Below are 144,179 nucleotides of genomic sequence, written 5' to 3'. Positions count from 1 at the left end.
AGTCCTGGTTAAGCTCTATAGCAAAGAAAATCCTGCATCTCTGGCTTATATTTTATGTCTAGACATCATAAGGTTGTGTGTATCTGGCAAAAGCAGAGTAAAGGATTGGAAAAATTATTGAACTAGTTCAAGCAAAACACATGTCAAATGACCCAGGTAATTTCCAGAAGAGCAAATGTTTTCTCTGAATTAGAGTACTTGGATAATTGCCCCAACCACCTGTATTGCTTATGTCATGGAGACTGAGACTGTGTTTTCACAACTAAAATAACCATAGTTGAACCAGCCATGGGGGCCTGTCTCAAAGAGAGAATTTTACTGTATCACTTATGGATTAAATTACCTTTAACACAATCAATTGTGGGGCCAGTAAAACATATTAATTTGATTGTCCTGAAGTAATTTAATCATATTACACAGATATGACTAACATTAAACTTATTCCCAGTTTCATTTTATAAGATAGCAAAATGACTAGTCAATCAACCAGTTGTCTAACTCAAATAATACTAATAGCTCGTTTGACATTTTTATTTAATTAACTGACTGTAGTTTGAGCTTTTTTTTATATCCTCTCATGGTCTAGGTACTACAGTCTAAGATTCAGCTCCATTAATTATTTTTTTCTTTTTTTTTTGGAAACTAGCATTATTATTCTTCACATATGCTGGTTGGATGACGACTAAATAAAGTTAAATTCCTCCAGTGAATTTCTCCTTGTTGGCTTTTGCCTATGTCTTTTCTGTTTAGAAATAAAGTCTCTTCTGGCTCACCTTCTAAAAATATTTTACATTGATTTTTTTGAAAGGTGAAGTATCTCCTAACTCTCCATTAGTGTTCCATACCTGGAATCCTGGCCACCATGAATATCATTCACTTCAGAAAATGAATGCAAAGTAAATATGACTCCAGATTTAAACCCAGGAACTTGAACAAGCACTATGGACTGGAGTATTTGGCTTCATTTCTTGCTGTGAGTCAGAGCCAGGAGGTTCCCATTAAGGTGTATATGAATTGTATTACTCTACACTGAAGTTTTTTATAACGTAATATTGTAAGGCAGCCAAGTTCTTCTAACAATCTCATGGACCAGTATTCAAAACATATCAGTACCTCATTAGATCCTTCATTTGTAAAAAGCTTTACATTCTACTCAGCAAGCCATAGTTACATAGGTATTTTGTTTTAGGGTAAAGTAAAACCAGTTTTACATAAGTTTATTACTTCCATTGTATTAGTGCCTCTCAGGTTTTCACATTCATCTGGAATGAGTTGCCATACAGAGAGCAGATAAATGAACAGAATTATGCATGCAGCATACTTTGATATAGTTCAAAGTAACAGGAGGGGCATTTTCAGGGAAAATTTGTGCGACACCCCCACCACTATTCAAAACCAGGGAGTAAATCCCTCAAACTAAAATCACTTGGCAGGACAAAAACTGTTCAAATACGTAAAAATCATGAGAAAAAGGCAACAAATACCCTCTCTTCAAACCCCTCTTTTTCCCTCTTGCTCTTCTCATTTAAATGAACCCCACAAGACTTTTAGGCAAATATATTTTGAAAAAAAAGTGTGAATCCCAAAAGATTTAGTAGTTAAAGAAAAGAGTTCACTGCTAATCCCCCTCCCACATCTCCTCCTTTATTCTTCAAAAACCACTTCTTTAAATGATAACTTGTGGAGACGTCCCTCATCATTAGGTCATCTCTCACCCTAGTATGTCACCACCTTCAAAGATAAATGACCTGGTAAGAGGATGAAATGCATTGAGGTTCAAAAGTTCCCATGGACTGATGGTCCCAGCACTATAGCTGAAAGATTTCTCTTCTTGTCTTTCTAAGCCTGGTGTTCTGTGCTGAAAGGACAATGATCATTTCATTGGCTCCAGAAGTGAGACATGAAGGGTCAGGGCTGACATAAATTGGAAGAAGGAATTATAGTCACCTGTTTTCTAGAGGCGGGACAGAGGGACAAACAAACTAAATGAAAATAAAAACCTCAAGAAACTGATAACACAAAATGATGAATTAACACTGGTCTATTAAACCTTTAAAGAATATTATTGAGGGGGCTTGAGGAAGGAGTCAGATGTTCTCTAATGTCACTCAGAAAAATAAAATTAAATGGCACTGAAATACCTTTGGAGTAGATAAGATTATATACTAAGCAAAACTATGACTGGGCAAGCATCTTCTTCCAAATAGGTCTTTAAAACTGAACTAGTGATAATAATAACAAATTCCTGTTCTAAGCAGGTAAGTGAGTGAAATTTCTAGCAGAATCTATGCATCATGTTGCCTGTTCTCCTCCTACTCTTCCAGCCTATTTGTTGAAGTCTCACTACCAACAGGTGACAAATGGGTTTGCCCTTGTGAACTGCTCCTATCAAACATGGCTAGGTATTGTCTCTCTGTTTGTACATGCCTGTTCTTCTACTAGATTGAAAGCTTCTGGAAGCAAGAACTATTGTCCTACTTAATTTTGCAAGATTATATTGTGGAGACCTGTGTTGTGAGAAATTCAGTGTCTAAATTCAACATAAAAGGCAAAAGTGTTATATGTCAAATCATCCTTGGAAATCTCTTAGGACAATTTGGAGACCATTTTTCATGAAGTCCAACATAGCGAAGTTTCTTCTGAAACAGGTCAGTGTATCACTACCTTTTTTTTTTTTTTTTCATTTAATATATCTTCATTGATTTCAGAGAAGAAAGGCGAAGGAGAAAGAGATAGAAACATCAATGATAAGAGAGAATCACTGATCAGCTGCCTCCTGCACACCCCACACTGGGGATCAAGCCCACAACCTGGGCATGTGCCCTGACAGGGAATGGAACTCTGACCTCCTGGTTCATAAGTCGATGCTCAACCACTGAGCCATGCTGGCTGGGCAATCACTACATCTTTTAATTGTATGAAGCTTTACATTCTACTGTTTTTGTTGTTTTAGCTGACTACCAGTTGGTTTGTGATTAGGGGCCATATTGTTTAAAAAATATAAACATTAGAATCTTATTCAAGGTTATAAGATATCTCCACCATGAGAAGTACACAAAATCTGATACTGACAGGAAAGAGAACATTCATGTCTGTTGTTTCATGTTTACTGTAGCCAGGATCACATCAGGAGAGCAGAAACCATGCTAGGTATTTCAGATAGAGGTGACTTAATACAGGGGATGAGTTATACAGTGATTGGAAGACTGAAAAAGCAAAAAAGGTTGCTAAGGTAACCCTGGTAGTAATTGCTTGGGAAGCAACTGCCACTCTTTGGGCTGAGAGAGTAAAAGAGAAAAAATGGTGTTAACAGATAGAATCTGGGAGCTTGGGGAAGTGTCTCCACAGAGCAGGTGCTCAGAACTGCAGTGTACCACAGCTCAGCTGGTTCTGGCACCTCTGGAGGTGGGAGGAGGGACATCATGACTGCCACTTGAACTTTGACAGTGAGCTCTAAGAGGAAGTGTGGCACAGTCACTATTAACAGCCCCAGAAGGGCCACAGTAGAACTGGTGGTAAAAATGCTGAAATAAGCTGGAGGCTGCAGTCCTACATGAATACCACTGGCTGGAGGGAAGCTGGATGGAACTGAAAACAGGAAGAATATTCCTTCTGCTCTCCTAGTACCTTCTAATCTCCTGCCAGTGCCTCTATTTGGCAGACCCTGACCAGAAGCCAGGCAGCAAAGAAGACTGGGAAATGTAGTTTACATAGTCTCAGCCCCAGTATCAGAGCAGAATATAAAATCCTAGGCTTGAAGCTGACAGACAATAGGCAAAATTATTCTCAGGCATAAAGTCATTGAATGGGATAAAAGGTAGTATTTTCTTTCATTTTCTTTTACCACAGTTCAATTGCAGTAAGTTGAATGTATGCATGATGCAGATTTACTTGTTCTGGTACCCATAGTTCATTGGCCCATTATCCTGCTTATAGCATGTGATTAAGGTATGTCTTGAATGGATAAATGAATGTCTTTTTGGCTTTTGGTGCTGAGGGGATTTAGTATTAGTTTAACTGCCACCGAGAGATTCAGGAGAAGATACACAGAAACCAATCTCTGCCATAGTTCACTGACATTGCAAATGTACCTGCCCAAAGAGTTTAATTAGTTTCTACCCCTGGCTATCCACTTGTAATTCGCTATGGAAAAATCTCTACTACGGCCACACTTGCATAGCTTAAGAGTGACATCCAGTGGTTTATAACTTAATCACTCATTGCATTGCATCTGAAAACCTATTCAGCTCTCAATTATCAATTTAAATAGAAAGGAGTATTATAAAACCCTAAACAGAAGATGAAACTTAAAACCATTAAGTTTACTTTAGGAGATTATGGGAGATTTGCCTACATAATTGTTTGAGGTCTCATATTCAATTCTGTTTGCATTTTTCCTTTCCTGAAGATATGCCTGTCATGTCTGCTACAGGCATGAGTTGATGGGCAGAGAAGAAAACCAAGGACAGGTAGAACTAGCACTGGGAGTACTAACCATTGAGGAGTTCTAGATCCAACTCCCAAGGCCGGAAGTTCAATATTCGGGGTCTTAAAAACAGTATGAACAAACTCAGCCTAGATCCAGGCTGTCAGTGGAGCCTATCTGCACATGATTCCAGGCAGAGGCAATATTCAAAACTGGACAGATTGTTTGTCATGGTTCCTGAGGATCAGCTACTCAAGGAGTAGTCCCAGCCAGCAGCTGCTCTAGGGAGCCTGGGATCAGCAAAATGTCAGGGCAGCAACTCAACTGCCTCAAGATCAGGATGTACTCCATTCTCATTCTAGTACAGACAATCTCAAAACAAAACAGAAACTCCATATATGTTTTAAATTCTCCCCTTTCTTTCAATAGAATAGTCAAAGAAACCAATAACTCCATTATAAAATTTCACACTGAAGTTAAATAGGAATAGAAATCTTCTCATCTCTGTTTAAATAAATCTTAGCCTGAAAAATACTACTAATTCAGAATTATCAGCGATTTGAATATTTTCTCTTACTTGAAGGATTTTGGCCTAGACAAGCTCCTTCCCTATTTAATAAGATTTTCCAGAGATAACTCAGCAAAAAAAAAAGTATTTATTTGTAAATACACAGCAAACCTCAGTGGTAGCTTTAGATGGATTATTCAGAGACCTCTTTGATTCTGCTTGATTTAGAAGCAGGATATTAATAGTGATTCATGAATATGATTAGTATAGCTCATGATGTCAACATACAGAAAGAGATCTGCAGTGGCTTCCTTCCATGTAATCACATGCCACAGGAAAGTGGGGTATATTTTCCTAACTATAGAGTCAGAAAGGAAACACAGAGTTTGCTTGCTTATTAGATCAAAAGGATGAGCAGTGTTAGCCTCTCCTATGGAAACGTCCATGCTTTTAAAAAACATATATGAAAACTTCCAGGGAGAGCTATGAAAATCCATAGGTGCTTATAACTTCAAAATGGTCTTTTCCTCAATGAGAATGTATTATCATGATGACAGTGATGATGATCTTACCTTTTATCAGGACACTTTCTTGCTCCAATGGAAAACAGGAGTTCTCAGTAACCAAATGGCTATAATTTCAAACTCCAGCCTCTTAATAATAAGGTTTCAATTACCAGAGACAACGAGCAATGCCCGTAACTTAAACAGCAAACTAGGTAATGTACATCTTCTGTCTTTTTCAATTAATCTGGTCTCACAATGTCTAGTTGGCCAAGAGAGCGTAAGGTAGATACTTCGCTGAATATTAAAACTTCTTTATTAACATTTTGTCTACTGGTTTCTCTTTTCCAAAAATGCTTTTTCCTATGACATTAGATTTTAATAGGAAACAGAGTGTGTATCTCAAATCTCATCAATAAATGCAAGAACATTCACTTATTGTCCATAGCAAAGCTGCCTTTGTGTTTTGTTAACGTAACTTTGGGCATTCTCCTACTAATGAAGAGATCACAAGAGATGGAGTAAACCTGGAAAATGCTGCAGAACTCAGAATTCCTTTGTGGATTATTCTGTGTGAAAGCAGAACTCATGATAACAGAAGGCACTATTTTCAGGAGACCCCTCAATTCCACTGGCTCCATTTTTTGCTGATGGCTCAAGTCTGACTGCTGCTCACTATACTGCACAGTCAGCAGCAGACTTTTCCCTATATATAGGGGTGGGGGGAGGAGACCTGTCTTCATGTCCCCTCACCCCTGCTCACACAGGTGGAGAATAATTTTAAGGGAGAAGCTCACAAGAACCTGGAAATAGGTCAAAGTCATCTTTTAGGAATTGACTTTAACTCAATGATAAGAGTTCTATATTAATTTCTGTCTTCAGAGGGATGAGAAAGGTCACTACTTAAACAGGCAATCTTGGAGAGTTCAAATTTTTTAAATGTATCTGAGTGAGGGCGTTTTTATGGTGCACATAAAAATGAAGAGAGGCTTGTAACTGAATTTCTCTTAAACACCCGACTCAGACTTTCTACCATCAGTTTATCAGAGGGAAAGGAAACAAAACACAATATCAAATATTTATTAAGGGCCCAATGGAGCATAGATTGCTTTGAGGTATAAGCATAAACAATATTTCTCAGGAAAGCAGAATATAATTCTACCAACAAGCACAGCCTATAAGCTCAAATTCTGTCTTCTCTGAAAATTATAACAGAGTGAGTCCCTTAAAAAATGTCCCTTTTTACTTATCCAGGTGGGACTTTTCATGTAGTTCACAAGAGAGAGAAGTGTTCATGTTAAACATGATTTTGTACACTCTGTATCATATGCCCTACTCTCTCTGTGCCCAGAGCACTCAGATGTAAATCCATGCTTGCATCTCCAGTAAATTAAGGCAAAGATACTTGACCACTCAGAAATTCCAGCTCTCTAGACCCAGTGAAGTCACCCAGCTAAATGAGGCCCTTCCCATAAATATGTGACCTTGTATAAATAATATCTTTGTTGAGTATTCAATATTGTTTAGAAAGCGAATACGTTACAGTGGAAGAGAGAAATGTAGTAAGATTAATAAGTAAAAGTAAAGAGTTAAATTAGAAAATTTAAGGGAAAAAAAGAGTATAGGCTCTTTAAATAAATAACAACAAAAACAGGCGGAAAACATGTTTATATTCTTGTGACCACAAGAATAAGCATAAAAAAGAGCACTGTAAGAGTCCAACCTACCAAAAAGATCTGAAGAGGTCCCAGTGAGATGGGACTCTGGCCCCCACTTACAATCCCCTGGGCAATCAGACCTCCTCCACATGCTAATTGCATCATTATGAAACAAGTCAAATGAAAATGAAATAAACAGAAATATGGGGCAGAATGATATGTGGACTAGCCAACTTCTCCATGGAGACAGATCAGGGGAGGAGTTTGCAGGGTCTGAGGATGAGATCACGGTATAGAAAGATAGACTGGGCTTCAGAGTTCAGCGTTTCTCAAGTCTTGCAGATGTACCTGTTATAATTTGCTCTGAATTAGATCATGGTCAGGGTCAATAATAACCACATGCAACAGGCCTCCTCTTACTTGAACTATCACACTTTAAAATGTGCACGGGTTTTGACCCAGAGAACACATTTTTAGGGCTCTATGCCCCAGAAATATTTGCACATGCACAAAAAGACAGATAAGGATTTTTGATGAAATGGCATTTATAATAATCTAAAATTTGAACAACCTAAATGTCCATGAAGATGGGGTATACTAAATAAAGAGAATTATATATTTATACCAGGAGCAAAGTATAGTGGTTGGAATCAAGTCTCCAGAACCAGGCTGCTTGGGTTCACATCTCAGCTCCACTGCTTACCAGCTTAGTGACTTTGGCCAAATTGCTTAGCTTCTCAGTGACTCATTTTCCCACCAGGTTAAAAAGAAGATGACAAATTTCATTTTCTGTAGGGCTATTGTGAAAATTAAATAAGATTTCACTCTACAAAGCCAGATCATAGTGTGGCACATAGCAGGTACTCAGTACATGGTAGCATGATACTGGTTTTGAACACATGATCATATAACATTTTAAAAGACTAGGATCTTGCTGTAGCTCCTATCATAGAAAACTTCAAAATACACTGTGAGGTTTAAAAAACAGGGGAAAAAGTTGCAAAACAATATATAAAGGATTATTATATTAATTTTAAGTGTGTATAGGCAAACACACATAAGTGTATATATAAATGCATGGAAGGACTGCCATAGCAACAATGATCTCTACAGAAAGAACTGAATTGGATGGAAGGAGGAACTGAAAGGAGATCTTCACTTTCTTCCTCTCTGTATTTCTGCACTTAAGGAATTGTTTTATACGCATAAATTTATATATTACTTGTATAATTTTGAAAATATGAGGAGACAAGTAAATAAGTAAATGAGCATAAGAAAATAGTGAAAACAATTCTGAACAAGGGAATGCAGTGTTTGAACAATCTGAGTTTCCTAGGAAAAAGGAAGTAGGACTTCTCAGTCTATGGTCACAGATCTAATACAAGGACAGGACTAGGATATGGAAATTGAGGTGGCCAGTGAAAAAAAATAAAGGAGACACTCATTTTAAGGGCCATGACTTGCACAAACCTTGGGCCTGGGCCTGGACTAACAGTGCATTGAAAACATCCTCAAAGTCAAGGTTCTGCTTCTTAGCAGTCAGTATTGCACAAAGCCAATGTCTGGGACTGTCTAGTATATATAGACTTCTTTCTCTCTCCACCACCATTGTAAAGAAAAAATATAACTTAATTGATTTTTAAACCATTGTTTTTTAACCTCTGGAATTTAAGTCTAATGTATCCCAGGTGCAATCTCTCAGAATGCAGACTGAACAAAAACCCCATCCTCTTCCTAGCTATTCAATTTTCCCTCTGGGAATGTCATCCTGACCTCTCCTTCCTCCCCCTGCACGGCCCCCCCCCCCCCCGCCCCCCCAAAAAAAGATTTTTTTGAATGGAGGTAGGGGAAAGTTTTCTGAAGTCTTTTTAAATGTTTTAGTACTAAGCTTTAGACTCTCAAATGGTTTGACAGGGAATTCATCTTCTTCCTTTGGTTAGTGTGATATCAGCATAATTATTTTTCTAGGAAGCTAGGGGTAGGAATGCAGTATGATGCTGACCTAGAGAGAAACAAAACAGCCAAAACAGAGTAGTATTTGTCTGTTTGCCTGAAATGCCCCAGTATGGCCCTACCATTTGTTTATAGAAGACATTCATTTTGATTGATCAGTGCCCATGACTTTATATATATATATATCTACACTAATAAAAGAGAAACATGGTAATTAGCATACAACCGCTACCCTTTTCATTGGCTAATCAGTGAGTATATGCAAATTAACTGTCAGCCAAGATGGCGGCCGGCAGCCAGGCAGCTGGAAGCAAACATGAGGCTTGCTTGCTACAGACTCCAACTGTTCCCCGCCTCACTTGCTCTAAGCAACTATGTACTATGTTGCAAATAAGAAGATAAACAAAACTCCAGAAACCAGCTGGACTGAAAGCCAGGCAGACCGAAACTTTGTATCGATGTTTTCAGCAGCAAGGCCTCAGAGCTAAAGCTGGCCCAGAATAAAAAAAAAAAAAGAAAACAAGGAGCGATTGGAAGCTTCAGTCACTCACTTCTGGAAAACAGCCCTCAGCCCCTCATCCAGACTGGCCAGGCACCCCAGTGGGGACCCCCACCCTGATCCAGGACACCCTTCAGGGCAAACCAGCCGGCTCCCACCCGTGCACCAGGCCTCTATCCTATACAGTAAAAGGATAATATGCCTCCCGGCACCGGGATCAGCGTGACGGGGCAGCGCCCAAACCCCCTGATCGCCCTGCGGCTCTGTGTGTTACAGGGGGCGGGGCCACAACCTACCTATCTGCCCTGCTCTGTGCCTGATAGGGGGGAGCTCCCCAATCCCCTGATTGCCCTGTGGCTCTGTGTTTGACAGGGTGCAGCGCACCAACCCCCTGATCAGCCCTGCTCTGTGTGTGACAGGGTGCGGTGCCCCAACCCCCCGACGGGCCCTGCTCTGTGTGTGACAGGGTAGAGCCATAACCTCTCCATTGGCCCTGCCCTGAGTGTGACAATGGCGGCGCCCCAACCCCCTGATCGGCTCTGCTCTGTGGGTGATAGAGGGTGGCGCCCCAACCCCCCTCCACGGGCCTTGCTCTGTGTGTGACAGGGTAGAGCCATAACCTCTCCATCAGCCCTGCCCTGAGTGTGACAGGGTGCGGTGCCCCAACCCCCTTATCCACCCTGCTCTGTGTGTGACAGGGGGCGGTGCCCCAACTCCCCTATTGGCCCTGCTCTGTGCGTAACAGGGGGCAGCGCCCCAACCCCCTGATCGGCCCTGCTCTGTGCGTGACAGGGGGTGGTGCCACAACCCCCCCAATCGGCCCTACCCTGAGCATGACTGAGGGTGGCATCCCAACCTCCCGATCCGCCCTGCTCTGTGCATGACGGGGTGGCGCCCCGACTCCCCTATCAGCCCTACTCTGAGCCTGACCAGGGGCTGCACCTAGGGATTGGGCCTGCCCTCTGCCACCCAGGAGCAGGCCTAAGCCAACAGGTCGTTATCTCCCGAGGGGTCCCAGACTGTGAGAGGGCACAGGCCGGGCTGGGGGACCCCTCCCCGCCGAGTGCACAAATTTTTGTGCACCGGGCCTCTAGTCTACACTAATAAAAGAGAAAAATGGTAATTGGCGTACGACCGCTACCCTTCCCATTGGCTAATTAGCGAGATATGCAAATTAATCACCAGCCAAGAAGGCGGTTAACTGTCAACAAAGATGGCGGTTAATTTGCATATGTAGGCACAATGCAGGAAGGCAAAATGGAAAGCACAGAAGAAGCCCCCTGGCACTGACAGTGATCAGAAACCCAGGGGGTAGCTAAGAGCCGGGGGACAGGGCAAAGGCGGCCCCCAGGACCGCCTTTGCCCTGCCCCCCAGCCATGATCGGAGAATCCTGGCCTTTGCCGCACTGGCCAGTGATAGTGGGAAGTAGGGGTGGAGCCAGCGATGGGAGCTGGGCAGGGGAGGAGCCCGAGATCCTGGGGTGGCTGCAGCTGTCAGTCTCCGCTGCCCCGAGCCCACTATCAGGGAGCTGTTGAGCTGGGTGGGGGGGTGGCTGCAGCTGGGGGTCCCCGCTGCCTGGGCCTAACGCCTAGGCCAGAGGCATTAGGAACGGGCAGGGGTGGAGCCCACGATCGGGGAGGCTGCAGCTTGGGGTGTCCCCTGCCTGGGCCTAACGCCTGGCCAGAGGCGAAAGGCCCGGGCAGGGGCGGAGCGCACGATCGGGGGGCAGCTGCAGCCTGGCAGGGGCGGAGCCCACGATTGGGGCGGCTGCAGCTGGGGGTCCCAGCTGCCTGGGCCTAACGCCTGGCCAAAGGCATTAGGCCCGGGAAGGGGCGGAGCTCAGGGGGGATGGCTGCAGCAGGGGTGGAGTCCACGATCGGGGCGGCTGGAGCTTCGGGAGTCCCCTGCCCGAGCCTAACGCCTCGGCCAGAGGCCTTAGGCCCAGGCAGGGGCGGCTGCAGCTGGGGGTCCCCGCTTCCCGGGCCCAACGCCTCGGGAGAGGCATAAGGCCCGGGCAGGGGCGGAGTCCACGATCAGGGGCGGCTGCAGCTTCGGGGGGTCCCCGCTGCCCGGGCCCAACGCCTCGGCCAGAGTCGTAAGGCCCAGGCAGGGGCGGAGTCCACGATCGGGGGGCGGCTGCAGCTTCCGGGGTCCCCTGCCTGGGCCTAACGCCTGGGCCAGAGGCCTTAGGCCCGGGCAGGGGCGGAGCCCACGATTGGGGGAGGCTGCAGCTGCGGGCTGAGGCTGCATGGGCACCATGGGCGATGGTAGGGAGCTGGGGGTCCCCTGCCCACCCTGATCTGGGACACCCTTCAGGGCAAGCCAGCTGGCTCCCACCCGTGCACCAAGCTTCTATCCTATATAATAAACCGGTAATATGCCTCCTGCACACCCCCTACTGGGGATGTGTACGCAACCAGAGTACATGCCCTTGACGAGAATCGAACCTGGGACCCTTCAGTCCTCAGGCCGATGCTCTATCCACTGAGCCAAACCCATTAGGGCGGTAATGTGCAAATTGACCCTAACAGCAGAACGACTGGGAATGACTGGTCACTATGACACACACTGACCACCAGGGGGCAGATGCTCAATGCAGGAGCTGCACCCTGGTAGTCAGTGCACTCCCACAGGGGGAGCTCTGCTCAGCCACAAGCCAGGCTGAAGGCATCACATTGGCGATGGTGGGAGCCTCTCCTGCCTCCTCAGCAGCTCTGTGGATGTTCAACTGCAGCTTCGGCCTGCTGGCAAGTGGACATCCCCCAAGGGATATATCACTGCCAGCTTAGGAACAATCCCCCGGGGAGCAGGCCTAAGCCAGCAGGTGGACATCCCCGGAGGGGTCCCAGACTGCGAGAGGGCACAGGCTGGGCTGAGGGACCCCCAAGTGCACAAATTTTTGTGCACCGGGCCTCTAGTATATATATAAAAGCCTAATATGCAAAGTGTCCCCTTGGGATTTCGACTGACCAGGAGTTCAATCACTCGCTATGATGTGTGCTGACCACCAGGGGACGTCACAGAATGAAGGGAGGCCCTGACCAGCAGCTGGCAGCCACTAGGGACCCTACCATGCACGAATTTCATACACTGGACCCCTAGTTTGTAAATAATTTTAAATATCAACCCTGGGAAAAATTATGACTGTGGCCCAATGAATAGTTTCATGTGCAGTTTAACCATATGAGCTAATACCTATAGATATAAAGATGATGGTTTAGTACTTTCTTTTAAAAAAATTTCTTTTTAATCCTCACCTGGGGATATGTTTTTATTGATTTTAGAGTTAGAGGAAGGGAGAGAAAGAGAGAGAAAGAGAAACATCGATGTAAGAGAGAAACATCAATTGGTTGCCTCCTGTGCATGACCCGACAGGGAATGGAACCTGAAACCTAGGTAAGTGCCATGACCAGAAATCAAGCCCACAACCTTTCACAGCTCCAACCAGTTGAGCCACCTGGCCAGAGCTGTCCTCTGACTTGTATGGCAATTCCACTAAATGACAATAATTCCTGAATGCCATATACCAAACTAGATTGTTTCCCCAAACATGATGCATTTTTCAAGTGTAAGCCTTCATTACCCAAGGAAAACTGATCCCAGATAAAGGCCATATAAAGTAAATTAACTTAAAATAAGAACCAAAATTCCACATTAAATGGGGGGAGTGGGGACTTATTTTACAAAATGAAAAAATGTTTAATGAAATTACTTTAAAACAATTCACAATATTTGAGTTATAATCATAACTGTCTTCTAATTGTTAGAACAGATAATGAATCACCTTTTAATTGTGTTTAAAGAGATAAAATTCCTCTAACAAAGGTTTTGGCAGCCTAATACAATACCCTTCATTTCAAGACACTAATTACAACAATAGTAATAAGCAGAAGCAAACAACAACAACAACAAAAACATTGCATACACACAATTCTTAACTCAAAGTAGGGGGAAAAGGTAAGAAACTTGAACAATCCACAAATTTGTTAACGTTTTTGAACACTGAGTCAGGGTTAGAAAGCGATGCGAAAATTTTAGGCTCAGAGCTCTTGTGGTGGGAGGGCCAGTAAAAAAGTATTTTTATTATTAGATTTGTCTTCTCTAGTATGTTATTAGTCATATATTTTTATATTATCTTATAGTGGTTTTTCTGGGAATATGCATCCTTAATGTAGTCAATCTATCCTATCTAATAAAAGGCTATATGCAAATGGACCGAATGGCGAAACAACCAAACAACCGAACAACTGGTTGCTATGACATGCACTGACCTCCAGGGGCATGCATGGAACATGGTGGGCGTTGGCCACAGTGGGATGGTAGAGCAGGTGAGTGGGGGTGCCAGACCAAGGCAGGGCACCGGTCGCTGTTATTGGGGCGAGCCTCTGGGGTTACTGAAAATTCTTTGCTCCTGTGCACTGCGGTCCTGCCAGGTGCTCACACCTGCTGCCAGTGCTGGAGCTGCCACTTGCACCTACTGCTAGCGCTGGCCCTGCACGCACCTATAGCCAGTGCCAGAGCCGCCACTCGCACTCACTGCCAGTGCCCGGCACTGGTCCCGATCACTTGGCACCGTCAGCAGGTGCGTGTGGGGCTGGGGTTGTCAGCCTGTGGGAGGCCACAGTTGGAACGGGGCTGCCGGCAGAGAGGGGTCTGGGGGCCACAGCAGGAGGGGCCGGGCAGGGGCGTGGAGGATGGGCCAATACCCACCCCTGTGCCCACTGCAGCCTCACAGCCCACAGTTCCTTTCAAGGTGCATGAATTCGTGCACTGGGCACTATATCTATATATATATATATATATACATGAATGAAAGCCAAGCGACCAGAATGCAGGAACAACCAGAACAACTGGAATGACCAGAATGACTGGTTGCTATGATGTGCACTGCAGCAGCCAACTGGCCTGATCGGGGCCCTGATCTGCACCCCCAACCTCCCGCGGCTCCTCCCCCAGCTGGCCCCACCCCCAATCAGCCACCCCCACCTCAATTGGGGGTGGGGCCAGCCAGCCAACCACCTGCGGCCCCTCCTCCTGGCCAGCCCAGCTCCATTGGCCCCCATCGGGGCAGGTCAGCTGAACCCCACCTGTGCACGAATTCATGCACCGAGCCTCTAGTCTAATATAAATGAGTACTTTTCCCATTTCCCAAGAAATTCAATAATATTACAATACTTTAACTCCATTTACCTCCCTCTTGCCTATGGTCAGATATATATTACCCACTTAGAGATACTTGCCCATTTTCCTATTGTGTTGCCTTTTTTCCTTATCGATCTGTGGAAACTTTTATTTTCAACATTCTGGATGTTAGTCCTTTTTTGATTTTACATATTGCAAATATTTTCTCCTAAACTATGCTTTCTTTTTTATAAGACAGCTTTATTGAGGTATAATTGACATATGATAAACTGCACATATTTAATGTGTACAATTTGATGAGTTTTGACATATCTTTAGACTTGTGAAACCATCACCACAATGAAGATAGTGAGTACATAAATCATCTCCCAAGTTTCTTCCTGCCCCTGTATAATCCATCCCCCCTCATCTCCCCTCCTCCCTACCCCCCACCTTCAGGCACCTACTGGTATGCTTTCTACCTCAACAGATTACATTGACTATAATTTTATATGGAAGGAATCATATAATAGGTACTATTTTTACCTGGCTTTTCTCACTCAGCATAACTATTTTGATATTTATCCATGCTGTTGCCTCATTCCTTTTTATTATTTTTCTGAGTAGTATCCCAGGTATGAACATACTAATATATTCAGATGTTGATAGAGATTTGGGGTGCTAATACTTAGTATTAGCAGTCTTTTCAGCTTTAGCCATTCTAGTAGGTGTGAAGTGGTATTTCATTCTAGTTTACATTTCCCAATGACTGAAGTTAATGGGTGCCCTTTTCTTCTGTTAATAAGGTGCATCTTTTGCCCATTTTAAATTGGGTCATTTGCCTTCTATTGTAGAGCTGTGAGAGTTCATATTCTGATACAATTCCTTTATCATACAGGTGCATAGTGAGTATTTTTTTCCAATCTGTGACTTATCTTTCAAGGAAAAGTTTTGTTGTTTTGTTTTTCCTGCATATCTCAGAAGCAGCAAAGCATGTTCTGAGGATTGGTTGAGTAAATCCCAGAATCTGAGCTCAACTGTTTATGCTATCATTTGAACAAGATTACTCTCTGTTGCCATCAGTGAAGTATTTACACAATATCTCCCTGATGTCAATTAAATACTGCCTAGAACAGCACAAAGGCCCTCAGTTCACTGTCATAAAGTTGTCAGCTTTCTAATACATATAAGCCTCTCAAAAGTAGTGAGTTTGTCATGTTGAAAATCTGCAACTGATTTAAAGTTCACAAGTTATCAGCTCTAATGAATAAACTGAGGTCATCCTCCAAAAGACAGTTTCAGAGACTATCAGAAAGCAGACACTCTTAACTTGCTACACTTTAGGCTTCTATTGTGCTTTTAGCTACATGAGGCCTGTGTGAATGTAATTCACTTCCTCATGAGGATCCTACAAATTTTCTTTGCAAAATCACTGATTTCATATATGATCTACATGATTGTCCTTCTAAATTTAGTCAGTAACCAAAATGTGCACCAAGAGCCAACTAAAAAAATTATTTGCTCTTTGGCATCAATTGCAATAATACAAGAGGACAGGACTTAGGAGAACAGAGAAGGAGGAGGAGGAGGAGGAGGAGGAGGGGAGGGAGAGGGGGAGAAAGGAGGAGGAGTCTATAAGAGACATTGCTGGGATGATTAAAAATTGTTAGATATAAATATATATTAGTAATACTAGTAAAAGCATTGTGTCATATTAAATTCTCAATGTGATAAGGTAGAAGAATGTGTTGTTCTTGGTAGACACAGAGTGAAGTATTTCAGGGTTAAATGGTATGATGTAGACAACTAACTTTCCATTGATTCAAGAAAAAATGTGTGTGTATATAAACAGAGAAATAAAGCAAACGAGACAAAAGTTAAGTATTGGTGTATCTAAATAAAAAGTACATAATCTTCATTATATTAGTCTTACAACTTTTCAGAAGGTTGATATTTTAAAATATATTTTTATTTATTTCAGAGAGGAAGGGAGAGGGAGAGAGAGATAAAAACATCAATGATGAGAGAGAATCATTGATCGGCTGCCTCCTGCATGTCCCACACTGGGAATCAAGCCTGAAACCAGGGCATATGTCCTAACCTAGAATTGAACCATGACTTCTGGTTCATAGGACAACACTCAACCACTGAGCCACGCCAGCTAGGTTAGAAGGTTGAGTTTTTAAAACTTAACATGCTTTTTGAGATGAAAGAAAAAAGAATTAGAAAATAAAATAGTGAGATGCTGATCCGGGGCTCTCAGCAAAGAGGCTAGTGTTACAGGGGAAACGATATAATGCTCAAATGTGATAATAGAAGGGACTTGTACCCCACTTCCAACTGGATTCCTGGGAGACAGTGGCCTTGCCTGGAGGAATAAGGCAGAGTGCTGAGGGCCAAGAGGGCTCAAGACAGCCAACCACATTACCCAAGGCAGAGCAGGACAGCTCAGCTTTGCATTGTTTTTAGAGTGCTTCAGAGGGATTTATACATTGCCTGCAATGAGCTCATCTCCCTGATACCATGATTCTATCTGCCACTCTCGGAAGAAGGATGGAGAGAAAGAAACTCTCAACTTCCTGAATTTAAACCTGGAAAGATTGAGTTTACCCACAAGTGACTAATTTTATGTTTCATGCCACTCAGCAGAATGGGGCTTGATATTGAGATGAGGGTTAAAAAAAAAAATGGAGTGTTATATTTCTTGTACACCTGAGTTTCTGGGGCCTCAGAGTCTATACCCACAACAACATTTTCTCTCTAATAAGCAGACATTACTTGGAGGTTGGTAAGTTATTCCAAACCTTGGACATTGGTAATCTAATATGTATTCTGTTCCCAATAATTCTCTACGATCAGTATTAATGGCCTGGGCAAAAAGAGAGAAGGTGATTTCACATTTATGATTACCCAGATTTTGCCCTCCAGCAGCCAAATTCCTCTTCTGGGAAATGCTTCTCTGTTAAAATGACAAACACTTTTAAAAATTAGTGTGTGGGAAGGCTTTCTAAAATCAAAATCCAATTTCAGTGATAACACAGTTGTTTCTTCGAGCTCAGGCAAGGCACCTCACAGAATTTTAAGAAAACTTACAGCTACAATTATCAGCTTAAATTGTGTTTTACCAGTAAATGTTAGTCCTCTAAAAAAATGAGAAATATTCCTTATAGCCTGTGTTATTAAGCTAGATTTTTACTTGGCAGCACTCAAGGTGGGGATTCTTGCAACATTAAAATAACAATCTCCTCTCTGTAGATTTTTAGTACCTTGGGAATTCAAAGATCAAGTTGCTTAGCGACCCCATGGAATTTGCAGAAAAAGCAAACTCTAATCTTGACATCTGTAATTAATGTTTTATCTTACTCTAAAAATTCAGTGTGCTGGCAGCTTCGTTGATCTTTGGAGCTGAATAGTGTTCTTGCTACACTACATCCCACACAACTTTCCATCCCGCATGAGGGGGTGGTGCTTTAGAGTTCTATATGGGTTCTTCTCCTGGGTCACAGAATTAAGTTCTTGCTCTTGTTATGCAGTAGACGCAAATGCCTAGGTTTCTTTTCAATCCAGCTCTCTGCAGGTTTCCTAAGCAAGGCTAATGCTGGCCTGGTTTCAGTACTTTTTATACTGGGATCTCACAGCAACATGCATGCATGAGTAAAGCACAGGATCAGTTGAAGGGTGCAAAAAATATCTGTGCAACATAATATGCAGTGAAATGTGAAGATATCTGTATAATTCTGGCACAATTTAAAATATATATCTTTTCCTCTATAACCCAGACCATTGGCCACTTAGACAATAGCATTATATAACCTTGACTTAGATGTGTACCCACACATACACATACATACAAATATCAATGTTAATGGAACCAAGTAAGGCATATGCTAGTTCTAATTGCTCCAATATTTTTCCACATATTTATATTGTAACTCTTTGGACTGAGATACACAAGCACTTGGCTAACAGAGAGATCAATATCATCATCAAAATTAAAAAGGGAGAAGCCATCTTTCACCTCACTCTTAAAGACAATTTCTGGACTTGTCTTTGAAGCTAAAGCTGTTAGAGAGAGCACTGTAGTCACCCTTTCATTCATTCAACAAATATGTCTTGAGCTCCTACTCTGGGACCTGGCATCTTTGCAGAGGATGCCACAGTAAACAAGATAGAGTAGGTCTTGCTGCCTCTAATCTAACATGCTAGTGAGTGGAGAGAGACAATGAACAAGAACAAAATTTAAAAAATAATGGTCAGATGGTGATAAGAGCCTAGAAGAAATTAAAATGGAGTGGTATCTTAGAGTGGCTTAGGGTGGCCTCAGATTGAGGGATCAGGGAACATTCCACCGGAGGTGATTTTTGAGCTGAGAGCTGACTCACAAGTGTTTGGGATATAGCTCTGTCTTCTGATTTTTTGGGTCATTTTATGGTCTAGCCATGATAAAAAGATATCACTGGTACACATTCAAATATAGTTATTAGAATAAACATCTTGTGGGTGGGGCTCTATATTAAACCCTCAGTGTCCCCCTTCTTCCTTTTTAAGCTTCATTCTAAATGATATTATACCACTGGAATCCACTTTGGATATATAAGTGGCAAGTCCAGACCCATTAGCTGTGAGTGATACAGAAATCCCAAAAAGATGTTCCAGCAGAGACAAAAATAATGAGTTCATTGCTGTGCTAGCTGCCATAGGCTTGCACATCTCAGCTTCTATCAGTGACCAAAATCATACAACAAAATGACTCTTTAAGTGCTTATGATGAAGAACAGCTACCAACACACCCAGGCAAGCATTCTTCCAATCACATCTTCTGCAAATTCATCATCCAGCAGTTTCATGCTCAGGGAAAGGAACACACATATTTCTCTTCAGGCAATACATCTATTGCGATGCTGTAGGATGTTCATAGTCTATCATTTTATACTTCATGACTTATGAATAGTAGTCAAGACGTACGACTTACAGACTTACAACTTACAGTCAACAGAAATAGCCACCTGAAGGCATCACCATGCAACATTCTAAAAATGGTTATAAAAGAAAATAACCACTAGTCGTATAATCGTTTACTCTCCCTAATTATTTTGGGTATGTAAAAAGAAGACATTTAACTAGATGAACTCTAATTCTAATTCAGTTTTAATTTTAGTCTTCAAGGATTCCATGAAAATGATTCAAACAGTATTTCTTTCTATGTAAGATAAGATGCAAAACATTTTTATAACCAAAAAAGAATAATACCTGAGTGTTTTGAGCACTGTATCCATCGGGAATATGCTTGGCTGCAACTAATAAAAGAGTTAACAATGGCTTCAACAAAAAAGGGTGGTGTTTTTTGTTTTGTTTTGTTTTTTTCAACAAAACCAAAAATCTGAAGGTAGGCTTCAGTAGCACACACATTAGAATCAGACTATCTTTTGATCTTTTCTTCTCTTGCAGCTTCAAGTTCACAAAATGGCTCCTACAATTACAAAAATCATACCCTCACTACTGGCTGACTAGCTTGGGGGAGAAAGGCGTGGTGCCAGTTAGGTGTGATCTTTCTACCTGGAAAACAAAGTATTTTGTAGAAGCCCCTCAGCAGCCATCCCCTTTGGTCTCATGGGTCACATGGCTGACTGAAGGTCCCAGGACTGCTGCAAAAGTGAGTAGTCAGCTTTTCCAGCCAGCAGAGTGGTGATCACTTTAATGCCTCTAGGGTCAGCCACGTAGCCATGTCCATTCCTATCATTTCAGTATTATATCTTAACTAATGGCCTGGTGCACAAACTTCGTGCACAGGGGGGTGGGGTGGTGTCCCTCAGCCCAGCCTGCACCCTCTCCAATCTGGGACCCCTCGGGGGATGTCTGATTGGCGGATTAGGCCCAATCCCACATGGGTCGGGCCTAAACCAGCAGTTGGACAGCCCTCTCACAATCTGGGACTGCTGGCTCCTAACCGCTCACCTACCTGCCTGCCTGATCGCCCCTAACCACTCTGCATGCCAGCCTGCTCATCCCCAACTGTCCCCCCTTGACAGCCTGCTCACCCCAACTGCCCCCCCTGCTGGCCTGCTTGCCCCTAACTGCCCCCCTCCGTCAGTCTTCTCGCCCCCGACTGTCCTCCCCTCCTGGCCTGATCACCCCTAACCGCCTCTGCCTTGGCCCTGACACCATGGCTTTGTCCAGAAGGACGTCTGGAAGGTCTCCTGGAAGGTCCAGTCTAATTAGCATATTACCCTTTTATTAGTATAGATAGGGGCCTGGTGCACGGGTGGGGACGGGTGGTCTGCCCTGAAGGGGGTCCCAGATCAGAGTGGGGGTCCCCTTGGGGGGCAGGGCCGGCCTGGGCGAGGGGCTAGGCGGTTTGCAGGCTGGCCACACCCCCATTTGGGTGGGAGTCTCCGCTGGGGGATGTGGCCAGCCTGGGTGAGGGGTTAAGGGCCATTTTCAGGCTGGCCACACACCCTTCAAGGTGGGAGTCCCTGCTGGGGGCTGTGGCCAGCCTGGCTGAGGGCCTTTTGCAGGCTGGCCACGCCCCCATTGGGGTTGGGGTCCCCACTGGGGGGCGTGGCCAGCCTGGGCGAGGGGCTGAGGGCCATTTGGGGGCAGATTGCAGGCTGGCCAAGCTTCCAGCTTTGTCTGGAAGGATGTCTGGAAGTTCTCCAGAAGGTCTCCTGGTCTAATTAGAATATTACTCTTTTATTACTATAGATTTCTCTACATATCTCCTTCATTACAACTCTCAGGATAGTTATACCTAGAATTTCACTAACATGCAGATGTAGCACCAACATGAAATGAGTAAATAATTAAATTTAGGAAGGTACTGGCTTACAGGAAATGCTAGCAGGGAAAAATGAATACCAATTGAGTCAAGCAGGAATGCTTCAACAAGAATCTTAGATTGTTAGGAATTGTAAAGAAAAAAAGTGAAAGTTGCCCCCAAAGTAACCCCTGACATTTGGAATAAGCCCTTTCAAATGTTTTTCTAAGCATTCTACATATGTTCTTCCTTCCTCCACTCCATTCTTTCTGTAACTATGCTAGATTCTTCTGAAATCTACTTTCCTTCACTAAATATGTCCTTGTCCCCTCTTCATGTAGTTGCTGTGTCATATTCCATGTGTAGGGGTTAAAGAGTACAGACTGAAGCCAGACTGCCTGGGTGCACTGTCCCCCCCCCCCCCCCATACTCTACCATGAGCAGCTGCATAACCTTGAGTAAGTTACTCGACCTCTCTGTGCTTTACCTTCCTCATCTTTAATGTGAGATAATAATACTACCTACACAGAGTATTATTTGAAAATATTAGATGAGTTAATCCCTATAAGGAAATAAGTACAGGTTAGGCAAATAGTAAGTGCTCGGTAAGTGTCAGCTATTTTAATTGTATGAAGCTATGTCAACCAATTTCATTAATCCAGGATTAGTGGATATTATTATTGTTTTAAAATATTTGATTTGTGAGTGGCCTTGAGAATAGGATACATTAATGTCCTTGAGAAGAGGATACATCTTTGGATACATATCCAATAATTTTCTAAGGATACATGCCCTCAAATATAATTTCTGGGCCAAAAATATATCCAACATTTTGAAATTTGACACTTACTTCCAAGCTGCCCTTCAGAAAACTAGTTCCAGGCCATGTAGGAGTGCTTGTTTTTGTGCATAAGATAGCCCATTTTTCCACACTATTTCGTAACTGGTCAGTGGAAATCTCGTTACTCTAAATTGTATTCCTTTGATCAATAAAAAAGTTTTAAACTAAAAATGTTTTAACCATTCAAATTCCTTCTTTTAAAAAAAAAAAATGAAGGATTAGATCCTTCAAGGCTTATTTGATATTTTTGTTGTTGTATGCGGTGGCTAGCCTATATGCTCTTTATATTACAGACTCCAGTGGCAAAAGTGAGCCTAACAATTTTCTAAACACTTCTTTTTACATTCTCAATGACTGCTACTGAATTTTTCTCAGTTTGACAAAAATATCTAGTCAAGGGAAATTTTCAACCTTTGTAAGATATGTATCTCAGAAAAATCTATAAAAAGAAATATAGTGAAGAGATGAGGAACAAAAACAGAAAGAAAACTATTTTAAATGAGAATGGGTTTCTGAATTAGTTATTTGATTATTTTAAATTTTGATTATATTTGATTAGCCCCAAATTGCAAGGGACAAAGGATCAGACTCTCCTGTTTGGCTGTGCTCTCGGTGTACATCTTTGGAGGAGATATAAAACACTCAAGGACCATTCGCCTCAGCATCACTCAGAGAACTTAAACATCTGATTCTGGAGTTCAGTTCTCAAAAAAATGATGAGTCTCAAAAGATATAGACTGGACAGCTCTATCTCTTAAAGGTCCTCCCCAGAGGATTCTTATACACGCCAATCAATGTTGGGAGAACATTGGGAGATGCCAGTTTATGAATATTTATTCATTCAATTGTTCAGCCATTCATTCAAAAAATAACTGAAATAATTACTGAGCACATACTATGTGTCAGCCACTGTTAGACATGATGGAGCCAAATGTGCGTGTGGGTATGTGCGTGGGTTTAGCAAAGGGGATTCTTTACAGATGCATTTTATTTATAGGAAGAATTTTTGTAGATTTTATCAGATTCTCAAAAGAGAAGTTAGATCAAGGATCAGTATCCCTTGGACCTTAAGCTGGAATATCGAATTCAGCTACAGAAGGCTCACAGTTAGAATGAATGTCATGGAATACTATTTCTACACAGATGTTAGCACATTGGCACTCTCCCTCAGAATTATAAAATGTCTCATGCTTTGTAAGTTCAGTTCCCTGGTCAGTATGGTAAAGGCTTCATATTTATGTATGAAAACCTATATTAAGCACTTTTAAAAAATCACTATGTTAGGTATATATTGCTACATAATAAACCACCCAAAATTAGTACTGTTACCTACTACACATGGTTCTGTAAGGTCAGCAACTTAGACGGGGCTCAGTTGAACAGTTCTTCTATCTAGGAGTTCCAAGGCCTGGGATTGAAATCCCACATCACTTTTGCCACATTTATGAGTCAAGGCATTTCATGAAACCCGAAATAGACTCTGCCTCCTAATGGGAAAAGCCACAAGTCACAGTGCAAAGGGGCTACACATAGAAGAGTCAGTGTGGTCATCTTGCAAACAATCTACTACAACTGCATGTGGAAGAATTTACAATGAAAATAATATCATATCTGTCATTTGCTTGAAAAGTCCCAGAAAAAAAAATTGATAGGGCAATAGTTGAAACAAAACCATAAAAAGTGACCATTGTTAACAACTTGATAATGAACTCGTGTGGTTATTTACATTAGTATTTCTTTTTGGTACTTTTTTTGGATTTCGATCTCTCTGCTTACGTTGCCCATCTGTTATTGCACGCTGTCTACTTTATCCATGAGAGCCTGTAGCATATTAATCGTAGGAGTTTTAAGTTCCTAGTCCGATAAGTCCAATATCCCTGCCATGTCTGGTTCTGACTTGCTCTGTCTCTTCAAATTGTGGTGTTTTTTGTTTTGTTTTACTTTTGGGATGCTTTGTCATATTTTTCATGATAGCCAGACATGATGTACCAGGTTAAAGCACTCCTGTAAATAGGCCTTTAGTAGTGAGGTGCGGGGAAGGGGAACTGCTCCACAGTCCCATGGTCAGGCTTCAGACTTTCAGTGGGCCCATGTCTCTGGACTGTGAATGTCACAAATGTTTCCCAGTTGGTTTCTCCCCATTTAGGTGGGACAGAATGGTTAGACCTCACAAGTATTTCCTACCCCCAGGTCAGTTAAGCTCTGATAACATGCCAAAGTTGGGCTCTGGTTAACTACTTTCTCTAGAGTCAGGCCTTGTCAAGGGAACAGAGTGCTCTGTCTTATTTTAAAACGGTTCCTTTCTCCTTCCCCTGCTGGAAGCATGATGGGATTTTTCTTCGATATTTGCTGTGGGAGCCTGGTCAAGCTCCTGAAGGTAAATCTCACAATACTGTGGGCCTCTCCTTATGCCTGGGTCCCCTGGAGTTTTTAACTCTCAGACTTGTCCACACTGAGCCTCTAGCAATTCGTCCCTTACAGCTCAGTTTTTCCTATGGGCTCCTGAATCTCTGCTCCAGCAAGACATGCCTCCCTGCATTCAGCTGTCTGTCCCTCCAATCTTGGGGACAAGGGTTTGCCTTGTGTCCTCCCAGCTCCTACAGATCCTAGAAAAGTTAATTACATGCACTCAATTAATCCTTACAATAATTCTCTTCTCTTTTATATCTGAGGACATTGAAATAGGGGCAGTCATGTGACTGGCCTTTGCTTAGGTGACACATTTAATAATAATGACTGATATTTTCTAAAGACATGCAATGTGCCAGTACCTTTCCAATCAAATTACATATGTCTGCTTTAATCCTTACAACACTATGCACCAGATGGCATCATCTCTGTGCTGAGATGAGAAAACAAACATTAGGAGGTTGCCCAGGGACATAGACCAAGTGAATAAAGCAGGACATGGATCCAAGAAATTTGGCTCCAAAGCCTCCACTCTCATAGACTATTCCCTAAAACAGTGGTTCTCAAACTTGGCTGCACATTAGAATCACTGGGGAATATTTTTAAAATCCTGATTTCTGGGCCTCATCCTCCAGAAATTCTGTTTCTTTGTTACTAATGTTGTGGCCCCACCCCATAACAAAGAAACAGAATTTCCAGAGGATGAGGCCCAGAAATCAGGATTTTAAAAAGATTCCCAGGTGATTCTAATGTGCAACCAAGGTTGAGAACCACTGCACTAAAAGGTAGTAAAGCTGAGATGAGAATCAAGATTTGCTTGTCTCCAGTGGCAAGCCTTACCCATAACATGGTGGCAGGCTGGGACTTTCAAAGCTGGGTGCTTCTGCCAGTCATGTTTTTTCATTGCCTGTCCAAGTTTCTGCCCCCAAATTTGCACATTTTACTACAATTAATACACCATATTCAATCAGGGCTCTGACTAATTGCACAACCCATTTTCCACTGAGTAACTTGATTTTCTTCTACTACATAATACACTGCACCTGTAAGTGCTTCATAAAATGTAAGGTAACATGAATAGTTCACTCATCCTTCAACTTAAGTAGCATTTTAAACCAACAACTACTTGAAAAGTTAATTTTAAAGACTTTCAATAGAAGTCAAAACTTGTGGTAAAGTTCCCCTTTGGGATTTTCCTCACCAGCATCTCTAACTGTGAACCTGTTTTGTTTTGTACCTGTGTCATTCATTGCAGGGTGAGAAGCAAGAAGACTCCTGAGTGAGAGGGGGTTTTGACGCTGAAAGTCTGTTTCCAAGAATGACTTGACAAGCAGTGCATGGAGCAGTCTGGGGTTTTTCCATTACTCTTCCTTCTGAGCTGAGGTGCTCTTGTCACTTCCAAGTACTCCCCTGTCTGTGTGTCAGAGCCTCCGCCATCCCGACATGAAGCCATAGCTCACCACTCTGACTCTGAGGCAGTGAGAAAATGTAATTTACCAAAATACTCAATGGGGAAACAGAGGGAGGGGATTTCATGTCTATGTCATGTGAAGTGTCACTTGGCCTTGTCCATCTCCAACAGCAGCAGTGCCACATCCCAACTGTAACAGGAAGGTCTAGAGATGCAGTTTAAGGAGGTGTGTGTGTGCATGTATGTGTCTATTTTAATGTTTATTTAGAAGTCAAAAGAGGTCATAACTTATCTAGAAATATACCAAAAATAATTTTAAAAATAGCAGTACCTCTAAGAGATAACTGCAGATACAAAAAGTTGGTGCAATATTTTGTTGAGATTCAGCATTAAAATAGTTTCTCTGGGGTGCTGAAATATCCTTTTGTAAGTTGAGCTGTGTACCTTCCATGATGAATGAGAAGTAAATAAAACAGTGTCTTCCTCACAGATACAAAACATTGGATCTACTTGTCAGTATTATTCCCCCAACCATTCCAGCTTTGCAGAGGGGACATTAAAGGACTGAGGATACTAATTTATTGATTGACACTGAGCTACGCAATGTTCTCTGATGCTTCACTTCTTAAGAAATGAAAATTAAGGAGCATGAGAAAGTACAGTGAGCCATATTTAAAAATTTAATATTTTCAAAATACAGAGAGAGATGGAAGAAAGAGAAAAGCGCGAGAGACAGAGCCAAAAGGTAGGCGACAGAGAGGCAAGCTTCCTACAGACAAGCTCTTTAACCACCCAGGTCTCAAATGCAGTCAATTACACTAACACATAAAGCAGTCAAATATTTAATAAAAACACAGTCGGAACTTGACCTCCAATACACTTAGGTGCATTGTATGTATCAGGTTTCCCAGAAACAGGAGTAGTAAAAACAGATTATTTATAATGAAGTATTTTCTTTCCCCATCCAAGTAAACTCCTCCCCTGGTAACCACACAGCTGTTACAGTAGTCTTTGGGAGAGAGGTCATGTGCTAATTTTCCATTCTTTAAGTCCCCCAACACTAGACAAAGGTAAAGCAAAATTTGAATTCTCCTTAGCTTTCAGAATTTCTGAGAAAATAACAGTCCATATCAGAAAACTGGACTAAGTCAATTAGCCAGATACTGAGAGCACTGGAACTGCTGGATTTTAAATTTACAAGTCAGTGTCACTCAGCCAGGAATGCACTCTAGGTCACAGCCCTTAGCACATACCCCTTGCAATCGTGGCCACTATTTTTCTTTCACTGTGGGAATGTGTCAAATCCTTTCTCTTTGTGTGTGCATATTTGAATCACAGGAAATGGGCTTTACATTCCACTCACAGGAATGAATGAGGTGTGGGAACATTTTAATTTCACATAAGTGCTTCATGTCTTTATCAGACTGAATTTGCCTTTGTTTCTTTTATATAACTGTTTAAAAATTCTAACAATTATAATAGTGATGTCGATTCATGATGGAAAATTTGGAACATAAGAAAAGAAGTGGGGGATGCCATCTAAAGTCATTCAAAGACAACTACTGCTAGCATTGCCTTTTTTTAAGTTATGTTTTTGTTTTAATATATTTGTATTGATTTCAGAGAGGAAGGAAGAGGGAGAGAGAGATAGCAACCTCAATGATGAGAGAGAATCATTGGTTGGCTGCCTCCTGCAGGCCCCACATCAGGGATTGAGCCTGCAACCTGGGCATGTGTCCGACCAGGAATCAAACCATAACCTTCTGGTTCATAGATCGATGCTCAAGCACTGAGCCACACTGGCAGAGCTGGAAGCCTTTTTAATTAAAATATGAATTATAAATTTTTCATTACTAAGGATCATCCTTATATATTCAAGAGAAGTACCCATGAAATGGTTCATAATTTTATCATACATAACTCTGATCATTAAAAGGTCATTATGACAATGTTATAATTTTTATTGTAAATTATTGCAAAAAACAATAGCAACAATGAAAACTGAGAAATAAACCTGAAACTGTACTTACATAATTAGAGGCAAAAGATAGCAGGAATAATATCAGCCTTGGTGAATGTTAAGAAAGATAGGTTTGGGTCCCAGTTCTGACACTAAACTATAGCATGATTAAGAATAAGTCACTTTACCTCTCCTAAGTTCAGTTTTATCTATAAAACAAAGGGGTCAAATGTTATCTCCAAGGCCCCTTCTTGGTTTAAAGTTGTCTGATACCAGGTGGAATAAAGTCAACAGTTGAGCTAGATTTTATCTGTAGAGGCAACTACTTTTCAATATTCAAATTACTAATTTCTATTTTTCATTTATACATGAGTCTACCCAGATGATCATTTTAATTCTCCACCGATGAAAACACAACCAAAGAAGAAAATCAACTGAAGAGTTATTCGGCTAGTCATAAATTCATTCACACTCCAAGTAAACTAAATTAGGGTAGAGATGATGTTTACAATATAGTCAAGTCCCTTCCTCAAAGTATCAGATAATCCATAACAATATCAAGAACTCCATTTGTATAAAAGAGAAGAATCATAGAATCAGCTCAGAGGACATTGGATTAATAATCTAATCTCGCTTCATATTTTTTAAAAATATATTTTTATTGATTTCAGAGAGGAAGGAAGAGGGAGAAACAGAAACATCAGTGATGAGAGAAAATCATTGATGGGCTGCTTCCTTCACACACCTTGCTGGGGATCAAGCCTGCAATCCGGGTATGTGCCCTGTCTGAGAATCAAACCATGACCTCCAATTTCATAGGTTGATGCTCAACCACTGAGCTACACAGGCCAGGCTTGCTTCATATTTTGATGGCAAATTCAAATGCATATAGGAACCATTCATATAGGTAATATGTCTCATATCTGACACACTTTAAACCAAATGATAAAGTGACAGGGGTTGTGATGAAATGAAAAACTTGTGCCCACTACAAAATACAAAGATCCACCAACCACTGGCATGAGGAGTGAGGTGACAGCATAGCCAAATCTGATTTTTCAGGAGAACGTGGCAATCCAGATAACCTGGCAATCCAGACATGTGTGTGTGTGTGTAAATTCTCAAGTTTCTAATTTTGACTCAAAGTTTTTTTTTTTCTTCACCCTGTGAGCTAAATAGAACAATGGTGGGCCACCAAGCCTCCAACTTATATAGAAAAATTGATTTCCTCAATGTTCTAAAATGCATGCTACATAGACATGCTACTATAGCATTCAGGCAAAACCAACCATCTGGGAAAGGGAGGATTTAATTTAAATCACCCTAAAACAAATTTGGATAAAGTATTTTCTCCAAATAGTACGTTTTTTTCACTTATGAGTAAAAGAGCTGATAATGATTGGATTGTTTTATCCATAGGTAAATAAACATGCATCTCTTTGGTTTTCAGAGTTGGCATCCTAAAAAATAAATTAACCCTTTTAAATGAACTTGGAAAAAAGCCTTTTATCAATGTATGTAATTTTCTGGAGCTCAGTTTGAACAATAAAATTATCCCAAAGCCTCTGACTACTGCTTCTCTCAACCCCAACATTCAGCCATGAGAAAGGAGGAGCATCATGGAAAGAGATATTCCACTGCTTTGCTAATGTGCCAAATATTAGAGCACTTGCCCCTCCCTCTTGTTCCTATAAAAACATCTGTGCAAAGTGGGCCCAGCTGGCTTGCAAATATGTTCCATGATGCAGGCCAGCTTTCAGCTCCTTCCTAGTAGCCTTTGTCTTGTCTCTTTTCTGCCAGCATGCATTTCCCTTTTAAACATCTAATGCTTAGTGAAAAAAATCAGTGTTAACAGGTTAAAAGTTAATGTGCTTCACCTGTTTCACCTCCTTCCATTAGTAAACTTGGACAGCACAGGGAGATGTGACATATTACCTGTTTGCTTATCTCCTCTATGGAGGAAATTATGAGGGGTGCTCAAGAGTTGTTCATCAAAATGTCAGGCTCCAATTTGGTAAAATCATTACAACACCTGCTTTCTGGGAATTATCATGAAACCTCACTCCTTTTCCCTTTGAATAGAGCCTGCTATTAGCCAAGAAATATACCCACCCACGACTTTTATTTATAGTTCAAGGCCTACTTGGGATGATGAGGAGGAAGGAAGTTTCAGGAATCAGCTAAGTGATGGATGGTCGTTAGAGGATGAGGCTGAAGGGCATCCAAACTGCTTGGGAAGCCTTTTGGGGGTTCTTACAAGATTGTGGGAGACTTCCGAAGTTTCCATTAGTTCAGATTCAGTAGGCTAGGAGAACAAGTTTCACCTGGAAACTATCTCAACTCTAGCCAAAGCAGCAAACATCTGATATTCAGATAAGCTTTAAAAATTTTTTGAACAAAAAATCAAGTCTCAAATATTTGAAAGTCATAGAAATGGCTCCAAATGGCAATCCTTTTAAGAGCACAGAACTGGGGTTCCTGAAACCAAAGCTTACCTTTCTCCATATCCTATTTTCTTGCATGGTGACACTCCTCCTCTCCCATACTCCTCACCTGCTGGTCACCCAACGATACCCTATGCAAAAGAAAAATGTGGGTCTGCTTGGCTAGCAAGAAATTTTTAGTAGTTTTTAATTCCAAAATTACTAATTCCTTTTTATCTACCACCTCTGCAGCTATAAGAGATTAAGACCTAAAAGACAGGTCATAAACCTCAAAGATTAAAAGGATGGAACACTCCCCAAATTCAACTGCTGATTTCCCCAAGAATGAGCCATGTTTTCCCACCAATTAGGACTGTCAGATATAACAAATAAAAATTCAGGACACCAGTTAAATTTGAATTTCAGATGAACAGTAAATCTTTTTTTATAATACACCCCAAAATACTGCATAAACATACGTGTACTAAAAAGTATTCATTATTTAATTGAAATCAAAATTAATTGGCTGTTCTGTATGTATCTGGTAATCCTACTACCAATGGAATCAGAAATATGGTTGCATTTTAGAGCCCAATAAACTAAAAAAGAAAATTCATTCAACAAAACTAATGAACAGTAATTTTAAAATGTAGAAGGCCCTGAATGACCAGAAAAAGGCTGAAGGACCCACTTTATCCTACCTCTTTATGGGATCAAGTAGCCCAGTAATTCTCCACCATGGCTGCACATTAGAGTCACTTGGGAACAGCTATTCATTGCTGATGCTTACACCCTGCCCTAGACAAAGTGAATCCAAATAAGATTTTTAAAGGTGCCCTGTGATTCTAATGAGCAGTCAGATTGAGAACCACTGTGCTAACAAAGCAATTAAAAAAAGGTGAAGTGTGATAGAGAATGCATGACTATTTTAACCCAGGATCCCAAATTTTGCTGCACATTGCAGTCTCCTGGGGAGCTTTACAAATTATTGTTGCATAACACCCACCTAGGCATTCCAGTTTCATTGGTCTTGGGCACAGACTGGGTATCGGGAGTTGTAAAGCTCGTCAGGTGTTTTGATGTAGAACAAAGTTTGGAAACCACTCTGAAACTTACCTCTATTTCTTAGGATGGCAGCAGCACTAATTACTTTTGTGAGAGGAGGAATGAAATCAGACCTTCCAAACAGATTTAAGAATACATTTAGATATTCCTTATTTTTCCCATGTTGGCTAGCTTGTAAGAACTTAACTCTTTATAGGACACATATTCATCCATTTCCCAGGAGTTTTATAGGTGGAAGGGAAGGGTCATCCAAGACCCTTTTGTAATTCCCTGCTTTCAATCATATATAATAGTGATTACATGCTGATGTAATTCAGAAGTCATACTTCTCTTGTGCATAGAAATTTGCTGTATGCATGAATGGATGGACTAACTTGGAGGGAAGAGTGTGATGCCAACCTCTCGACTAGTTAACAAGAAGAAAACAAAATAATCTGGGTCTTGCTACATTCAAATGTAGTCATAAGGAACACTGTAGTCTTCTGATCTTTCTTACAAATTGCTGAACACGCAGCGATCCCTGGAACTGTTAGTCCTCCAACATTTAAAAGGTTGCTCACCTTCAAGAAATTAGTTAGCTCTGATTTGACAGAAAGTGCAAGAGCATGACTTTTAGTGCCAAAAACTAATAGATCTAAATTTCCAAGGAAGCATGCTTTGTGGGAGGATATGGGCTTTACCCCAGCTGGTTGGGTAATTTGAGAGCCAAAGGAAGACATGACTGTCAGAGAGGACACCTGACAAGTTCCAGAACTTCAGCTTAGGGAAGCATTTCACAAGACTGGCCAATTTATCAAAAGTAGCCAAGTACTACTAGCACATAGTGTATCATGGGGGAGTTACAGGGTTCATAGGTGATAAAACCAAAGTCTGAGCATCCTCCCTGATAATGCAGAGGCAAATAAAATGGTAAAACAATAATTAATACAAAGAAAGGATCACATCTAGCATCAGGGCTTCCTAAAGTTTTATCACTGTGATAAGAAAAAAAGGGAAGATTTTACTGTCTATATAAGGTATGTACAGCCCACAAAACACTTTCTTATATTTTGAGAAAACTTTTGAAATATAACATTATCTTTTAAATACAAAATACTAACATTTCTTATTACTGTACATTTGAGCCTGACTCGTATAGTTGATCATTTCATAACCAAAGGACTTTAAAGATTATTGAAATTGTACACCCTTTGAAATATTTTATAGCTTGGGAAAATTAATAGGGCAACATGTTGCCAGATTTGTTTTCAGGAAATAAATAAACCTGTTAAAACATAATAAAATATTAGAAAAACGTAAGTTTTAAAACCTGAAGATCATCCAGCGTGGCTCTTTCTTTAAAAGAACTTAATACATGGAAGTCTGCATTTTTCCAAAATGAACATTTACTTTAGCCAAGGATTCTCCCGACTTTCTTCGATAGGGTTATTTATATACCCAGTTCCCTAGTACAATTCTGCTTGAATTACAGAAACTACATCAATACATAAATTCCCAATGAAGAAATAATGATACAAGTGAGGGACACATATTGTCATAGGTGAACGAAGCAATTAAAATTTCAGAGGGTATCAAATACCCCAAACTACCTATTTGATGTACTTTTAATTTGTTTTGTGTAAACTGATTAATACATGTTCAGCATTTTTCACTGAAGATTAAGAATAGTTATTTCTTTTACAAGTTACTTGACTTTGATCCCTCAAAGAAAGTTTATAGAACCTCCCATATAAATCAATGAGTTGCATTTTTCATCCATTCATCAAACTTGACTTTAGTGCTTAACATGTCCCAAGCACTATGACACTTGCTGGGAGAAACCACAGTGAGTAAAACTTATATAGGCCTTTTTATCCTCAAAGAGCCTATCGTTCAGTGAGGGAGGCAAACATAAATTAAACAAATTACTACAATCTATTGTAATGTTCCAAAAGCTAAGCACAGGGTGCTATGAACTGTATATAGAAAACTTGCCCCAGGCTAAGGCATCAGAAAAGGGGTCCCAGAGGGAGTGATATTTGAGCTGAGACAATGCTCGTAATATTAGCCACCATTTACTGACATTTAAAAAGTATTAGCTCATTAAACCACACAATGGCCTATTGAATTAGATACTTTATCTCATTTTGTCCTTGAGAAAACTGAAGCTAAGATAACCACAACTAGGAAGTAACAGAGCCTGCAATTGAATCCAGATGCTAACTCCAGAACACACATTGTATTCTTAACCATTAGTCATAGGCCCTCTCCAAAGAAAAGGATGAGACAGAGCATAGTAGCCTGCTCAGGATGCAGTAACAAAATACTTAAGAAACATAAAGTTGATTTCTCACAGTTCTGGAGGCTGGGAAGTCAGTTTCTGGTGAGGGCTCTCTTCCTGGCTTGCAGATGTTGCTGTCTCGCTGTGTGTTCACATGGCCTTTCTTCTGTGCTGCACAGAGAAAGGAGGATCTCTCCCTCCCTCTCCCCCATTTCTTATAAGGTTACCAATCCTATTGAATTAGGGCTCCACCCTTCTGACCGTATTTAATTGCAATTACTTCTTAAATCCCTTATCTTCAGATACAGTCAATTGGGTATTAGGGCTTCATCATATGAATTTGGGGGTGGGGGACACAATTCTGTCTATAGCATAGAGTAAACTAGTAACTAGTAGGAGGAAAGTATTCCAGATGACAGATAACTATGATATCACATGACTAAGAGTGTCGATTATAACAGATATGTGTGTTTGGCCACTCTTCTAGCTGAAACTAACCATCCCTACCAACTGAATCTAATTTCTGTAACAAAGACCCTCCCTTCAGATAAAATATTTGCAAATACTGTCACCTAGTGGTAACAGGCAGGAGGTAGCTTATGGGTGAGTATTACTGAACAGGTATATTCAGCTGCTGACCTGGGGGTGCTGATATTTATCAATCTCCCCCTTTTATTAAATCATTACCCGAGGAAATTTTTTTAATTGATTTTTAGACAGAGGGGAAGGGGGCGGGAAGAGAGAGATAGAGAGAGAGAGACATGCATGGTTGCCTCATGCATGTACCCAGTCTGGGGATGGAACCCACAACTGAGGTACATGCCCTTGACTGGGAATTAAGCCTGTGACTCTGGTCCTTGGGCCGATGCCCTGACCACTGAGCAACTGGTCAGGGCTCAATCTCCCCTTTACTGTGTGTGCTCCCAAGGTGTTTTTCCTAGGAATAACATTCAAAAAACTAAACATTACAACATCAACGTAGTTCTACTTCTTCCTACTGTATTTACTCACACACACACACACACACACACACACACACACACACAAGTAGTGTGACAGTTTCAAGCTCTCAGAGAAAGAACAGGAGCCTAAGTTTAATCCCATCTCATTTTGAGTCAGACCAGATAAATTTGGGCCAACGTAAGAGTAAGTAATATAGATCATCAGTGAATATGTTTTATTCAGCAGTGTAGATATGAGTCACTGTACAGGATAAAGAGCCTCAACTAGTTGAGGTAATGTCAGTAAATAAAAGAAATGTGTAATGGGCACTGGAAGATAGGAAAGTCATAAATAGCAACTAAAGTCTTGTGAATAGCTGGAAAAATTAGGACGCTAGTATTTTTATATGCATATATACCAAACTAACTAGAGGGGGTACTATTCTTGGCAAGTAAAAATCATAACTAATATGAATGTTCAGTCTTAACTCTAAATGGCTTAGGTGGTAAAATCACCTGAAGAAGTTGGCTTAACAGGGACATAATGGGAATGTGAAGTGGTGCCAAGAGAGGGATTACATACAAGCTATTTGGATCCTTACTTTCCTTCATTATATACATTAGGCTCCCTCATTTAGGATAAACCTTCCTTCTGGTTCAACCAGGGCATTATTCTCAGAGGAGCCATCACTAGATCCTACCTCTGGAAATTAGCAACTTTCAGTGTTAGCCTCATAAAATCCTAAATGTAGAATAAGTACTTGACAGGTTAATCCGTCCACTATAAACCAGACATGGATATTATTGGATGTATTGCTTAAAATTCTTTATGTTGCAAGTAATACAAAAACTCAAATTGAGTCCATTCGAGTTCAAACTAAACGGTTCAGAGATAACTCGAGCTTCAAGAGTTGCCTCATGTAGGGCCCAAACAACATGACCAGAACTCTTTTCTTCCTCTCTATTTATCAGCTCTGCTTTTGATTCTATTTCAAGCAGTCTTAAGTTTCACGGACCCAAGATAGCAGCTGGAAACTCTGGGTTGAGAAGTTTAAGTACAGAAGGGGTTAACAAAATCCATTTTCCCAGCAGTCCCAGTGAATATTTCATTTTATTTCACTGATGTGGATTCAGTGATATGTACATCTCTGAAGCAATTATTATAACTAGAGAGATGGGATACCCTGAAGCTGAAGGGTGGGATCAATTTTAAACAACCCATATGGCTAAAAATGGAGGGAAAGATGAATTACCCAAAGAATAATCAGTATGCTTTTGATTCTTAATAGTATTGTATTATACACATGAATAGATCTTAAGCATTCTCAAAGGTAGCACAAGAAATATGTGTTAATAATTTCACAATATACAGGTCTAGCAAATCAGCACACTGTACAGTTTAAATATACATAACTAGAGGCCCGGTGCATGAAAATTGTGCACTTGGGAAGGTCCTTCAGCCTGGCCTGTGCCCTCTCGCAGTCCAGGAGCCCTCGGAGGATGTCTGACTGTTTGTGAGCCCAGCTCATGGCTTCTGGCTGAGTGGCACTCCCCCTCTGGGAGCCCACTGACCACCAGGGGGCAGCTTCTGCATTGAGCATTCGCCCCCTGGTGATCAGTGTGCATCATAGCGACTGGTTGTTCCACTGTTTGATTTAAATATTAGCCTTTTATTATATAGGATTCTATTGATCAATTATACTTCAATAAAACTGTAATAAAGAATGATTTTGGCAGAAAAAGGAAGAGGGAATTGATGCTGGGAAATTAGCTAGTGAACGTCCACAATATCAGAATGGTGCACCTTTGAGTGAGGCCTGTTCCTATTCAGGGTGAAAAGGAGTATAGCAAAGGGGCTCATGAAGAGTTGAACCGGTGCTATAGGTAGCAGAGCCAGGAGAGACTGCAGACTGGGCTGTCATTGTCGTTACTACTATTAAATAGTTGAGAATGCCTCCTGGTATAATTATTCAATTTGGAATTAAATTATCACACAAGGGGTTGTGATAATTCAATTTCTGATGTCTTCTCAGATGGCTCTTCTGTTCCTATTGTCAGACCATTCTCCTTCTGTTCCACGAATTAGTACAATCACTAAAGTCCTGCACATAGCATAGCATCTCCTCCCCACCTCTTCTATCCTTCTCCCCTTTCTTCTTCTTCTTCTCCTCCTCCTCCTCCTCCTCCCCTTCTTCTTCTTTTTCTTTCATATTCTCTCTCTCTCTCTCTCTCTCTCTCTCTCTTTCTCTCTCTCCAGGTTTCACATACTGCAAACTTCATCTCCATCCTATGAATCATGACAATTTGTAAATTAATGTAGTTCTTATTTGCAAACACTGTGTCTCAGAGTCCTGGCCTTATTCTTGCTTGATCACAAAAAGACAAGCTTGGAACTTTACGTACTAATATGAAGGAACAAGAAAGTCTACACCATATTCTGAGTAAGGGTTTATTGTTCGGTAAATGTCCCTTCCACTAAATTCTAAGTTGCCTGGGGACAGAGGCTATACACCTGTGGTACCAAAATCAAACTTAATGAACAAGTTCATGTCAAAATACACACAGCTTTCAGTCTAATAAAACACTCCCTGAAAATCCTCTCATTGCATTAGAACAGTCATAGTGAAGAAATGATGGCCAGTTTACAATAGCAGTCTATCCCAGTTTTGAACAGCTGTACTATTAGGAATTGTACTGGGGGGGTATGTGTGTAGGGGGGTGTAGTTTCCCAGCATCAAAATGCCCTTGCTATGCTTGGTGAATCCACCATCCTGTGTGAGGAGACAAAAGTCACATCTCTCATCATGTAAACGAATAAGGACAGATATGTTTTCCCCCTTGATCTTTGACATTTAGTGCATGGTATGTGAACCTGCACCTAGAACTGTGGATTTTTTTTAATACATAGACTAATTGCTTGTCCTTTTATTTTTTAAAAATTATTTTTATTTTTCAATTACAGTTGACATTCAATATTATATGAGTTTCAGGTTTACAGTGTATCTTAAAGCAATTTACCCAAACAAGCAGGGACCATCTAGAATTCATTGCACTTGTGACATCGAGTGTCCAGTGTGGTGGTAGTGGCTGTACTCCATCCAGACGGTTCCTAAAAATGACCTTAATTATGATACAGTAGCTTGTATGGCTTTGCTAATTACCCCTTGAATGCAGTCAACCCAGATCTATCCTTTACGGTCTGGCCCAACTCCATCAGAAATAGAAGTCTGCAAAGAATCTGAGAAGAGGAAAAGGGGCGGGATGAGGCATCCCAAGACCTAAGGGGAAACTCACTGAGAGCAATCAACTCATGGGCTCAAAACCCTGTGATCCATGGAGCAGCGGCAGCTGCTAGGACTCAGACGTGCTCATTTAAATGTTGGCTATTAGTATTTCTGATTACTTAAACTTTTGTGGAATAATGAATAGGCATCAGATTTACAAAACATAAACCCATCCTTTCAACACGCACACAAGAGCTTGGACCCTTGCAGCCGACTGCATTGCTTCACATTCTGATGCTACCGCTGGGCCAAGACACTTCTCTTCTCGGGGCTTTGTGTTCCTCTGTCGACAAAGGGAGGACAATAGCACGTACCTCAGGAGGCTTAACTTAGACAATCCGTGCAAACGGTAGCCCCGCACGGGCACCTGGGGAAGGCTCAAGGGGGAACGCCATTAGAACAGCCCTCAGTCTGTCCTACAGAGATGCTGTGATCCTGTCCCAAGATGCTTTCAGGCAGGCTCTACAGGTTTAGAGTCCTGGGACCTCAGGACCAGAAGGAAGGGCCCCCAGAGCACATTTGGCCGACCCGCCGGCGGGTGCAGGAGGCCAGCCCACCTCAGAATTGCCCGTGGCTTCGCCTTCCAGCGGCACTGACTCTCCAGAAGGTACTGCCTTTAAAAAACAAAAGGAAACAAAACAAAAAAACAACACAGCCACGACAAGAAGCCCCCTGGTGGACACTCGGGAAACCAACTCTGAGCAAAGTTGAGGAGAGGAAGCTCTCTCCTCAGCACCGACTCCGAGCTCTCCGCTCTTGCTAGCACCTGCGCAGGCGCAGTAAGTGGGCGGAGCTGACGCGCGGCTGGGGCTAAACTTCCCGTGAGAAGTGCGCGTTCTCGCGGGAACTGCATTCAAAAAGCCGCGGCGCTCAGGCGGAAGGTAGGTGTGCGCGTCGGCTAATGTTTCTGTGGCAGGAAGAGTTACCCTCAGGAGCCTGGGCGCTGTGAACTCGCCGCGAGCCGCCGCCGGCAGCAGCTGGGGAAGGGGTGCTGGAGGTAGGGGCAAAGGGCCTGGAGGGAAGTGCGTGTGGCGAGGAGCGGTGGGGAGCGGCGCTGAAGGGCTCCTGCGGGGAAGAGAGGGCCCTCGGAAACTGAGGCCTGGATCTCGGCCGAGGTCGTAGGCCGAAACGGCTTCTCCCGCGGAACTCTGAGTCGTTGTCCACAGGGTTCCGAGTCGGTTTCAGTTTTCCGTTGGGGAGCCTCGACGCCCCTCGGGGATGCTGCCTGGATTTGGAAGGCCTGGTAGGCCGCCGGGGCCTCCGAAAGATAACAGACACGAGACCTGCGCTGTCCGGGATGAGAAATGCTGTAAATGTGAAATATACAGTGGATTTCGAAGACTATACAAAAGTCATATTTCGTTAGTAAAATCATATTTCGTGTTATGGTTACATGTTGAAATGATATTTGGGATGTATTGGGTTAAGGAAAATATTATCCAAATGAATTTCGGTGGTATTTATCTTTTTTTTTTTTTTTAATGTGTCTGCTTGACAATTAAAAATCCCATATGTGGCTTTCCTGATTATTTCTGTTGGACAGCGCTGCCCCGGACAGCTGCGTGTCCGGTTCCCCCCTACCTGCTTTTCACAAGCCGTTGGCTGATTTAACCCTCTCAAAAACCCTGTTACGTCGATGTTATTGGCCTTGTTTTATGGATGACAGGACAAGACATTACATAAGATGTTGTGGTCCCTGCAGCCAGTGAGTAGTGAACGTGGGGTAAGGACTCGGCAACCGGATTGCCAGGGCTTCCAGTCTCCTCAGTGCTTTGCACAGGCCATGCTTCTGCGGGGCAGGACGTTAGGAGCTGGACCCCCCTTCCCGTCTCACTCAGCCGCTTACTAGCTGATAACCTTTGCGCAAGTTACTTCACCTTTCTGGGCCTCGGTTTGCACATGTGTAAATGGGGGAATTACCTTATTTCATGGGGTTGTCGGGTGGACTAAATAAGATAAAGTATGCAGAGCACCAAGCACAATATCTGGCACATATTAGCTGTAGTTGTTATTCAACCCTGGCTGCCTCTCTTTGCAGATGGCTATTTAACTCTTACACATTCATCTACTGAAAACTCACTTCCTCAGGGAAATCTCTTTGTCCTGATACCCCCACCCACCCTACCCCATTACCCAGATTGGGACAATTCCCCTGTGTTGTAAGCTCTCCCTGTTGCACTTAATCACAGTTTTAACTTTACAGCTATTTGACTTCATGCCTTTCCACTCAGAGACTGTAAGGTTAAAAAAAGATAGGGCTCTTGTCTAGTTTTGGGGTCACCATTGTGTTCTCAGCAATAGCTCAGTACTTGATATATAATAGGAATTCCAGCAAATTCTTTGAGTGACCGAGAGCTAATGTTTTGACATTTGTGGACATTGCTGGCTGGTTCCAGTTTTTCTTTGGTAGATTTTAACGCAGGACTCTCAAGAGAATTAAATGAGATCATGCATTTGAAGCTCTGTGCCTGGCAAATGGTAAATCCTCAATAAGTATAAATTATTTTAACAGTCAGCAGCTGTCCCCATCATGTACATACAGGCTTTGGAAAGGGCTTGCATTTCAAAGCAGTAACTGCCAGCCCTGCGAAATGTAGGCTATTTTTCTTCTAAACCCCTATATCTCCTCTTTTATCTTCATTCTTAATGACCTTGCTTCCTAATTCACAGATCAATTTGAAGTGGTTAGAAGGGGACTTATGCAAACTCCCACCATTATATTTACATACTTATCAATGTTTGTAACTATAGACTTCGCTTTCCCATACTTTAGATGAAATATTCATGCTTCTGTCTAAAATCAGTTCCTGCACATTCGACCTCATTCTCTTTATTCATCACGTCAGCAGTTCTCCATGTCTTCTGTATTATCACTTTTTCTTCTCTCCTGGATCTGTCAAATAGCATAGAAGCATACTGTTAAATTTTTCTTAGAATTTCTTATTTTAATAAATTTTTCTTAAAATTTTTGTCTTTAAAATAAAATAGGTTTGATTTTTGCTTTCCCTCCAGCCCCTGCCCCATTTATCTGTTCTCCTTTGCAGCAAAACTGTACATACTGTCTCCTGTTCTTCTACCATTCTTTGTCCAACTCATTCCAATCAGGCTTTTGCCCCATCTCTCTACCAAAACTGCTCTTAGGGTCTTGATGACCTCCATGAATTCAAATCCATTGGCCAATTCTTAGTTCTCCCCTTATTTGACTTTGCATTTGATAGAATTGATCACACGTATCTCCTTAATACACTTTTGTTTATTGGCTTCCAGGACAACACCTGATCTTGGTTTTATTCTTCCTCACTGGTCATACCTGAATATACTTTTCTCTCTTCTTTCCTGTCTCTTACCAGGGCTTACTCCTTGGCCCTCTTCTCATTAATTATGCTCATACTCTGGTGATATCAAGGTTCAAGGATCTATGCTAAGAACTCCCAAATTTATATCTTCAGCCCAGATCCTTCTTCTACTCATGTAGCCAACTGCTTACTTGACATATTTCATTAAATAAGACTTAAGCCCCTGATTTTCTTCCTCACAGTTTTCAGCTCATCAACTGATGGCAAATCTATTTTACTAGGTGCTCAGGCCAGAAGCCTTGCAGGCATTTTTGACTTCTCTCTTTTTCCCACACCCCACATTTCATTTGTCAGAAAATCATGTTGGCTTTACCTTCAAACTATATGCAGAATTTGACCATTTCTCACCTATGTGGTCACCCTCGTGTGAGCAGTCATCTCACCTGGTCTTTCTGTATCCAACTTGCTCCCCTCCAAACTGTTCAACATAGCAGCCAAATGACCCTTTTAAATATATCAGATCTCTATTCCAGACTTTTCAGCGACTCTCCATGTCACCCAGAGTAGAAACCCAAGTCCTTACAATGGCCTGATCCTACCTATTTTTCTGCTGTTTAGTCTTCTAATCTAAACTCTATCTTGTTCATTCTTTGGGCTTCCTTCCGTTTTAGGTGCTATCCTTCGCCTGAACCATTCTTTTTCTAAATAGGTACACTGGTAATTCTCCGCAAGGGCGCTTTGCTCAGAAGTCACCTGAGGGCCTCCTCCCACTCCAATACTTATTTTAACTTTCATCCTAGTAACAACACACCCACCTCTTGTAAATTCCCTTATTGTGTTTTTCCCCATTGCTACTTTCTAATTATTATGTTTTAATAATTAATTAGTTCTAATTAATTATACTATGAAGGCAGATATATAATATGACATATTGTCTTCTCCCACTGGAAAGTAAGCTTCATGAAAGAAGCATTTTTTTTGTCCATTTGACCTCTTAATATATCTGAAGTGTCCAGAATGGAGCCCAGCATATAAGGGAATCCCAGCAATATTTGACTACATTGACTGGAGAGATCAGGGAACACCTTAATAATGACGTGTTGCTCTTTGAAGGCAGCTGAATTTGAGTCTGGCCTAAGAGGCTGACACCAATTTGGAAAGGATGTTAAGTAAGGTTGAGTTAAAGTGGGATGTTTCTATATATATTTAAGTCTTTGCTTGAAAATCTGAAATGACAGCAATGCTCTTTAATTACGCTGAACATGGTTTCTGTTTCCATACCTTCTTACAAATAACTAGGAAGATACTAGTGAGTCTTTAATGTGGCAGATCTGATTTGTGCAGGAAGTTAACAGTGTTGTGAAAAATTGTGAACATGATATTCTTTTTTTTTTTTTTAAATATATTTTATTGATTTTTTACAGAGAGGAAGGGACAGGGATAGAGAGTTAGAAACATCGATGAGAGAGAAACATGGACCAGCTGCCTCCTGCACATCTTCCACTGGGGATGTGCCCACAACCCAGGTACATGCCCTTGACCAGAATCGAACCTGGGACCTTTCAGTCCGCAGGCCGACGCTCTATCCATTGAGCCAAACCGGTTTCGGCAAGAACATGATATTCTTAAAATGCCTCTTCATATGTTTATTAGAGTAGTTTCTTTATTTCTTTCATTTTTCTCTTACCTTGATTGCCTGTATAAAGATATAATTATGAGGCCCACCTTTTCTTAGCATTTAAGAAAACTTAGCACACAACTAAATAGTTTCCTGATACGCAATTCTTAGAAGCAAAATTAAATGTATTCACCATTTTTTGCTCTGTTTGATTCGGTCTCAAATCAGGTAATAAAATCTTGAGACATTCTTAGAACAAGACCGCAAATGTGACCACTTAAGTCAGGAAGAGCCCAGCCGATGTGGCTCAGTGGTTGAGCGTCAACCTTTGAACCAGGAGGTCGTGGTTCGATTCCTGGTCACATGCCTGGGTTGTAGGCTCAATTCCCAGTGTGGGGTGTGCAGGAGGTAGGCCATTGGAGATTCTATCGATGATGTTTCTCTCTTTCTCTCCCTTCCTCTCTGAAATCAATAAAAATATAACTTTAAAGTCAGGAAGAAAACCTTTAATACTGTGTTTTTATATGGCAGTGGTATTGAAATATATATGTAACTATATTTTTAAATTTTTATTATATGGAGTTTTTGTTTAAGCTGAAGTACTTTTATTTTCTCTGTTTACAGTAGACTAAAAACAGGAAAACATGATGGAGGCAGATATAATCGCAGATCTTCGACGCAAGCTCAAAGAGGCTGAAGAAGAGCGACTAAAAGCTGCACAATATGGTTTACAACTGGTGGAGAGCCAAAATGAATTGCAGGCACAATTAGATAAATGTCAGAATGAAATGGTGACCGTAACTGAGGTAGGACTCTAGACTCCTCTGTTGATAAGGGTATACTTAGCTATTGAAAATTTGTGCTGTCTAGCAATTATTGTAAATATTATTTTTATTCTTTTCTGAAGATTTTAGATCTAGTTCCCACCCACTCCCATCCCCAATAAAGAGGAATGAACTAAATGAATTCCTAATCTTCTTTCTGACCCAGGGTGTTCTGACTTTGGAAATTAAGTTATGATTGCTCTCTTCACCGCATACTAGATTTTAGATTTTGTTTTGTCTGTACTGTTCGTAGGTGGCTTCGCTTGTTTCATAGCTTTGGATGACATCTAAATGCTCTATGACACTATACCAAGTCCTTAGTTCTCCACTAAAGTCTAGACTGTGTACTCACTTGCCTGCTAATGGGCATCTCAAACTTAATATAAACAGAAGAGTTGGCTTTTCTTGTAATTTTCTTTAACTTACTCAGTAAATGTAATAACATTCATCTAGTTGCCTGAGCCAGAAATGTAGTGGTTTTACTCAGTATTTTTTCCCCCTTTTTTCTCATATTTAATCCATTAGTAAGTTCCAGACACTTGACTTACAAAACATTTCTTTATGCTATTGCCACTCTAGTCCAGACCACCATCCTCTCTCCCTAGGCTAGATTATTACACTAGCCTTCCAACCAGGTTGCCTGATTTTCTCATTTCTGTTCATACGACTCATTCTTTACTTAGCAGTCAATTGGTCATTGAAGAATATACAAAAGATCATGTGACAGCCCCTCTACAAACATACACTGGCTTCCAATTATATTTACAACAGAATCTGAGCTCCTTACCTGCGTTTTGCAGATCACTGTGTGATCTAAGCCCTGCCAACCTTTGACCTTATCTCAGACTACTTTCCTTTGTTCTTAACTGTACTAGACCTGCCTTATGGACTGTACACGAGCTGTTGGCTCCATCTGAGTTGTTGATACCCCACTTGCATAGATTGAGTTCTTAACCTTCTGGTTTCTGTAAGATGTCACCTCAGTGGAGATGCCTTTCCCTGACTATATAGGTTGTCCCCCAACATGCATACACACACTTTGAATAATTGTAAAGGCAGTGTTTATTAAAATACATTCTTTTAAAAATTGAGCTATGAGATGTTAAAATGTATATACCTGGTACATTTTTTGGGGACAACCTGTATATTGTAAAGCTTCCACCATTCACTCTGTTAATTCTCTGTAGTGCTAATTACCTCCAGAGTAAAAGCACCATGAAAGAGGACATTTTGGCCGAAACCGGTTTGGCTCAGTGGATAGAGCGTCGGCCTGCGGACTGAAAGGTCCCAGGTTCGATTCCGGTCAAGGGCATGTACGTGGGTTGCGGGCACATCCCCAGTAGGAGATGTGCAGGAGGCAGCTGATCGATGTTTCTCTCTCATCGATGTTTCTAACTCTCTATCTCTCTCCCTTCCTCTCTGTAAAAAATCAATAAAATATATTTAAAAAAAAAAAAAAAAAAGAAAGAGGACATTTTGTCTGTCTTGTTCACTGTTTTGTTTCCAGTGTTTGGCACATATTTATGAGAAAAGGAGTAAATCAGTTTTATTTAGTATATGCTCGGTAACATGTAAACTGATCTCAAATTTTAAACGTAGCAGGCAACAATAACTAATAGCAACTCTTGTTTTTTAATTTTCTCTTTTTATTTAATCTAATTTTATTTTGTCTTACTGAAAAATACTTCTGTTGATTTTTAGAGAGAGAGGAAGGGAGAGGGAGAGAGAAACATTGATGTGAGAATGAAACATTGATCGGCTGCCTCCTGCATGTCCCCTACCGAGGGTGGAACCTGCAACCCCAGTATGTGCCCTAATGGGGAATCAAACTGGCAGCCTTTCTGTGCACAGTATGACACCCAACCAAATGGCCACAGCAGCCAGAACTTTTAAATCTTATTTTTTAAAACTTGTTGAAGAAGTTTGAATTGATGGCCCTTTTATCTTTAAGCTTTTTTGTCAGTAAGCAAAAGTCCAATTAAATACTCCTTTCATCTCAACACTGTATTAATTCAAAGAGTCATTTGTGAACATTCCTTAGAGAACTACATTCTAAAAAGTAAGGGCTGACTTAGTATTTCACTTTACCCTTAGTCCACTGTTTTTTCCTTTTGTTCAGAGCCACAAGTAGAGCATATCATTATCAAACCAAGTAATCCTCACAAGGAAAACTTCAGTGGTATTAAAAATTTTTTTTTCCTAGCAGAGATCACTTAACACACTGATATGCCATGGTATACTTCTTATTTCCTTGACAAGGTTTCAAAGCAATTACCATATCCCTAGAATGTACTTGAATATAGTCTCAAAATACTCCTTAGGGAGATTTTAATTTTTTAAGATTGATTAGCTACATAGTTATTCCAGATTTAACATGTGGTTGTTGCTTAGAAAACAGCGAGTGTATAAAGCAGAAATGAAACAGTTGAAGGTGAGAACTGCTTATATGTGATGGCTTGTTATTTTTATGCAATTGAATTGTAATTGAATCTGCTTTCAGAATTATGAGCAAGAAAAATATACTCTTCAGAGAGAAGTTGAGCTCAAGAGTCGAATGTTAGAAAGTTTGAGTTCTGAATGTGAAGCTATTAAACAAGATCAAAAAATACACCTGGAGAAATTAGAAGAACAACTGAGCAGAACCCATGGACAGGAAGTGAATGAACTAAAAAACAAGGTTTGGATATCTATGTATTTCAGAAGAAAAATGTTCCAATGCTTATGCAGCAATCTGTAAACTTTAGGTGATGAAGATTTTTCTTAATACCATCTATGCAAAATAGCTGAGATCAAGAAGAGCTCTATGTTAATATGAGGCATGGGAACACTGTGAAACAAGAGTTTACCTAAGGAATTTGTATAAATAACATTCTGTTAGTTAAATACAATTATTTAATTTTTGTAACTATATATTTGTTACAGAGTTTTGGTTTAGTGACCAGCATGAGCCGTTTTGCTTATAGTGGATAGTATGGCAGCTCTCTTCCAGAAAGACTAGTCCCCTAGTTTTCACTACAGTTAGTGACACACTCTGTAATTCCACAACAATTTCTTATAAATGTGTGTACATCAGAATTGATACTTTATAGTTTCTTTATTGAAGATAAACTAACATATGATTCCGTTTTTATAACAACTTCATAAGGGAGGTACCATTATTACCTCCATATATAACAGTTGAGAAAACCATTGTTTAAGCCTACAGAGTAAGTTGGACAAAATTACAGAGCTAGAAATTATCAGTCAAGATTTGAACTGAAGCTGATTCCCAAGCCTGTGTTGCTGCACTTAGTCTAACGACATGTAATACTGGTTCCATTTCAAGCATAAATACAGAGTAAATGCTTGTTCAGCGAGTGTCCATTCCCTTTTGACACCCCATATACAGAGTGCCCTCAGGTTACTTGTAAAGAATCCAGAACTTTTATGATAGCTCCTCTTTGTATAGTCCATATTTTTCAAAATCCTCTCCAGTGAAACTTGTGTGACTTTTGTCCTGATTTCTCAGAAGTCTGTTTTCTAGTTTTCAGTGTTTTGTGTGGCATCTTTTAAGATTTTTCTCTATTTGTGTACTATCTATACTATTACTTAATTTCTCATTAAATTCCTTTTTAAATACTTTCTCATTTTAAAGTAATAATATCAGTAAAATGGCATGTTTTAACTGGTAATATTTTTTTCTAATATGCAACACAGACATAACTATCAAAGTATACTTTTGTGTAATGCTTAGGGGTGGGCAAACTTTTTGACTCGAGGGCCACAATGGGTTCTTAAACTGGACCGGAGGGCCGGAACAAAAGCATGGATGGAGTGTTTGTGTGAACTAATATAAATTCAAAGTAAACATCATTACATAAAAGGGTACGGTCTTTTTTTTTTTTTTTTTTAGTTTTATTCATCTCAAACGGGCCGGATCCGGCCCTCTGGCCTTAGTTTGCCCACGGCTGGAATCATCTCACATTCCACTCTGGCAAATAGTAATCCAGCTTGTCTGGAGCTAATCTTAGTTGAAACACCAATGACTGATAATGGTGCGTTTTCTCCCCACTCTGAGTGTTGTCTTCTTTTTAGCAGTATTTTTCATTATCTGCCCTAAACAAAAAAGTAATCTAGAAAATATTCAGAGATTGAGGCAAGGCCAATTATAGAGATGGCTTTTGGTGGAGCAAATACTAAATCAGTCAAAAATATTTTCAGTCTTACTGAAGTTCTCAGATCACTTGCCATAAATGTGGAGCTTTCTTTGTGATCTTTCATTCATTTATTTCCCACATGTAACCTATCAATAAGTTCTAAGAGTTTGACTTACAAAACATCCATGTATACCACTGCAACTCTAGTTCAGGTCACCATCATCTCTCTCCTAATTGCTATCCTGCGTCTTTCACTGCTGCTTATACCATTCATTCTTCACACAGCACCAGTGCTATCAGGAATCCAGACCTACCCTGATTACTTATATAGACTTATTTGTATGTTTATAAAACAAGGCATGCCACTATCTTAAAAGATGCCTAACCTTGGCCAAATATGAAGCCCCAACAGTCTCATCATGCAGTAAGTTTGAGTCAGTCAGTGATGTTTTTCAGAAAGATGGCCATGTTTTCACATAAATCATTTAGTTGAAATTTTTATTTTACATTATGAAAGTAGAAAAGGGAAAACAAATCAAGCTAAGAGGCTGTGATTTTTTTAAATAGAAAATATATTTTAAAAATATATTCTAAGAATGTTGAAACCCTATTGACGATAATTCAATATAGATGATAATCATAACCTTGAACAATAAGTAAAAGCTTTTTATTAATAACAGGAACCCTTTAGTGAATGCTAGGCATGGTGCTATGTTTTATCTATGCAATCTCAGTTGAGAGTTGTGATGGTAGGTACAATCTTTACCAGTGTTACATATGAGGAATGAAACTGACCCAAGTTAAACTAGACCTGACCCTAACACTTCACCCTTCTGCTCTAAATGTTCCCTGTAAAGCTATGTGTTCTTAGTCTTCCAAGATTTGGAACTATGTGACATTTTAGGAAGTTATTACATAGTTCTGTTTAGGTCAATTATCTTCCAAAGTAGTTATCCTGCAGGTACAAGGACAATTTGTACTGCAGTTGTATGTTCTGATGATCTTCATTTATCTTTTGATTGAGATTGTTTTTGGTTTTTTTATTCAACTTCAGTTAGAGAAACTAAAAGCGGAATTGGATGAAGCTAGGCTTAGTGAAAAGCAGCTGAAGCACAAAGTAGATCATCAGAAGGAACTCCTCTCTTGTAAATCAGAGGAAATGCGGGTAATGTCTGAACGTGTGCATGAAAGCATGTCTTCAGAGGTGCTGGCTCTTCAAATTGAATTGACAGAAATGGAAAGTATGAAGGTAATTTTTATGGCACATATGTTCTCAGGTTTTCTTCCCCTTTTTTGCACATATTTTACACGTTTTTGTAATAATCCTTATGAGCTAGTTTTAAGGCTGAATTATTTTTTGGCCTTTTATCTAACTAAAGAAGTGTTTTACAGAGTTTTTAGGGAGATAAGTTCATGCATAATAAAGCTTTACATTAAGTGATTGTGTAAGGCAGACTTTATCATTAGATTAATGAAACCTCTGTAAGAATTTAGAGTCATTTACTCTGATCCTAGTTTGTATCATTTAGAAAAACCCCAATCTGAAATGTTGGTCCCGTGGAAGTTAATATGCATATGAACGTAGTTTTTTCATTGCAGGCTAAGGATAATTAAAAATTAAAGCCTTAAATTCATAGGAAAGAAAGATAGTCTCTAGAGCCTTTTTTGTTCTCTGCTGAAAAATTTATTATTTCATTATGCACGTTATAAAACCTTTAACTAGTTCTTTAGTTTTAGGTGTGAATCATTGCTGATAGATAAACTAAGCGGCTGCTAAATAAAAGATTATTCAAGAGTTTCCTCTTTTTCAATTCCTATTGAATAGACCACCCTCAAGGAAGAAGTGAATGAACTGCAGTACAAACTAGAACAACTAGAACTTCTTAATTCTAATCTAATGCGCCAGGTCGACCGGCTTACAAAAGAAAAAGAGGAGCGAGAGAAAGAAGCGGTTTCTTATTATAATGCCTTAGAGGTATTATGATTGCAGTAACATCATTTCCAATTCATAATAAGTTGTTTTCTTGCTAATCTAATCTCTATTCGGTAAGTTGTTTTTTTTTTTAATTTAGAAAGCTCGTGTAGCAAATCAAGATCTTCAAGTGCAATTAGACCAAGCACTCCAGCAAGCCCTGGACCCCAGTAGTAAAGGCAACTCTTTGTTTGCAGAGGTACTTACAAACATCCCATTGATTAAATTGGCATTTCACTTAATACAAGCATAATTACACATGTTAATATTTTCTAGGTGGAAGATCGAAGGGCAGCAATGGAACGAAGGTTTATCAGTATGAAAGTCAAGTATCAGTCACTAATGAAGCAAAATGCATTTAATAGAGAACAGATGCAAAGAATGAAGGTATGGAATTATCACCATCAAAGTTTTATTAAACCTTTTTTGTATCAGCTTTACATGTACAGATACATCAAAGAAAGCATCTTTTCCTTCAATGAGTGTACTTACAAAGTTATTCTTAGAACTGCATGATTTTAGAAAATCAGTATTTTTAAATTGAGCAAAAGATCCATTTATATTTTTAAAAATCCTATAGTAAAGATTTAGTTGTATATTTAGTACCCATTGGTTGTTTGATTTTGTAATAGTTACTCACTAGCCTTACCAGAGAGGTATAAATCTTTCTTTGTGGAGTGAAAAAGGAAGACTTACATGATTTTATTTCTTGCTGTTGGTTTGGTGTCTTTTTTCGCATAGTCCTGAGATTTCTGCTTCAACTAAAAGTAGTTCTCTCATCCTTTAGTTCTCCCCCAAAAGCTTATATATAGGGTAAAATTTGAATTGCCTTTCCTTACAATTCCTCAAGTCCAGCATATAGGCCCTTTTAAATTTAAGGGTTTGTTAGTCATCATATTAGGCAAATAAGTGGTAACAGGAAAACATGTAGAAGTTGGAAAGATTTCAGTATTATACCAGCCTTAGAGTCCTGATCCCTGATCTGTATGTCTAACTGGGCTAAGATAGTAATTCAAAGACTGGAAGGTTTCCTGCCTTTTGTTTAGGATAATGAGATCTACCAAAGAAATAGGAAACCTTGATTAAACCTTGGTGTTTGAAAAACTTGGGATTGAATCCTCATTCTGTCACTTGCTAGCTGTGTGACCTTGGTCAAGTATTTTTACTTTTCAGAGCATCAGTAATCTAATCTGTAAAATAGAGATAATAGAATCTGCCTCCTAGAATTGTCCTGGAGTTAAATGAAAGCATAGAAAAATTCTTACATGGGGCTTGGCAAATAAGGAAGTGCTACTTAATAAACAACAGCTTTGGCTTTTATTTCTAAGACTTTTGACTCTGCTGCCTGGTTTATTGAGGCTCTGCACTTTCTGGAAATGATTTCTTTGTAAATTTTCTCACATTTGCTCTTTGTTTTTCTTTCAATATTTGTTGAGCTCCTACTGTTAACCACCCAACATTCCAATGAAATCCCAAATTATCTTGAGATTGTAGATCTTCTTCTTTATTTATTTATTTTTTTAATATATTTTATTGATTTTTTACAGAGAGGAAGGGAGAAGGAGAGGGATAGAGAGTTAGAAACATCGATGAGAGAGAAACATCCATTCAGCTGCTTCCTGCACGCTCCGTACTGGGGATGTGCTTGCAACCAAGGTACATGCCCTTAACCGGAATCGAACCTGGGACCCTTCAGTCCGCGCAGGCCGACCCTCTATCCACTGGGCCAAACCGGTCAGGGCAATTGTAGATCTTCTTAGGCTAAGTGCATCTAGCCTCCAGTCTGAAGCAGGAACAAAAAGTGGATTCTTTAAAATGTTAGAAGTCATCTTTTTCTCTTCCGTGTAACTATTCCTGCTCCCTCATATCATTGCTTACTTTACTCAAAATTGTATTTAAACTAATTGGCACTTTTCAGAACTTATATATGGAGGGAGAAAGAAATGTTAGGTATAGATTTTAGCTAATTTCCTCTCAATTGCTATGCAACTCTAGGTTTATGTGAGGTCATAATTAGATAAGTTAATTCTGCTCTTAAAAAATAAATTGATATTTATATTGAATATTTCCTTAATATTCTTAGATTGCCTTTTACCCTTTGCTTTCCATCCTTGTGCTTTCTGAATCTCACATTTATGAATGTAAGTAGGTTAATAATTTCTCCCACTTAATATGATTGAAGTTAATTAAAATTTTTGAGAAACCCCATGAGACCCTAATGAGAGTGCAGCCTTTTTCCAGACTATTTACCAGTTAAGTGATGTGCTTCCAGAACACACTATGCAGTTCAATTTTGTCTCACAGAAGTACAAATAATTGTTACAGACTTCGGATATCATTCATAAGTAGTCAAAGTAAGTAACTAAATTTACTGGTGTAAAAGTTTCCAAGTTATTAGATCATTAGACTAGAAATAGCTAATTAGTTTAATTTCCAAAATGAGTTCAAAGTAATATAGTACAAAATCTGAATTATACAAAAAATATAGTTATCAGAATCTTCCTCTCCCTCACTCAGTTTTATGGGGGGCGGTAATTTTTTTCCAGTTACAAATCGCCACATTGTTACAAATGAAAGGGTCTCAAACTGAATTTGAGCAACAGGAACGGTTGTTTGCCATGTTGGAGCAGAAGAATGGTGAAATTAAACATCTCTTAAGTGAAATTAGAAACCTGGAGAAATTTAAGGTACGTGTAACACCTTTTAAAAATGCAGCTAAATTTTGGGTTGAATATCTTAATACTTCTTTTTTACTTGAATAGGTTTCTTTGTTAGATAATGAACATATAGTTTCAGTTGAGATTGACCAATGTTTAATTTTTTCCTTCTAGTTTCTTTTTGCTTTTCACTGGTTTTGACTGTTTCTTCTTTTAGTAGAGTCAGAGTAAACTAACCTTCCTCATACTTGTTATTATGTGAGTTATAACTTAAAGTGCCCATATCTTAGTGTGTAATTCAGTGAGTTTTAACATGTCTCTTTTATTTATCAGCGTTAGATGTACAAATAGTCTTGAGCTTCAGAGGAATGGAATCGTTCATTATATCTCTCTTGTTCAACTCAACGTTCTGTCAGTGAGATTTGTTCCTCGTGTTACATGTTATCAGTAATTATTTTTCATTGCTATCCAGCTCCATTTTTTAAAATGTTTTAATTGATTTTAAAGAAAGAAAGGGAGAGGAATAGAGAGATAGAAACATCCACAGGCTGACTCCTGTATGCCCCCTACTTGGAGATGGAGCCCACAACCTGGGAATGTGCCCTGCCCAGGAATCAAACCAGAGACCTCTTAGTGCCTGGGTACATGCTCAACCACTGAGCACACTGTCTGGGCCAGCTCAGTATTTTCTTGGCTACTCTTGCATGATTGTATTTCTCTTTGAACATCATATGTAACTTCAAAAAACCTTTGTTGGTATTTTTTATTAGAATTACATTAAATATAAATTAACTGTGAGAGTATAAATATCTTTTCACTAACTGAATAACTAAATAAAGTTTATAAGTGACAGATTTTAAAAATGTTAACCTCTTGAGCATTTTAAATTGTAGCCAGTAGTGTATTATGAAATTTTAAGTGTATGTAACCTTTTTATTTTCACTTAAAGAACTGTTGACTACAATTTTGGTTAAATTTGCAGTATATCAATTGTCAGGTTTATGTGGGCCACCAGCAGGCTTAGCACTATACCTTGAAAATTGTGGCTTTAACCAGGAGGTTTTAGCCTGCAATTTTTAAAATTGTTCACAAGTTTTTAAGCAGTATATTATATATTTTTACCCTAGAGATATCTTGCAGGGTTTCCATCAGAATCTCAGAAGAGTGGGCACCAAAAATAACTTTAAGGATCTCCACTCTTTCAAATTTTTCTAATTTATGGCTTTGTCATAAAATTGAGAATTAAACTCAGAAGTATGTATTTCTTCCATTTTAAAAGGAGAGGGAAATCAGAGGATGCAGGTATGGTTAGGAGCCTAGGCTTTGGAGACAGATCTGGGTTCAGATTCTTCTCGGTTTCCTTGCCTGTGGCATCTTAAACCAGTTCTCTTATGTGTATGAGAGGGATGTTCATTCTTGCATCTAGTTCAGAAGGTAAGTGAGTTGAATGGATAGTGCTTGTTAGCACAGTGCCTGCTATGGGATAAGCATTCAATAAATGGTAGCTGATATTATTATTAATAAACATTTTGCTAACCTAATTTGTTATTTGTTTTAATTAATAAAAATTGTTGCTTTATTTAGAGTTTATATGAAAGTATGGAGTCTAAGCCTTCAGACAACTCTGCTACTCTGAAAGATACTACCTATTACACAGATTTACTTCAGATAAAGCTTGACAACTCAAAGTAAGTGTTGGTTGGATAGAAAGATGGAGACTCTTAACTTGTTTATAATAAGTAGAATTAGTGACTACATATTTTTGTTTTAATATTGCCCAAAAAAAAAAATCCAAAAAGGGAAGGTAACAAAAATATCTCTGGGCATTAAGCAAGATTTAGTCAAGATTTAATTAGTGCTGATTATTGAAGAAAAAATACTTTTAATGAATAATTAAATATTTTTATTTCTTTGTGTTTAGCTTTTTAGATTGGTAAGTGAAAATAACTTTAACGTAGAAAATGTTCTTATAATCTAAATTTTTCAAGAATGAATATCATATAATTTTAAAGAAATTTATTCACACATGACTAAATGTGAAAAGAACATTTCCCCCCTTTGTTCATTTTCTTTAGAGAAAGCATGAGGTTTTTATTTTATTTAAAAGTTCCATTGTTAAAGCTTAAAATATATTTTTTGACTAAGTTCTAATATATAATAAAAGATTTGCACTAACAACTACGCTTGTTTATATTATGTTATTTTAATATTCCTTGGTTCCCCTTTTTTATTGATATAGCAAAGAAAATGAAAGCACTAAAGGGGAATTGTCCATACAACGAATGAATGCATTATTTGAGAGCCAGCGGGCTCTGGACATTGAGCGAAAACTTTTTGCCAATGAAAGATGCCTCCAGTTTTCCCAAAGTGAAAATATGAAACTGAGAGCTAAAATAGATGAGTTAAAACTAAAGTATGAACCTGAAGGTATGTATAGCTTGTAATAAATTTTGTCTTTTAATCATGAGAAGCTCTACAGTTCATTTTTATACAAATCCCATTACAAACAAATTGTATTTATAGTAAAACGTGTGCTGCTACAAAATGTGTAGGAAAATTCAAAGAGAACTGGGTACTAAGTATGCATGAATATAATAGCTATTTTGGGGTATCTGTATAGGAGAACCTTGACATTTGAGACTTTTTCACTTAAGATTACAGCATCTCATGTAATGCCAAAGACTTCCATTTTGTTGAGGCAACTGATGTTTGGGAGCTATGTTAGTTGATGCTGTTTGTAGAAAACCTAAAATGATGGAGACTTAAATAAGATAGGTAGTTATTCTTTCCCCTCATCAAAGTCTGGAGGAGGCATTCCAATACTGGCCAGAGTCATACATTTTGAGCACAATTTAGTCATGGCCTCCTCTGCCTACAGGTAAAGCTGAGAAATGCAGTCTTTTTCTCAGGGTCCATGTTCCCATGGATGAAATCTTGGAGAGTCTGTTATTAAGGAAGAATAGTAGAACCAAATATTAGAATGCAGCTAGTGAATATAATCACTCAGATAGAAAAGACCCATTTTATACACTTAAAGAGAGTGATTTTACTATACCTAAATCCTATATAATAAAATCCTAATATGCTAACAGTCTGGTCGACTGGTTGGCTGTTCAGCCAATCAAAGTATAATATGCTAATAATATGCTAAGGCCCCTCAACTGCTCGCTATAACATGCACTGACCACCATGGGCAGATGCTCTGACTGGTAGGTTAGCTTGCTGCTGGGGTCCGGCCAATTGGGACTGAGCGAGATGGGCTGGGCACGCCCTGGAGCCCTCCCTCGGTCCCTCCCCTGCTGGCCAACCTCCTGTGTCCCTCCCCGGCCCCAATCATGTACCAGTGGGGTCCCTCGGCCTGGCCTGTGCCCTCTCGCAATCTGGGACCCCTCGGGGGATGTCGGAGAGCCGGTTTCGGCCCAATCCTGCAGGCCAGGCCGAGGGACCCCACTGGTGCACAAATTTGTGCACTGGGCCTCTAGTCCTATCTAATAAAAGGCTAATATGCAAATAGACTGAACAGTGGAACAACCCCAACAACCAGTCGCTATGACGTGCGCTGACCACCAGGGGGCACGTGGGGAACACGGTGGGCGTAGACCATTGGGGGGTAGTGGAGCAGGTGAGTGGGGGCGCCAGACCAAGGCGGGGTGCTGGTCCCTGTCATCAGGGTTACTGAAAATTATTTGCTCCCGCGTGCCACAGTCCCGCCCGGTGCTCACACCTGCTGCCGGCGCTGGCCCCACTCCCACCTGCTGCTGGCACTGGAGCCACCATTTGCGTCCACTGCCCATGCCTGGCGCTGGTCCCGATCACTCAGTGCCATCAGTGGGTGTGAGTGGCGGCTGCTGGCCCTGATCGGCCTTGAGGGCTTCTCCACCTGCCCCTGCTCCTGAGGGGTAATTGGAGCGGCAGCTGCTGCTCAGACCCTGACGGCGCCAGCCCCACTCTCACAGCTGCTGGCGCTGGCCCCAATCGCTCTGCGCCGTCAGTGGATGTGAGCGGTGGCAGCGGGAGCGGGGCTGCCAGCAGATGGGACCAGGACTGGGCGGGGGCGTGGAGGATGGGCCAAGACCCGCCCCTGTGCCTACCACAGCCTTGCAGCCCACAGTTCCTTTCAAGGTGCATGAATTCGTCACTGGGCTGCTAGTTAAGATATAAAAGGCCAAAAGTAAATAAGTCTAAGAATGTGATGGTTCTTGTACAAAAAAAAGTGTTATTACTTGTTTTAGGTTATAGATTTTTCAGCAGTTTTTGCATCTACACTGTTCATATGCCCAACATTCTATTTTCATTGCTGTTTCAATGACTGGAGTTATTCTCAACAATAATGGGAAAGCTGTCAGCAGTAGTAAGGTGTTTTTAGTTAAAAAGGCTTCTCTTTCCCTAATTCTCATAGGCTCTCCTGATTAAGAATTAATCCATTTTCAATTTCAAAGGTTGCTGAATTGAATGAACATAGCAAAGAGACTTGAGGCAGTATAGTGAACCTAGATGATGTGGATTTTAAAGGAGCAGTGGAAGAGAAAGGGAAAATAATCCTATATAATAAAAAGCTAATATGCAAGAGGTCATCACGCCCTCATGCCCTCGCGCCCTCGTGCCAGAACTACTCAGCCACTCAACACGGGAGAGAGGAATGGGAACCAGCCAGGCACAAATGAGCTCGCAAGAGAGGAATGGGGACCAGCCAGGGTGTAGCCCGGGAGAGGGACAAGCCACAAACCCCGTGGTCCCAGGCGCCTGCGACTGCAGCCCAGTTAAAGCCACCCGCCCACAGTCCCCTGCAGCTGTGGCCGACCCAGGTGAGGCCAGCCCGGGTCCTGGGTGCCTGTGGCCGGCCAGAGGGAGGGTTGCTCGGGTCCTGGATGCCAGCGACTGGCTGGAGGAGGGAATCCTGGGTCCCAGGTGCAGGACAAGGCAGAGGCATTTAGGGGTGATCAGGCCGATAGGGGAGCAGTTAGGGGCGATCAGGCAGGCAGGCAGGCAGGCGAGTGGTTAGGAGCCAGTGGCCCCAGGTTTCAAGAGGCAGTTGTACAACCACCAAGGGGTTCTGGAGTGGAGAGGTTGCAGGCTGGGCTGAGGAACCCCTCCTCCCCGCCTCCCTGCATGAATTTTGTGCACCAGGCCTCTAGTGATTCTATAATGTCCATATAGAGCAGGAATACCACCCACACTAGACCATGGTTTCTCCAACTTCACTAAAAGTTTTATTTTGAAAATTTAAGACATGTTGGTATGAGGACAGGGAAGACATATTAGAGCATTTAATTCAGTGACTGGATGTGGAGCTGCATAGGGAATGGAGTGGTGTTAATGTTCAGCAGTGGAGCTAGAAGGTCATTGTAGTAGTCTGCAGTGAGATGTAATAATACGGTTTGAACAAGGGAGGTATCCATTGTAGAAGAACTCAGGTTTTGAATATATTTTGTAGGGGAGGCTAATAGGCACAAGTTATCATATTCAGAGAATCTGACCTGTTTTTGTGTTTTGTTTTCACTTCATCCTTACAATATTGAATCAAGTGGGTACTTTTAATTCCCATTTTAAAGATAAAGAAAATCTCAGAGAGGTTAAATACTTCCCCAAGGTCATCCAGCTGCAGAGTGCTTGTGTACTAGGATTTTGACCTGGATTCCTTGACTCTTAGCCTCGGGATGCTTCCTCATCTTCACACTATGATCTTATGAAGCCCCAAACAACTTTTATCACAGCACCAGAAAAGAACATTGAAGTGTTCATTCCTAGAGGCAGATATATTGAGTTCCCGAAGAAAGTGACAGGCAGGCAGATGACCTTTCAAAGACAAAATTAATGGAGTCCAATGACAAAGAAAGATAAAAGAAACAAAATATTTACTAAGGCAATGAGTGGGTTTTAAAAGAATGGGGTGGGGGAAGGAAAACTATATAACTAGTTCTACCTCTTTATGTGGATTGTGTCCTTGATTTATTAACTGGATATATTTTTAATGATTTTATTCTCAGAGAAAATTGAGGTGCCTGTACTCAAAAAGAGGCGTGAGGTACTGCCTGTGGATATAACCACCCCTAACAATGTATGTTCTAACGATGCTGTTGGGGAAGAAGTTTCTAGATCACCATCTCAGAAAGAGGAGGCACAGTCCTGTCCTAGCAACTTAAAAGACAACAACTTACAGTTAGGAAAGACAGTTGCTGTAAACATACCAGGAATTACTCTCTCTCCTCACAAAAACCTGACTGTGAATATTCAGCCAACGAAGGAAAAGAAATGTGTGAAACTTGTAGAAGTCCCAGCCATGAGTGAAAGAAGTGGAAACTCCCCTGGAAACTCCCCTGACTCTCGCAGGTCAGTGTCCTCTCTTATTCAAGGCATCCAGCACTTCTCTCCATCTCTTCTCTATGACTGCATGAACTGTGCTGTTTCTTCATCTGTTTTCTTAGTGTTACATGCAGTATAATTTCTTCTCTCTACTTTCAACATTTTTAAAATTTTAAGAAAGACTAAATGATGGCAAGGGGAAAAGGACTTGCGAATAAGGAAATTATGTTTTAAAGGTACACTTTTCTGTTTCATGAAACAATGATCACAGTTTAATAGCTCTGAACATTTTGTTGGTTTGGATAAGTGTACAGTTATTGTTTTCCTGGTTCAATAGGAACCAGGCCAGCCAGGTGTTGCTCAGTGGTTGAGCATTAACTTACAAACCAGGAGGTGTTGGTTCAATTCCCGGACACAGCACATGCCCGAGTTGCTGGCTCCATCCCCAGGAGCAGGCATGCAGGAGGCTGCTGCTCAATGATTCTCTCTCAACATTGATGTTTCTATATCTCTCTCCCTCTCCCTTCCTCTCTGAAATCAATAAAAATCCTATATAATCAAAGGCTAATATGCAAATTGTCCCCTGGGGAGTTTGACCAATCAGGAGTTCAACTGCTCACTATGACATGCGCTGACCACCAGGGGGCGGCAGCCAGCAGCCAGGGGATGGAAGGCCCTGATCGGCCCTGATCACCGGCCTGGCCTAGGGACCCTACCCTTGCATGAATTTCGTGCACCGGGCCTCTAGTATATTAAAAGAAAAGAAAAAAAAGAGTGGTGATTAAAGGAAAATCAACTTACCTCCTAAAATGTCTTTCTAATGGTCTAAGAAATTTCAGCCTTTTGGAAAACTTCGATAAAATTTTTAATTGATTTTTTAAATGATTTATCCTAAGCCTTTAAGTATGGGCTTTGATACCTGTTTTGACATTTTTAAATATCAAAGGTAAGTTCATTTTTTAAAAAAAAAAAAAAAAATGTTTTTATTGATTTGAGAGAGGAAGGGAGAGGGAGAGAGAGATAGAAACATCAATGATGAGAGAGAATCATTGATCAGCTGCCTCCTACATGCCCCATACTGGGGATCAAACCTGCAACTGAGTCATGTACCCTTGACTGGAATCAAACCTGGGACTCTTCAGTCCGTAGGCCTACACTCTATCCATTGAGCCAAACCGGCCAGGGCAAAAGTAAGTTCATTTTTGTTTTATATCAAAACTTCAAAGCTAGTTTCTGAATATTTGAATTTTTACTAAAATAGAAAATGTCTAGACATGTATAACTTTAGAAACTCATGTTTTAAGAGCCTTAGCCTTAAAGAAAAATTAAAGTAATAGAGGTCAAAAGGTAAGAACGAAAGTGGAAGAGAAATACCTCGTCATTGTTTATTTTTTCTTAAATAATTATTCTGCTAGTTGAAACTCAATTTGATTTCTTTTATGAGACAAATACACATCTATTTATGCAGCCCAGGATCTCATGTTATTTTTACTTATGCACTTTGCTTTTTATATATTACTAGAGGGTGGGGGGTCCCTCAGCCCGGCCTGTGCCCTCTCGCACTCTGGGACCCCTCAGGGGATGACCACCTGCTGGCTTAGGCCCACTCCCCGGGGGATTGGGCCTAAGATGGCAATCAGACATCCCTCTGGCAGCCCGGCAGCCCTCGGGGGCTGTCCACTTGCCAGCGGGGAGCAGGCCTAAACTGCAGTCGGGCATCCTTAGCGCTGCTACTGGCAGCCATCAGCCTGGCTTGTGGCTGAGCAGAGCTCCTCCCATGTGAGAGTACCCTGATCACCAGAGGGCAGCTCCTGCATTGAGCGTCTGCCCCCTGGTGGTCAGTGTGTGTCGTAGTGACCAGTCGTTCCCAGTCCTTCTGCTGTTAGGGTCAGTTTGCATATTACCCTTTTACTATATAGGATAGAGGCCTGGGGCACGGGTGTGGGCCGGCTGGTTTGCCCTGAAGGGTGTCCCGGATCAGGGTGGGGGTCCCGCTTGGGTGCCTGGCCAGCCTGGATGAGGGGATGATGGCTGTTTGCAGCTGGTCACACACCCTTCACGGTGGGGGTCGCCACCGGGGTGCCTGTCCAGTCTGGGTGAGGGGCTGAGGGCCATTTTCAGGCTGGCTGGTGACTGAAGCTCCCAACCTCTCCTTTTTTTCTTTTTTTTTTATTCTGGGATTTATTTACCTTCTATGGCTGTCACTGGAGCTGAGAGCCAGCTTTAGCTCTGAGGCCCGGCTCCAGCTTGAGGCCTCGGCTGCTGAAAGCAGGTATCTGGGTTTGTTTGGCTTCTATAATTGAAACACCGTTGCAACTCCAGCTCTGAGGCCCGGCTGGCTGAAAGCAGGTTTCTGGGGTTTGTTTAGCTTCTATAATTGCAACATTGTATCTTAGAGTGCAGCTCAGAGGCTGGCAGCGGCAGGCGGGGAACCTTGGCTTCCTCCATCACTGGAGCAAGCAAGCCTCCTGTTGGCTTCAGCTGCCTGGCTGCTGGCCGCCATCTTGGTTGGCAGTTAATTTGCATATCGCCCTGATTAGCCAATGGGAAGCGTGTCAGAGGTACAGTTAATTATCATGTTTGTCGATTATTAGATAGGAGGATGTTAGCATTAGACTAGTGCTGCAGCATTTGAAACCTTTTCACTGGGCATGCTTCTTATGATAGGCACCCTCATTATATTTTAGTTTTAATTTAGGCTTTGCCATGACTTTTTATCAACCTTAAAGATATTTCTTTAGACATTTAAAAAAGACAGTCTATTGACATCAAAAGATTCTCTTAGAGACTCAGTGACTTAGTTTTCGTAATGGTATTAGAGTCAACTAAAATGTTTTTCCTTATATAAATAGAAAAATCACCATATCTTATTAGAGGCCCATTATACTAGAGAATTCTCCCTTCTTTCTTTTTCTTAACCACACTTGAATTCAGAGTGGGTGCTTTAATGCCTGTAGGTTACCTGCTGAATCAAAGCTTCAAACAGAAGTTAAAGAAGAAAAAGAACCTGCAAGAAAATTGGAAAAGAAAACTTGTAAGAAATCACACCCTGTTCTATACGTGTCCTCTAAATCAACTCCAGAAACTCAGTGCGCTCAGCAGTAAAGACTAATCTTTAAGAAGAGTAAAGTAAGACTTGCCCAAAAGGTTGCTTTGGAGGTTGTCTTCAAATTAAGATTGTCTTCATCTGAAGTATACCACCTTGTTGGTTATTTCTTTCTACTCACTGTGCCAGGACCTGGCATATTCATAATGTTTTGACCAAATGTTCTAAATTTGGTTGTGATTCTAAGCAGGAGATTTCTTTAAGTGATGGTCCTCCATGGAGCTTCTGTGTGAATAAACTATTAAATGAAGGATGGTGGTGTTATAAATCTATTTGTTGCATTGTATATGGATTTTTAAGTGATATTAACATATACTATCAGAGCCATATATTATATTGTAACTGGATTTTGTCAGTGTTTAAAGTATCTATGTTCATCTTTATATTTTTGACTCTAAACTTTCTAAATAAAAAATTTTTTCCCTTTAAATGATTATAGACTGGTCTATGACTTAATTTCATATATACTGTAGGTGGGTGTATTACTCTGTATCAGTGATTTTCAACCTTTTTCATCTCGTGACACACATAGACTAATTATTAAAATTCTGTGGCACACCAAAAAATATATTTTTTGCTGATCTAACAAAAAGAGGGGAGTATAATTTTGATTCATTCACATCAGATAGCTATTGTTGTGTTGACTGTGGTCATTTTTTTATTTGACAATCTAAGGGAAAAGAGGTCAGTGCCCCTGACTAAGTAGTCAGGTATTGCATGTTTTATAAAGTCTTGCAGCACACCAGAGTATCTGCTATGGCACACCGATTGAAAATTGCTGGTCTATACTATATAGAAAGAGGCAGAGAGATTTATTTTAAGGAATTGGCTTACGTGCATAGGGAGGCTGGCAAGTCTAAAATCAGCAGTTCAAAAATTGTCAGGGTGGAGACACACAGAAGAGCCAATGTCACAGTTTAAGTTTGAAAACTGCTACAGAATTCTACATTGGGGGAGGTCAGTCTTTGTTTTATCTAGGGTTTCAGCTAACCACCTGCATAGGCTCACCCATGTTATGAAGGGAAATCTGCTTTACTCAAAGTCCACAGATTTAAATGTTAATCTCACCTAAAAACATTCTCACAGAAACATCCAGAATAATGCTTAACCACATATAGCCCAACCAAGGTGACATACGATTAACTATCACAGTAGGTTAGTTAGGTAAGTCTATTGAAATGTCTTAGGTAAAAGGAAATTGCCTCTTCTAAATAAATCAAATAAACTTAATTTATTGCAAAAAGCATACTCTCAGGAAATTAGATATTGCACATTAAATAACATCTCTTGCCAAAAGAAGTAGCTGAAGGCACTAGAAAACTATTTTAAACTGAGAAAAATAAATGAATAGCTTATTCATTGCATATTATAGACTGTAGATCAATTTCTTCCAATATTGAGTTTTTACTATGAGCTATGAGTTAGGAGTGCAAAAATAATCCTTCCTAGCTCTCAATGTAGTAGACCCACATAAATGAGTAATGGTAGTAGTGGTATTACTAGTATTAATAGTTATATCTAACATTTGAATCACCTAATGTGCCAAGCACTGTTTTAAGCCCTTTCATGTGCTGCCACATTTAACCTCATCTTTGTGAGGTGGATATTATATTTAACTTATTCTCATTTTACAGATGAGGAAACCAAGGCCTCAAAGTGGTTAAGTTACCTGTCCAAGGGCATAGGTGTTAATGGGTGGTGAAAAAATTAAAAGAGTGGTAGAGGTTGTAATAGAATATCCAAAGTGCTAAAGGGACTGAGAAGGAAACAAAAAACCGCCTGGCGGCTTTTTACTTTTTAAAAAAATCTTTCAGCTTAGATTCCTTCAGAGGTTTCCCAAGGCATGGAGAGAATAGCATGACAGCAACAACTACAATCAGCAACAACAATCTTTGGTGAGGGGAGAAATCTGATTTCTAGAGTTGGCACATGATAATTCTCAAAATGTCCAATTTTCAACAACTATTACAAGGCAAGAAACAAAGTAGGATCCAAAAATAAGAAAAAATAAACTTTGCCAGACATTGGACTTCCTAGACAAAAACTTTAAATCAACAATTTGAAATATGCTTAAAGAGCTAATGACATAAAAACAATGGCAAATAGAGACTACCAATAGAGAAATGGTTAAAGGAACCAGATTGGCACTGTGGAGTTGAAGAGTACAATAACAAATGAGAAGCTCACATTCAACAGCAGATTTGAAAAGCAAGTAGAAAAATAAGTAAAATTAGAAGATTGGGCAGTTGAGATCATTCTGACTGAAGAACAGAAAAGCATGAAGAAAAATGAACAGTGCCTAAGAGATCTATGGGGCACAATCAAGCATGGAAATATATGTAAACGTAAAACTGTTCTAACAAAAAAGGCTCTCTCCGTGATTTGAAAAGTGAGGGGCGGGGGGATGCAAAAGAGAAAATGAGGGGCCTGGTAAGACAAAAGAACCACAATATCAGAGGACTCAGAAATCTACTCTGCCACTGACAACACAGACTATTAAAGACTGTACTTTACTATGATGACAGAAGGGGGCACCCTTTGACTAGGAACCTTGTAAAAACATCCCAAAATTTATATGATAAATAGGCAAAAACACAAACCTTTTATAAGAAGGAAACAACAAAATAAGACCACCTTGTGAACTGATGACCCCACCAAAACCACTCAGCCCTCCCCTCCCTAAAGCCATATGAAGGTGAAGCAAAGTATCTTTCTTCTAGATTCTAGAACACTCAATGCTATTGAATTTTTTAAATAGAGAAAAATCCTCAGAAACTCACCCACACAAAAAAAATCAAGCACTTACAGAGGCAAGAGAATTAATCTGACATCAGACTTGCCCAGAACAGTATTCAGAAGAAGGCATTAATCATACAGACTTAAAAAGAACTTTAAGGAAAGAAATTGTAAATCTTGGATTTTATTTGCATTGAAGTTATTCTTGAGGCATCAAGGCTATAGGAAAACCTTTTAAAAATGACAAGAAGGATTTTTTTTTGTACCCATGAACCTCCTTGAGTACTTTAAGAGTAATCATCCCAGCAAAAGATGACTAGGAAAACTTTTGAAGAACTGAACTAAGAAATAAATATATTGTGGATAATTGGAACCAGATTTTTCGTTGTTGGAGAAGAAAATTCAACTAAATGAAGGGAGCCTTGCCTATGTGGCTCAGTGGTTGAGCATCGACCTATGAACCAGGAGGTCATGGTTCGATTCCTGATCAGGGCATATGCCCAGGTTGCAGGCTTGATCCCCAATCATGAAGGTGGCAGCCAATCAATGGTTCTTTCTCATCACTGATGTTTCTATCTCTCCCTCTCTCTTCTCTGAAATCAATATATATGTATTTAAACCAACTAAATGAGGGGAAAGGCTAAATGAATGAAAAAGGCTAAAAATGACTATGGTGTTGGATTCCATATGAACTCGGTTTTTGAGAGATTTTTAAAAATTATATATATATATAAATATGTGCACAGATATACAGACACATTTACACACACACACACACACACACACACACACACACTTCCTAGCTCTATGCTGATCCTTAGAAAATGGCATCTCGATAGCAATGAGCTCATCCAGCACAGCTAGCACCCAGATCTTGGTTTCATAACGTCATTCTCTACTAAGTGAACTATTTCTTTGAAAGATGGTTACTTTCAGAACTAGGCTGAATTGAATGAGATGACCCTAAACATCTTGTTCCCAAAAGAAAGAAAGTGCTTCAATGATGGGGAAATGTCAAAATGACATGGGCGCCAGCTTGAAGTGGCTTCCACTGTCCAAATCTAGGACAATTTGAGCCTCTAAATAAATGATGGTGATGGATTATATTGAGTAGAATAAGAAACCATGAACCCATAGTTTTGAATAAATACATTAATGAATTAATAAAGAAGGGAAAGCTTTTTCTCACAGTAGACTCTCATTTAATACATGTAGAAAGAATGGTAGAAGTCAAAAATAACTACTTGGTAATTAAGTGATTCAGAAAAGAATTATCAATAGTTGCTAAAACTAGTGGACTGAAAGTATGATGAGCCCATGGGCACTGTAGCTCAGTTTTCTGGAGTGTCATCCCATACACCAAAGGGTTGTACATTTCGGGCATGTACACGAGGCAACAACCAATGTTTCTTTTTATCTCTCTCCCTCTTAGAATGAATAAATATGTCCTCAGGTGAGGATTAAAATAATAATAATAAAATAAAAGTATGATGAGTTACAGGCTATTTACATCATCTCATGGTATCTCTCCACAAATACACATTAATTACAATGTGAAAAATAGTAAACTTCACATGGAGAAACCTAGAAGCCCTCACCCTACTCAATGATCAAAGTTCACAGCACAGTAATAGGATAAATTGATAGTGTGCATGTCCTGCCATAAAATGCATAACTTGCATCTAATCATGACAAAACACCCTGAAACCCTAACTGAGGGGCATTCTATTTAATAACTGGCCTGTAATCTTAAAAATGCCGAGATCATGAGTGACAAGTAAAGGTGGAGGAACAGCCCTAGCTGGTTTTGGGCTCAGTGGTTAGAGCACTAGCCTTCAGACTGAAGGGTCCCAGGTTTGATTCCGGTCAAGGGTACGTACCTTGGTTTCAGGCTTGATCCCCAGTAGGGGACAATTGATGATGTCCCTCTCTCATTGATTTTTCTATCTCTCTATCCCTCTCCTCCTCTCTCTAAAAATTCAATAAAAACGTTTATTTTTTTTCACAAAAAGGTAGAGGAACAGATCCTGTTAAAGAGACCTATAGCAAGTGAATGCAACTTGTGATATGTAATTTTCTTTGGCAACAGAAAACACTAATGAGACAACTGGAGAAGTTTGATTGAGGACTTTGATTAGCTGATAATATGGTGTCAATTATAATTTCCTGAATTTGATCATTGTTTTCAAGAAATACCCTATGAAGTGTTTAGTGGCAAAAGGGCATCATGTCTGCATCTTATTCTCAAATGGTTCAGCAAAAAGCATACACACACTAATTGAAAGGGGCATGATTAAGCAAATGTGGTGAAATGTTAACATTTGGAGAATCTGGGGAAAGAGTTTACAGATATTTTTTAAATGTTAAAACTTCTGTAACTCTGAAATTCTGTTAAAATGAAAAGATTTACAATGGCATTATTTCAGATGATGACAGTATATGTAGAAAATCTAAAACACTTTATAGATAAACTATTAAAATTAAGAATTGAATTTATTAAGGGTACCTATTAAATACAGGGTATTTAAAAATTAAAATCATGCCATGTAAAAACAAATATGAATCTTAAAAATTACACAGGTTACAATAGCATAAGTTATATAATATGCCTAGGGATAAAGTCAACAGAAAGATGTACAAAACCTATATACTGAAAGCTACAGAAACATTGTAGGGATAAATTAAAGATCCAAATAAGTGATGAAGCTAAAAAAAAAAAAAAAAAAAAAGAGGGATCTTTTACCCTTTGGGACAGCATGAATGGACCTGGATATGAAATAAGCCAATCTGAGAAAGACAGATGTCACATGATCTCACTTATTTGTGGAACCTAATGAATTGACCAACAAAATAAAACCCAAAGCATGGAGGCATGGAACAGACTGGCATACCTCGATGTGGGGTTGGGGAGATGAGAAGAGATAAAGCAAAAAACTAATATACTTATATGCATAGCCCTTGGACATGGGCAATAGAGTGGTGAAGACCTGGGAGCTGGGCAGGGGCTGGGAGGAGGGGGGCAAAGGAGGGGGAAAATTGGAGATGTCTGTAATACTATCAACAATAAAAATATATTAAAAATTAAAATAAATGGTGGAATGTACCATCACTTCTTTCCAAATTGACCTAAGATTCAACACAATTCCAATATAATTCCTTGCAAGTGTGTTTTTTGTTTTGTTTTTGTTTTTTTTGAAACAGGAAACATCCTAAAATTTATATGCAAAGGCCAAGGAAATCTTGCAGAAGAAAAAAAATGGAGGACTTATACTAAGAGGTACAGAGGCTTGTTATAAGATGATAATTAATTCAGTGTAATATAAATGCAAACATTGAGAAATATATCAAAGGAAGAGAATAGAGAATCTATAAACAGAGCCAAACACATATGCTCATCTGACTTGTGACCAAAAAAATGGCTACAAATGCAGGACTGGAATGGGTGGTCTTTTTGAAAAATAATGCTGGGTCAATTTGTATAAAATATGAGGATGGGGAAAAGATCTTCCCTGTCTCCACCTGGCACAATATCAATTCTAAACGTATTGCAGATGTAAATGTAAGGTATGAGAATTTTCTGTTAGAACCCAGCCTTTTTTCCCTAATATACTTTATTTATTTATTAATGAATTAAATGTTTGGGGTGACATGAGTTAATATGATTATATAGCTTCCAGGGTTTCTATGTTGCACGATCTGTATACTGCACTGTGTGCCCCCCACCCAAAGTCAGATCTTCTCCCCTTACCACAGATTAGGCCCCCTTCACTCCCCACCCCATTCCCACTGTTGTTTGTGTCCATGAGTTTCAGTTTTATATCCCACATATGAGTGAAATCATATGAAAACCTAGCCTTAAATCCAGAAAATGTTATCCCCAAACTAGTGTTCTTTTTAATAATGGTACATCCTGTTAGCCTTGGGAGATACCTTATATCAGTGGTTCTCAACCTGTGGGTCGAGACCCCTTTGGGGGCCGAATGACCCTTTCACAGGGGTCGCCTAAGACTATCGGAAAACACATATATAATTACATATTGTTTTTGTGATTAATGACTATGCTTTAATTATGTTCAATTTGTAACAATGAAATTGGGTGTCACCACAACATGAGGAACTGTATTAAAGGGTCGCGGCATTAGGAAGGTTGAGAACCACTGCCTTATATAGACAAAGAAGTTAAGAAAAGTATGCATAGAAACTATAAAAGAAGCACAGGCAAAGAATATGTCAAAAAAGAATGAGAATAGTGAAATTTAAAACCTAAAATAGCCCTAACCGGTTTGGCTCAGTGGATAGAGCGTTGGTCTGCGGACTGAAAGGTCCCAGGTTCGATTCCGGTCAAGGGCATGTACCTTGGCTGTGGGCACATCTTCAGTAGGGGGTGTGCAGGAGGCAGCTGGTCGATGTTTCTCTCTCATCGGTGTTTCTAACTCTCTATTCCTCTCCCTTCCTCTCTGTAAAAAATCAATAAAATATATTTTAAAAAAAAAAAAAAAAAAAAAAAAAAAAAAAAAAAAAACCTAAAATAGCCGAAACCGGTTTGGCTCAGTGGATAGAGCGTCGGCCTGCGGACTGAAAGGTCCCAGGTTCGATTCCGGTCAAGGGCATGTACCTGGGTTGCGAGCACATCCCTTGTGGGGGATGTGCAGGAGGCGGCTGATCGATGTTTCTCTCTCATCGATGTTTCTGACTCTCTATCTCTCTCCCTTCCTCTCTGTAAAAAATCAATAAAATATATTTAAAAAAAAAAAAAAAAAAAAAAAAAAAAAAAAACCTAAAATAAGTGATTTCTTCCAACTGAACATATGGCCCTTTGAAGCAATGTTTTTCCTATCTGGTTACAATGAATTTCTTACCATGAATAATCTGTTATTCACATTTCCTCTAAATTCGGGTTGTGAAACCCTCTCTCATTTTTTTTTAATAACTTCATTTTGCTGCTGAACATTAGAAAGTAAAATGAAGAGAGTCTTTACTATGCAAATTGTCCACAAAGTTGGAAAACATAGGATACACGTATGTTTGAACAGAATATTATATGTCTACCTTGGTCACCCTATCCACCCCTAGTCACTGGCTATAAACAACCCATGAGAAATGTAGTCTCGGTGTGAGTGAGGAGGAAAGATTTTCAGAACACATCACTTGGGACCATAGACAATTATGTTCTTTGCAGTAGATTTAAAAGGCACATTTTTATGGTCACCACATCTCTTGTAATTTCTTTTTAATTCTATGGTCTCCTCCAGGTACCACCCATTTATCTGCTCTCCTTTCCAATAAAACTCTTTCAAAGAGTTGCTTTATGCTCACTGCTTCTATTTTCTTATCTTATACTAGAGGCCCAGTGCACAAAATTCATGCACAGATAGGGTCCCTAGGCCTGGCTGTCGATCAGGGCCAATCTGTGGGTGACCAGCAGGGCGTTTGGGGGGCCCGTGCTGGCACCTGCCTCGGCTGACCTGGCGCCGCGTGCTCACCAGCCCCACCCCACCCCCACCACCACCGGTCACCTCCCTCTGTGGGAGGCAACTGGTGGGGCTACTGGGGGGCAGTGCCGGCCCACTAACCAGCCAGCCCCACTCCTTGCCACTGCCACTGGTCACCTCCCTCTGCGGGGCGACCGGCAGGGCAATCGGGGCCCCCACTGGCACCTGCCTTGGCTGGCCTGGGGCCTGCGGGCTGGGGCAGCTCCTGCATTGAGCATCTGTCCCCTGGTGGTCAGTGTGCATCATAGCAACTGGTCGTTCCACCGTTTGGTTGATTTGCATATTAGGTTTTTATTATATAGGACTAGAGGCCCGATGAATGAAAATTTGTGCAAGAGTAGGCCTTCCTTCCCTCGGCTGCTGGCACCGGCTTCCCCCCTGCACCCTCGACCCGGGCTTCCCTCCTCCTACCGCTGCAGGCACCCAGGACCCGGGCTGGCTTTCCCCTGGCCCCAGCTTTGTCAGGAAGGACGTCTGGAATGACGTCCAGTCTAATTAGCGTATTTCCCTTTTATTATTATAGATTCTCTCCTTAACTAACTCCAGCCAGCCTTTGTCTTGCCCCTTCACTGTCTGTTTTCCTGTTCCTCAGTACTAGGCCATTTAGTTAGACATATGGCTACTGAGAATAAAGACTCTATTCCCCAAATTTCTTTCCAGTAAGGTGTAGCCATAGGGCCAGGTCCTGGACAAAGAAATACAAGCAGAAGTGATGTGTGCTGCCCCTCAGCCATTCTTCCTCTGTCATACCTCCTGCTCGCTGAAATGGGGATGTGGTAGTAGATCATGTATTTGTACTTCATTTTGTAAACCCGAGGGATGGATGGTGGAGTAGAAAAAAAGGAGCCTGCATTTCTGATAATTCCATCGACCTGCAATGCCATTTAGGATTTTATGGGAAAAAGAAAATAGGCTTTTATCTTGTATAGGCTGATTTAATTTTGGGTCTCTGGCTTTGGCTGTACTTATCTCTATCTTTGTATCCATACACTTTACAGGCAAGTCCTGCTGATACCTGAATCTGAAATATTTATTGAATTTAACTGCTTTGCCCCCACCACTTTGATCCAGTCATCATCTTTCCCTGCATACTAAAGCAGCCTCAAACTGGTCTTATTGCTTTTATTCTTAACCTATAGAGTTTGTTTTCCAATGAGAATAATTTTTGAAAAAGATTCTATCACCTCCTACTTAAAATCCTCTAGTGACATTTGTTTATGCCCCCTCCCCCATCAATAGACCACCAACAACACCCTGGCAGGTGTGGCTCGGTTGGTTGGAGCATCATTGTCTCATGCACTGAGAGGTCGCTGGTTCTATTCCCAGTCAGGACACATGCCCAGGTTGCAGCCTCCACCCCCAGTAGGTAGTGTGCAGGAGGCAGCTGATTGATGTTTCTATCTCCCTCTCCCTTTCTCTCTTTCTCTAAAATCAACACACACACACACACACACACACACACACACACACACACACCGCCATCAAACCTAAAGTTGAACATGTTTAGTTTACTGCCTATGACTATACAACCATGGAGAGTCCTATGGTGTCTCAGTAAGAGGGTATTAGAAAGGATTTTGTTACAGGATTTGGGCTTGTGTTGGTGATTTTGGGTAATGTTTAAGGAAGCAAAGTTAATTCTATAATTAGATATATTAATAAATCTCATGTAGAAAAAAGGACTTTAGATTCTAATGAGGTTTAAGCTGAAATTGATGAAAAGAACAAAGCACCAGTCACTGGTATGAGCCATGATAGGAAGATGTTTTGGTTATTTTTATAGTTTATACAATGTTCTTTTTTTTCTTCTTCTTCTGTTTCTTCATGATTGCAGAGCGGTCTAGTTTTTACCTTTATCCATCATGGCCACGAGTTAGCCTTGTCTGAAGTTAATGTTCTGAGAAATTGTTGATGTTCAGCAGGACAACACCACAGCCGAGCTCTAAGTGTGAGGCTAGCACCTGGCTGTCCAGGGGGCTGCTTGTCTCTGTATCACTTCCCAGTGCACTTAGTGGACAATTCAAACTCCTTACCATCGCCTTCAAGGTTCTACATGACCTAGTTCCTACCTAACTTCCAAACTCATCTCCTACCACACCAGCAGTGCATCCCCGTAACAATGGTCCTTTTTTGGTTTCTTGAATGCTTCAAGCTTGTTCTTACATCTGTGGTTAGTTCACCCTGGAATCTTCTTTTTGTAGATGTCACTTCTTAAATATTACTTCCCGGTGGAGTCTTCTCTGACTCTCTCCTTCTCTACTCCCCCAAGATACCGTTTACATCACTTTGCCGGTTTATTTTCTTTATTAAACCTTATTCTGTACTTGATTTTCTGTCTTTCCTGCTAGGGTACAAGATCCACGAGAGAAGGAATCTTGTCTGTGTTGTTTGCCAAGATATATCCTCAGTGCCTATCACTCTGCTGTTCACATGATGGGCTCTTAGTGGAGTAAAGAAACAATTAGAGTGTGCTGTGCAGATGTGCTTCTTAGGGAAGAGACACACCCAGATTGTTGGAGGCTTATTGTCAGAATGCAAATGCCTATGAGAAATCTATTGTCTCCTGTTAGCAATATACTTGCTCTGATCTTGATTCCTGAGATTGTTCCAGAGGTCTCCTCGGCTCTAGCAATTTTCTGCCTCCAGGAACACCTACTATTTGTATTCCTGACTGGTTTGGTTCCCTGTCACCCAGAGTAAAGACCAAAAAGTGTTGGCCTACCTAATTTCCAATAAACCCACGGAGGGGGTCACATCTCAAATGTCTACAAGGACTCAGCAGGCATGAAGCAGTGGGTTTCCTTTATTATGGCAGCTGACAAATTCTTTTGACACATGCTGGGGGCTAGCCCCAGCGGTCCAGGGGTTCTCAAAGGTATGGACGGAGTCGGCGAAGGATGTTTTACACAGAGACAGCATTCAGAACTCTCTAGCTTTCCTTAGTCTCCGTGGATCTTCCCGGTGCCTGGCTGAGGCCACAGAGAAAGATCCCAAGGCAAGCTGAGCCTTTATTTTATAGTGAGAGGTAAACAAGGTAGTGGTTTCCATAGTTACACAGTTCTTGTGAGTTTCACTTGTTTTGGCCACTTCCTGCACCTCCCTCAGCCCATTAGCTTCCCAGATAAGATCTAGAGAGCCTCATAAGGTCAAGCCTAATTATGCTAAGAGGACTGTGCCCTCTAAGCTGGGAATTGTTTGTGACTTTGCCCACAGGTCAGTCCGAGGCTTAACCCTATATCAGCTCCCCACACATTGCATTTTGAAGTTATTTATTACATGTTCTTACAAGCTAATATCTTTTTAAAGTATGACACTTTGTAAAACACTGTGTAATATGAAGTGAGAATTCTTGTGATCCTTCCGCAATGTCTTTTAACTACTGATAGGTACTAGTGTAAAATCCGGGGTGCAAGCCGCTGTCACAAAGAACCAAGAGACGCTTTCTATGCAAACGCAAGGGGTTTATTTAGCTTCCAACATATGTCGGGGCCCACAACTTACTCTGAGCGCAGCAGAGCAGTGGCCGTGAGCCCCGACTAAGGGTTCAGGCATAGGTTATATACTTTTTCTAGCTAACGGGGGGAGCAAACGGGGGAAGCAAAGGGGTCACTCTTCTGGGAATCTTGGCGCCGTTGTGAATTAATGCCTGTCCACTTTCTTATCAGGTTGCTTGCTTTTCAGTTTACTCCCGGGCTGCAGCCATCTCCGTAACCTCCCTGGCTGCAGCTGTGTCCCATAAAAGTTGATTGTTCCATCTCCCCCTCCTAACCTTCCTGATTGCTCTGGTGCTTGTTAAATGTAACACTCTGGTAACGCTTTGATGCCGTTTGTTCCTTGACCTCTCTGACCTGATTATATTGGCGCCTCTCATTCCCCCCTTTTTCTGTGGACGGTTTCTAATCTTAGAGACCCTCAGGCTCAGCTAAGGCTGAGTACTGTTGCCTGATGATAAGGAAAGAAACTATTTTAGCTTTAGCAACTTCTATTGAAATAGGATTTTTCTTCTTAAAATTTCTCCATGGCTATTAAAAAGCCAAATTAAGATTAATTTATCTACTGTCCTGATGTTTGTATAAACACAACAAGAATGGTAACTGACTACCTTTGCTGGAATTTCATGGTTGAATTTTAATGTGCCCCGTAGGGCTAGGAAGCCATGCCACCCAGCTGCCATCAGGCCCGCCTGCAGTATCTGCTGAGTTAGGTGAATTCTTCACCTGTAGCAATTCCACCTGAGCCCACACTCCAGGCTTTAAGCCCATCTCAGTAGCCCTCCTACTTGTTGCGGCCCAGAGCGTGTGGGGGCTCCGCAGGAACGTAGAGGCATCCCTACTGCTCCCCTTTTACTCTTACCAACCGCCAGTGATGGTAGGGCATCGGCCTGACACTCCAGCGCCAGCCATCTTCAGGGCTTCCAAGCAGAATACCAGGCTTCCTTCGTGGCATTTTTACTGGCTTCAAGTCTTTAGAGCTTAGACAGGGCTCTTTAAAACATGATACTCCAGTCAAAGTTTTTCGTTAATAAAACCACTATTAGGAACCGGTCTTATTGAATCTATGCAAAGAAATGTATTGCCATGTTAGCATCGCCAAATTTCGGAGGAATTACATAAGAAGAAAGACATACTGATCTACTCTAAGATTTTCTGACTTTCCTTGCCAATTCCTTTTAGTTGTTGGCATTAAACTTTCTTTTTATGTATAACTATGCTTCAGACTTTTTACTCTAAACAGGCTTTTTTTTTTTTTTTTTTTCTCTTTTCAGACTACCCCTGACATGGGCATGGTCATAAAGGCCTGCAAGCAGTACACAGGCTGCCAACTATTAGCTGTCTCTCAACAGAGACCAAAACCTGATGGGCACTGTTCCCTGCCCAGGTGGGCACCTGCCCTCTTGGCAGCTAGGCACCCTTTACTTTTTGGGGCTCACCCCACATAGTACCCTTCCAGGATAGTCAACATACATTTAAACCTGCAAGAGAATTAAAGGTTAATGTGACAATGAAACATAATATAGGCATCATGGCCGCTTTAGGCAGCCACATCTTCTGCTACTAAACATGTGATTCTATAAATTGTCCTTGTCTCTTTGGAGCCATGTCCATGAAGATGCAGGCATTATCTAAGTCTATTCAATGTTACCAGCATCAGGCAGGTCGAGCACGCTGTAGCTTGACGAAGTCTTTCCGGATCATGGATGGGTCCGCTGACCGGACGTGGGTGTGATGGACTCAGGTCACGACGCCGTCTATCTTGAGAGCGGTGGGGGTCGTCAGCACCACGGAGTTGGGTGTAGGGACCTTTCCATTGAGGCTCCAGGAGGTGCCTTTTGCCTGGGTGGCGCCAAGGCGCAGCCAAATGTCCTCGTGCGCCCTCTGGAGCCCTCTCAAGAAAAGAGACAATTATCTTTTTAGTGAACAAGTATCTTTACAGTCTTGGGCTCTTGAGCAGATAACAGGAACATCATCCAAGTCCCCTGATGGGGGCCTGACAGGAACAGATGTGGGGGCCTTTGGCTGGGGGGGTATAAAGTCTCCATTCTTCCTCCCTCGGCACTGCTAAGGGCAGGATCATTGAAGAGGTCTCTTCACCTAGGCAGGGCTGTGCTGAACCATCTGGGGCAAAAGTGGTTTCTGCTTTCATTTTGGCTAAAAGGTCTCTGCCCATTAGAGGGACCAGGCAATTTGGCAAATACAGGAATTCATGAACCACCTGATGGCCGCCTAACTGACATCGGCGGGGGCGGCAGAACAGTCTGCAGCCGTGGTCCCGGTAGCTCCAATAATGGTGACTTCCTGTCCTGAGAGGGGAGCTACCTTCTGAGTAGCTACCGAGTGCTCTGCCGCTGTACCAACCATAAAGTTCACAGTCTGGCCCCCGATTTTCATTTCGACCATCGGTTCATGGGGGCCCAGTTGGAAAGAGCCCAGCCTGTCCTAGTCAGAGTCAGCTGTTGCCAGTCCGAGGAGGTCTGCCTCAGGCGGCTCTGGCCAATAGCGGCTGGGTGGTTTGGATGGCCTCGCCAGCTTCTTTTGGCCTGCTCCTGCCCTGCCTGCCTCTCCACTCCTGCTACTAAACCTTACTCTGTCCCTTCTTATACATGCAGAACTGGACCCAAGGCAGCGAGTTTTGAGCAATTTTAAAATTTCTTAACATACATTTTATCATTCATGTTGCAGGGAGGGACCGGGTTAGCTACTCCTGAATGAAAGAACTAATCAAAATAAGGCTTATTTTCTAACTTCATTTGTCCCTGGGCATGGACAACAAATGACACTAATCAGATTGACATAAACGATTTAACCTTTGTTTAGGGAGGCAAATGCAAAGCATTTACTCCAAATGTCTTTGGTTTAGGGAAAACAGGATTTTTGTTTAGTTTCCCTATTCTACTTGTCCCAGCTTACTGGTCTATCATGCATTCATCTTTCTTTTAACATTTATCTTTTTCTTTTTATTACATACACAATCTTTACAAATTTCATTCTTTTAGGTTAGCCTTCAAACCTTCTTTCTATGTCCTTCAAAAATGCATAACCATGCCTCAGACCTTCCATTAAGTATTTCTTTACCTTCCTCCATCACATCAAAGCTGTACATTCCAGTTAGTTAGAACTCTGAGCCTTAATTAATTTTTAAGGTGACATGTAAGTAATTAACATTCCTCAGATTAGCAATACATTCATCATTTTTTTTTCTTGGAGATACAAACAAAAATTTCACTAGCTAAACAATTTTAAACAACAAAGACATATACTTAAACAATAAAGACAGATAACATTCCCCATTAAAACTTTGAATCACCACAGCTAGCAATTATCAGTTTGTGAGTATACAGGCCTTGTTGACGTCATCTTGGGATAGCTGTCTGTCTCTCTGTGGTCAGCGACTTCTCGTAAACTTCAAAAATATAAGGCACAATTAACCAATAGATTCAATTCTACCCTCTAGATTTCGTATGAGGCACATTCAGATTAATAATACCTAGATGAACATTTTTTTTTTTTTTTTTTTTTATTGTTTGACTCAGTAAATTTTAAGGTCTCAAGTTTCCAGCAGCTATGGAAAACCACACCTGAGGCTGGCAAACAGGCCTGGCCCAGCCCTTGACTTTAAAACCACCATTTTTCTCTCGGGAAAGTCAAGAGGCAAATTTGTAGCTACATAATTTCTTGAGATTCAAATCCAATTATTATTATTAAGGCATGTACTTTGGCAAATTTTGTAACAGAGGCAATCTTACTGAATTTTCTTTTGGAGGCTTGTTGCTAGAACAAGCCTGCATTGCTTCCCTGGGTAAAATTAGCTACTTTCCTTAGGAAATAATCAGTCTTGGGTTTTATTCTGTACATGTGTGAAGAGACTCTAGTTCAAAACTCTATCTAAATGTCCAAAAACAGGACAATTGCGCGCATTAGTTTTAAACCAGCTTTTCTCTTTACATGTGAACAGAAATACCAGACACATTTTAAAACTTTTCAATTACAAGAAGGACTTTTTGTCATCTAGCTGGCGCGATCTCCATGGGAAGAGCCCTGCTCCCGTCCAGAGTAGCCGCGCCGCCCCCAGCTGTCCGGCCCGTGGGCTCCGCGCGGGACCTTTCCCAGACCTTCCCCCGGACCCGACGCCGCCGGGGGCCTCGCTGCTCCGGCCTCTTGCAAGCGACTCGCCGGCCCCGCCCCCCCGCGCTCCACACAAGCCCGGGGCCAACTCCGGCCACCGCCGGCCGCAGCCGCCGCCGCCAGGCTCCGCGAACGAGTCCGCGCCCGGCCCGAGCCCCCCAGCGCCGCCCCCCGAAGGCGCGCCGCCGCCTATGGCGCTGAGCGAGCGCAGGCCCAAGCTGCGGGGCTCGGGCTGCCTGGGCTGCCGCCGCCTCTCCCGGCCTCCGGCCTCTTCCAGGCTGCGCAGCTCGGGCTCCAGCTCCGGCCCAGCACCCGCCGCCGACCGGGCCTCAGCCGCTGCAGCCCAGCTGCCTGGGCCCGTGGCGCGGCCAGGCTCCGGGGCGAGGGCTGCGGTCACCGCGCACCGCGCTCCTGCACACTTGCCCCCTCCCCCCTCCCTCCCCATCTTTACACTCACATACTTTCACCCGACATTCATTCAGAGTTTAAACAATCCATTCAATTCTTAACAACTTCCCAATTTCTGAGGGAGCTCTAAAGCCTCCGCAATCTCCTTGAACTGATCAATCACAATACCCAAAGGAGCAGTCTGAGTCCATTCCACAGCGTCCATCCAGGAGGAGCAGAGGGTAGAGGGAGGGAGCAGAGGGTGGAGGAGAGAACACACACACACCAACACACCAACACACCAACGACAAGAAACAAAGAACAAAAGACAAAGACAGACACAACGCGTTGAGACAAAAATCGAAGGATCCAAAAAGAAGGTTTTACAGAACCAATTGACCTAGCTGGCAACAGAACTACAGAACCAGAATCAGAATCCGTACCTAACTGACGGAACAGACAGGAGTCCACCAGGCGTCCCTGGTCCTCTCCAGACTCCACCAGGGCGTCCCCTGGGGTTGTGGCCTGCGACCTCCCGACACGTCTGTCTGTCGCAGTCGGGGGAGGCTCACGCCCCTCCCCGACAGCCACCCGACCAAACAGATTTGCCAGCTCTAACTAAATTTGTGTTTCCAATATCTAAGCGATCGCTATTCAGAAAGGCGCCGTCACTTACCCCAAGAAGCGTCTGTTGGAACCCAGAGGCGGCTGCAACAAATACCTCGCTGCGTGCCCGGCGACAAGTGGGGGAGAGCCTCCTGCCTTAAATAGGGGGTCCCTCTCCTCCCCGCTGGGGGAGAGCCTCCAGCCCTAAATAAGGGGTCCCTCTCACCCCCGCCGGTATCTCGGGGGGACCTCCAAATGTAAAATCCGGGGTGCAAGCCGCTGTCACAAAGAACCAAGAGACGCTTTCTATGCAAACGCAAGGGGTTTATTTAGCTTCCAACATATGTCGGGGCCCACAACTTACTCTGAGCGCAGCAGAGCAGTGGCCGTGAGCCCCGACTAAGGGTTCAGGCATAGGTTATATACTTTTTCTAGCTAACGGGGGGAGCAAACGGGGGAAGCAAAGGGGTCACTCTTCTGGGAATCTTGGCGCCGTTGTGAATTAATGCCTGTCCACTTTCTTATCAGGTTGCTTGCTTTTCAGTTTACTCCCGGGCTGCAGCCATCTCCGTAACCTCCCTGGCTGCAGCTGTGTCCCATAAAAGTTGATTGTTCCATCTCCCCCTCCTAACCTTCCTGATTGCTCTGGTGCTTGTTAAATGTAACACTCTGGTAACGCTTTGATGCCGTTTGTTCCTTGACCTCTCTGACCTGATTATATTGGCGCCTCTCACTAGCTTCTGTTTGATCTTAGTATTATCAGATACGTCAATCATACAGGAAAGTCAAATACACCCAGGCACTCACCACTCAGGGAAACAAATATTAACATTTCCCACATTTACTTCAGACATTTTTTTTCAGAAACAAAAATTTTAGAGGCAGTTGAAACTCCCTCTTTACTCCTCCCTTATTCCATCATTGTATTTTTGTCCACACTATAGGTAACACATCCTGAAATTGAGATGTTTTCTTCCTCTCTAAGGTTCTGTACCTTCGCCAGACATGTTTACCTTCATAGTCGTGTGTGTGTGTGTGTGTGTGTGTGTGTGTGTGTGTGTTTAAAAAAACCAGTTTTTGCAACAATTCTATGGGGTAGGTGTTATTTTCCCCAATTTACAGATGGAAATGTAGGCCCTGGGAACAGCACCTGTTGTCTGACCCGTGAGGTCAAACCAAACACCTCTTTATCAAAATTTTAAGCTTGGTTAATTTGCATAAAATATTTCGTCTGGAATTTATTCTCTATTACTTTTGCAACACAAATTGCCTCTGCTGCAGTGTGGGATGGTTGTAACAGCACACAAGCTATTATAGCTCGTGGTTCCAGGGATGAACAAGTCTCAGGTCTGAAGCTCAAGGAAATGGAATCTTACCTCACCTCATTCCTTTGGGTGATCTGAGCTCATCCGAAGAGGAAAAGGGAGAAAACGAAGCAGGGGTCACATAGAAAGGGTTCAAGGCCTGGGTTAACAATTTAAAAGTGTGTGGTTGGGAGCTGGGTGTGGCTGTGGGCTCTCTGGTGTGTGTGCTCAGGAAGGAGCGCCTTTGGGAGTCTCCAGGAAGAGACTCAGTGACAGCAAATCTAATGAGCATACACAACACAGCCTACAACAGAGCTCCCATCCCCTGATTCCTCTGCTCCACAGCCTTGACTGCCGCTCCACCAGCCAAGAATCAACTCTACATTCAAACAGGGAATCAGAGTAGCTGGTGGATGCCAATCCTGAGGGAAACAAACCAGCGTCAGTGCATCAAGCAGGCTTTGGGGAAACCAGAGGCCTAGAGACTTTCCTGGGAGGTCCTGCCTTTGCCCAGAGACCCCTCCCCCCACCCCCCTCAAACCTGGGTGCTAACACCTCCCCCTCCTTTTCAGAGTAGCAGAGTGGAGCCTGTCTGATCTTAGTAACAACCTTCCATTAAGGCAAAGGGGTTCAGCCTGAAAAACACTGATATTCACAAAGAGCAGATGGGCAGGCTGGGTTGCAATTAGGCAGCTGCTGGCTTTTCGCACTCCCTTTTCTTAGAAAGGGGAAGACTCACAGGAAAGAGGGAGGGATTCCTTGTTGGGGAAGGGTCTTTGCACACAAGAAGTTCCTTCCCTGACTCACCCTAGGCCTCGCTCTGGCTCTGAAAGCTTAGAAGGAGTTAAGCTAATGTTAGTAGGAGCAAATGAATGTATTCGATGAAAGGTGGGATTTGTGTGAAAGGGGTTATATTTAGACCCATGTAATTAAAGATCCATTTATGGGTGAGCATCCTTAAACAGACAAATATAAAACTCATGAATACCAGATTCTCTCTGGGTAACTGGCTGGAAGCACACACACTCACATATACATACTCTGAGCCTGCCTCAGTCCATTCAAGGAGAAGGAAATGTCACCATCAGTCTCCACTCAGGTCTGATGAATTTTGAGCCTCATGACTTAGGGCTACAATAAAGAACTTTATATTTTGGACTCCTTTAAAACATGTGTATACTTTTTGTTGTTGACAGTATTACAGATGTTCCCCATTTCTGCTTCCCTTTACTCCCCTCCACCCAGCTTCTGCCCTTCCTAGGCCTTTACCCCACTATTGTCTGTGTCCATGGCTTATGCATACATGTATTTAAGTTCTTTGGTTAATCTCTTCCCATCCTCCTCTTCCCTCTGAGATCTGACAGTCTGTTCCATGCATTCATGTCTCTGGACCTATTTTGTTCGTCAGTTTATTTTGTTCATTAGATTCTACATGAAGTGAGACCATGTGATATTTGTCTTTCTCTGACTGGCTTATTTCACATAGCATAATAATCTCCGGGTCCCTCCATGCTGTGGCAAAGGGTAAGAGTTCCTTCCTTTTTTTTTTTTTTTTTTTTTTTTTTACAGCTGCATAATATTCCATGGTGTAACTATACCACAGCTTTTTTTATCCACTCATCTGCTGATGGGCACCTGGGCTATTTTCAGATCTTAGCTATTGTCAATAACACTGCTATGAACATAAGGTTGCATATATTCTTTCTAATTGGTGTTTTAGGATTCTTAGGATATATTCCTAGAAGTGGAATAAATCAAACGCAGTTACATTTTTAATTTTTTGAGGAAACTCCATACTGTTTTCCATAGTGACTGCGGCAGTCTGAGTTCACACCAGCAGTGTACTAGCAGTGTGCCATTGGTATTTCCTCCACATGCTCACCAGCACTTGTTTGTTGACTTACTGATGGTAGCCATTCTGACAGGTATGAGGTGATAACTCATTGTCGTTTTACTTTGCATCTCTCTGATTAGTGACTTTGAGCATTTTATCATATGTCTCTTGGCCATTTGTATGTTCACTTTGGAGAAGTGTCTATTCAGGTCCTTTGCCCATTTTTATTTTTTTAATCCTCACCTGAGGATATTTTTCCATTGATTTTTAGAGAGAGTGGGAGAGGGGAAAACAGAGATAAATATCCACTTGAGAGAAATACATCGATTAGTTGCTTCCTGCACAAGCCCCAACCAGGGCCTGGGTCTGGGAGGAGCCTGCAACCAAGGTACATGGCCTTGACCGGAATTGAACCTGGGACCCTTTGGTATGCAGGCTGATGCTCCAGCCTGGATTTTAAAATTCGATTGTTTGTCTTCCTTTTGTTGAATTGTATGAGTTTTTAATATATTTTTCAACTTAACCTTTTATCAGATGTATCCTTGGCAAATATATTCTCCCATACAGTGGGTTCCCTTTCCATTTTGAGGATGTTTTCTTTTGCTGTTCAGAAGCTTTTTATTTCATTTATTTTTTTAAAATATATTTTTATTGATTTCAAAGAGAAAGAGAGGGAAAGAGAGATAGAAACATCAATGATGAGAGAGAATCATTGATCAGCTTCCTCTTGCATGCCCCTTACTGGGGGACAAGGCATGTATGTGCTCTTGACCTTGGAATTGGACCCAGGACCCTTCAGTCGACAGGCCAACGCTCTATCCACTGGACCAAACCAGCGAGGGCTGTTCAGAAGCTTTTTAGTTTGATTGAGTCCCATTTATTTATTTATTTTCATTTGTTTCTCTTACTCTAGGTGTATTGGTGAAAACTCTGCTCCATGAGATGTCTGAGATTTTGCTGCCTATGTCTTTTTCTAGGATTTTTGTGGCTTTGTGATTAGCATATAAGTTTCTTATCCATTCTGAGATTATTCTTTTTAAAAAATATATGTTTTATTGATTTTTTTGTACAGAGAGGAAGGGAGAAGGATAGAGAGTTAGAAACATCGATGAGAGAGAAACATTGATCAGCTGCCCATCGATCAGCTGCCCATCGATCAGCTGCCTCCTGCACAGCCCCTACTGGGGATGTGCCAGCAACCAAGGTATATGCCCTTGATGGAATTGAACCTGGGACCCTTTAGTCCTCAGGCCGACGCTCTCTCCACTGAGCCAAACCGGTTAGGGTCCGTGATTATTCTTGTGTATGCTGTAAATTGGTGGTCTAATTTCATTTTTTTTTTGCAAGTACCTGCCCAATTTCCCCAACGCTATTTTTTTAAGAGGCTGTCTTGACTCCATTGTATGTTCTTTCCTCCTTTGTCAATATTAATTGACCACAATGGTGTGGGTCTATTTCTAGGGTCTTTGTTCTGTTCATTTGATCTATATGCCTGTTCTTGTGCTAATACAGGGCTGTTTTGATTACAATGGTTTTGTAATCTAGGTTGATATCTGGTATTTTTATTTCTTTAACTTTGTTCTTCTTTCTAAAGATTACTGTGAATATTTGGAGTATGTTTTGGTTTCATATAAATTTTTAGAATATTTGTTCTAGACCTGTGAAATATGCCATTGGTATTTTTAAAAAATATATTTTTTATTGATTTTAGAGAGGAAGGGAGAGGGAGAGAGGTAGAAACATCAATGATGAGAGAGAATCATTGATTGGCTGACTCCTGCACGTCCCCCACTAGGGATCGAGCCTGCAACCTGGGCATGTGCCCTTGACTAGAATCAAACTTGGGACCCATCAGTCTGCAGGCCGACACGCTATCTCCATTGAGCCAAACCAGCTAGGGCATGCCATTGGTATTTTAATAGGGATTGTGTTGAATTGGTAGGTTGCTTTGGGTAGTATGGACATTTTAATCATATTAACTCTTCCAACTCATGAACAGGGTATATGCTTCCACTTGTTTGTATCTTTCTCTATTTCTTTTTTTTTCAGTGTCATGGTTTAATCACAGGTATTTATTATGTTATTCAAGTTAGTCATGATAAATATATATTGAACACTTTAAATCACCATAGAAATGCATGAACAAAAGATTCTAACAAGTCTGATGCTCAAGGACCTTTCATTCAGCTTGGGAGACAGTATCTAGTATGGTTAAATGTATAACCAATGTATAGTGTGATTAGAGCATTAAACAACACAAGAGAAAACACAGTGGCCATGAAACTGAAGTGAACTTTAAGTGCAATATACACAGTTCATAGGAGAAAAAGGTCACAATTGCTAAAAGTCCTTATGTCATTCATTTACTTACACGAACTCTTTAATTTAAAGGGAGGAAAAAAAGTGCTCGTTTCTTAAATATTTTCAATTCTTTCAGACTTTCTATACATTTTTTTACACTTGATCTCATTTCCCATGCACAGCTATATGAATTCAATGCTATTATTTCCATTTTAGAGACAAAGAACGGGAAGCAAGAGTTAATCATTTACCTGCAGAGAGAGGACTGTAAGTAAGTGGTGAGATTGGATTCAAACTCAAGTCTGTCTGTCTCAAACCCTGCTTTTATACCAGACCACACCCCTCCCGGAAAACTTTTGGTGAGCGTAAAACTAGGTACTAAGCATATAATTATGAGAATAGTCCATGGGTTTGCAGGTTAGACATGAATATACATGCTGCCTGATTAGTATCAAATTGAGGTGCTCTTCTAAGCAAATGGTATATCCTATTTCCTTTTCCACAGAACCTGAAGGATTTCGATGCCTTATTTATTTATTTATTTATTTATTTAAAATGTGTTTTTATGGATTTTAAAGAGGGAGAGAGAGAAACAATGATGAAAGAGAATCAGCGATTGTCTGCTTCCTCCATGCTCCATATTGGGGATCAAGCCCACAACCCAGACATGTGCCCTGACCTGTAATGGAACTGAGCCACACCAGTGGGGCATTGATGCCATTTTTAAGTATAAGGGACTCAAACAATTTACAGAACTAGTAACTGATGCAAAGATGTTCCCATTTGAAGACCTTTGTCATGAGCCCCTCTACATACCCCACACCTGCCTATTTAAATTGTGCTCATAGGAGTGACTAAAAAAATGAGTATTTCCATTTGTCTGGATTTATCCTTTAAAGTGTGAAGAGAAAGATGTATTTCCTTGGCATGTGTGGTATAATATGCTTTGCACTCAGAGGTTCCTCAATAAAATTTGATGTTGGCTGAATAGGTGGTGGTGATGGTACCCAGAGTTGTTTTCTTTCAAGTCAAGACCATGGGCTTTTGGCCAATTGTCAATGTAAGAAACGTTCAATCCTGTGAAGAATTTTTGTGGGTTTATTCGAGCCAAACTGTCAACAAATGCTGGGGAACAGAATCTCAATGTATTGTGATAATTCTCCAGAGAACAGCAGTTTTGCATCTTATTTTATACATTACAATCAACTGAGGAGATGCTGGTGGGTTACATGAAATCCATTGGTGATAGATTAGGAAGGTGGTAGAAAGCAAAGCAGGGAAACTTCTCAGATTGAATAAAAAGTAAAATGATAGTCACAGACTTCTTTGACTTAGGTGGGTGCAGGCTAGTTAACAGTCAACAATTACCTATAGCAATGAGGGGATTTGTGGTCTCCACAGAGTGATGCCTGAGCTTTGAGGGGTCCTGAAAAAGAAAACTTATTTTGACATTGCAAGAATATGTTATCAAAGATGCAGAAAGATAATGGATCAGCTCAGGTAAGGTAAAGATTGACCTTTTTCAGGGAAGATGCTGGCCTAGGACAGTGGTCGGCAAACTGCGGCTCGCGAGCCACATGCGGCTCTTTGGCCCCTTGAGTGTGGCTCTTCCACAAAATACCACGTGTGGGCATGCGTACAGTGTGATTGAAACTTCGTGGCCCATGTGCAGAAGTCAGTTTTCGGCCTGAGTGAGTCTGTTTTGAAGAAGTACTGTTGATATTTGGCTCTGTTGACTAATGAGTTTGCCGACCACTGGCCTAGGACATGACTACTCACAATAAGCTGCTGTTGGTTTAAAAAGTTTTAATTTCAGACCATACTTTGTGGTTACTTTAGGTCTCTGAGTTTGCAAGGCCACCATGCAGGCTTCCCCTGAACTAGCCAAGTTAGCACGTGGCCCCCTTTCATCCACACGATCAAAAAGAAAACAAACGTGTTCTGTCAAACGCTAGAGAAAGCCCTGCAGTCAGTAAAAAAAGCCACTTAGTTTTCACTGGCCAGTGGTACTAAGTAGTTAGAGCGTAGGCCCATGCACCAAAGGGTCTTGGGTGTGATTCCTGGCCAAGGGCACATATCTGGGTGGCAGGTGTCATCCCTGGCTCCAGGGGCATGTGCGGGAGGCAGCCAATTGATGTGTCTTCTTACATGGATGTTTACCTGTCTGTCTGTCTCTCCCTCCCTCCCTTCTACTCTTTCTGAAAATCCATGGGAAAAATATCCTCGGGTGAGGATTAACAAAAACTAAACATTTTAAAAAATCCACTTAATTTGAAATGCCAAACATTTTTCTTATAGCACCCTAGTCTCTGTTTAGGATGCTAAGACCAGAGAAATTTAGCGGTTCAACTGTTTTCTGTCATATTATAATGTTTAATACTCTATTGTCAGGTGGTGAATCAGAGGGTAGGAGTTTACAAATCAGTCCCTAGGGTCTTTGCATTTCATCTTTCCAGGCAACCTGGAGTGATAGGCCTCCCTTAAGAAAACTAGTTCAAAAGCTAAGAAAACTTTGGCACAAAGAGAGAAAATATGAGCTAGGGCACTCAGCGGCTAATGACTAGAATGGCCCCACGTCATTCATATAGTTCATGTATGAGGAGACAAGAAGAAATCCTAAGTCCTCAGGCTGGATGTGGGCAACCTCTCCTGTGGCTCCATGCGAGGTATCCATCTAACCAGAACCTTGGCTGAGGTCGAGGAAGCACCCCGTAATGAGCTGGTGTGGGCTCATGGACACATGCAGGACTGGCCCTGGAAAGAACGCAACCTTGCATGGCCTCTGAGCAGCAAGAAGGGGCCCTGCTACCTGCTGAGGAAGAAGAGATTTTGGAGGCAAATCAGGAAAAGAAAATCCCAGGAGATATGATGAACAGAAAAGAGCATCAGGTCTGAAGGAGCAGTTCCTAGGACTTGTCCGGACCCATTGAAAAGTTCAGGACGCTCAGTCCTCATTCAGGAAGAGCCAGGCACACTAAAGCAAAAAATCCTTCTTACTCCTGAGAACAAGAAGTAAAATTACTTATTGCCTACCTCCCTCCAAAACTAAGCAAATTTCAAGGAGAAAAAAACATAAGAAAGCTATATGCTCATTTGGGCACAATCACAAGCAGATAACTGATGTAGCATATTGAAAAAGATGATAGCTTGTTTGTTGTTTTTTAAAGCTTAGCTTTTGATTTGACAGTTTTACGTTAAATGTCTTATCTTTGCGTATGCATTTACCTTGCAGAAAGGGATCATTATGATAAGAAAACGAATTGGTATTATTAACTACTAATACCACTTTTTATAAATGGATACAATTAACTCATAGAGTGGCAGCTTTTTTTTTTTTAATATATATATATATTTTATTGATCTTTCACAGAGAGGAAGGGAGAGAGACAGATAGCTAGAAACATCGATGGGAGAGAAACATCGACCAGCCGCCTCCTGCACATCTCCCACGGGGGATGTGCCCGCAACCCAGGTACATGCCCCCGACCGGAACCGAACCCGGGACCCTTCAGTCCGCAGGCCGACGCTCTATCCACTGAGCCAAACCGGCTTTGGCTAGAGTGGCAGCTTTTGCTGAAATTCTTCCTTCTCCTTTTTGAGCTTATTCTTATCTCTGACTGGAACTTGTGAACAGCTGTCTAGAATTGATGAGATGACCCCATTTGGGTCCCAATCAGCTCAGCAGGAGAGATTGTCATGCTTAGGAGCTGAGTGTCACTGATGTAGTAAAAGTAACAAACTAAAGTGCAGTCGAGGGAAAAACTCACAGGCTAATCCCTCTAAAGATTCCCTTTACACAGAGCTGAGACTTTAGGAGAGAAATGTTAAAGTAATTACTAGAATAATAACTTATACATGTGGTTAAAACACTCAGTGTACTGAAAGTAGGGAGCTTTCTTCGAAGATTAGTTTGAAACGTAATGTGCCAGAGGCTCCCCCTGAGTGTCCCCAAGCCTGTCTGTTCCCTCTCTGCCCCCATAAAGGGTAGAATTTGCCCCAACATATTACCTCACCCTTTGTAGCCATGCAGAATGTCTTCCATCCAGAGGTTTCAGTGTTTCCACAAATGTAAATTAACAAGCCTCAGCATCACTTCTGTCCACAGAGATGGTTCATTTAAGTACCACAGAAATTCACCTAAATGGCCCTCTCAGGGTCACCTGACAAGTCCTTTGTGTCATCTGGTATTGGATATTCAAAGTGCAAAACTACTTGCAGCCTCATTACGGTTCCAAATTTATTGCATCCTTAGCAAGTACCACTGGAAGGATAAATCATCTTTCATCCTGATCAAGGCTCCTACCACTTGGCCTTCCTCAGTCTCACTGAGCGACCACATTCCTTGGAAGCCAGACTTCAGCCCTCCTCTTTCTTATCTTATCTTCCCCCAAACCTAAGTGAGGACAGAACATGATGGTTTTTTAAGATGTTTTAGGAATCACTTTGATTAAATAAATAGTTGGCCATATATATTTTTATTCCCCAAACTCATTATTAATCCAGTGAACAAATATTGATTAAAAACTTACTGTGTTTCCTGCCACTCATGTGCTAGACACAGGGAACACTTCAGTCATGCTCCTCCCTTCATGGGAAGGACAGACAGTAAACAAGAATCAGCCACACTGTGGTCAGTGCTATGAAGATGACAAACGTGATGGGCTGGGTGAGGCAGGTAGGAATGGATGGACTGGGGAAGCTCACTAAGCAGGTGATATTTGAACTGAGACCTGGAGCATGAGAGTAAGTCAGACTTTCCTTCCTTCCTTCCTTCCTTCCTTCTTCCTTCCTTCCTTCCTTCCTCCCTTCTTCCCTCCCTCCCTCCCTCCCTCCCTCCCTCCCTCCCTCCCTCCCTCACTCCCTCCCTTCGTCCCTTCCTCCCTTACTTCCTTCCTTCTTTCCTTCCTTCCTTCCCTTCAGATTTTCATTTCTAATAAAGTATACATCAATCTTTAATATTCCGCATTATAAAAAAGCTCTTTTGTAGTCATTTTATTTTTCCCCAGAGTATAAGGATCATGGGACCAAAAAGAGAGAAAACCACTGTGGTCCATCCCCAACCATGATGAGTCCATTTCTTGCTCTGACCTCATAAGGCGCCATTGTGATGCGATTCCAAGCCAATCCTATATAAGGTTCGGGCTGAGTCCAGGAAGCTGTTGGGTTGTAGTGGTTGGTTGGATTGGTTGTTAGTAGTGGATTGTCGGATTGATTGGTTTTTTCTTTTTACCTCTTCCTTCTCCTTCTCATTTTCCTCTTCCTCCTCCTCCTCCTCTTCCTCTTCCTCCTCCTCCTGCTCCCCTCCTACCACTTATCCCCTTCAGGGGAACATTTCAATCACCATGTGTGATTTTTTTGAGGACACATCGGCCAGAGTGGAGTGGCTGTGTGGGAACTATGCCATCCTCGATGACATCGGGAGGGGCTCCTTTGGAGAAGTGAGACTGGCCCGCCACCTCCTAACCAACATGAAGGTGGCTGTGAAAATAGTCAACTGTGAAGATCCCGCAGACGTGGCCGAAGAGATTTATTGTATGAAAGAACTAAACCACCCGAACATTGTAAAATTGTTCGAGGTGGTCAACAGTGACCACCAGGTATACCTATTTATGGAATATGCCTATTCCGGAACTTTATACCAACACCTAAAGAGGTGGGGTCCTTTATCGGAGGAGGCAGCACGAGCCCCATTCCAGCAGCTGCTGTCGGCTGTGTACTATTGTCACCAGAAACATATCGTCCACCGGGACATAAAACCGGAAAACATCCTGCTGGATATGGGGCTGAACATAAAGCTGGCTGACTTCGGGCTTAGTGGCATGTTTAAGGATGAAAAACTCACCAGGTTCTGTGGCACTCCCAACTATAAGGCCCCAGAATTGTTCAGGCTAGAGCCTTATGAAGGCCCGAAGGTAGATGTGTGGAGTATGGGGGTCGTGCTCTATAACATGCTGACTGGAGTCCGTCCATTTGTGGGCAAAACCGTAGAAGAACTCAGGGAGCACATCTTGAGCGGGGACTTTTCTATTCCATCTTTTCTATCTGTACCGTGCCACACACTGTTAAAGACCATGATTGACATCGACCCCGGCCGAAGACCCACCCTTGGAGTAATAATGCGAGACGTCTGGGTCAATACGGGGGAGGCGGAGGAAATGACGCCCTACATCGAACCATCCTGTACTCACTTAGACCCCCAGGTAATTCAAATAATGAGGACACTGGGGTATGAACAGGAGGAAATAGAATCATCCCTGATGGAGAGGAAATTTAATGACATCATGGGCACTTATCGCATCTTAAATATGAAACTTACCATCGGTGGCCGAACAATAAAAGTAAGTCCCATATCCTCCTCTGACTCCAACAGAACCCTCCGTACAACCCAGGGGACTTGGGGATCCTGGAAGAAAAGCAGAGAACCTCAGAATCCCCCACCGAGCCCAGAGTTCAATGTGTCCACCACCACACCACCAGGGGCCCTGGATTGGAGTACTGCCACCCCTCCCATTAGAGTGGAGGTGAAGAGGATCGTCGTCCAGAAAGACAGTGCGCACTTGGAGAACATCTGCAAGGCTGGCCATGCGCGCTTGGAGAACATCAGCCAGCCTGCCAGTGCGCACTTGGAGAACATCAGCCAGCCTGCCAGTGCGCACTTGGAGAACATCAGCCAGCCTGCCAGTGCGCACTTGGAGAACACCAGCCAGGCTGCCAGTGCGCACTTGGAGAACACCAGCCAGCCTGCCAGTGCGCACTTGGAGAACACCAGCCAGGCTGCCAGTGCGCACTTGGAGAACACCAGCCAGGCTGCCAGTGCGCACTTGGAGAACACCAGCCAGCCTGCCAGTGCGCACTTGGAGAACACCAGCCAGGCTGCCAGTGCGCACTTGGAGAACACCAGCCAGGCTGCCAGTGCGCACTTGGAGAACACCAGCCAGCCTGCCAGTGCGCACTTGGAGAACACCAGCCAGGCTGCCAGTGCGCACTTGGAGAACACCAGCCAGGCTGCCAGTGCGCACTTGGAGAACACCAGCCAGGCTGCCAGTGCGCACTTGGAGAACACCAGCCAGCCTGCCAGTGCGCACTTGGAAAAGAAGAGTCAGCCTGGCAGCGAACACTTGGAGAGTACTAGCCAGCTAGACACCAGGGACTTAAGGAATGAGAAACTGACGCCAGCTCTCCAAGGTGACAATAAGGTTTCCCCTGTAACCCAGAGCAGCAGCAGCCCCAGAAGCTCTAGTGGAGGCACAGAGGTGAGAACCACTACCAATGGCCAAGGTGGGCCATCTTGTGAGGACAACCTGCAGTCTTCATCGGATCATACCCAGCGCCGAAAAGGGATGGCAAGAAGGGTTTTAGGTTTTCTGAAAAGATTCCTGTGTTGCACAGGAGAAAATAAAAAAACACGTGTGAAAATCACACGGGTGGTACCTAAATAATGTTCAAGCGTGAAGTGTCGGTGGCCACACTTCACCCAGCCACCATGAGGACAAGAGAGTTCACTTGGCCAGAGAGTAAGGAGAAGACAGGGAACTCATCAAAACAATGAGCGGGACAGTTCACCACCACTCACTCGGCCAGATGCAAGGAGAGGTCAGTTAACCGCAGCCCACTCAGTCAAACGCAAAGCAACCTCAGTACTTGATTTCTGGATAAGAAAAGAATTCAGAGCCAAGACCCAAACTCGCTAGAGAAAATTTATTTGAGCAAACAAAGAGTAAGTACACTCGAAGAGAAATTTCAAGCTGGGGGTGGGGGGTGGATGAGGTGGGGAGAGAGGGAGAAGGGGCTAGGATTCCTTTTTAAACCCTGGGAGGGGAATTAACTGCTTTCTTCTTCAAACTGACCTATCAGGGGCTGTTCTGTTTCTGTTCCTGCATAGAAGTTAGCCTCCAGCCCCCCCCCCCCCCGCCCCCTTGTTCTCTACAGGTGGGGGTCTACCACATCTATCACATGACAACCACACGCTGGAGGAGAAAAGGTCAGGAGAATCCCACCTGCATAACCAGAGGCATTCTAGGGGGGAGAGAAATCCCAAGGGCAAGGTTTTGAAGTGGATATTTCCAATATCTGCTCTACCAGTTCCTTTTCATCACTAGGTGTCCAGGGTGTTCTGCCCTGGTGACCTTCTGTAGCTGGCCCGTCGTCCTTGCTCTGCTCATGTCTGTCTAACTGCCTACAACTGAGGCTTAGGTGACAACCAGACATCATGCTGCCGGGAGGTGACAGAGAGAGGACTGGATCTCTAGGCTGTGATTCCTTTTTGGTGTGCTGGGATATTTTTAATCTCTCCTCCCTCTCCCCACCACCTGCAACTCCTAGGTGACTAGAGAATTTAGGTACATTTCATTTTGGTATTTGGGATGTGGGAAGAGCGGACAATGGGTGTATTTTGGCACTTCACAATTGTCCAGAAGAATGGTTAAAAAAATCCCTTTTCTCATCTCCCCCCGCAATGCACTTTGTGAGTGTTCCATTTAAGAAAAGAAGTGCAATGACATGGGAAGGATTAGCACAAAACCCCTTGCTATTATTTAACTGGAAAGAACGATGAGCCTCGGGCAAGTCCTGGGGTAGGATTAAGTGCTGTGTTACACTGAGCCTGCTTTGACTCAAAGCTCCAAGTCTGTTGTCAAGGATTTGGCTGTGCGTGTGCCTACTATTGGTATCTGCCTATTCAGGTCTTGGAGTACAGCTGGGTAAAGGTGACAGCTGACCAGATTAGGCAGCTGACTTCAGAAGGTCACAGAGGTCAGTGATCCAGCAGGGTGGGGATGTCAGCGCTGAAGTAGTTGACGCATTCTCGTCACCTAGCATGGGGAGATGGTATAAGCCCTTCTCGCCAAGTGTCATTGGGATTTATTTCTGAAAGCACCTAGCTCCACGTACATGGTTGGTGGACAATCAGTGTTGGTTGAACTTGCATAGGGGAGCCAGAGTGTGTATCTGGGGGGTAAAAGTCAATAGACTCCTTGCTCAGGAGTGAGCCGAAGTTCTGAGAATCAGGAAACCTACAAGTGTGCACAAGGAACTGAGTCTCAAGGGTCAGAGCAGGCAAAGTCCCTGGAATGGAGCCCCTGTGACAGAGATGCAGATGTGGGCATGAGCTTTGGGCAGGGTCTATTTGTCCCTTGATTGTTTTCCTGCTTTCTGGTGGATTTTGGTGGCCTTGGCCATCAAGTGGATTCAGGTCATTGCAACCAAGTGACCCTTATCTGTATTTGTACTCAAAGAGACAGTTATCTGTATTTATGCTCATCTCACAGGGGACGTTGTGGCAGAACAGCTGGGAGGGCTGGATTTGAAGCCCTGCAGACATGCCCTTGAACCCTGATTGTGGAGATTTGGCCCAGTACATCAATTGACTTGAATCTCTACTTCTTTACCTATAGAATGGGAATGTTAATAGTTAGCCCACAGTACTGAAATAAGAAAATGCACGTACAACACTTAGCATACAGCTTTCCATGAATTAAACCATCAATAAATGGTAGCAAGTGATATTACAGAAATGCTCTCACACGAAGTTGGTGGGATGGGGAAGAACTGTTATTGTGCAATGCTTTGGAGTGTCATCTCTAGAGTCAGATACTTGGGTTGAAATCTTAGTTGCGTCACTCACCAGCTGTGTGACCATGAGCAAGTTGCTTAGTCTCTCCGTGCCTCTCTATTTTCACTTGTAGAATTGAGGCAGTAATTGTACTGACTTTCTAGGATTGTTGTGAAGATTAATTTATAATTCAAAACAAAACAAAACTAAAAGCTTGACCATAGTTGCTTGCACACAGCAAGCACTCAGAAGGGATAAGCTCTGTCATTAATGGCTAATTATTCCCAATAATGATGGAGAAATTAAAGAGGAGCATGAAAATAGAATGTCATGCTGTGTGGTGTGGTAAGGTTTTCACCGCTGGAAGTATTCAGCTGGAAAGTAGCTTAGTGGGCTGTGGTTTTGGGGATTCGGGTGCTGGGAGGATGAAGATCTTAGGCAACCACTATTCTCCTTCCTACATTAAACAGGAAGCACGGTATGATGGCTGCTTATGTTCAAATCCTGACACTGTCACTAGCTGTGTGACCCTGGGCAAGTTAGTTTACTTCTCTGTGCCTCAGGTAGACCACTCTCCTGCAAAATGGGGTGATTATTACAGTTCCTATCTCCTATGGTTGTTCTGAAGATTAAAAGGCTTCATATTCAAAGAGTGCTTAGAATGGTACTTAATTCCAAACCTGAGAATCTTTCTCTCCAACCTCTATTCCTTTTTTTCTGCTTTCCTTTTATCCTTTTTCTCTCTTTCTTCCTCTCAAAATAGGAGCCACTGTGGGTCCCAGTGGCTTTGGAAGTTTCTTTAAGCCCTGCCCCTCAAGCTGTGTCATGACGGGAGGGGTGACTTTGCATTGTAAGTTGTTTGTTCTGGGACCTGCTCTTCAGTCTGTGGAGAACATATTTCAGCCACAATCTGTCAGCCTGGGAATGAGCGTTTGCTAATGAGGCTCCCGACAGACAGGTTACATTTACGGGGATGACAAACGCCACTACTTGGCTGTGCTTGACTCATTTCAAAGGCCAGTGGGCTCATCACAGTCATCAGTACTTGCTACACCGAGGTTCATTTTGTCTGAGGCCTGGGTGCAACTTGGATTTGTGTTGATTGTATCATTTGATATTCCTGCAAAAAGAAGAATCTTTTAAAGATCTTTTTACCCATCTCTGAACTTGCCTGTTTTGTAATGACTAACTTTTGCAGATCACAGTTAGATGTCATTTGCTGCTGTTAGAACTGGGATATTATTTTAGGATGTTTGCCAAACTCCCTTAGCCTTTCCATGTCCTTGAGGCCGAGGCTGAAACATGCACATGGACACGGCACCCAGCAGGTGATGGAGATAAGGGAGGGGCTGGGTGGCTGCCAGTGAGCTGGAGGCACCTGCTCTGTCTCAGGGACCAGCTGCTCCTCCCCACCAGCCAGCTGTGGCCATGGGAGGGCGCTGGCCATCTCTGCTGGAACCTCCTGTTTTTTTCAAAAGGAGGAAGAGACTTGCTTTTATGTGAAATTCCTGTATTTGTAGATGTTTTTTGGAGATCTTGGCAACGAACAGCTGGTTGAAGCCCAGGGGCTTCCCGACTTGATTTGTATCTAAGGTCCAAAGCAGTTTGCAGGAGTTTCTTTGCTAGTTAAAAACAAACACACACACACACACACACACACACACACACCAACAAAAATACCAGCAATAGACCTGTGAGAATAGATGAGAGACCTGTTTCTTTGTTTTCTCTTTGCAGACTGGTATAGGGGATACCTCCTAAAGCACAAAATGTTACAGGTAGGATGAATTTGTTCTGATTTGGGACAATACTGGGTATCTTTACCTGCCATTCCTTAGCAAACAGGTTCCACCCCTCCCTCCTTGTGTCCTGTGCTTTCCCACCTCTACAACTTGGTACTCAGGAGCCTCAACTTCCCCTTTCACTCATTCTTCAAGGCCAACCTGCAGAGCCCTCTCCTCCCTGAAACTTTTCCCAATATGCCAGTCATATCTGATTTCTCCCTTCCTTGATCCCCATGGTACTGTGCATTTTTTATTTGAAATTGATCTACTGCTTTCCTGTAGAGTGCTTCGGGCATTCATAATTTCCTCACCTCTGTATCGCTATGACAGGGAAGAGACAGGGCTGGCGAGTTTCCTTGTTCCAGCCTCACATTACACCGTATTCGTCTCCACGAGAGCAGGTGCCTGCTTTGCTCCTCTGCACACCTCGCACAGTGTCTAGTGCAGTGGCAGATGCCCCTCCTGTGCCTATTGGTTGAATTTAGGAAGGAATTTCCGAGTAATTGACAAACTGTTAGTATTAATTGAGCCAAGCTTTTGGAGGAAGGAAATAACAATAGATGCTTCTTCCTTCCTCCCTGACAGTGGTGTGTTGGGAGGCATGAGCCTACTTTGCTCTCTAAAGAGCAATCAAATAAAACCAGGGAGAAAAGGACCTCAAATCAAACGAGTCCACTTGCAGCCAGGGAGACGCTTGCTCAGGACCTGACCTTCCAACTGCTCATGACTGTGCAGGGGGACTGGGCACAGAGGGGCCAGGCAGAGTGTCTTGTCTCTCTTAGAGTGAGTCCTTCAAGCACCCCTCTCTTGCCCATGTGATAACGTTGAGCGTCCATGTGTCACCTGGGGCTGGAGCATCCTTTGAAATCTAGCGCTACTGTGGGATCTAGAAGAACTGATGGAGAACTGGAGGAGACCTGGACCTAAATGGGTGGATTTAGAATCCAGCCCTTGCTCTGTGGATGCTGGGGTTATTCCTTTAAAGTTTGAGAGTTTTTCCAGTAGTGGCTTTTGTAAAAGCCATGAGGACCTGGGGTCAGTTATTTCTGTGGGGATGTGTCATTCTATTGTACTTGATGTTTCGTTATGTATATTAAGCTATGTTATCTTATCTTATTTCCAACAGGGCATTTTTCCGAAGTCCTTTATCCACATCAAGGAAGTGACCATTGAAAAAAGAAGGTACTTGCCATTCTTCACTAGGCTTGGCCTTCGGTGGCTTATGGGGTGTCTCTGTCCTGTCTTCTTTGAAAGCATGACTTGGTGGATGTGATCCGTCTTTTTCGTGCCTGTGTTTATTTGTGTGGCTCCTTTCCCTCATCTAATCCAAATTGATTCCTGCTCAGGTCTGATTCTGAGTGGGTATCAGTAAGTTTGGAGAATCAGACTTTTCATTGGCAACTGCCTTTGTACTGTACTAATTAAATTAACCGTGAATAATGAGCTTGAAGGGCCCACCCCAGTGAAGGAGGACATTAAAAGAGAAGCCTCTTGCATTGGCATAATGTAATTGGTGTGGCTGTTGGAGGGGACAGCAAATTCACAGCAAGGACCCTCTCAGCAACTGCAGCTTCATGCAAATTGGCCAGCATTTTGTCTTGTTAGCACCTGGGTCCCAATTTCACACCGCTTTCTCTCCTGCCTTCAATAGAAATATTGAGAACATCATTCCTGCAGAAATTCCTCTGGCACAAGAAGTGACAACGACGCTTTGGGAATGGGGCAGCATCTGGAAACAGCTGTACGTGGTGAGACTCCAAGCCCCGTCCCCAGGGATGGGCGCTCCTTGCAGTCCTTGTTTGGTTGAAATGTGGAATTTAGCCTTGAACAGGGCAAGGGGGCTTTACTGATATAGTAGGACACAGTGTACGAGGACATCAAGGCCCAGAGGGGTTCGGTGACTTTCTCAAGGCCACACAGCCAGTTAGTGATGGAGTCATAATAAATGGGGGTCTGGCGTGATCCTTTTATAAACGAATGCAAACATTTTCAAACTTGAGTGTCTTAAAGAATCACCTTGAGAGCTCTTACAATCTAAAGCCTACTTCAATGGGGCTCTGCCATTTTAATAAACTCAGGGGATTTTGATTTCCTGGTCTGCTTACAACACCTTCAGAAACACTGTTCTCGTATGTTAATTAACTAATGGCTGCTGTCCTCAGATCTATGAGGAAACTCTGACCCTGGAAAAACAAAGAGCGCATTTTGCATCTGTTTTCCCTGTACTGAATCGAATCTAATTTGAAGTCCTCCTTTGATGTTTCTGAAGTTCTAATGAAAGCAATTAGCTAAGAAAACCATTCAGCTGCGAGTGAAAATGTCAACCACGGCTCCCCGCATATTTGTTACAGCACCTGCACAGCTGCTGCCGTACACACATGGTTTGCAGACTTACTTTTACAGTCATAAATGTTGACTCCCACGTGGATATTTCATAATTTATGGTCATCGATACCTCCAGTTCCGTAAGTTCCCCGACAGTTGTTAGGAAAGTATGGGGGACCCACAGTAGACTTGAGGCTCACGTGGATCATTATTCATCTCCACTACCCTTTTGAAAACATCTCATACACATGCACCAGGGATGCTTCGTGTTTCCCCTGGAGAAATCCTTGACAGCAAGTCCATCGTGCCCTTGACCCTAGTAAACAGCTCCTTAAACTTCCAATATTCCAGTATCGCCTTCGTGAGTCTTGCCTTATTTCCACACCATCTATGTAACATGTACTTAATACCTAAACTGGCTCCCTTTTTAGTAAACTGAAATGATTCGCATAAGGAACTGTATAGCAAACTATTTCATTCTAGCATTTTCTGATTCCCCGACACCAATTGGATGCCCTACGATTCAATTCAATTTAACACTGACTACCCAGAGTTAGTGTCAGACGCCATAGATTTAAGGGCTCAACCCTGCAAGATTTGTCACTTCAGATGCCAGTCACAAGTCCTGCGTCCCCATTCGGGGGTTCTCATGATTCCTCCCCAACCCCACCTCGGGCTCTGCTCAGAGAGCTCTGGAAAGAGCTGTATTCATGGTTACTGTTTTATTAGAAAGGATACAAGGCAGGAACAGCCACAGCCACAGCCACATGGAAGAGATGCCCAGGAAAGGCTCTGGGGTGGGAGTGGGCACAGAGTTGCTACGCCTTCCCCCGGTGTGCCACCATCCCTATATTGAAGCAAATCTAATTTGTTCACCATCTGGGGAGTTCCTTGAACCCTGTTATGGAGGGTTTTAATCAAAGTCTCATTACATAGTCATGATGGATTCTATCATTGACCATTAGTGATTGAGCTCAGTTTCTAGCCCCTCTCAGCTCCCTGGAGGTTGGGAGTGGGGAGGTGAGAGGGAAGCTCAAAATTCCAACTCTCTAACCACATGGCTGGTTCCTATGGCATCCAGCCCCCATCCAGAGGTTATCTAGGGGCACTACCAAGTGTCATGTCATTAGCCTAAACTCAGGCTTGGTCGAAAGGAGCTCATTATGAATAAGAAAAGACACTCCTATCTATCACCCAGGGAATGCTAAGTATCTTATGAGCTGTGCCAAGACCTGGGACAAGCACCAAAACTATATTTCATTATAGCACACATGCTTTCCCAAATGGAAAGCTAAAAGTACTTGGCACCATTAGAACATCATTCAAATAAATAACATTGAAAACAATGTTATTAAATGCTTGCTTTAGTACCTGCCAAAAGCTTTGAGCCACAGACCTTCTCTCTCTCTTTGTTAAAAAAAAACAGAAATTAACCAATGTTAGAGAGAGGTTAGAGACGTATTACATGAAGCTGCAACTTTCTCCTTCGCTTGAACAGGACAGGAGGAGAATCACCGTAGAGGCCCATCATATTTGGCGTGGTGTCTTTGTTCCATTAAAAGCCATATTGTATCCCACAGGTTGTATGCATGTCACACTTGGGGAAACACTGTCCTAGAAATGGGCCTTTATCACCAGAGATATGGCCCTAGTTCCCAGCCTTCAAGGGGCCCGAGCTCTAAGGCTGGGGAAAGTTTCTCATCTTCTCTTCTTGGTTCTTTGGGTGGCCTACTAATTAAATTTATATAAGACAGCTTAATAGGAGAGAAAAAAACAAATTTAATGTCATACTTATGGGAGACCCAAAGGTTTGAGACTCAAAAGGCAGCCAGGTGACGGAGGCTTCCAGAACATCCTGAGCTCAGGACAGGGGAGGGGTCTGGGAATACAAAGTGGAGGAAGGTCATTCACAGGAAGGCAGAGGAGAGCTTTGGAAAACAAAGGTTGCCCTGTTCTGCAGATAAGTTGCTTAGGTACAAAGGTATGTATGGTGAGAGCTCTCTTCCTGGTACAGGCCCTCCTTCCAGTGTAAATTTAGGCAGTTGAGGGGGTGGTAAAGAGCGTTTCCTGAATCTGTTGGCTTTTGATTGCCTTTAGCTTGAAATAGTCCTCATGTCAAAGAGACATATTTTGGGGTAGCAAAATCTGCTCCCCTTCACAGCAGCTGCTCATGGTGTTCCTGCCCAAGCATCTTTTGGGATAAGTCAGAAATCATCCTTTCTTTAATTGAGAAGTGATTTGGGATTATTACCTTTGCTTTTGGGAAACCCTCGTGGCCCGGGGACAGAGGGGGTATATGTCAGTGACTAAGACCACCACCCAGTCATTTTGTAGCTGGGGAAGGGTACCTCCTGCACAGGTGACTGGGATTGTTTCCTGTCTCCTAGGCCAGCAAAAAGGAGCGCTTCCTCCAGGTGCAGGCCATGATGTACGACCTGATGGAGTGGCGGTCCCAGCTCCTCTCAGGAACGCTGCCCAAGGACGAGCTGAAGGAACTGAAGCAGAAAGTCACGTCCAAAATCGACTACGGCAACAAGTAAAAGCTCTTCTCTCTGAAAAGATGCTTTCTCCCCCTACCCACCCGCTTCTTCCCTCCCTCCCTCCCTGCCCAGAAGCTTGGTTTCATTTTCAGATACCAGTTGGCCACTTTCTATTTGGAAAAAGGCTGTTACCAAGGTTGTGCTTGTGTGCCTTTGTCATCACCCCCCTGGGACCCAGGACAGGCAAGTAGAGAGCAGGCTTGCTTATGCAGTAGTTATTACCCTGCTGAGAGATTTAGGACACTCATTTAACCTACATCCGAGGGGCTGGGGAGCGCAGTCATGCTGGCTCACTTTTGGCTTAGTTGTCATTTTATTCCTGCATTTACAAAACTGGTCCTTAAATCCCAGTGTGAGATTTAACGTCCTTCCCCATCCTAAATGATCTAAGCCCCATACTGTCAGCTAACTCATGCACAGTTACAAAAGCATTTCCTCCAAAGGGAATAGCAGAGATTGATTGGAGTTTGAATGTTGTGAAGTTAAGGAGAACATGAAACAATTTTTTGAGGCAGGGAAACCTACTGGTAATAATAATAGTGGTAATAATATTTTAACTAACATTTAAGCTGGGCTTATTATGCACCAGGCATGCTAAGTGCTCTGCATGCACTGTCTCATTTAATTCTTATAACAACTCTATGGGGTATGCAATTGTAGTCTCCTCATTTTTTTCAGATGAAGAAACTGAGGCTCTTAAAGAGGTTAAATCATTTATTTGCAGTCACACATCTAGTAAGTGGAAGAACCAGCATTTAGTTCCAGGCTGCCTGGCTCCAGAGTCCATGGGCCTCACCACTAGGTGACTTGGAGAGCATTTGAGAGCTGTGAAGGCCTCCCTCCCCTCCAAATGCCTTACTCATTTGTTTATTCATCCTAACAACAAATGAGTGTTGAGCACTTATGATTGGACGGATTTCCTGCTACGTGTGGAGGCCATAGAAATGAAAGTTTCTGTCCACTACAGGACCACAGCCTAATTAGGACTGAACTCCAGGGAAACTATTGATATGTATTGTTGTCAGTTTGATGGCTTAGGAAAAAGATGTTCTTCAGTTGATTGGAGAAGGGAGTCAAGGAAGGCTTCTGGTGGAGGTGACTCCAAGCTGAATTTTGAAAGTTAAAAGAAGTGGGTCAGAGTGCCCACTTCTTTAAATACCCAGACTGCAAAGTGGGCCACAAGTCTGGAACTTCCCTGAGGAGGAAGTAGAAAGAGCCGATGCAATGAGAATAAGACCATTTCCTAGCAGCCAGGCTTTCTTGCTTTTGTCATATGCACTTGGGAGGAGATCCAAAGAGGAAAGCCAATGGGTCCAACTGACAGCTGCTGTCCATCCCAGGAGCCCAGGCCTTCTGCCGGTGCCTTGGCTGGCAGCTGCCAAGCGTGTCCAAATCTGCTTCTAATGCACACGGCCCCAGAGTGACAGGACGACAGGTTTGCCGCACAGCTGCCGCCGCCATTGGTGCGGTGGCATCTGAGCACAGCCACAGCTGGGAGTGTGGGAATTGAGGGAGTTTTGCTGCTTTACAGCCATGGCATCTGTGACCTTCAGTTGTTGTGTCCTCCTGGAGGCTCCTGAGAGAAAGGACCAAGGGTGGAAGGAGTGGTCCGGCTCATGGGAAGCCTTTCCTGGGTTAGGGGCTCTTGCAGACCCTGGGCCTCCTGCACAGTAGTTGCCTCCCTTCTGGCCTGTCTCTCCCGCTGTGCTGGAAGCTCCTCCAAGACAGCAACTGTCTAACTCATGGCTGTGTGCCAGGGACAGGGTCTGCACACAGTAGGTGCTCAGTGAGTCGTCACTGAAGGAACGCATGAGTGATGGTAATGGAAGAAAGAGGAGAGAACAGGCCCTCCCTCCATCAGCCTCCCCTCTGCGGCATGGCCCACCCAGCCCTGTGCTTTTTGTTTCATGCAGTTCCCTTTGGGGAAGTGAGAGATACCCTCAGAGACTGAGGCCCTGGGCTGAGGGGCCCCTTGCTTCTCGCCTCCCTTCCCCGATGACTTCAGCTGAAAGAGAGAGAATTGTGCACCTTGGATTAATACCGACTCAGAGCTCTGATCTGGGGTGCAGCAAGTGGTGGTCTGAGAGTCAGAAGGCTGGACCTCTGGCTAGAGTGTGGCTGTGAGGTCAGGGAAGCATGACCGGGTGCTGAGTGCTCACAGAGTGACCAAAATCAGCCCATTTCCTCCCCAACTCACTCCATTCCTGCATTGAGACAATTTTGTTGAGCACCAGAGTGGCCCCAAGGACATTTATAAAATGCATCCTTTATACATACAGTGGGGCCTTGACTTACAAGTTTAATTTGTTCCGTGATGGAGCTCGTAACTCAAATTACTCGTATGTCAAATCATAAAGTGAACGAGTGAGACACGTGATGCTGGGCTGATGTTGTGGCATTCACTGTGACATTCGCTGCGCCAACTAGTGGTGGGGTATCTGAAGCTGGCTCGTAACTCGAATTTTAGCTCGCAACTCAAAGCAAAAAATCGGCCGAGAGATGGCTCATATCTCGAAAAACTCGTTAGTCAGGACACTTGTAAGTCAAGGCCCCACTGTATTTCACAACAACAAAAAGCCAGCAAGGAGGACTATTGATGACCTACTGAGCGCTTGCTATCTGACAGGTACTGTTTTAAGCACTTTCCATGTATTAACTCATTTAAGTGTCAGGACAGGTCCCCATTTCTCAGATGATTAGGTCATTTTGCCCAAAGTGCACTGGCATTTGAACCAGGATGCTTGACTCCAGAGTTCAGTGCTTAACCACTGCATTCTACTGCCTCCCAAGGACCATGTGGATTGCAGAGAGAGAGAGAGAGAGAGAGAGAGAGAGAGAGAGAGAAGAGAGAGAGAGAGAGAGAGAGAGAGACAGAGAGAGACAGAGAGAGAAAGAGAGAGAGAGAAGAGAGAAAAAGAGAAACAGACATCTGAGTAGGAAGTCATGCATTGCTTGATAGGAGGAAGCATGAGTGAGAAGGTGGGAGGAGGCAGGGGTGGGAGGCAGGGCATGGTGTGATAGCTCTGAATCTAACAAGACTAGTAGGAATTATTCAGTGAAGAATTGCAGAAGACAGGGAGAGAGAGAGAGAGAGAGAGAGAGAGAGAGAGAGAGAGAGAGAGAGAAGAGAGAGAATGAATGCAAGGAGAGCTGTGAGATGAACATGAACAGGGAGAGGAAGGCAGATGGACCAGAACCTTGAGGGCCTGAGAGCCAAGTGGAGAAGTTTGCATTTGTCCAGGGGGCAATGGGAAACCACAGAAGGAGCCGCTTCTGTTTTCTTTAATTTTTTTTATTTTTAGAAAAATGCATACAGTGGGGGCTTCTTCCCTCACCTTCATCTTGGGTTCACTTTCTTGAACAGAAGAGAGCACTGGGGCCACCTCCTAACAGAAAATGTCAAAATGGTCAGTTCTCCAAAACAAATCCTCTGCTGTCCTGTGAGGGGCAGCCCTCTGATCCTGAGTCTGGGAATCCCAGCAGTCCCGCCCCTCGACTACTAAAGCTCCCAGCTTCAAGTGAGACTGGCAATGGATTGGCTCTCTGTGTCCAAAGAGTGAGGGAGGAATCCTCAAATGACCCCTCCGACACCCAGGGTAGCTGCACCTGGAAGGATGTTTTATTCATACATGTTAGAACTGAATCCACTTTGATAAATTTTGAAGAGAAAGAGCTAGAGAGATCTTGGCATTAAATTATGTATGGGCGAGGCTCCATCTTTTCCGAGGCCACGTGAGCCTCTGCTCGGCATTAGCTGAATGCATTTGTTCCCCCTGAGCACGGCCCGTTCTGCACCGTGGCTGCCCAATATTATGAGTCCTATCTAGTGGGAAGTTAGTTTCCTAATGAATGTGGACAAACGGGTGAACCTTGGCTCCCTTCTGTTTGCATTTGGATGAGATGAGAGACGTGCCTCTCAATCCGATTCTCAAATAATAGATGAAAGTTTAGTCTCCTTCATTTGTCTTTGCTCTCCTTCCCCAATCTGGTACCCAGTAGTGGTGCCTAAGCAGGACCACTATTGGCCTTCTCAGAATCTCCATCAGCCCACCTCCCCTAGGGACAACTGAGGTCCTCCATCTCATCATCAAGTGCAAAAGCAGCTTCAAATTAGGCCTCTGCAAACCTACTGCGGGTTCCCCAATCCAATACTGCTCTTAAACAACTATAACATATACCATAGAGGTCAAGAGGGCAGACTAGGATGTAGTATTCCTTTTTACTAGCTGTGTGATGTTGAGCACATTAATTAGCCTCCATATCCTTGGTCTTTCTTCACCAGTAAAATGGGGATATTAATAGTATTTCCCTCAAGGGTTGTTGTAAAGGTTTAATGCATTAATACACATAGAACATTTAACAGATGTGAGCTCATTGCAAGTGCTGTGTGAGTCTTTGCTGTTATTAGTTGCCATTGATGCCAAACAGAATGGCAGATGAACTTGAAAGAAATCAATAACAAAGGAGAAAGTGTGTGACCTGGAAATCAGAGAGCTAAAGAGAGATTTGCCCCCAACAACTATGTCCAAATGGTTATTAAATAAATAATATGTGAATACATTTTCTGCATTTTTATTATATATACATACTAGAGGTCCGGTGCACGAAATCCGTTCACTCAGGGTGGAGTAGGTGGGGTCCCTCAGCCTGGCCTGCCCCCAGGGGATGTCTAACTGACTGCTTAGGCCTGCTTCTTGTGGGAAGCAGGCCTAAGACAGCAGTTGGACATCCTTAGTGCTATTTCGCAGGCAGGAGAGGCTCCCGCCACGCCACCACAGCTGGGCTCACCAGCCATGAGCCCGACTTCTGGCTGAGTGGTGCTCCCCCTGTGGGAGCATACTGTCCCCCAGGGGGCTGCTTCTGCATTGAGCGTCTGCCCCCTGGTGGTCAGTGCACATCATAGCGACTAGTCTTTCGGCAGTTTTGGTCAATTGCATATTAGCCTCTTATTATATAGGATTGTATTACATAATATCACATCATATATCATATTAAAACGTTAAACAAATTGAGATAAGGCACATGTTTCCTTTCACCCCCGCCCCCATCTCTCCTAATCCTAGGGCCCTATCTCTCCACATAGGTACCCTTGTTGATGGTCTTGGTAATTTGGTGCATTTTGTCCAAGCGTCTCTCTCTGTTCATTGTCAGTCATGTACATGCACCCAGATAACATATCTGGCTTGATTTTCTTTATATAAAATACACTGTATGCATCTGTCCATACTTTTTTTTTTCATTGAGATATCTCATTAAACATATTAAAACAATATTATAAATTTTAGATCCTGCTTCATGAAATTCCATCACAGATCACAGATTATTTAGCCATTCCCTTTTTAAAAAAATTCTTTATTGTTTAAAGTCTTACATATAGTATTACATATGTCTCCTTTCCCCCCCATTGACCTCTCCCCAGCCACCCCCAACACCCAACACAAGCCCTCATCCCCCTAGTGTCTGTGTCCATTGGTTAGACTTATATGCATGTATACAAGTCCTTTGGTTGATCTCTTACCCCTCTTCCCCTTCCCTGCCTTCCCACTGAGGTTTGGCAGTCTGATGCTTCTCTGTCTCTGTATCTATTTTTGTTCATCAGTTTATGTTGTTCATTATATTCCACAAAAGAGTGAGATCATGTGATATTTATCTTTCTCTGACTGGCTTATTTGTCTTTACTGCCCTTCCCCAATCTGGTACCTGGTAGTGGTGCCTAAGCAGGACCGCTATTGGCCTTCTCAGAATCTCCATCAGCCCACCTCCCCTAGGGACAACTGAGGTCCTCCATCTCATCATCAAGTGCAAAAGCAGCTTCAAATTAGGCCTCTGCAAACCTTACCATAATGTTCTCCAGGCCCATCCATGCTGTTGCGAATGGTAAAGAGTTCTCTCTTTTTTATAGCAGCATAGTATTCCATTGTGTAGATGTACCATTGTTTTTAAAAAATTATTTATTGTTTAAAGCAGTGGTTCTCAACCTTGGCTGCACATTCGAATCACCTGGGAATCTTTTTAAAATCCTGATTTCTGGGCCTCATTCTCCAGAAATTCTGTTTCTTTGTTACTAATGTTGTGGCCCCACCCCATAACAAAGAAACAGAATTTCTGGAGGATGAGGCCCAGAAATCAGGATTTTAAAAAGATTCCCACTTATTCTAATGTGCAGCCAAGATTGAGAACCACTGGTTTAAAGTATTACATGAGTCTCCTCCCCCCCACCCATTGACCTCTCCCCCATCTCCCCTCCCACAAGCACAAGCCCTCACCCCCCACACTGTCTGCGTCCATTGATTTTGCTCATATGCATGCATACAAGTCCTTTGGTTGATCTCTTACCCCCTCACCCCCCGCCTTCCCTCAGGTTGTACAGTCTGTTCAATGCTTCTATGTCTCTGGTTCTATTTTTATTCATCAGTTTATGTTGTTCACTATATTCCACATATGAGTGAGATCATGTGATATTTAGCTTTCTCTGACTGGCTTATTTCGCTTAGCATAATGCTCTCTAGTTCCATCCATGCTGTTACAAATGGTAAGAATTCCTTCTTTTTTACAGCAGCGTAGAATTCCATTGTGTACATGTAATTTACCACAGTTTTCTGATCCACTCATCTGCTGATGGGCACTTAGGCTGTTTCCAAATCTTCACTGTTGTAAACTGTGCTGCTATGAACATAGGGGTGCATATATCCTTTCTAATTGGTGTTTTTGTTTTCTTGGGATTTTTTGATTTGCATCTCTCAGATGATTAGTGACTTTGAGCATGTTTTCATGTCTTTTGGCCTTCTGTATGTCCTCTTTCAAAAAGTGTCTATTTAGGTCCTTTGCCCATTTTTTGATTGGATTGTTTATCTTCCTTTTGTTAAGTTGTATTAGTTCCCTGTAAATTTTGGAGATTAAACCCTATCGGAGATAACATTGGCAAATATGTTCTCCCATGCAGTGGGCTTTCTTGTTGTTTTGTTGATGGTTTCTTTTGCTGTGCAGAAGCTTTTTATTTTGATGTAGTCCCATTTGTTTATTTTCTCCTTAGTTTCCATTGTCCTAGGAGCTGTATCGGTAAAGATATTGCTACAACATATGTCTGCTATTTTGCTGTCTATGGAGTCTTCTAAGAGTTTTATGGTTTCCCATCTTGCGTTTAAATCCTTTATCCATTTTGAATTTATTTTTGTGTATGGTGTAAGTTGGTGTTATAGTTTCATTGTTTTGCAAGTATCTGTCCAATTTTCCTAGCACCATTTATTGAAGAGACTCTCTTGACTCCATTGTATGCTCTTGCCTCCTTTGTCAAATATTAATTGAGCATAATGGCTTTGGTTGATCTCTGTACCATAGTTTTTTAATCCACTCATCTGCTGATGGACACTTAGGCTGTTTCTTAATCTTAGCTATTGTAAATTGTGCTGCTATGAACACAGGGGTGCATATGTCCTTTCTAATTGGTGTTTCTGGTTTCTTGGGATTTATTCCTAGAAGTGGGATTACTGGGTCAAATGGGAGTTCATTTTTAACTTTTTGAGGAAACTCCATACTGTTTTCCACAGTGGCTGCACCAGTCTGCATTCCCACCAGCAGTGCAGGAGGGTTCCTTTTTCTCCGCATCCTCGCCAACACTTGTCGTTTGTTGATTTGTTGATGACAGCCATTCTGACAGGTGTGAGATGGTACCGCATTGTTATTTTGATTTACATCTCTCAGATGACTTAGTGACTTGGAGCATGTTTTCATATGTCTCTTGGCCTTCAGTACGTCCAGTTTTGAAAAATGTCTATTTAAGTCATTTGCCCATTTTTTGATTGGATTGCTTATCTTCTTTTTGTTAAGATGTGTGAGTTCCCTGTAAATTTTGGAGATAAAGCCCTTATTGGATATGACATTGGCAGATAAGTTCTCCCATGCATTAGGCTTTCTTGTTGTTTTGTTGATGGTTTCTTTTGCTGTGCAGAAGCTTTTTATTTTGATTTAGTCCCATTTGTTTATTTTCTCCCTAGTTTCTATTGCCCTAGGGCCTGTATCAGTAAAGATATTGCTACAACATACGCCTGCTATTTTGCTGCCTATGGATTCTTCTAAGAGTTTTATGGTTTCCCATCTTATGTTTAAGTCCTTTATCCATTTGAATTTATTTTTGTGTGTGGTGTAAGTTGATGATATACTTTCATTTTTTTGCATGAATCTGTCCAATTTTCTGAACACCATTTAATGAAGAAACTACCTTGACTCCATTGTATGCTCTTGCCTCCTTTGTCAAATATTAATTAAACATAATGGCTTGGGTCGATTTCTGGGTTCTCTGTTCTGTTCCATTTGCCTATATGTCTGTTCTTATGCCAGTACCAGGCAGTTTTGAGAACAGTGGCTTTGCGGTATAGCTTGATGTCTGGTACTGTGATCCTTCCAACTTTGTTCTTCTTTCTCAGGATTGCTGCGGCTACTCAGACTCTTTTTTTTTTTGTCCCCATATGAATTTTTGGAAAGTTTGTTCTAGGCCTGTGAAACATGCTGTTGGTATTTTAATGGGGAGTGCATTGAATCTATAGATTGCTTTGGATAGGATGGACATTTGAATGATGTTGATTCTACCAATCCATGAACATGGTATATTCTTCCATTTGTTTATGTCTCCCTCTATCTCTTTTTTCAACATCCTGTAGTTTTCCGAGTTCAGGTCTTTCACCTCCTTAGTTAAGTTTATTCCTAGATATCTTAATTTTTTTGTTGCAATGGTAAATGGGATTGTTTTTGTTTGTTTGTTTGTTTGTTTGTTTGTTTTTCTTTCTGTGAGTTCATTGTTGGTGTATAAAAAAGCCATAGATTTCTGGGTGTTAATTTTGTATCCTGCTACATTGCCAAATTCATTTATTAAATCTAGTAGTTTTTTTATAGAGTCTTTAGGGTTTTCTATGTACAATATCAAATAATGACAGTTTTACTTCTTCTTTTCCAATTTGGATGCCTTTTATTTCTTTTTCTTGTGTGATGTCTATGGCTAGCACTTCTAGTACTGTGTCAAACAGGAGTGGTGAAAGCAGGTATTCCTGTCTTGTTCCTGTTCTTAGGGGAAATGGTGTTAGTTTTTGCCCATTGAGTATGATGTTGGCTGTAGGTTTGTCATATATGGCTTTTATTATGTTGAGGTATGATCCCTCTATTCCCACTTTGCTGAGAATTTTTATCAGGAAAGAGTGTTGCATTTTGTCAAATGCTTTTTCTGCATCTATTGATATGATTATGTGGTTTTTATCTCTCGATTTGTTTATGTGACGTATCACATGTTTATTGATTTGTGAATATTATACCATCCTTGCACCCCATGGCCATTACCTTTTTATAGACACTTTTCTTCAACACTTTTTTAATGCAAATAATGCTGCAACACACATCCTCATTTCAGTGTAAGGTGTTTCTCTAAGTTCAATATCTCAGGAAATATACATTAATACACATGCCACAGTCCCTCCTAAGGAGGCTGTGCTGCATCAGTGTGACTCCCAGCTATGCACAAGGCTGTGGGTGTAGAGCTGTTCTGTGGGAGTCTATGATCCTAGAAATCAGGTGAACTTTCTGGTAGAAACTCCTCACCCATGTCCCGAAGGCTTCAGCCTCTTGTGATTTATCCTCCCCTCCCATTTTGCTTTTCAGAATCCTTGAGCTTGCTCTGATTGTCCGAGATGAAGATGGAAATATCTTGGACCCTGATAACACCAGCGTCATCAGCTTGTTCCATGCACACCAGGAAGCAACTGAAAAAAATCACAGAGCGTATCAAGGAAGAAATGGTGAGCTTTGTGAAACAGGCTTTGACCAAGATGGGCAGGCATTCAGTACGTCATAAACTTAAAATAATAGGCTAATTAACCGGACTATTTTCCCTATGGACAGAGATGATCAGTAACCACACACATTTTACTGTGGTTTTGTACTGGGATCTGTAATTCATTCTGTATCCATCCCATAGGTAGTTTAATGCCAGCAAATTTCCTGTTCTCATAGAACTTTATAGCCCAGAGAGGAGAAAAGAAGAAAGGCAGTAAAAAAGTAAATGAACAAATGGAACAATTAATTACAGGTGGTAGTAAGTTTCTAAAAGGCAATAAACTAGGGTTATGTGAATCAGTGAACCAGGAGCTATTTCAAAAGGTACCATGAAGAAAGGCTCTCTCAGCAGTGACATCTGAGATGACACTTGAATAAAGCAAAGGCATCAGGCCTGGGAAGAGCTAAGGACAAAGTGTTCTATGCAGAGAGAACAGCAAGTGCCAAGGCCCTGAGGTAGGACTGAGTTCTGAATGTTTGAGGAGTAGAAAGACCAGTATGGATGGAGTATGATGAGCAGTGTGAGAGTGTAGGCAACGCCTTGGAGAAGCCGGTAACAGGAGCCAGGTCTTATAGGACCTGAGGAGTCATGCTAAAGGGGCTAAGATGTTATTTCAAGTGTGGTAGGAAGCCAACAAAAGATTTCAAGGAAGCAATCTTTTCAAGGTTAACATCTGATTCATAATTAAAAATAATTTTAACCACAGTATTTGAAAGCAACCTTATTTTTAGATTTATTGAGATAGAATTTTCACACAATAAAAATTAACTTATTTAAAACTAGTCTAATGAATCTTATTAATACATAGTGTTGGGTAAACTCCACCACAATCAAGATATAGAGTGGTTGCATTACCCTAAATGTTTCTTTGAGTTCCTTTATAGTCCATCCCCTTCTACATCTCCAAGCCCTAGGCAATTTCTAATTTGCTTTTCAAATCTTTATCAGATATCCATTTTGCAAAATGTTTCCACCCAGTCTATGCCTGGCCTTTTGATTTTCTTAAATGTGTCATTTCATAAGCAAATGTTTTTAGTTTTGATGAAGTTTCTTTAAGCAATTTTTTTCTTTTACAGTTTGTGCTTTTTATGACACTAATTTCATGAGGAAGGCTGGGTCAGTCAGTGGTGGGAAACCAAGATGGGAAAATCAAGGCCAAGAGAGGTTAAAATCAAGGCAGTGTGAGAGTGTAGGCAAGTGACTTTGGCTCAGGTTGCAGAACCTTTGGGTTGTAGAGCTGAAAATACTGCTGAAATTTTCGGGCTCAAAACCTGCGTGATTCTCAATATCCTGGACCATCTTTCTGTTGTTCTGAGTGGTGCTGGGCTAATTTTCTCTTTCTTCCTCTCACCTCTCAGTCAAAAGATCAGCCAGATTATGGATTGTCTTCCCGGATCTCCTCATCCCCTACCCACAGCCTCTATGTCTTTGTGAGAAATTTTGTGTGCAGAATTGGGGAAGACTCTGAGCTCTTCATGTCTCTGTATGACCCCAACAAGCAAGCCGTCATAAGGTAGGTGTGGTCAGTGTTGCCTGACTTCTCTGCATGTGGAAGCTGGAGTTGGCGGACCACAGAGCATCTTTTCTTTCCATCAGCACTTGTGCAGAAATTCCCACCCACAAGAGAAACTGAGCCTCACTGAGAATGTGAAATAACTTTTTTTGTTTAGGAAATAGAAGTCAGGTGGAAGTATTTCTTACCACCATTTTTTTTCCAGAGTTGGGTTATGGTTTTGTAAATAGTTCTGATTTCTGGACGACAACCAGAAATAACAAGATTCAGAGAGGTAGCGCTGGATAGAATAGAAAGAACTACTTTAAAATGGGAATTGAGAATGAATGGTGCAAACTCTCTATCCTCCTTAGCAGCAGTGGCCTAAGAAAGAGTATGAGCTCTGGGTTCACATCCTGACATCCCCACTTATTCTTTCTCAACCTTGGGCAGGTTATTACTTTTTCTTCACTCTGGGTTTTCCATATGCACAATGTGAATGCCAACCTCACAGGGTCATTTTTTTTTCAAGCTTTTAATGAGAAAAAAAATCACATGAAGCCCAGGGCTGGCAAATACTACCCGGGCTCCAAGCGGGAGTGGCTGTGATGATTACTACTTTAATGAACTGTTCTTGAGAATGAAGGAAATGAGGGAAGTTCTAGGTGCCTCAGCTCAAGGAGGGAAAAGCACCTTTGGGAATCTCCAGGGAAAGACTTTGGCCCTCACTTCTGTCCCCCTGGCCTCTGCTTCTGGCTCAGACCATACTTCCTCCCAGGTGACCACTGACTATGGCCCCCAATAGGATTAGGGCCAACACATGGTCCTATATTGGAGGTCCTGGTTTATGCATTAGAATAGAGCTGGAGCATGATCTGCTTTTATGGAGAAAATGATGTCTTTCTAGCTTTGATGCCATGACAATGAAATGAGTGCAGGGCTGGTGAATGTGGGGCTTTAGAAAATGATGGATCTCTTGGAGACACTTGTGAAACATAGAGGGGACTGTCCATCTCAGAAGGCTGAGCTGAGGCCTGTACATGATCTCATTCAATTTCATTACTCTGTGCCACTTGGGTGAGAACATGAGGCTCAAGGAAGCCACATGACTTTCCCAAAGTCACATGTCTTTATAAGTGGCAGAGCTGGGATTTCTACCTGGGTCCATCTGGCTCCAAAGGCAAGGGGGTCCCCAATTTAGCCTGTCACCAAGGCACTTTTCCCTAGGAGTAACATCAGATACCTGAATGGTTTTCACCAGGGTGTCATTTATGGTGGAAAGTTACTCTTTATAGCAAACCAAATCCCTAATATTAGCCAGCCCAGTTCACCTGGCTAGGCCTCAGTAGACACTGCAAACACTTCTTCCTGCTCCCTGAGAACCTGCCTTGGAAGGGTCTGTGTGGCAGTCTCCTTGCTGCTCCTGTCCGTTGCTCCCAAGGCACCCGTGACAAAGATCCTGAAAGCACTAACAGGACCCCCCCTGCCTCTTAGAAAACATGAGGACTCGTCATGACTGAATTGGCAAGGGTGCCTGGCCTGCTGGCCCAAGTGATGGATGGCCTGAACCTGTTCTGGGGAGAGAGGCAATGGATCAGCGAGATGGCAGCCCTGTTCCCTGATGTGTCACAGCGATGATGTGCTTGCTGGGGCGTGCCTGAGAGGTGCCTCTGAGCATGTCGAGACACAGGGCAGCCTTCAGGGGAGTGAGGGATGGTGAGGAGCAGGACAAAATGGGCAGAAGCAAAAAAGTAGAAGGCAAAGAAAGAAGAGAAGAGGCATGATACAGAAAAATGAGGGGGAACTTGTGTCAGACTGCCTCCGCCCTTTCCCTAAGAAACCAATCTCCACTCTTGCCTGCCCTAATCAGGGTTGACAGACAATGAGCCACAGGCTAGTTAAGGCATCCTCAGTGTGGCCCAGATGTGACTGGGGAGAATTTGGCTGAGACTGACCTTCCAGTGTTGGGATGAGTCATGGTCAGATTCCAGTGGGTGTCTGAAGAAATCTGGTTTGGGAGATTGAAGGTAAATTTTTGTAGAAAAAAAAAAAAGGCAGCCCAGGCATTGGGCCAGTACAAGGCTAATTTCTAAAAAAAGCTTGAGGAGGAGTTGGAATGGTCCTCATCCTTCCTCTGAGGAGGGTGCCACATGGAGGAGGCCTCACCTGTCTTAGTGCCGGGTGGGCCTTCCCAATTTAGCCTCAGGTCTTCCTGAGCAAGGATGGATGGGGCCCGCTCAGCCCTCTAAATTGCTTTCCTTATTTATGATTCTATTTCCCCTGGAAGAAAATTGCGAGGCCCTGCTGTTTCGACCTAGCAGGGTGGTTCTCGATGGGGCTTGCTACCTGTAATGAAAGGTTCTGGGTGATACCCACGTATTTCACCATGACGGGTCAGAACTAACCAATGGGAATTCACTTAAAAATTGGGGAGGGGGAAATAAAGTCTTCCTGGTTAGTTTGCTGCAAATTTCACTAAAATTTTAAAATCTTACTGAAAAAAAAATAATAAGGTGCATTTAACTTGATTGAGTTTTAACCATTGGTTAATCCAAAGCTGTGTTCATTTGTCAGCAGTTCCATTTCCCCCTTGAACTTTGCTTGGATTACTCTCATTAATCTTCTAGGGGTGAGTGGGGAGAGAGAAGCCAGAAGTCAGATAGAACAAATCTCTAAAAAAGAAAGCAATTGCCCTTAACTTTGCTGAATTCTCATTATGTCTTCTTGGGGTGACTTGATTTCTGAGCTTTATTTTGCTTCTTACTAATTCAAGATAAGCATTTATTTAGCACCTACTGTATACTCCTGGATGGCACAGAAACCTACTGCCTCAACTGGGCAAACTCTACTTGGCTTCTCCTCAGTTAAAGAGGTGCTAGACTCTCTCTTTTTAGCACAGCTGGACGGACCAGGATAAACTGCACAAGGTGGTGTGTGGCTTGAAGATGTGAAAGGATTAATGATCATATGTCAGAACCATGTGACTGCCTCTCATAAAACCTTTAAATGGGATTTAGTTAGCCACGGGATCAAGCCAAAATTCTTGAATGGCCTTCAAGGCCTACATGGTCTGGCCTCTCTCTCGAATTTCTCTCTTTCCCTGGGATCTGTTTCTAGATGTATATGTTTCGTTCTGCTTCAGGTTGCTTGTACTCATGTTTGCTTTGCCGGAAAAATTTCCCTTTCCCACTCTTTTCTTGACCAACTTTATTTGCATGTCTCATCAAAGACTTCCTTGACCTCTCAAACTAGGCCAGGCTCTCCTGATTCACATTCTCACAGCATCCTGAACAGTTCTCTTAGGGCACAATCGCATGTAAATAGCTGTTAGGACCCCATTTAAATAGTTACTTAAGCGTATCTCAGATAATGGCTAAGGCCCTCAGTGGTCCATCACAGTGTGATGTTCCATTCAAGGAAACAGTCCTACATCACAGGGATAATTTAAAATAATTAAAATCTTTACTCAGTCTTAAAAGGGGAGTGGAATGGAAAGGGTGAATACATTCTTTTTTTGGGGCGGGGGAATACAATAAAAATGGACATTTTATTTATTGCAAAGCAGCTCAATTGTAATATTGTGATAAAGCACAGCAGTGAAAACAGCTGAATACATTCGTAATGTCCAGCAAATTGCACTAAAAGAACTTCCCCCTCATTTCTGCCCCTCAGTAACCCCACAGAAAATGCAGCTGGTCTTCAAAGAATATTAGGCAGCTGGGCCAGAATTTGCTTAGCAGCTGTGGGAGGAAAAGAGGTCTTGAATACACACATTAGTACTTCTCTGCCCCTGCAAGTCCAACATCTGTCTCCCTGATGGGACCGTCGTCTTCTACAGGGAGAGACCATGTCTGTCTCCAACACTGCGGTGTCCCCAGCAGCCAGCCTGGTGTGGCGCGCAAAGCAGTGGCTCAGCGAATATTTTGAGGGAACCCGTGTTGAGCCCCTGGCAGTAATGGGTTGCCACTTCTCTTCCCACAGTGAGAACTACCTGGTGCGATGGGGCAGCAAGGGCTTCCCGAAGGAGGTCGAGATGCTCAACAACCTGAAGGTGGTCTTCACGGTGGGTGTGCACTGTTTCTCATTCCACGTTCCACACGCCCAGGGACACGATCCTGAGAATGAGGCTGAGCAGTTGGCCTGGAGGGAGCGCGGCCTCGGTGCAGAGCCGTGTTCCATGCTTTCTGCAGAGCTTCAGAGCCGGGGAAGGGCACTGTGTGCCCCGTGGAAGCTGTGGGGAAGGTGGATCCTCCCCTTCTCCCTCTCTCGTCCTCCCTCCCGGTCTCTTTCTCACTCAGCTGTACAGAGAACACATGCAGAGTGCTAGGTACCATCTGGGTGAACTGGGTACAGCAGCTGTGCTGACTTTCCGGTTCATTCATGGTTAACCTGATTTCCTTTCTTTGGTTCCAAACTAAAAACCTGTCTCAAATATATCAAGAAAAAGATAAAGACCTTCCTAGATCATTAACTGGCTTGGTAATCTGGATATTCTGAACATAATGAAGTCATGCATGACTGAAGATGTTACCGGCCATCCTTTTAAAAACCAGTGCTCATCGGGCAAGACATATGTAGAAATGCTGAAATCAGTTGCCATTTGGATGACCTGTTTTTGAGAGTGAACAGGCTGTTTGGCTTTGGAAAGGAGAACCAGTGGGAAGAAGGAGATAAGGGCTATTTCCAGCAGAGTCCCCTCCCTTGTCCTGTTTCCATGAGGTTGTGTCAAGGGTGTGATCTTAAAACACCTAAGGATATCGGTGTTGTCTGAAAGCTCCTTTGAGGCAAAGAACATTTATGACGTTTTTCACTATGTTGCCTGTGTTAGCAAGGGAAGTTATAGAGGAGAAGCCAGGGAGGGATTTGGGCGCTGGCCATCCTGATGGGTTTGATCCAGGAATATCGAACACGCTGGATTAACCTACCTGGCTCTACAATAATTTTCCAGTTCCAACCCATTAAACGTGATGTCTTATGTGATGTCACTATGAGACAGGAGTGCAGCTGATTTCTTTTGTTTGTTGTTTCCTAAAAAAAACAAATGGGCCAGAGGAATAAGATCATAGGTCCTAATTGCTTAGACAAAGTTATAAAAATGTGCCTCAGTCCTGTTTATCTATTATTAGTTCAAAGGAGGAGCCTATTTGTTTTCTTGATAAATAGGAGAGTCCCGTGGGGCTTCCTGATTAAACCAGGAGACAGATGTTTCATGAGAGGGAGAGGGACAGGGAATCAATCAGTGGTTCATTTCTCAGAGAACCAACTCATGATGTAAACACTCGGAAAAGGGCATCGGTAAATTTGTGTCGCTCAGTATTAGGGCGAATGGGATCCTGCCTTTGTGGAATTCTGCCTGTACCACCAACTCTTCCTCCCACAGCAAATGAACTTGAGAACGTTGGTTGACTGGTTCAAAAGGCTGACACCTCCCTCTCTTGAGATGATGGGAGTCTTCATTTCGGGGCAAGCAAGGTCATGGTGCTCTAGCTTCTTTCTTTTTAAATCCTTACCCAAGGATATATTTTTCATTGATTTTTTTTTTTTTCTTTTTTAGAGAGTGTGGAGGGGAGGGAGTAGGGGGAAAGAGAGAAACATCGATGTGAGAGAGACATATCCATTGGTTGCCTCTTGCAGGCACTTCTACTGGAGCTGGGTCTCCAGCCTGCAACCAAGGTCCATGCCCTTGACCGGAAATCAAACCCGAGACCCTTGGGCCCTCAGGCTGATGCCCTAACTACCAGCCAGGGCTCTAGCTTCTCATTGATTCAAGGGCTATTTAGTGAGTATCTGCTGTGTGTAAGGACTGTGCTAGTTGATGGGGACCCAGCCCTGAATAAGCTGATAGGCCCCTGCTCTTGTGATGTGATGGGAATAATTCAGAAAATAAGTAAGTAAACAAGCAAGCAAGCAAGCAAACCAACAAGAGAAATGTCAGAAGCAATCTATGCAACGGAGATAATTCAAACAGGGTGACGTGATGGTGTTTGACCGGGAGTTACTTTCAGTTGGGCATCTAGGTGATGTTTAAGTTAGAGATGAGATAAAACTTGGCAGGCATGTGTCTCGCTGGCCTTATTTATCTTGTCCTGGATGTTAGTTCTTTCTAGTTCCCTTTTTGGGGCGGAGCTTGAGGAGCTGGCATGTGGGTTGGGCCTATGGTGGAATTCCCCTCTGTCTGCTCTACAAGCATTTGCCTCCACCCCCCCCGTCCCCCCCCTCTGCCCCCCCCCCCCCCCCCCCGCCCCGCTGCCCCTTGGCCTCTTAGAAGGAGAAACTGAACTAATAAGACATGTAGGCATAGACCATGAGGTTCCCTAAGTCCTTGCCCAGTTTTGGAGTCACTGCCAACACGTGGGAAACAAGACTGAACAATAATTATTAAATCATGGTTTTTTTTAATTGTTTTATTGCTTAAAGTGTTACAAAGAGTATTACATATGTCTCCTTTTTTTTTTGTGGTGAGATGGGTTTTAAGTTTCATTGCCCTGTTTCAGCTTCCCCGACACATCTGAGTTTCTCAGGCCAAAGTAAAGGGGAGACACCACAGATTGTAACAGTTCTGAGTGAGGGTTCCTCGTTTGTTTACACGCCCTTAGAGAATAAGCTGTGCTCAGGCCTTTTGCTGTGCTTGCATCGCATATCAAGATTCTCTAGTGCCAAGGGTCTCTGATGAGACAGCTCTTAGAAATCTGGGGCTTTCCTTCGTTTGTTTGAGTGAAGGGAAGAGGGGGTGGAATGGAGGCTTATCTAATGCAGTGGTTCTCAACCTTCTGGCCCTTTAAATACAGTTCCTCATGTTGTAACCCAACCATAAAATTATTTTCGTTGCTACTTCATAACTGTAATGTTGCTACTGTTATGAATCATAATGTAAATATCTGATATGCAGGATGGTCTTAGGTGACCCCTGTGAAAGGTTCGTTCGACCACCAAAGGGGTCGCGACCCACAAGTTGAGAACCGCTGATGTAGTGCATTAGTTGCCAGAGCTGCCATTACAAAGGACAGACAGGATGGCTTAAATAACAGAAACTTATTTTCTCAGCTCTGGAGGCTGGAAGTCCAAGATCAAGATGTGTGCGGGGTTGATTCCTTTGGAGGCCTCTCTCCTTGCTTGCAGATGGCCATCTACTCCCTGTGTCCTAATCTCCTCTTCTTAGAAGGACATATTGGATTAGGGCCCACCCTAATAACCTCAGATTAGCGTAATCACCTCTTTTTTATTTAAGTACTAATTTTTAAAATTAAATTTATTGGGGTGAATTAGTCATCTGTTTCCAAACACAGTCATGTTCTGGGTATTGTGGGCTTAGGACTCTAACATATGAAATAGGGGAGGGGGTTATAATTTAGCCCTAACATCTAGAAGAAACCGTTCAGGTGCCGGGGCCTCTGTAGCTCTGAAAGATACCAATTCAAAGCTTTGAAAAATCACATTGGAAGAAGAGAAGTAATTAGGAATGAAGGTCATTATAAATGAAGCAAGACTTGAGCCTTTGAGGATGGAAAGGCTTTGGCTCTATAGAGGAATAAGCCATAAGCATTTGAGGCGGTGGTGCGGACGGGGGGCTTAGGAAGAAAGATCCAGGGTTGAAAGCAAGCATTGTGTGTTTGTGGAGCAATAAAGAAATCTTTGTGACAAAAATAGAGTACTTACCTGCAGAGAATAGTGGGGAATCGGTTGGATAGGCCGGCTGGAAACATATTATGTCTAGGACTTTTCGTGTCAGCCAGGGAAGATTAGCACTAATAGGGTAGGACCTAGGGAGCTGTTAACAGTGTTGAAGGGAGAGAAATGAAATAATAAATGTGGCTTCTAAATCTGGGCTTGTAGGGGATTTCAGGGTGGACTGGAGAAAGGGGTCAGGCAGGCCAGGGAAGAGGCTGTCCAACCATCTGGACGTGAGATAATTGGGATCTCAACCTCAGTCGCCTATGGGGCAAGGCAGGGAATGCCAATGAGTGTAGGGTCATCCTCAGGCTGAAAGCCTCCTCCTTCCCTCTTTCCCTCCCTCCCTGCCCAGGCTGGAGGCTTTGGGGAATGAGAAAGCAGATGTCCATGCCTCCAGCTGGTGCAAGGACACGCCCTGTATAGGTCAGCTTTCTGCGGAGAAACTGAACCAATAGGACCTATAGGCAGATAGATGAATTTTAAGGATTTGGCTCACCCATTATGGGGGCTGACAAATTTGAAATCTGCAAGTCTGACCAGCCGGCTGGAAACTCAGGCAGGATTTCTACTTCTCTGGGAAACGTCAGTTTTTGTTCTTAAGGGCTTCAACTGATTAGATGAGACCTAAGTACGTTATGGAAGGTAATCTTTGTTACCTAAAGTCAACTGTTGGTAGCGGCTAAACAGACATACAAAATTCTGTCACAGTCAATGTCTACACTAGTGTTCGACCTGGCAACGAGGCACCATAGCCTAGCCACGTGGATGCATTGCATTTAGTCATCACGGCCTCCAAGCAGAAAGGGTGGACCACGTTGGGGACATATCATGTTCCCAGAGACTTTGTACCCTCCCTCATTTTCCTCCTCCACCAGCCACAGTGAGAGGCTGGGGATGGCTGCTTTGCCCGAGCCCTGGCTCCGATGTGAGTTGGCAGGCTATACCTAGTGCATGTGCCTGCATGCGGCTTAGCTTGGAGGACAAGCAGCTATTTCCTAGTTAGGCCTTGCCCAGGGTTCTCTGCTCTGATGCCAACAACGTCCCTTGATGTTCCTTCTCCAGCTGACTCCAGCTGGAAGGGGGTCCCAGGATCACTGGAGCTTTTAGTTTTGAGCCCATCAGTCAGATGCCGAGGTGATCCAGGTGGGGTTTCCTCTTGCATGCCAGTGTGATGGTGAGAAGATGTATTGTGGAAGTTAGGCTTATGGACTTCGGAGTGAGAGTGACTGGACAGTGTCTCCAAGGACTAAGGGCATGACCTTGGGGAAGCTCCTTATCTTCTTTGTGTCTCAGTTCCCCCATCTATAAAATGGGAGTGCAATAATAGCATCTACTTCTGAAAATTGTCAAGGATCAGTTAAGGGGATGACATGCAACATTTAGCACCTGCATGCGACACTGGTTTGGGTGATTTGGTCTCCTTCTTCTGGACACCGAGTGAGTGCACACCCGTCCCCCCTGAAGGTGGCGTGCTCACACACCTCGCTTTCACCAATGAAATGAAGGCTGAAGTGGTGTGCATCTGTCCTGGTGGAAGCTTTAATGCCAGTACGTGATTTGCCATGTTTCCTTCCCTCTGCTGAGGGGTGGGCGCACCTTCGTGATGAGGTCATCCATCAGCCAGGGGCCCAGAGTGAAGAAGTGAGCGGAGCGGAGGCCCACGCATCTGCAGTGGACCTATTGCTAGAGCCAGAAGGAAACTTCTGTTGTGTTATAAGCCCTGAGATATTGGGGTTGTTTGGTGTCACGACAACCCAACCCTGAGTGATATACATACATTAGGTGTCAGGAAATGGGAACTTAGGGTTTCCCCCTCTTCCTTTTGCCTTTTTCTTGAGAGGTGCTTAGCAATGATGAAATGGATAGAGTCATTTGTAGCAAATGCTGTTTTGGGGGGCCACCAGCTCGCATACAGGGAATCCTGTCTGTATAGCCGATATTATACCTCTAGACTTCTCTTCCTGTCAGATTGAGGTGGACCGGGCACCAGAGTTCTGTCACCCAGTTTTCCTTCCCAACACTCACCTTTCTCATCTGTGAAATGGGTGTGCTAGCTTGGTTTTCTGCCTTTACCAGGACCAGTTGTATGATTATTCTACGAATACTAAGTGCTAAACTCGTCCTCAAGGACTTACTGTTACTTGGTTTCCCTTTCTACTTTTTCCCATTAGGCCCATGATGTGTAATTGTTCTCATTTCCTGCCCCACAGGATCTTGGAAACAAAGACCTCAACAGGGATAAAATTTACTTGATTTGTCAAATAGTCCGAGTTGGGAAGATGGATCTGAAGGACACTAATACGAAGAAGTGCACACAGGGACTGAGGCGGCCCTTTGGGGTGGCAGGTAATGACACACGACACGCCATTAACTCTCACTGGAGTGCACATTGTATGTGGCTGTGTTTTAGGGAGATTCTCTCCCCTCTCCTCTTTGACCTCTCCCCCCGCCCCACTTGAAAAAAATGTTAGACAGCCCCTCATACTTACATTTCTGGTGGCTAAATAAAAGGTATTAGTGACTAAGTCCAGGTTTATGATGAAGGCAATGATAATGGGATCCTCGTTTCTGGAGCAGAGCGTTGGGAGCAGGGCGCAGTCTGAGCAGTAGGCGCCTGGGCTCCCCAGCAAAGAGAAAAAGGAACAACACCACGGGTGGGATCTAATTATAAAGAGCAAATCATTGAAAAACAACAACTCAGGACGGGAAATGCAGTTACACGGAGTGAATCACCCACCACCTGTGTGATTGCAGGTGGGAGTGGGTGATTGGAGAGTCCGTGTGACCCCGGAGGCTGCCGAGAACAAGGTCCCTTTCCCATCGTCCCCAGCCTTTGCTCTCTCCGGTCCCAGACTTCAGTATTCTTGTCCCACTTGTGTGGTTTTTGTTATATTTGACTATCACTTGTACTATTATTTACCTAACGTATTTCCTTTTAATTAGCCCACTTTATTATAACTAAAGCATATTTTTTTTCTTAAAAGGCAATTTAAATACCTGTGGAAACAGTAATTGGATATGCTATTTCTTTTGATTAGAATATAAATTTCTAATTATGTACCATTTATAATCTCTGTGTACCACATTTAAACCGAGGGTTTCTGGTTCCTCACTTCCAAATACTCTGATCTTCAGTAATCACAAACCAGCCAGCTCTCAGCTTGTCCCCTACACTGCTTGCAGAGTGGTGGAGTGGAACAAGTTAGCTTATTCTAAACTGTTGTTGTTTTTTTAACCTGGCAGTGTTGCTAGCTAACTAGTTGATTTTGGGCAAGCATTTTCCCTAGTTTCACCATCTGAAAAACGAGAGACTTGGATCTGGTTGGTGCATGATCTGCTTTAAAATGCTCTGATTTTATGTGAGGGGGTGAGGGAAGGCCCCTCACCCTTGACATCACAGTGTTCCTGCTAAGGCATGAGGGACCTTCCACTTCACCTCAAAATGTGCCTTTGCCCTCTGCTGTGGCCTGACTGCTCTTTCAGTTTCAGGTGACAGCATTCTGATATAACTGAAAGGTTCAGAGATAGATTGCTTCAGGCATAGCTGGATCCAGGAACTCAAATGAACTGACATCTCTCTATCTCTTGGCTCCCATGTCCTCTTATTCCAAAGATGGCTTTCCAATTAGTTTCCAAAATGTTGGCTAGTGTTCCAAGCTTGCATCCTACCAGCTTAGCAATCCAGGGGCAAGAGGCACCTCTTCCCCATTATTTTCAGCAGAAATCCCAGGAGCTTAAACACAGTCCTGTGGTCATCCCCAGAGTATCTACCCTGACCAGGGGTGTGTGGTCCTCTGATCGCCCAGTTCATACGAACAACTCTGGAGCCAGAGGGAGATTGCTCCACCCAAACCCTGCTCACAGAGAATGGACCATGGGGGTGTATTAATCGGAGAGAGTAGATGTTGGCCTGGTTCAAATAACACTTCCTCGCCTTTTCTCGGCTCCTTAACTCACATCTTCAGCTAGATTTTGTCACTGATTAATTATTACTCAAGAAATTTTAGGGGCTTCCTGCCCAGGGCCTGCTGTGTTGGGGGTATGTCATGTTACTAGGATTTTCGCTCTACCTGACCAGCTTTTTTTAGTGCCTCCCTTCACCCCCATCGTTTCTATATCCCTGCTCCAATGCCGGAGCTCTTCACCTTGGTTTTGTAGACCTTTAGTGGCTGAGTTAAGAAATTTCTGAGGATCCAGGACCCCTCTGGAATCACAGGGTTCAGAGCTCCGACAGTTATGTGTCTGTGCTGTGAGCATGTTTATGAAAAGAGGGTGAATAGATCTAATTTGATTCTCAGATCCCATAGCGAGTCACCAGTCTCGGGTTTTGTAGGCACAGTAGACGTGCAATACATACACGTCAAATCCAAAACCAAGTGCTTCATTCCACAGTCACTACCTTGACCCTTTCTTCTTGGCTCTGCTAACCCACATTCTCCCGGATGGTTCCGTGGCTTGCTGATGCCCAGCCTCCTTTGCCCAGCAGTTGGCCAGGTGCTACATGTTATGAACAAGTCTGTGTATTGTCTGACGCTGGCTTGCCCTCTTAGACTTTCCTGCCCCAGCCTTCTGCCCTACAGTCTCATCCCTTTGTCATCCCTTCCTGGGTGTAGGAGGACTTACACTGTTCATTTCTCTGCTTTTTCTAGTTACGGATATAACAGACATCGTCAAGGGGAAAGCAGAGAGTGATGAAGAGAAGCAGCACTTCATTCCTTTCCACCCGTGAGAGATTTCCCATTTATCTCCCTTCTCTTAAGCCACACCCTTTTGTGTTGGGGACCGCATGAGGGCCTCCTGTGAGTGTTTGTGCTCTTTTTCTTTGCAGGGTGACAGCTGAGAATGACTTCCTGCACAGTCTGTTGGGCAATGTCACGACCTGCAAGGGAGACAGCGGAGGGCAAGGTACAGTGCCAATTCGCCAAGTGGACTGGGCCTGTCTCTGGCTTGGTAGCCTCTGATTCTTCAACAAACAGGTCCAAAATCTGAGCCTTGAGAAAGACAGCCTTCCTTCCAGACAGACCACTGCGAAGAATGGGGGCGTGTGACCCACAGAAATGGAAACCACATCTCCTGAGGCTGGGAGGCATGTCCTAGTGCCCATAGGAAGAGAGGGACTCCTATGTCCTGGCTACCTCCTATATGCCAGGCACTTGCACATGTTTCCTTATCTTATCTAGTCCTTCCCACAGTTCTGTGAGGTACATGGTATCATGCCCTTTATGAAGGCTGGGCTCAGAGAGGCGGGGCCATTTGACAGGCATTGATGTTGCTAGAAGTAACCAGTGGGATTCAGACCTAGAGATGCCTGGTTGCTGATGTCTGCTTCCAGATGTTTGCTTCCAGTGTTCTCCTTCAGAAGGAGACCCAGGGAGAGCTGGTGGTGGTGGTGGTGTGGAGGGGTGAGACTGAGAGAACACCTTGAAGAAATTGGCTCTTCATGGTGAGCCTTCCCTTCCAGGCCTCTGGGTGACCATGAAGATGCTCGTGGGGGAGATCATTCAGATCCGCAAGGACTACCCCTACCTGGTGGACAGGACCACCGTGGTGGCCAGGAAGCTGGGCTTCCCCGAGGTCATCATGCCAGGTCTGGCCTTTCCTCGGGGGGTGGGGCGTGGGGGTCCAGCTGGTTGAATCCTTTCTTTTTACAAAATCAACTCCTTCCTTTTCTACTGCTTTTTTCTAAATTTTCCTGAAGGTCACCACTGAAAACAATTTTTGTATCTACAGAAATCTACGCATTCACATACTAAACACAAACACATAAATATACACATGCACTTTCTCCCCACAAGTGGGGCTCTCCTTTATATGCTTTATACACCATTACTTCATATTCTTTACATATAAAGTAACTTGCTTCACTGCTTACCTATTTAGCATGGACATCTTTTCTATTTTGCTACATATAGAATAAGTCCATTCTTCTGGGGAGAATATTCATTCCCTTCCAATTTTAAACAATTTTTTTTATTACCAAAGGACTTCATGCCTGCTATAAAATGTCCAAATAGCTTAAAAAGGTATAAAGTGAAACATTAAAAGCTCCCTAATACTTTGTCTCCAGAAGTAACCACTGCTATGAACATTTTCCCAATGTGTCTGTCATAAAAGGAAGATAACTGAGGTTACATGAGATTCTTTGAAAAGTTTCCTTTTTGTCCTAAACCTCGTGTCCACGACTGTTCTCACTGACTTCCTCTCTTCCTGCCACAGCCACTGGGGCCTGTATTGTCATTCCTTCATGTCTGCTTTACCTGAGACCTCAGTTTCTTGTGATTCCCCTTCAATTCTTCTTGCCCCCATCCCCGAAGACCCTTTGCTCCTCATCCCCGACCCTGGGTTCCTTGGACGCATGAGCAATGCTCCGCTTCCACAGAGTAAAAGATCAGTGAGTGTCCAGGGTAGCTATTAATGGGCCTGGATCAGTTCAATTGGAGCTTTCCTTTGCCTTCCCAGAAGGTGTCACTAGAGGATGAAAATTAAATGATTTCAATGGAGAGAAATACATGGCCAGTTTTGACCATCCTTACCCACCCCCGACCCCGCTTTGCAACTGATTTCCTAGTGTTCCTCCATCCCCTTGTTACCTATTGCTCCCGCCTCCCCGATGAGGTGAAATGCCTTTCCAAGCAGTTCTGATTTTAATTTCATTAATGGACATCAAGGCAGGGAACTTCCGCTCACTCCCCCTGTTCTCCTCCTCTCTAATCAGCAGCCCTCCAGCTACACAGACTCCAACTCTTGTCTCTCTCTCTCTCCCTCTGCCTCAGGGGATGTCAGAAACGACATCTACATCACTCTCCTACAAGGCGACTTTGACAAGTACAACAAGACCACACAGAGGAACGTGGAAGTGATCATGTGTGTGTGCACGGAGGATGGCAAAACGTTGTCTGTAAGGACCCCTGCTGTCGCTCTGGGTGACAAGGCCCCCCTTGGGGGCCTCTGCTAGTAAAGATTTGCATTTCCCACCCCTGATTCTGCTCTCTCAATGCCAACTGCCTTCGGGATGGTGTTGAGTAATGTGACCTACACCTTAGAGCTCGGTTAGCACAGTAGCCCATAATAAGACCTGGGGTTGTTATTTCTTTACAGCAAAGCAGCTCTTCAATGCCTGTTCCTCTCCTTTCATGACTGCTCGTTCTTTATTCTTTTTCTTTTTGCTTGGCCTCACTCCATAGGTTAGCCTTTGCAGTTAAAATGTTGTTCTCATTGAAACATGAGCTGGTTTATTCAGGCAAAATTCATGGCAAAAAAGAAAAAAAAAAGATCAATACAGAGCCTTAGGCTGGTGGAGACTCAGGATGCGCTCAGCACAGACTACCCAGCACTTGCTCTAAATTCCCAGCGCTCAGCCAGATTCTGGTGGAAAGCCTCATTAGTAAATTGGTCTCCACAGGGCTGGCCGAGTGTATGCAAGAATGCAAAGCACGTTGCTATAAATATTTAGACAGCATATGTCCTCTACAATATTTGTCATGTGTGTTTACATCTATTTACTTACATTTCCTCTAAGGTTGTCAGCAGCTGTGTCCGGTGTGTGGGAGGGTCTTGTGTCTCAATTTCTCCTTTCGGAACACTTAGCTGAAAATAAAATTGCTCTCAGCGGAAGTGGCAGCATGGGCAAATGCTCCTCTCAGGCCGCAGTAGGTGATCAGATAGCACAGTGGGATGTGGTGCGAGTGTCGATAAGTCATCTGCTCTCGCCTGGGGCCTGAGCTCAGGCAGATCTTGCCTTCCTCCACCTAAGAGTAACTAGCATTACAGAGCCATTGCAACGTGCCAGGTACCCCGGTAAGCATGATGCATTGCCGTCATTACCCCATCTTTACAGAGCGGGAAGCTAAACAGCTCTCCCAAGGTCATGAGGTGAGTATGAGGCAGAGGGGGGTTTTGATTCATTCCAGGTTTCTGGCTCTCTTAAACACTTCATTGTGATGTCTATCCATCTAAAAAATGACCCAAGTCATTTCTCATTTTAACATGAGGCTAGTAACCAATTCTACCAAAATCTATCTTAACTTTAAGGAAATCCCCACAATTGCATTTTTGTTCATAAAGACTGGCTCTGTTAATTAATATTTAATTGAGCAAAATACAGGCATTTAACTCATTTTCTTTTTTGGGTTCTGAAACTTTGCTGAAAAATAAAATAAGTGAGAGACACATTGCTGAAAGGAACATAAAGGAAGAGTAGAGGGTTTTTATCTGAAAGGGAATTTGCATTTCCCCGAATGTGCAGACCACTGTTTTAAGTTATTTTTACCCAGCTACCTGTTGGGGAACTTTTTAACCTTGGCTTCAGTTTTTAAACCATTTATACCCTTGCCGCCAATGCTGCCAAATGGCAAATTAGAAGAAGCAGTTAACAGAAAAGCAGGTGTCTTACCTTGTTTCTGAACCATTCTTGCTTTTATCTCTGCTACCTTTTCAAGTCATACCCCACCAGGCGGCATAGACGCATTTCTCACAGATGAATACGGGAACACGCATGCTGGGGCTGAGGTGGAGAGGCAGCTGTGGGTCGTGGTGATAATTTGCAGTTTCATCTACTAGGGAAGTTATGGGGGAGTTCAGTTGACTGACGATTGAAAATTGCTAAGGAAGCCTGTGGGAGGCTTGCCTTTCTCTCTTTGCAGAAATCAATATGACTGCCTAATGAAGTGCCAGGCGGCTCACTCAGACACTCCTGTCTGACGCTGGTGGGCTCCTGTGGGAACGGGCCCCTTTAGGGATACCGACTTCTCCTCCTGCTCCAGGGGCACAAGGCCCTTGGCGGAGCGGGGCCAGAGGACAGTGGGGTATATTGGTCATTGACTCACTTTGGGGTCTCAACGATCTTGCTCAGAAAGGGCCATAGGAGAGAAGCTAATGAGGTGAGCTCTGGGCTCAAGCATTCAGGGATCAGATCCAAGCCTCTCCTATCAGCTGTGTGATCTTGGGCAAGTTTATTTGTCTATAAAATGGGAATAATAGCCGAATCCGGTTTGGCTCAGTGGATAGAGCGTCGGCCTGCGGACTGAAAGGTCCCGGGTTCGATTCCGGTCAAGGGCATGTGCCTGGGTTGCGGGCACATCCCCAGTAGGGGGGTGTGCAGGAGGCAGCTGATCGATGTTTCTCTCTCATCGATGTTTCTGACTCTCTATCTCTCTCCCTTCCTCTCTGTGAAAAATCAATAAAATATATTTAAAAAAAAAAAAAAGAGGAATAATAATCCTTCTTGTCAGATTTCAGGTTAAACAAAATGGTAGGTGTAAGGTACCTGGTATGCAGTACTCGGTAGCAGAAAGGAAAACATTAAGAGAAGGCAGACCTACTACAGGGTGAAGCCCTGGGCATGAATCCAGGGTGTTCAAGTGGGCAATCCAATGTGGATGCCTGAAGCAAGTCTAAGGAGAATCAAAAAAAGGCTCAGATGCCAGGTTGAGAAACCTCTGCTCTTATGCCCAGCTTAAGGTGGGCGGTAGGGCGTGGGGGGCAGTGTGGTGTCGTGGTTAAGACTATGCCTTCTGGGGCCAGATAGCCAGGCTCAAAGCCCAGCTCAGCTCAGAGTAGCAGGATGACCTTGAACAAGTTGCATGATCTCTCTGTACCTAAGATTTTCTGCCTACAAATGAGGCCAGCAGTGGCACCTTATTCTTGTGACTATCAAGTGAGGTAATCTACATAATAGGTGTTCATTACCGTTGGCATCTTTCCTGGAAAGGTAGAGCGATCTCCAGGCTTGACTCCCGCCTGGTGGATGCTCATAGGCATCTCCCCGTGAGGTGGCCTCATAGGTGTGGCACACTTTCTGGCGCGTTCCCATCCATGGTGACATTTGTTCCTCAAGGTGATTCCTGCAAGGTATATAGGGCCTGTGTTATGAGCCTGAGGTCCCTCCTGCTGAAGTGTGCCTGCCAAGGCCAACTCAGCCTTAAAGCCTCCAGCTTCCTGATTCCTGCTCAGATGTGCTCGGCTGACGGAGTCAGCAGAGCCTCCTGACTGTTAACTAGGGTTCCAGGGGTAGGCAATGGGGAAAATTATTGAACAGGCTTACTTGAGGCACATACAAATCTATATTTTCCCTAAAACTGGGCTCAGTCCCAATCACGATGCTCTCTAGACACATTTGGCAATGTCCAATTTATCTCTGAAGTGTTGAGGGTCTTAGGCCTTTCTCAGAATAATACTGAGACTTTTCTCCAGCCTTAGGCAATCAAAATTTTTCATCATCTGAGGCACCGGCTAGGTAGCTCAGCGATTTAGAATGTTGGCTGTGGGTTAGATCCCGGGCAGGACACATACAAGAATCAACCAATGAGTGTATAAGTAAGTAGTACAACAAAGCAATCTCTCTCTCTCTCTTCCCCTCTCTCTCTCTCTAAAAAAAAATCAATACATAAAATTTTAAAAATGTTTTTTTTCATCATCAGGACAGTTTTGTGGGATTCCGTTGCCTGCCATACAGCAATTCTACTTTCACCGGAGATAGATGTGTATCTTTAGATTTTATGAGCTAGATGGAATTCACTGGAGCTACAGAAACTCTAAGCCCATAAATGTCACCAAATATAAATCTTGGGTGGCTGGAAAGCATCTAGGTTGTTCTAGAAGGCACACTGGGCAAAGAGTAGAGGGTCTGAGATGTAGTCCAGCTCTGCTACTTGTGGGCAAGTGACTTAACCTCTCAGGGCCTCAGTTTATTCAGTTGTGAAATGGGGATAATGATGGTAATCGTCAGAGGTGGTTATGAAAATGGAAATAAGTGAGGTCAGGTGTGGAAAGGACTTAGCACAATGCTAGACAAAATGCACTCTTTGAAGGGTTAGAAAAAGCTTGGAAGCATGTTTTTAGTTTATTGCCCTGAGAATTTGTGAAAGGCTTCCTCCCTGTGAGAAGTAGAAGAGATGTGTGTCTTTCTTTATTTCCAGTTCTCTGATTCTCCTTGTGATTACTTATTTATTTATTCATTATTTATGTATTGTTAATCCTCACCTGAGGATATTTTCCCACTGATTTTAGAGAGAGTGGAAGGGAGGGGGAGAGACACACAGAGAGAAACATTGACGTGACAGAGACACCTTGATTGGTTGTCTTCAGCATTTGCCCTGACCAAGGCCTGGGATCGAGCCTGCAACCAAGGTATGTGCCCTAGATCAGAACTGAACCCAGGATCCTTCTGTCCTCGGGCTGACACTCTATCCATGGAGCCAAACCTACTAGGCTCTTGTGTTTGTTTTTAGAGATCAGTTTTGAGAGGGCACTGTATCCTTACTTTGAAATAGACTCCGTTTGGCTGCAAGTACGACCCGTCAGCATTAAACTGAGCTCCTGCTTTCCCTGTGGCTCGGAAGTAAAGTGGGCGCTCTGCCACAAGAGGGGCGGGATTCTCCTTCCCACAGGTGTCCCAGGGCCCACACGCGGCCAGCTGGGTCATTCAGTCCTGGGAGGTGGGCTTGGTGCCAAGGATCTATTGGAGAATCTGGTAGAATCTGGTGAGAGGCCTGGACTCTCAGACGATACAAATGCCCAGAGGCACACAGTTTTGCAATTTGGGGGTTTGGAGCTGCAAACCCAATCCTCACATCCCTGAGTCTCTATAGACTGGAGGTTAAAATCTGCTGCTCTTGTATAAGAACCCCACTTAGGCCCCTTCTGGGTGATCCTGGCTCAGATCTGTTTGGTGGTCAAATAACTAGAATGAACAGAGAGAGAGAATCAGGGATTGGTATACTCCATAAAGAGGTAATTCCTGTAGCCCTTGTTGGTTTGGCTCAGGTTTTATTCTGGTTAAGGGCACGTACCTCGGTTGCAGGTTCGGTCCCGAGCCGCGGTTGGGGCATGTGCAGGAGGAAACTAGTTGATGTTCTCTCTCACATCTATGTTTCTCTCTCTCCCCCTCCTCCCTCCCTTCTACTCTCTCTCTAAAGATCAATGATATCCTTGAGTGAGAATTTAAAAAAAAAAAAAAGGATAGGTAATCCCTGTTACTTGGAGGGTGACTTTATGGCAAGGAATAAACAGCCTACACAGGTATGCTTGCTCTGCCCTCACTCTGCTCAGAACATCCTTGTGCATTTCTGCTCAGAGCCTAGGAATTTTTCTTCAAGATCCTTCCTGAGTCCTCAGCTGGAACTCAAATGCCTCTTCTCTGTGCAAATACATGTGTCTGTCATCACATTGCATGGCTTAGTGATATGTCCGCCCATCTAATGATCCCTCCATTGACCAGAACCCTCATGCCAGCTTTAATATCTGACTTATTCCCATAACCCAGAGCTCAGGAGGGGCCTGGTTCCTGGAAGATGCTTCCTAACCATGGGCTGCCTCAGCCCCCTATGCCCCTGTCTGTCTGAAGCCTGAGCTCCTCCCTCCCCCTTCCCAGCTCCCTCGGGCACTTTGGTGTGATAGCATCAGAAATCCATCAGCACAGCAACTGCCTGACTGATGGGAGCCTGTTTGTAAACTTTGTGCACAGTCAGACTCAGGAAACAAATAGGATTAATCAGACTGGCAGCGAGCAGGGACTCTGGGACCGGTCACCATTGCAGTAGGGCCTCTGCGTCCGCCCTGGCGCGCTCCTGCGGTCTCCAGAATGCAAGTAATAGGATTTCTGCAGTTAAGCATCTGTCACCCTCGGGCCTGGGGACATGCATATACATCTGTAGTGTAGAAGGCCATGTGGGTACCTGGTAGGAGGGCTGGGAGAGGCAGGGTTTTCCCAGGTCCTAAGGCCAGCCTCGGCCTTGGGACCAAAATTACCCAAGCCCAGAAAAGGGCAGTTCTGTAGAATTCTCTCTCTCTCTGTATTCCCCCTCTTCGGTCAGAATGCAATCTGCGTGGGAGCAGGGGACAAGCCTATGAATGAATATCGGTCCGTAGTGTACTATCAAGTCAAACAGCCACGGTGGATGGAAACAGTCAAGGTAATAATAATACATTATAATAATAGCAGCTAATACATATCTGGGGCTCAGAGGCGCCTCCCTGGGATCTGGAGCAATACCCCACAGGTGTCCGTGGTGCACCGGGCTGTGGAAATGGCGGGCCCGTGGGTGAGCACTCTGGCTCTCTCGCTCTCTCTCCGCTGGCCGAGGGCCTGGCCACCGTGCAGTTGTCAGATGGTCCTCTCGTGGGTGGTACCCAGCCCACCAAGCTGTGTCCTGACATCAGCAGTGAGGAGTGACAGAGCTTGGGAGACTACACAAGGCCACTTAACACCTGACCGATAACCTGCTGGGAGGGACCTCAGAGGGAAGCAGCATTAATCACAGATATTCACATTCCTAGATGGTCACACTAAGCCGAAGGGAAAGCCAGGCACTGGAGGAAGAGTTGGGAATTCATTCAGGGAACAGGGAAGCCTGGTCCCAGCTTCAAATAGCTCTGCCTGTAACGAGCAGCAGGTTTGACTTCCCCTGTGCTCTGAACCCAAACTCAGACGTTCACATGACTCAAGTTTCAGAGGTATATGCAGACCCTGAGGTCCTTGCCTGGTCACCTGTATTCCTGTTCCCCTCAGTGGGTCTCCCTGTAACAACTTTCTTAAGAATGATGACCTGCCCAGCTTTGGGCTCACAAGCTATTGAACCAGGGCTGGGGGTGTCCTCTTCTCTGTGTTCTCTTGCACCCCAGTTATACCTCGTTGTTGGTCCTTGTAAACTTTGTGCACAGTCAGACACCCCCCTGGTTCCATAGCTTTGTGACCCCAAAGCTGGGCAGGTCATCTGGTATAACTAGGCGCCGCCCCATGGGGGCCACAGGCTCTTTGAATTGCAGGGACTTACACGAGCACAGCCAGGGCCTCCTCACATGATTGTAGCTTATAGTAACCACTCAGCGTGCAGGAGAGAATGGAGTGGACTGCAGCTGCCCATGAGGCCCTCAGGTCTCGTGTTCTGTCTGAAACACCCAAATGGGGACCTCTGCAGGCTCCATGTTCATTTTCTGGAGTGGAAAGCGCCCCAAGTATGCATCTGTTTGGGTTTTAATGGTCTTCTATACAATGTAAACGTGCCCCCTTTTAAACACCAAAATGGTTTCTCACAGCTCGCTGAGCTTCTCTGCCGAGACCTGAATTGCACATTACAGAGAGAGCTGTAGGCTTTGTGGGAGATTTACTCAAATGTTATTGGATTCCAGCATTTTTATTAATTTTCATAAATGGGGGTCCTCAAGCACGCCCCCTAACAACTATTGCTAATTTGCTAAGCCCTGCTACCATTGCCCGAACTCCTGTGGTGAGCCAGGGAAGTGTGTGGTGTGCAGTTTGCAGCACATCAAACGCTGGGCTGAAGTTATGTGACTTTTATATCAATTGGGGGAGATTCATTTCCCCTCACTATAATTTACAGATCTCTTTTCATTGGCTGGGATTGCAATTTGCCAAATGGATTACATTTGGTACTTTATTTTCTCTTCATAGCTAGTCCTTATGTAATTTATTTACAGTTCATCAGGCTTGATGGGTGGGTGGTAATAAATCAGCGTGCAGGGCCCTCCAGTACATGGCCAGGCTGCCCTTTCGGGGGGCGGGGGGGGGGCGGGAGGAGACTGGGGAGGACCGTGTAACGCATGGTCTCCTGAGCTCTGGTTTCTGCCTGCGGAGGTGGCTGTCCCCATGGAAGACATGCAGAGGATCCATCTGCGATTCATGTTTCGACATCGGTCATCCCTGGAATGTGAGTACAACCAAGTGGCATCTGGGGTGAGAGGAGGGGGATAGCCGGGTGGCCCATGTGTCCTCCTCTTTCCTGACCTCACAATGCTACTTCCAGCTAAAGATAAAGGAGAAAAGAACTTCGCCATGTCCTACGTGAAGCTGATGAAGGAAGACGGTACCACTCTGCAGGATGGATACCACGACCTGGTTGCCCTAAAGGTACAGTGAGTTGGAACCAAGTCTGCAGTGAGGGGGCTGCAGGAAGCAAAGGGGACAAGGTAGGGTGGATCCGTGGTTAACAACAGGGACCCCAGGACCACACACACCACGGCTTACCAGCTGTGTGGCCTTGTACAGAAGCTAACTTCTCTGGGCCTCTGTTGCCTCATCTATGAGCCCTCAGTGAATAATTGTGAGGAGTACATGAGACAGTTTATAGAAATATGACAATGGTGGGTACATGGAACACTCAATATATGCAAAATGTGAACTCTGAAAGGACCTGTGGGATGTGTAGACATTCGACAGACGCCTCCCTGTAGCTAATGGGGGAATAGTAGGATTTGGGGTCCCGATCCCGCTGCTGACCAAATCTGAACTCATCTCACATGTCTCCCTGATTCTCAGTTTCCTTTTCTTCAGTGGTGATGGTGATATTTGTGTCGAGCCCGTGAGATGACCCTTGTGAAAGGGCCGTGTGTAAAGGGTACAGATGTCAGCTATCATTGTTTTTGCATGGCGAGACTTAGACTGTTTTGGAGAAGTGAGAGGCGTGGCCTTGATTGTATTGCATGCTTCCCTGCGACCCCTGTGACAGCTGGTGCCTCTGCTAGCTCCTGGCTGTAGGCAACGTTGTGGCTGCGAAACAGCAAGGCCAGGAGGTGGGCATAGGCATCAGACCCTTGCGCTTGGCTTTCTCAACATTGGAGGCTGACTTTGCTCTTTTGTGTGAGGTCCGCATGGCACATACAACTTCATCAAGGCTTTATGACATGATCCTCTTCTCTGAGCCTCTCTGACTTTTCCAAAAACTACTCCACTCCTTCTGTGCAGCCTCTGCGTTGTCATCTGGGACATATGAAGGTAGCTCTTGGCATAAAGGCCATTCTTTCTCAACAGATTGCAGACTCACTGGGGGTAGAGTCCCAATTGCGGTCAGTTTTAAAATTACTCACCTTGCTTAAACCTCGGTTTCCTCACCTGTAAAATGAGGGTAATATAATGAGGTTAATTGTAATCGACAGTTACGATTGTTGCGAAGCTTAAATGAAACAGACTAAGGCACATAAAGCACTCAGTGTGACATTTAGTTCAGAATAAGGCTCCGTGAATTCTAACGCTCGTTATGCTTCCATCTACTCTTTCATTTCACATGCCAAGGGCTCACACACGTATCACTCTGAGCATGCTCTGTGCATTACTGCCATTTAGTCTGCTTGAAATGTCTAGGAAGCAGGTAACATGATGAATCCTCAGGTTCATCGTGAGAAATGTGACACAGAGAGACCAAGGGATGTATCCAACAGGACACAGACCTGTGAGTGGTAGGACAGGGCCTAGATCTCCGGACTTTCAGACTCCAGGGCCTTTGCTAATATCAACTTCTTCAGGCTGATTCTTTATCTCGCTGGGGCACATGTGTATTAAGATCTCAGAAAAATTAGGATGAATGCAAATGTCCTATCTGGGAAATTTTCCATTTCCTTTTGCCCTTAATGTTGTCCACAGAGCCTCTAACTGGCTGATCAACCCCTTTTCCATGAATGTAACCTGGGTTCCTGCCTGTTTTTGGAGAACTGCTCTGCCTTAGTAGGTGGTCATTACTTCTCCGATGGCTTCCCCATGATTTCCGACCCTCCCCACCTTACAATGTGTGATGTGGCCACTGCAAGCTCAGTATGTTGGGTGTCTACCCTTGGCTCGGGGAAGTAAACAAGGTGCTGTTTCCAGGGGGACAGCAAGAAGATGGAGGATGCCAGCGCCTCCCTGACTCTGCCTTCATATCGGCACCACATGGAAAACAAGGGGGCCACTCTGAGTGGAAGCTCCAGCAGTGTTGGGGGGCTCTCCGTCAGCTCCCGGGATGTGTTTTCCATTTCCACCCTAGTGTGCTCCACAAAGCTCACCCAGAACGGTAGGTGTGTGTGTGTGAGTGTGGGTGCGTGCGTGCATGTGCGTGTGCGCATGCATATAAGTGTGCCTGTGTGTGTGCCTGTGTGTGTGTGCATGAACTTGTGCATGTGTGTGCCTGTGTGCATGCCTGTGCGTGTGTGCATGCATATGTGCATGTGTGTACCTGTGCCCGTGCCATGCATGTGTATGTGTGCACAAACCCAGTGATGGTAACTGTACCTGTCTGCACTCTGTCCTAGTGGGCTTGCTGGGTTTGCTCAAGTGGCGAATGAAGCCTCAACTACTGCTGGAGAATTTAGAGAAATTGAAGATTGTGGATGGAGAGGAGGTAGTGAAGGTCGGTATTCATCCACTAGTAACAGAGCTGGGAATCGCGAGTGGCTTTGGGGGGCGGGGGAGGAAAGTGTTGAAGGGGATGGGACAGCTTTTTCTCGTTACTGGGAAATCTGGGGATGATTTGGTCCAATGACACTGAATGTGAAGTTGCAGAAAAGTATCTTTGTGCCCAGTTTCTGGAAAATGATCAGTATGGGTGTAGATCCCAGCTCACCTGCTTGCCAACTCCATGTGATAATAGTATGAATAGGACATATTTCTCAGGGTTGTTGTGAGCATTCAAGGTGATGATATTTAAAAATTACTCAGCACAGTCTCTCACACAGAGTACCCAATCATTGAACGAAAACACACGACATATACAAAGTTCATTAAAAGGTAACTATTAATTTTGTTGTCATAAAGTACTGCAGCAGTATGATCTCTTAGTGCTACCTACACATTATTGTCAGAAATAACACAGTACTGTTGGTTTCCGCAGCTTGGAGGGCATTATGCTTTAAACACGAGAATGGGAAGGACACCAGGGCTCACATTTTAAGTGAAACAAGCAGGAAAAATGCAAATGCCAGCTGTATTGTCACGTCCACCTGGTGGTGGAGAATACAGCGTCTGAAGTTCAGGTCTAATGAAAGCCACCCTCGTCTCTGGCACCATGACTTGGGGCGAGTGTTTCCTGGAGGTCCCAGTGAGGGTAATCTTGTTTCCACCAGGAACTTGGTGCAGCTAGAAGCTCCGAGATTCAGCATCTTTATACGGTCACTCTGTGTGTTGAGGACTCTAGGAAATACTGACCCGCCCCTTAGGAGGGAGGGGTAACACACGTTAGTTAATTTCCCATGCATGCAGAAACATGGTTGAATGTCCAGATCAGTTCTTTAAATGGTTGGTATCGACCTGCCTACCTGGTTCACCGACGGCAGAGAGGTTCCCCAAACAGCCTTTCATAGGGTCTGTCACTTTTGAGCAGCTTAGAGAAGACATCTGGGAGTGAATTCCACTGTCTCCTTTTTGCATTATTTTTTAAAGTTTTTTTTTAATTGAATTATAATGCATAAACAATAAAATATGTACAGAGCACTTATTCTAAAAGTACAATTCAACATATAGCGTGGGGCAAAAGGAAGTTTACAGTTGTGAGTATGCAAAACACACAGTTTATTCTTGTACTATTATTTATTAATTAGTATATTATCTTCTATACAAACAACTGTAAACCTACTTTTGCCCTTCCATGCATTATTATACATGTACATTCCCATGTACCCACTACCTAGATGAAGATACAGAACATTTTAGCATTGTGGTAGGTTCCCTCATACCCTTCTCAGTCAATACCCACTCGGGGATAACCTCTTAGCTGACTGCCATCACCATTGATGGGCTTTTGTCTATTCTTGAATTTCATAAAAATAGAGTAATACAGAATGTACATGTTTGTGTCTGACTTATCTCACTGCACACAATGCTCAGGAGAAGTAGTTGGCTCTTTTTTTATCACTGTGCTTCTGTTGTTGGACAGGTGGGGTGCTCCGAGTCCTGGTTCATGTGAACTTGGACCCCTTGACCATGGCGCATGGTGGATGTGTGCTCTCAGTCTCTGTGGTCTACACTGAGAAGTGGATTTCTGAGTCACCTACACTCTTTCTTAATGCACCCTTCATTATTTTGTCCAGTTTCTCCAAGATACTCTGGATGCCCTCTTCAACATCATGATGGAGCATTCTCAGAGTAACGAGTATGACATCCTCGTCTTTGATGCTTTGGTAAGGGAGTGGATGGGTTTGTGGCATAGACATCAATGTGTGTCTCACTGAGAGAACCCTGAGAACGTCCAGCTCTTGTGGCCCTTTTCATAACTCTTTTGGAGGAATTGTCACGTTAGGCAACCAGGCCAGTGAATGAGCTGCTGTTCCCTTTCATTAGCTTGGAGTGGATGCCTGGGCAGAATGCGTGAAAGGGGAATCTTCAGTGTTGATGTCAGAGTGGCACTGGGTGAAAGTACATGAAGCTAGATACCATGAGTAACCGAGTTGGCTTTCCATGAATGCAGGGAGCTGGTCTCTGGTCAGGTTGTGAAGGACCCACAGTGTATCTTAACTATCCTTTCCCTTCTTTTTCTTCATAGTCTCCAACTCACCAGAGCACTACGCTCACTCTTTCTACCCAGAACCTTTCATGGGGGTATGCCATCCAGATCTTTCTCCTTTCCCTCTTTCCAAATGGTCTCTTCCTTCTCTTGCTGTCCTAATTCACGTTCCTCAGTGTCATGTCAAAATAAACATAAGAAACATTTGAATTAGGGGATATCAGTGAGCAGCAGAGTGTTAATGTGTTAATCCCTTATGTCAGTGACATTTATGTTTATGAAGAGGTTGCTTGGAGACAACTGTGACTTAGAGCTTCCCAAGAGGGCCTGGAAAGCTAGCTCGAAGGAAAGATGTTCTCTGACAAAAAGATCCTTTGTTCAACCACTCAGGGAAGTGCTGAACATTGCATGGCCCTCTCGGAGAGTCATGATGCACATAGATATATTAAAGACTCTGATAAGTCCTGCAATAAAGAAGGCAGTCTAAGGATGACAACCTGAGATTTCCCAAACTTATCTCACCAAGAAACCTTTGTATCTTATAATGCTCTGTAGCACACTGCATGAAACACTTTTTAGGAGAGATACCACCTTCATGAAAAGGACTAAAGATATATTAGCGAGCTAATTCCTGGGTAAAAATTTTTGCTAGGGGTTCGGTTATGCCATGTGACTATGGCTTCCTGCCCTAGGTCTGTCCTGAAAACACTGATTCTTTGTCTTTGCCTTAGATCTACATAATTGGACTCATTGCTGACCGGAAATTCCAGCATTTCAACACCGTTCTGGAGGCTTACATTCAACAGCATTTTAGTGCTACCTTGGCATACAAGCAAGTGACTGTGTGCCTCCTGCTTTCCCTGCCAGGATGCCTAGGGCACAAGGAACTTGAGTATTTTCCTTTTATCACTAGTCTGTGTGAGTTCTCCCTTTTTTGAGAAAATCCAATTTGTTCCTCGGTTATTTGTATGAAATAAAAATATGCAAACCCATCGGTTGAGGTGAATACAGTGGCAGAAGTACATGGAAGTCTTCCTTTCCTTCCCTTCCCTTCCCTTCCTCCTTCCCTTCCCTTCCTCCTTCCCTTCCCTTCCTCCTTCCCTTCCCTTCCTCCTTCCCTTCCCTTCCTCCTTCCCTTCCCTTCCTCCTTCCCTTCCTCCTTCCCTTCCATGAACTATCAGTAGCTACTTTTGATAAACATTGGGATTCAAAGGCTACAGAGGAGACAGGCACATGCTCATTGGATCACTATAGTTTGGGTATAGACAACTGAGGGTCCCAGAAGGGAGATGATGCTGGGAGGTTGGTGGAAGCCAGTTTGTGTAGGGGCCTTGGAAGGAGATCAAGTAGTTTGAAGTCTGCCTTGCCGGAAATGAAGAAACATGGAAAGTTTCTAATCAAGGGAGTTCCATGATATAACAAGAACATTTTCAGCAGGAAGAAAAAGCTGAAAAAGACATTATCACCGCCATTATTCCCAATCATATTCTAATTGTGACTAGTTTTTCTAGTCAAAAGATTTTCCTTCCTCACTAGTTTTTTTTTGTTTTTTTTCTGGCTTTTTAGAGGCAGGAAATAATTATTCACTCTCTGTATTAAATATAATTTTAAGCAGAGTTATTTTTATGGTTGTAAATGAGTAAGCTTGGCTGTACCACCACCTTTAACCTTTGATTGAAAGCCTTATAATTTACTGAGCAAAGGAATTACCATGCCGTGGGTTGGGAAGCAACGTATTTTGAAAATATAATCCCTTACTCAGGAAACTGATGACGGTGCTGAAGACTTACTTGGATACCTCCAGCAGAGGGGAGCAATGCGAGCCGATTCTCAGAACCCCCAAAGCTTTGGAATACGTGTTCAAGTTCATCGTTCGGTCGAGGACAATTGTTTTCTCAGTGAGTACTTGCTCTGTGAGGGTGATTGATTGGCTTTGCAATTCCTCTGGGATACAACATTGTGCCACGGGAGACACTCTCTTACAAAATGACCACCAGCCTCCCATCAAATACAAATCAAAAACCCAACACAGAGAGTTAGGAATAGGTAATCATTGTTCCTTGTAAGTTTATTTGGGAATAAAAGAAATCTTAGCATGTTGTAGAGTCATGCTCCATCCAATGAACACAATTGGTGATTTGAGGCTCTTCAGCGCTTCATATGATCAGGTTGGTTGTGTGTGATGGGATACAAGAGGAAAACATCCTGGGAATGTATTCTTAACAGTTCAAATGAAGAACATTCAACTCAAACTGACTTATGGAGAAATAGGACTTTATTATATTTTACATTATTGAAAATTCCAGCCTCAGGCATGGCTGGATCCAGATGCTTAATGTCATTGGGGTAGTCTCTAGACATTATGACATAGGGGATCTGAACATGTAAAGTCAGAGACAGTGTTCACCTGTTTTCCAAAGGTGGCTGCACTATCTTACATCTCCACCAGCAATACATATGTGAGTCGGTGGACCCACATTCTCTTTAGCTCTGGGTGTTGTCCTATTTCTTCAGTTTTGCCCCTCCCCCCCAAAAAAGACTGTAGAATGTCATTCCTCTTTAAGTTACATTCACTTGACCACCAGTGAGGCTGAAGATTTTTTCTTATATTTCTTTGCCACTTGCATTTCATGGATGTGGCATATCTGTCCATTCTTTTGTGCATTTTTCCATTGGTTTGGTTGTATTTCTCTTACTGATTTGCAGGATGTTTTATATTCTCCTCATGCTCATCTTTTGCTGGTTGTATGTATTACAAATATCTTCTCCCTATTTCTACACTTATAACTTCTTTTTTTTACTTAAGATATAGTTTTCCGACAGAAGTTTTTATTTTTAATACAAGTTTATCAATCATTTTCATTGTCAGATTTTTTTGTGTCTTGTTTAAGAAATCTTTCTCAACCCCAAAGTCGAAAAGATTTTCATTTATATTTTTACTAAGAATTTTATATTTTTAATAGTCATAAATCAATCTATAGCACTTACATATGTACAAAACATGTATGGTGTGAGGTAGGAATCTGATTTTGTCTTTCCTTCCATTTCAAGTATGGGGCAGTCTCTCTCTTCTCCATGCCAGTGTCATTTTGCATTTCCAGGACATTGCTCTTCCCTGGAGACTTGAGGGCAGGGATTCCATCCCTGGTCCCCAGAGTGCATGCGGTTCCTCTGTGCTAGGTGAAAGCTGAAGGGGGGCGGTGGGCCGTGGCAGCGGGCCAGCCACCTCCCTGCTGAGGCATGCTCACTGCACTCAGGGTGTTTGAGCTGCGGTTAATATATCAATATTTGCTCAGGAGGATATTTGGCTCGGAGCAGGTCCCTGGGACGCCGGCAGATAGATTCTTCCCTGTAGCAGTCTTCGATTTTTGGCACAGCCGCAGGGGTTGCTAGCTGCTGACAAGAGGCAATGGGAAAAAAAGCCCCGCTTCTCCCACGAGCACTTAAGTCTCACGACTTGGCACGGTATGACGTTGTCAGTGCCTCGTGCGGTCCCCATCACTCACTGTTGACCAGAGTTGCTCACTCACTCCACCTCCTCTAGAATTTGCTCCTATTCCCACCCCTCAGCGGGAAGCCCCTGGAGGTCAGGCTAGTGCTAGGAGGGGTGGAGCTTGGTAGCTGAGAGCATGGGCCCAGGCTGCTGGGATGAGCCCTACTCTCTGGCTAGAGGCACACCCTGAGCAGGCTCCCTGCCCTCTCAGGGCCCCAGACATCCCTCTGGGAGGGAGGAGGAGGAGGACAGAAGAGCTGTAAGGATTAAACAACGTCATACACGCAAAGCAGTTAGCAAAACGCCTTGTGCGCAGTAAATTCGCAGTAAAGGTTGGCTGTTAATCATTGTTTTTATCCTTCAATAAATATCTGGTGACTCTTGGATCCTATCACATGCCCCAAGTTTCTCAAGGACGGGACTGCGCCCCTGATTTCTTCTATAGTTCTCTGTCTCTCTTCTAACAGCACGGGGGGGGGGGGGGGGCAACGGGGGGGGGGCGGAAAGAGGGGGGGTCGGGGAGCCTCAGGAAAGGCTCCCTAAAATCTGCACTGCGTTGCATAAAAAACTGATCTCCCTCTTTCCGCAGGGTGTTCATCTATAGGTGTGCTACATCAGAGGCTGGGGTCCGGGACAGGGCTCGTCGGTGAAAATGCAGGACGATGCTTCTGTCTGTGATCTGGTTGGGAAGCAGCTTTGCGGACTAGAGGCAGGCAGCAGTTCTAAGTGATCAATCGATCAGTTGTGAACAATGTGTTCCTTAGAATACTATCGAAGCTTTCAAATGGTTAGTTTAAAAATTAGAACAATTCCCCCCCATCATGGTGTCACGTAGGGCGCTTTCCACCTGGAGCATTGTCTTGACTTGCAAGCCAGGGACTGCATAACAGCTGGGCTCCCAGCTTTGGCTTAGCCCTGGGTATGCCCATGCAAGTGTGTCATGCATGAGGGGCATTCAACAGCAAGTGTGGAGCCACGTGGGTTGGGAGGGGGAGAGGCATGCTCTGCAGTTCACGGGACAAGACTAACGCGCACAGGTCAGGTCAGAGCAGCCACAGTACAGGAACCTCGGCTCCAGGCTCTGCTGTAAGCACTTGATGTGCACGCCCTCATTTAATCTTGTCAGCGATCCTGAGAGGCAGGTGTCTTAGCTCCTGTTCCCTAGAAGCAGAGCCAGAGCTTTTGCAAGCAACTGGATGAGGAAGTGCTGCAGGAGAAAACCTTCAGGAAGTGAGGGAAGCAGGGCTAAGGACAGGGGAGGGAGCCAAACAAAGACATGGCTGCAAAAAGCTAGCCTCTGCCCTGTTAGGTCGGAGAGAGCCCAGGATCGGATACATGCAGACATGTGATGAGACAGTGGACTCCCCCTGGAATTTCTCACAGATCAACGTGCCAGACACAGATACCGGCTTCTTCTCCCTGAATCCACATACCCCCACACAGATGCTGACTCATTCCTGAATACCTTGCTGACCCCCTTGCAGCTGAAGCTTCCTCAACTGAATACCTCAGCTCATGTCCCCACCCCTCACCCAACCGCAGTATAAAAAAAGCGCCCCCCTCCCTGTTGGCGTGAATCCACGTGCCCTGTCTTTGGGGGTACGTGGGTCTCCCGGGGACGCAGAATAAACTTTCCTTTCCTTTCTTTTCTGATTCACTGGACTCTCTTTCTTGCGCCGCCTCCTGAGCCACCTAACCTAACAAGCCCCATCCATGGGAATACTGGCATGTGAATGGCACCACAGACCTGTTCTCACCAGTGGCAGCGGGGCTGGGCTTCTGTTCTCTTGTGTCAATCAGTCATTGGCCATCAGTCACACCTCCCGGGAGAAGATGGGGCATAACTTCCCATGCCTTTCTGGGAGAGGAACTCCCCTATTCCAAGGCAGCCTTGAGCTATGAGCACCCAAACCTCATGGCATCTGGAGGACTGTAAGGGAGGATTGGATGGGACACCAACAGCCTCCATACGTACAATTCATAGACCCATTTTACGGATGAGGAGACTGAGGCCTACAGTGTTTATGTAATCTGAGAGTGGTGTCTTAGCAGGGCTTGAGCTTTTGCATATGATTGCCTGTGTAGAGC

General features: G+C 43.1%; 2 protein-coding genes across 7 annotated transcripts; both read left to right on the top strand.

The window, feature by feature from the left end:
- Nucleotides 1-38,815: 38,815 nt before the first annotated feature.
- LOC139010241 (protein Spindly-like) lies at nucleotides 38,816-89,784 on the top strand. 6 transcript variants are annotated; one of them, XM_070414441.1, is made up of 13 exons: nucleotides 38,816-38,898; nucleotides 43,556-43,737; nucleotides 46,256-46,432; nucleotides 48,946-49,140; nucleotides 49,717-49,866; nucleotides 49,964-50,062; nucleotides 50,140-50,250; nucleotides 52,410-52,550; nucleotides 54,105-54,208; nucleotides 54,760-54,947; nucleotides 58,508-58,850; nucleotides 84,428-84,478; nucleotides 89,536-89,784. In XM_070414441.1, the coding sequence occupies exons 2-13, from the start codon at nucleotides 43,576-43,578 to the stop codon at nucleotides 89,651-89,653; spliced, it is 1,839 nt and encodes a 612-aa protein (XP_070270542.1). In that variant the 5' UTR covers nucleotides 38,816-38,898; nucleotides 43,556-43,575; the 3' UTR covers nucleotides 89,654-89,784. The 6 variants fall into 6 exon arrangements, with proteins under 6 accessions (XP_070270542.1, XP_070270538.1, XP_070270544.1 ...); XM_070414437.1 differs by lacking the exon at nucleotides 38,816-38,898 and adding an exon at nucleotides 38,905-39,014; XM_070414438.1 differs by lacking the exon at nucleotides 38,816-38,898 and adding an exon at nucleotides 39,298-39,378.
- A 1,588-nt stretch (nucleotides 89,785-91,372) lies between these two features.
- Nucleotides 91,373-143,585, top strand: LOC139010242 (dedicator of cytokinesis protein 2-like). Its single transcript, XM_070414444.1, is given in 24 exon segments — nucleotides 91,373-91,928; nucleotides 92,141-92,192; nucleotides 95,499-95,539; nucleotides 96,672-96,727; nucleotides 97,197-97,293; nucleotides 100,258-100,406; nucleotides 110,056-110,161; nucleotides 110,163-110,192; nucleotides 111,589-111,743; nucleotides 115,704-115,785; nucleotides 121,604-121,739; nucleotides 124,043-124,118; nucleotides 124,222-124,298; nucleotides 124,855-124,980; nucleotides 126,167-126,291; nucleotides 132,206-132,304; nucleotides 133,987-134,059; nucleotides 134,156-134,259; nucleotides 135,991-136,174; nucleotides 136,413-136,510; nucleotides 138,186-138,275; nucleotides 139,330-139,516; nucleotides 140,361-140,496; nucleotides 142,681-143,585. Coding segments are annotated over 22 exon segments (2,121 nt in total). The 5' UTR covers nucleotides 91,373-91,928; nucleotides 92,141-92,164; the 3' UTR covers nucleotides 140,363-140,496; nucleotides 142,681-143,585.
- Nucleotides 143,586-144,179: the final 594 nt, after the last annotated feature.

This window comes from Myotis yumanensis, unplaced genomic scaffold (assembly GCF_028538775.1).
Source record: "Myotis yumanensis isolate MYYU_CA2020_CCGP unplaced genomic scaffold, mMyoYum1.0.hap1 SCAF_5, whole genome shotgun sequence".
NCBI lineage: Eukaryota > Metazoa > Chordata > Mammalia > Chiroptera > Vespertilionidae > Myotis > Myotis yumanensis.
The sequence above is the reverse complement of the archived record's forward strand: the minus strand, read 5'-3'. Positions and strand labels throughout refer to the sequence as shown.

What these genes read in the sequence shown, in the direction of transcription:
- LOC139010241 (XM_070414441.1), top strand. Translation starts at nt 43,576, where the DNA reads ATGATGGAGGCAGATATAATCGCAGATCTTCGACGCAAGCTCAAAGAG. An exon ending in CAGAAATGGAAAGTATGAAG is followed by an intron (nt 49,141 to 49,716) that starts GTAATTTTTATG and finishes CCTATTGAATAG; the next exon opens with ACCACCCTCAAGGAAGAAGT. An exon ending in TTACCTGCAGAGAGAGGACT is followed by an intron (nt 84,479 to 89,535) that starts GTAAGTAAGTGG and finishes TATCCCCTTCAG; the next exon opens with GGGAACATTTCAATCACCAT.